Genomic DNA, 144,179 nt, shown 5'->3' on the forward strand with positions numbered 1-144,179 from the left:
GCCAACCTTTTCCTCTCACACGCTTCTTGACTGAGGAATAATGCTTCTGACCTCCAAAGATCAAGGCATGGGGCAGGACAGGATGGATGCAGACTCTGTATGCTGATTTCATTGGGGATGGGGGTGCACTTAAAACGTAGCTATTCCATCTCAAATATCCCTAATTCAAAACAAACTAGAAAACAAATCTGTATTGGGAAAGTTTGTATGGTGTTTTGCAAATCTTATCAGCCAGTGTAGAATACACTGATTCACATGGGCCACCACTGACCAACTGAAACAGCATAAGAGAGGACACAGAACTAGGTAACAAAAAATCCTCCACAAGAATGGAAGATGACTATGTGAAATTATATCGAAAAGAAAACTGAAGTCAGGAACAATTCCACAAATAGTTAATATGAGAAAATGCAAACTAAACAATTCCAAAAGTATACTAGATTACGCATATAAAACATTATTTAAACTGCTGTTAAAAAGGGACATCTTCAGTCCACATTGTGTAATACTTTTTAGTGTCTACACAAGACAGATTTCTTTAAAAAATTAAATAGTATTAATTTACTACTAAATATTTAGGAGATAACAGTGCATTAACAACTTTTCCCCCATAAAGCAATACACATCGTTCCGGTGTGGCAAAATGTTGAGAATACACATGGCCTTATTTACAATGCTTACTTTATCCTACTACAGTTACCTTTGCTTAATGTTGCTTAAGTACCATCATTGAAGATTATGAAGGGAAACTAAGCTTATTATGTTTATATAAAATATCATACACAGTCAAATACTTCAAGCTTCCACCTCCCCAGTCTCAGGCTGCCCTCCCACCCTTCCCCCCCAGTTCCCCCCCACCAAAGATACAGTGTCACGGATATAGTGCAGGACTTGCAGCTTTCACAAGATTCTTCCTTCATTATGCAGCCTGTGCTACAATAGATTTCATCTATGCTGTGCTAAGCCTATTTCTCCTGCTTCTTTTCTTTGAAACCTAGAAGAGAAACAGTGTCAAATGAGGGCCGACCAGCCACTGCCTCCCACAGTAGCAAGACTGACATCGGGGTTCACTTTGCGGAGCCAATGTGACAGAAACAAGCGACTGCAAACGCTATCAAGGCTGCCTATACAAGTAAGAATTAGTTAGCAGAGCTGCACGCTTATGAAAATCTGTGGGTCCTCCTGTGTTTCCATAACATACAACATATGATTAACTTTATATGAAACTTGATTCATGAAATTTCCCCTGAAACAAAGCTACCTCATCTTGGCTCACTTAGCCCCACAATACACAAGATGCTTATCTTATTATACACATATAGCTCATCATAAAAGGCCAATTATGCCCAAAAGCTAAGATACAAATAGGGAAAGAGTGCAGCAAACATTTAAAAAATGTAAACCTATACTTTCATCTAGTCCCCTGTCAATGCTTATTTGGAAGGCCATTTTGTGTGCACAGACACTGCAGGGAAATGGGGCATAGTGCGCAATTTATTTCCAGCAAATATGCAAATAACTTGTCACTACAGACAATAATCATGGCCATCATTCTAGGGGATTGGAAGCTCATGGAGATAAAGCACATTTAAACAAAGGTTTAAACATAGCATGCAGGGGAACTGACATTTGGACAGAGCTTACCAAAGCACAGGACAGCCCACCCAATAGAGGCTCAACTAAACACGCTTAAATCCCAGTGGCAATTTAACTGCTATCTGGTGTATTTAGCTGGATGATGGATTACAAGTAACAGTGAACTTGGGGACAGAGCAACCGAAGGAGAAGACAAAAACCGGTCAAAGTTTTAAAAAAATTAAGCTGCTGTCTTATATTTACCTCAGGTTCAGAAAGACCACAGATGATAAACTTGTAACATGGAGCTGCAGCAGTTCGACTGGAAGTTTGTACAAAACTAACTTGAGTTCCATTCAACAGAACTATTTCAGACATATAATCTATCACAAGGACTAAAATTGAACAAAACAAAAATCCAAGTGGTTATTTTTTATCTTAAATGGAATCCCTTTTATTTACTTCCCCTGTTCTGTCCATCCTCTGATGAATTACTTTTTGGCTCTCTCCAGGAATCCACCTAGTCCCAATGGCAAATTGAACAGTGCTTGTGACTAACATGGCCAATCTTACACTGGAGCTGCTCTTTGAAGTGAACTGGGAACATACACTAGACTATGATATCTTTACTACTCTAGGGATTAAAGAAAGTTTGCCCTCCAAGCAAACTGGCCTACCACTTTGCTAGTTACTACTGTAGTCTTAGTGCAAAACATTCAGTATTTTTGTCTATGGGCCTGTTGTCAATTCAGAAGTGAACACAGCGTGTGGCATAAACTCACTCTATACAGAGTAAATGCCCATAAATGTTTACATAAGTAACTAGCTCCTTCCTGTATCTTTTTTTTTAAAGTACTGGATGCTGCTTATATACCTTCTCATTTTAGTGCAATGAAGTCAAGGCTGTGCATACTCTGCACTGGGGAAAAACCCCTTGCAACAAACTAATCCAAATTCTGCATGGAAGAAAGCTACGGGTGGGGGGGGAGGATATCCTCCTCCTTTAACAGAGGCTTAGTGAGATAATATTTACTTTCATGCCATGAAAAACTTCAACTGCCCATGTCCACACATTAAACCTCTGTTAAAGTGGTAAGCCATTTTGTCTCCAAGTTGCTGGCAACTCTAAGGAAAGCTGATTTCTGAAACCTCTATCAATTCTGCAAATTAGCATAATTTGCATTCTACTTTTGCTAGTCACTGTGAGAAAAAGCAGCTGCTGGTCAGCGAAGCTCCAACAGCCTAGAAATGTTGTTGAGCTCTACCGTCTAACCTTCTGAAGTTCCCCCATGCACCACTTACAAACTTTCAAACCTATTGTCATCCCCTTAATGGTGAGCAGCTGCCTTTTAGGGAGGGAAATGTTCAGATTTCACATGTTGAATTCTGTGCTGAACTGCAGAATACCCAGAGCCCTGAATTAAGTTGTGTTTCTGAACCTGAGAAAAAGGGAACTGCCTCAAATCACACGTTTCCTCTGATCACAAAATGTAGACCGTGATCCTCCTGTTCAGAGGCTCATGAGCTCTGGCATTTCCTTTGCTAGGATTCTGTCCAGTACACCAACATTCCTTCAGTATCATCACAATGTTCATACCTTGGCGGGGGGGGGGGGAAGCAATTCAGTACAGCCAGGTTACTTGGAATAAACAATCTGGGTTAAATACAGAAGTGGCAAGACAATATAATATGCATTTTACACATGAGAAGCTTAAACAGCAAGACATTGTTCAACAAACTCTTTAAATCTTTGATCTGGTCAGGACAATGAATAGTCCCCCCCACCCCAACCCAAACTGTCAAGGTGCATGACTGCAAATTGTCTTGCAAGTAGGCTACTGCCTCCAAAGCTCATGCTACAACATAACTGTTCATCTTTTAAGGTGCCACAGCACTTTTTGACTTTTTTGCTGCAAGTTTTCAGGAACATCAAAACTCAAAAGGAAGGCTGCATCAAGAGAAGATGTAAAGAGTATACTAACCTGGGTTAAAAAAAACATACTTGATTCCCCCCCCCCCCACACACACACACAAAGTAGCAGCAGTTTCCTTGTTTGCCCTTTCTCCCGCTGATGCTGAAGTTCTAGGGTAGAGTTCCAAAATACAGGTAACTGCTAGAGAAGACAGCATAGTATACTCTTGTTCTATCGGAACCACAGCAATGTTTGCTTTCACTTAGCTGTCAGACCAGGTTAAAGTCAACCCACATGGAAGAAAATGGCCAATGATCTATGAGATTTCATCTGAAAGATAAAACGAACATTCATAACCTTCTGGTTTTAGTGTTCTGTCCAAACATAGAACATGCAATAATTGCTGCAGAGACTTGGGTTGTATATTTTTTCTTTTCTTCTTTTTTTTTAAAGACTTCATCTGAAAACTAGACTAATAAAAAAAGAGAATAATAAAATACTCTGGAACAGTAAAATCTGCTGTTCTTGACATCCATGATCAAAACAGTAATATCCTGTGAAAACAACATAGTGCTTTTAAAAGGTGCATTATACCTGTATAGCTAAAACGGGTTTGCCTAGTAAAAAACTAACTATATACAAGCTTGAAAAGCCTGGGAATTCAAGATCTCAAAAACTTTAAAACCCTGGTAAAGGGATTTGAAAAAAGAAAGATAGATTTATGACAATTACTAAAACACAAGAAAGGTGCAGGAATCCTTCAAAAATTCCATAGGATAAAGACGATTAAGTGCTGGGTTCAGATCAGACGGTTTCATTCGAGTAACCACAATGGAACGCATGCGAGAGCAAGCTCAGGGGAAAACTTCACAAGAATCTCCTTTATGGCAAAAAGGGGTAAGAATTGTCTCTTGTCTGAAAACACTTAGTAAATAAAAGTTTTCCTTTTACAACTGCAATTTTAAAATCTGTATCACAGTTTGCATTTTTGGTTCTTCTCTCGGTTTATGAACTTCATATTGCTGGAGTCCTTTGACTGTTAGTCCATCTCTTTCCAACGCTGACGATAAGGCCTCTTCAGTACCGGTGAGACTGGTGAGATTGATGGTACTGAGAGCTTTGCTGAGATGATGTAGAATAGCCCATTGTACTCTGGGACTGAGAAGATCCCTGAATGTTGCTTTGGTAATTCAGGCGTGAACTGGAGTGCTAAGAAAGAAGAAAAAAAGAAGTGAACATTTTGCTAGACTGGCACAAAACCCTCTAAAGAGGCTGACTGGCTGTCATTAAAGTTAACTATTATTGAATGTTGATCAAACAGCAAATTCTTTAGAGAGCTGAAGCCCAGTGATAAAGGCATCCCCACCCTCAAGAACCAACAGCTGCAAAATATTCCAGGCACAAACAGGTACTGTGTCCTACAGCTGCGAGCCTATTAAGAAATAGATATGAAAGGAGCCTAGTCATAACTTATCGGAATAGTCCCAATGATTCTGCATCTCATCTTGTTTATGTAGATAGGTCTGAAGCGGGTCAATGCTTTTTAGTGCCTATGCTCTTAGAATGGACCCCTTCCTGAGAAGATGTTATCTTATTCAGTTAGACATCTACTAAGCAGGACTCAATGCTTCTTACCGAAGTAAGTTTTCTCTTGAATTGCCCCAATAAATTATGAAAAGAATGTGAATGTATATACAGTTTTACACAGTATATATGCATGTAAATGGTTACAAAGTTCTAAAATATGTTATAAAGTTCAGACATTATGAATCTTAAACATGTTCATGTATTCAAGCAATCTTAAACAATCTCTATTCCTCTATTCCTGAGAGCTTTCAAACCTCTAACCAGTAATAATATTTCATTCAGGAAATAAAACAGTTACAGAAATCTTGTAAAAAATGGTTAGGGCAATGAATAAGGTCTGATTTAGTTAAAAGCATCTTAATTCCAAGTACCTAGAATATCATAAAATATAAGACATACTTCACCTAGTCATGTCATTTGCAAACCTCCCCAGCACAGCAGGGCCTAGAGAGATCTGAAAAGTTCCTAATTCATGTTAAGGATAATTAGACCTTTTTGGGTTCTTTGTGTGTTATTTTAGTGTTTAAATGTCTTTGGTGTATGCAATGGTTAGAGAAATCTCTGGTCTCATGAGTTCATGTAAGAGCTGAGGTTATGAGCCTTTGAAGCATATTTTCAGTCCATGCCAGGACTAAGTTCATGAAACCATAGAGAAATCTCTGAGTGTTTCTAGCCTATGAAAGGCCTCTGATCTATGCTAAGATCAGGGAGTTTCTATGTGTATGTGCATGCCATCTTTAGCTGTGTCAGAACTAGAAAGCAATGCAAAGCTTAAAGCTATGTCAAACTTAAAGCTATATGTATGTCAGAGTTCTGTGTAAGAACTGAGTTCTGAGTTCTCTCTGTTCATTAGAGAGATCTCTGACTCATGCTCAGAGAATGTTCAGAGGTCTCTCTGTTAGCTAGAGAAATCCCTGACGCATGCTCAGAGAATAAGACCTTGATAAGAAAACATTTAAGCTGAGTCATTTCCTTTGAGAGTCTTCTCAAACATGCTTCTGAAAAACCTGTTTCTCCTTACATAAGACGGTGTTTAGGAACTTAAAATAGAAATATTCTATAATCTTTCTTCATTTTTGAGCCTGCCCACGTCAGGTCTTTGGAGTTGAACCAGCTCATGCGTTCAAATATTAGATGATTTAAATCTTTCTACATCAGTTTATCTTACAGTGCTTCCAGATATCAAGGGACAGTATTTTTTCTGGTTAACACAACAATATCATCACCCTATTCTGTGGTACTTCTGCATTATCTAATCCCCATGCATTAGCTTTCAGGCCCACGCCATCTATTCACACACAGACAAAATGATTTTTTGTTACTGTTGGATGCACGTAGCCTTGAATATCAGACTGCCAGGGAAAGGAGTCCAGTCTGCTCTGGGTGAAGAGGGAGATTTCCAGGGAAACTGTAAACTGAATCCAAATGTGGTGTTCCACTGGCATAACAGTACTTGCTATTGGCACCTCTCAACGCAACGCACAATCCACTTTGGCCTCCATGCTGTTTGAGAGGGTCCCCTCATCCAGAGGAACAGAAGTTCAGGGGCTTGGTGGGCTGCGTTAAGAAGGCAGAAGCAAATCTCCCCTCCACTTGTAATTTGGTTCCAAACCACTATCTGGGAGCAGTGGTTTCATCACTGGTTTCATCAGACTGCCTGCCCCATTACCATTTCTGCAAAGTTGCAGCTTGAGCATCAGAGGGAGCTCCATGGTGGCAACAGCACAACAGATTACATGTGCTATAAAGAATGGGGTTCTCTGCTCTGAGCTTATGTCTGGGGAAGCTAACATACTTTGCTGCTTCAGGGCCTTATGGGATTGGTCTGCCACACAGACTCATGTTTCTGCCTCATAGTGTAAGGTTTTTTGGCTGCTGCTTTTCGTAAGAGGGATATTTTAAAAGTACATGTACCAGCACTGATGCACAATGTAATAGTTTAATTCTTTTTAAGCAGGAGATATGCCAAGGCTTTCCAGCATCATGTCATTTGCCTGAGAGAAGACTAGGATGGGGTGAATACTGAATATAATGGTGGGGATGAGAGTGTGTTGCAGCGGTCATAGTGTTGGACAGGGGGAGACCTTGATTCAAATCCCCACACAGCTATGAAGTTCAGTTTCCTGACCTTGTGCCAGTCATTCTTTTTCAGCTGGATATATTTTACAGAATTGCTGTGAGAATAAAAAGTAGGAAGGGAGAACCATGCATGTCAGCATGATTGAGAGAAGAGCAGAATAAAAATGGGATGGATGGAAGCTGGCAGGCAAGCAAGGTAAGATCCCCCCCCCCAGTGAAATGGAAATGTTGTGTGGGGGGAACATTTTAGTGCAAATTATTGCTTCAAATGTCACTGTTAAGATTTAAGGTTCAAGCTGTATTTTAATAAACATTAGCAGTGCATTCCTAAACCCACTGACTATAATGGACTTAGAAGGGTGTAATTCTACTTAGGGTTGTGCTGTAAGTGTTCAGGTTATTTTTGAGGACATCAATGTAATATATCTGAATGATTCTGAAGTTCTATGATATACAAGAATGTCCTTAAGCAAATCTTGATACTTGATTTGATTTATTGACCCGGTTTCTACACTGTCACCAGTGATATAAAAGACTATGCTGCAAAACCAGAAAAGACAGTAACACCATTCAGTGTACATCTGAAAAACTTCCATGTTGCATCTGTAATAGAACAAAAAGTTATGACAAACCCACATTTTTTAAAAAATGGGACAACAATAGGGAAAATATGGAATACAACACTTTATTGTCTGAATTTTAAATAATAAATGAATGAATGAATAGTGTCAGTACTGGAGGGAAAAGACTAGTATGGGAGGTTATGATTTCAGTGCTTCAGGTCAGTTAGTCTTACTGCTGTCAACAAAACCAGTATCTCACGTCAGATTACTTTTGAAAAGAAATAATGTACCATTTTATTCCTATGTATGTACTGTCACTGTACAGCAGTACAGCATAGTTTGGACAGTAAATATACAGCCCAGACCTTCCCAGCTTGTTACCCAAACAATATAATGCAGTCCACTAACCATGGCCAGTAGCTTTGGTTTGCAGTTTACCTGGAATAACAAAAATAGGAGATTTCCAAAGGGGGAAAAATCCTAGCAGCCAAAGTGACATGGCTTGTGAGTTGCATCTGGCTTACTCGATCTCAAGATCTCAAGTCGGCAAGCCTGACAGAGCAGTAGGTAGCAAAAGATGCTATCACAAAATTAAAGACACAAAGTCTCAGCTTTATTTCTTCTACCTCCAAGTTCCTATAGGTGAAATAACACTGATATATCATTCAGGTTTTGAACTGATTACTTTTTGAACATAAGGATCAGGACGCAAGAGCAGAACACTACTAAAAATATCAACTAAGACAGATCCATTGAAAAAAAAATCAGTCCTTACAGATTACTTAACCTGAAACTAGGAAGGGCCTCATGATAGTATCTTGCTATGCAATATGGAAAACAAAAACCCTACATAGCTTGTCACATTAATCTGGCCTTCAAACCAAACAAATGTTGCACGTCACCTATGTGCTTGAAACTGAACAGTGTTTACATTTTATACCATGGTGTGAGAGATGCTCTAAAATCAAATAACTTGACATCACCTGTGATGACTCTTAATCTAAAGGCTTCTAAAAAGAACCAGGAATTGGGTTGGAAGGGACAGGATATTAAAACAAAGATTCAAACTACCGAGGCATTGATAAATGGAGTTATCTTGCAGCCTGATGCCAAATGGATCTACTTACAATCCACCTTCAGTTTTTTGCAAGGATACCAACAGTTACTGTTTTTATGTAGAGAAAAGATTTATCTGTGATAGTTAAGATATGGTAGCAGTTTTACATAAGGAAACTTGCATGACTGTTTTTGAAATTATTATGGCCAAATTAAATTCCTATGGAATAGCTGCATGGTAGGGCCGATTCACACGGCCTTATCTGAACATGTATGAATTGGATCATATGAGTGCTGTAGTATGTATCAGAATTGCTGTTCACCATCAGCCTGTGATGGTCACTGAGTTTTTGAATTCACCTTAGTAATTTGTATGGAAGACTGCCATCTCTTATATATTTTGTACTGTACTTCAAACAAAAGCCTGTTGCACAAAAATGTGAGTGAAACTTTTCCTTGTGTTGAGATACACAAAAATTAAGAAGGCCAAGTTTTATCAGGCAGCTGTGTAGTATGGTGTAGTGGTTCAGAGCGTGGTGCAGTGGTTCAGAGTGGCGGACTCTAATCTGTTGGGTGACTTTGGACCAGTTGCAGTTCTCTCAGAACTCTCTCAGCCCCACTTACCTCATAAGGTGACTGATGTGGGGAGGGGAAGGCAAGGCAATTGTAAGCCACTTTGAGAATCCAAAAGTGGAGTATAAAAACTTCTTCTTCTTCTGTTGTTTGCAGAAAGGCAGGACTAGTTGAAAACGTAGCAACTTATTTTGATACGTTTTACGGTTACTTTGCTGTCCACTAAAAGTTCCTCTTGTGCTCAGAAATTAATGTTCATACTTTGCCCTTGAATGAAGTGCTGTAGGAAGTAAATATACATACTCCCCTCCCAATCTGGTTAAATTAGATCTTCTGAATAAATTGGGGGACCTGACTTTCTTTCCTCTGGACTTGCCGCTGACCACTGCGCCAATAACAATAATAAAAACAACAACTTTTATTACAGTCATTGACCAGTATTACAGAAAAAAAGGAAAACAGCAGTTCAATCCAATGACAACATAATTTGAGTCTTAAAACTTTAAAAAATGCGACCTTCAAACCTTTAAGACCGTTTAACCTACAATGGTTTTATTTTATTTTCCTCCGAATCCTGCTTATCAAAAAGCAGAATTTGGCTACTTGGCCGATAACAGAAAATCCAGTTTAATTTCATCGGTTTCATCAGAAGTTCTACCATAACAGAGGCTTTAAATTTTTTAATCTAACCTCCTTATAATAAGGACATCTTGAGAACATATGTTCTGTTGTTTCCCTCTCACCCAATGGACATAAACACAATCTTTCTGTGTGAGGAATCTGCTTAAATCTACCTTCAAGCACGGCAGAGGGATGAGCTGCGCACCTTGCAAGGGTGCAGGGGCAACCAGATATCTTGCACTCAATGAGCATTTAAAATCTGGTGCTCTGGAGATGTCAGATTGACGTTCAATATCATCGACCCTCTGTCGGATAAGGTTTTTCCCTTGATTATAACCACTTTTCAAAAGGACCTGGGGGGATAAACCTATGATATCGATACTTTTCCTGAATGCCCTCAACCAACTTGACTGATAACTACCCTGGAATATCAGAGGAAGGAGACTCTGAGTGTTCCAATTTCCTTTCAACCATAGCTGAATAGATGAAATACAGACTCTAGCCTGCACCTTCACCATTCCTGTTTCTAATCTAATCCAGGCATTAGAAACACAATTGGGAACCTGTAAAACCGCTCTTTAAAACTTGGATTGTACTCTCTCTAGCAGAGCAAAACTAGAAGGGGCGGGCCCAAAAAAGAGCTACCGTATATATTCGCGTATAAGCCGAGTTTTTCAGCCCCCAAAAAGGGCTGAAAAAGTCGGCCTCGGCTTATACGCGGGTCAATACGGTAGAGGAGGGAGGAGGAGGAGGAGGGAGGGGGGAACTTACCTCCGCCGCCATCGCCGCCAGGCCGGCGCGGCTTCTCCCGGCCAGGAGCGCCCTGGGAGGGCCTCCTGCGGCCGCTGCAGGGCCGGGCGCGATCGCTGCCGGGCGCGCCTCGCTCCTCCTGGCCGGCACTGGCCTGGGAGGGCCTCCTGCGGCCGCTGCAGGGCCACGCCGCCGCTCCTGCCAGGCGTGCGCGGCTCCCCCCGGCCGGGACCGGCCTGGGAAGGCCTCCTGGGCTGCGGGGGGGGGGGGGGGGAACACAGCCTTCGCCAGGCCTGGAGTGGCCTAGGAGCAGCCTGCAGGGCCTCCTGGGCCACGGGGTGGCCCCTGCCACCGCCTCCTGCCTCTGGATAAGATAAGCCTGCTGGGGGGGGGAGGGGTTATAAGCCGACCCTCGGCTTATACGCGGGTGCCTAATTTTTCCCCATTTTTGGGGAGAAATTAGGCACCTCGGCTTATATGCGGGTCGGCTTATACACGGGTATATACGGTATATTGGATTTGTGCTAAAGATTTAGCTTCAAACAGCATCAAGGCTGCAGGCACAAAATGACCACCTTGTGATTGCAGGAATCTAATTATACTTTTGTGGATCTTTCCCCTGATCAGCAGCATATTTACTATGACTGATCCTAAGGCCAGGTGCTTGAACCACCCCTCCTAGGTATTTAAAACTGTTAACCTGTTCTATCCAGTGGCCCTTGATCACCCAAGACTTTATTTTTTGATTTCTCCCAAATGCCATGATTTTAGTTTTCTGGTAATTGTGACATTCATCATCACAATACTTAGATAACCTCATACCTATGGGGGTCCTGGAGAAATCACTGCATCATTGGCATATAACAACACAAGTATATGCCTTTATGCAAGTTTGCGGGGGGTGGCAATCAAGGTTTTGGAGATGACTTACTATATCATTTATATACTAAGCGAATAGCATGTATGTAAGTAGGCAACCTTGTCTGATTCCTCTGTAAGTTCTAATAGGATTGGTCAAAATCCATTTTCTAAATCCATTTTTCGGGTATATCCACTACCCTAGCCAAGCTATTTACCAATACACTACTCAGTCTCAAATTTATAAAGATTATATTAACCATTTCTACCATTCCTATTTATTCTATGCTTTACTTATAATCTCCATTTACTATTCCCTACTACACTATTTCATTTATCCATTAAATGTATTGCCTTTATATTGCTATTCTATTGAGCCCTGGTACACCTCCACCCCTCTCTACTAAATTAGGGTTTCAATCTTGCATAGTCAAAATAAGGCACCCAGTTCTTCTGGAATTCTTCCATTGTTTTGCCTTTCACCAGGTTGGTTAATTTTGCCATCGCTGCATATTCTCTGTATAAAGTTTTAAATGTTATAATGAGTTATTTTTATTGAATTGTTTTCTTCTGTGGGTAGCCACCCTCAGCCTGACTGTAGTCAGGAAAGGGCGGCGTATAAATCTAATAAAAATAAATTAAATAAACCTGAGGCATTTCTCAGATTTGCAGAAAGATTTCTCTGGTTTGACAATGGCCCCAGATTCTGGATTTAAGTATCCACAGATGGAGCCATTTTGACAATTAGATCTATTAACGTGCTAGGAAATAACTCTTTAGAATAAGAACACCTTATTGTAGCAGTTTAAACTCATTTCTTCTTGACCCCCTCAAAACAAACAAAAAATGCAGGAGTGTAAAAAAAGACAAAATACCTGATAATCAGAAGGCATGACAGGCCCGCCTGAATTAGTGCCTGAAGGCCCTATACGTGGTTTCTTATTTGGAGGCACCTGGTTGAGGCTGGAGTCCTGGCTATGCTGGAGACCTGCCCCAGGGCCACCACCTCCTGCTCCACCTCCCCCTGCAGTTCCATTTGTCTGGGTACTGTTTTGTTGCTGTTGAGGTGCTGCTTGCTGTTGCTGAGGTGCTGTTTGCTGTTGATGTTGGTTCTGCTGCTGATTCTAGAAAAAATAACAGGACATAAGTGTTTCAACAGTCATAAGTGCAGAAGGATCTTTCAAGAGTAGTGAGAAAGGGCATCTTTATTCTTAACCTATAAAGTGAAGCAAGAGACTCTAGGGCAGGGGTCCTCAAACTTTTTAAACGGGGCCAGTTCACTGTCCCTCAAACACTGTTGGGGGCCGGACTATAGTTTGAAAAAAATATGAACAAATTCCCCGCGTGTGCGGAGGAGGAGGTGGCGGTGCGAGGGGGCTCTCCTGAAAAGCATCCTCCTCCCGAGCCCGGACCTTCCCCCTTCGCTCTGCGGCTGGGGCTCGGCCTTCCCTCGGCAGACACGGCCTCGCCCCTGCCCCGGCCTCTCTTGCCCTCTCCGCACGCATGTACAGAGGCAAGTTAATGGGGAATAATGAGGCTGGAGTCTGCGGCAAGTGCCTGCGCCTTACAAATGTAGTGGTTAAGAGTGGCGGTTTGGAGAGGGGACTCTGATCTAGAGAACCGTGTTTGATTCCCCACTCCTCCACGTGAGAAGCGGAGGCTAATCTGGTTGGTTTCCCCACCCCTACACATGAAGCCAGCTGGCTGACCTTGGGCAAGTTACAGCTCTGTTAGAGCTCTCTCAGCCCCACCTGCCTCACAGGGTGTCTGTTGTGGGAGGGTATGGGAAGGGGATTGTAAGGCAATTTGAGTCTCCCTTTGGTGGTAGAGAAAGTCAGCATGTAAAAACCAAGGCCATTTATGCACGGGAGGTTTTGCCTTGGATTTGCCATTCTCCAGATGCACATTTTCCCCATCCGAATTCTCCAAACTCTGCCCGGGGGTGGGGGGAGCTTACTTTTGAGTTCTGAGAATTCGGATGGGGAGAGCGGCAAATCCAAGGCAAAACTTCCCATGCATAAATGGCCACAAGTCTTTTTCTTCTTCTCCCTGGAGATATGCCCAGCCCCCCGCCAAGGGGCCCCTACAGGCCACAAGGATACCCCCGGGAAGAGAGAGAGCCCCGAGCCGTGAGAACGCTGCCCGACTGCGGCCAAAACAGGAATGCCAGGGCCATGTTGGGCTGCATCGTGGAGGGCCCAAAGGACCAGACGCAGCTGCATGGAGCTCGAGGAGGCCAGGCCCAGCTAGGCCACAAAGCTAGGCAATGGGAGAAGTCTCCCAGTGGGGTGTGCTGTGGAAGAGAAGGGGGCGACCGGGCCCAGGAAAGGGGGTTTGGGGCCTGGGAGGGAGAGGGCGAAGGGGGTGACTGGGCGGCGCATGAGGCGGCAAGACGCCTCGTGCGCCCAGGAAAGGAGTTTTGGGCCGGGGAGGGAGAGGGTGAAGGGGGTGACTGGGTGGTGCGCGAGGCGGCAAGATGCCTCGTGTGCCCAGGAAAGGGGTTTTGGGCTGGGGAGGGAGAGGGCGAAAGGGGCGACTGGGCGGCGCGCGAGGTGGCAAGATGCCTCGTGCACCCAGGAAAGAGGGTTTGGGGCTGGAGAGGGAGCAGGGAAGGGGGCGACTGGGGCGGGAGGGAGGCTTCCGGCTGGGCTCACACGGCCAGGAAACCCAGAAAAGCTCTGGGGAGGGGGCCAAGGGGGGACTGGCTTTCTCGGTCCCAGGGCTGGACAAAAGCCCTCCGGGGGCCGGATCCGGCCCGCGGGCCGTAGTCTGAGGACCCCTGCTCTAGGGTGTCTGGGATTAGTAGTTTTCCTGCCTCTTGTATTCAGTATGATGCCAAATATGAATACACTAAGTACACCATCTGGGTCTCTCAGACAAGGTTAATCTAATCTACCTGCAAGATAATGTAAAGTTTCTAAAAACTTGTATTCCAAGTGATGAAAATGATGATTTTTCAATCAGAGATGTCCGGCTTCTTCAAATCTTGACTTTCAGCTCCTCTGGGTGTGTGAATTTTAAGAAACATAAACTAACTCTACCTCATAGAAAGGTGCTGAAAACTCTTGACCATTTTAGTTTCAACTCTGTATCTTCTTCAGTACCATAAAATCTATATATGATTGCAACACAGATTTATATCAAATCACATTATGTTTTGTTTTTTGTTGCCAGGAGAAATTACCTAAAATGGTGTTGTCTTCAGTATGCTAGTCAATGAAGAAATACTTTTAGGATTGACATTCAGTGGTCAGGTATGACCAACAGTTCTGTGGGACTTGGTATTTGTTCATGCAAATAGCTTTTCCTCAGCTTAAGTATTTTATTTAAATTCATTTTCTTCCTAATACATTTTCATTCCCTCCTTCCTCCAAGGGGCTCAAAGTGATTTACAAGGTTCTTCTCTTTGTTTTATACTTGCAACAAACCCGTGAGGTAGATTAGAGTCAGAGAGAGTGACTGGCTCAAGGTCACTTAAGAAGCTTCATGGCAAAGTGGGAATTTGCAGCCAAGTCTACCCGGTATTAGTTGACACTCTAATCACAGCACTACACTGTCTCACTTATTGTGTAGATTGCTATTGTGTTTACAACATTAGTCTACATGAAATGTATCTGAATTAGTACAACACATTTCAACAATGGATCTTCATGGACAACCAAGACATTATTCTATTGCAACAAAGTATTCCATTTCCTTCTAAGTTCTAGTTCACTTTGGAGTCTCATTTCCAAACATTCTCCACTTGTTGGTAATCTGAGGCTCACATCTCTTCTTGCATTTCTACCATTCTTTCCTTTTGTTTGCTTTGTAGTCCCAAAAAGTGTATACACAGGGCACTGGGACAGGCATTCCAATGAACCTTTTTATAGATTTGAACCTTAGTGCATGCAATATAACAGAAGAATCTGTCTTGCTCGTGTGTTTTATATGCATAAATTAATGATAAATGCTGCTCCAGCAGAAAAATATAATGAACAAAATATAATGAAAGTTTTTTAAAAAACAGGGAACACTACAAACCATCAATTTCCAGTCTGCAATACTGTGTGCAGTATTTATCCTCTCCATGAGACAATATTTAAGAGGAATGATTCAAAAGAGCAAAGAGCATTAGAACACTGAGAAGGTAATGTCAAAAGAAACAAAAATAATGGGGTTATTTGTGCAAGAAAGTAGTTCATTCATTGCAGATACAAAAAAAAGAAAAAAATCATTGTTCTCCCAGTCTCTATACGCTATAGACCAGTTAGCTTAACATCTGTCCTGGATAAATTCGTAGGAAGTGTTATTAAATATGAAGTTGTTAAATACATAGAAGAATGAGTCTTGCTGAAGTAGAATCAGTATGGTTTCTACTGAATTCTTCGAGAATACAGGAGTATTCTTCGAGAATACAGGAGTAACCCAGAAGGCATATACCCAGGCTTTCAAAAAGTGTTTGACAAGATGCCTCACCAAAAGCTTCTGAGTAACCTTAGTTATGGGAAAGAGGATATGTCCTTTCATGAACGGGCAATGTGAACCAAGTCAGGCCATTGGTCTATCAAGGTCAGTGCTGCCAACTCTGATTAACAGCAGCTCTCCAGGGTATCAGGCAGAGGCTATCACATCACTTACAGTATTTACTCAAAAGGAAGACTAGTTTTTCCAGCTGTGTCATCAAGAAGAGGGGGTCATCTTACATTCACCTACGTTACAAGTATGCACAGTAATAAAATATGTTTTTGGTCTAACATATTGGGGGGGTCGTCTTACATAATGTGTCATCTTCCTTTCAGGTAAATACAGTAATATCTGATTTGTTTAACTGAAGATACCATGGATTGAACCTGAGATCTTTTACGTGCAAAGCAGATTGCTTATCACTGAGCCATAACCCTTCCCCATTAAAAAAGTTTTTAAAAAGGAAGCAAAGGGTGGGAATAAACAAGGGCCTTTTATGCAGTCTGTTTCCGCTGGATCCGCTGCTCTCTAACTGCACAGTATTTGCAGTCGAATTCTCAAAACACAATAGACAGGGGATTTTTGCCCCGAAGAAATTCCAGGAGTACCTTGTCATCAATTATGCACCCCCAGCAAAAATGCAGATTCTGAACCATGCGTGAGTCCCTCTCCCCAGAAAACACTAATTTGTAACTGGCTGTGATGTATTTTTTGGGAATATATCGCTGTGAAATGGACCAAATAAGTAGCCACACATGGCGTTTGTGATTATTTCAGCATTCTCTCAACTTTTCAATCTTTAATTGACCCACACTGGCTGTAAAACTGACCAAATAAGCAGCCTTGTGGTATTCCAGCATTATTCTCTCACTAGTGCACTCGATAATGGCTTCCAGGGGAGGGGTAGGATGAAGGGGACAGACACGTGTGAGGGAGAAGCAAGAATGGGCATGGGGAGAAAAACCTGAAGTGACAAGTATGCAAGGGACTGGCTTTCAATTTGGGATTGAGGCAGACTTTAAACTTGGGATAAAACAGCATCCTAAAAACATGGGGAAAATGCAAGTGAAGCGACTTCTGAAGGTTGGAAAAACACATGCATAATCAAAACAAAGCGCCAAAGTAGACGGGGGTGACCATGATGGGAACAATCTGTACATAAAAGGCCAAAGAGTTTTTGCAGTGAAGTCTAGGGGAGTCCCCTAGAGATGTGTGTTGGGCCCAGAGCTATTTAATTTACTCTAGAACAGGATGAACAATAAGGTTGCAAAGTCTATGGATGGCACAAAATTTATCAGGAAGGTAGGTAGGAATTCCAAATAAGGTAAATGGACAATGAAATGACAGATGAAATTCATTTTAAGTGCTAACTGATGAACAAAAAATGTAATTTCACATATATGCCAATCGGGCCTTAACTACCAGCGACACATCGAGAAAAAGACCTTGGGGCTAAAAACTTAGCGCACAGCAGTTTTTTTGTTTTTGTTTTTAAATAAAGGAAATTCCATGCAAGGGGCCATCTAGAAAGGAATTGAGATTTAAAAAGCTGGCATAATAATGGCATTACATTTGGAATAGTATGTTCCTTCTGATCCCATAAAACTAAAACTCAGGATTACCCTATGAAATTGGTTAGCAGTAGATTCAAGGCAGACAAAAGGAAGAACTACTTTATATGATGAGAAGCTGACTTGTGGAGCTCACTGCTATGAAATTTAGTGATTGTGCTGACTTACACAGATTTAAATAGAGGCTGCACAGGAATATGATGGATATGTCTATCAGCTGTAATACGAGACCCCTGGGTTCAGAGGCAGAATGCCTCCGATTGTCAGTTGCTGGGAGCAGTCAGCAGGTGAGGGTTCTTCCCTGTGGGCCAACCTTAATGTGCACTATATAGAAGGCTGTCTATGAATGACAGGAACTGAAATGATGGAATGGAAGAGAAGAGAACAAGAAGTGGAGGGCAGCATACACTGAGCATGGTGGCTACATGGTGAACATTTAATAGGGTATTTCAAGGCATACATATTTCAGCAGCAATGCCTTGACTTTTTGCCACAAACTGCTTTAACTCTGGATTTTAACTTTATGATGTGTAGATTCTCCTTTAAAACCTCTTTTTGCCTGTTGTCTACTTCTTTCAGATCCCGCTCTCTATTTCATACATAATCCATGCCTTAATATTCAATTTGTTTACGTGCTGCCTCTCATCATTCAGGCTCAATCCAGTCATCATATGAAAGCAGACTACTTGACTTGACTGAGCCCCTGGAATTTTGTCCCCCTACCTCCCACTTCTTGACTCACATCTTAATGACTCTCTTGGACTCACATCTTAATGTGGTAAAGGGGTTTGTGTGTGTCAGCAAAGCTGAGAGCAATACCATAAGCAGTTTAGTCTCTGTCAAGAGGCTAAACTCCTAGCAGAGTCACTCAAGGAGGAATAGACACAAGTGAAACATCAGACTAAGATGCATCCACACCCTTCAGGGATCAACAGCCACATCAGCAGAGGAGAACAGACAGTTCCAGTGCTGATAGGGGCAGAGGAATCCTTGAAGGGTAGATACTGAGCAACAGCTGTAGTGGAAGGTGACACTGGCACAGGATCTTTTGTAGACAATGGCAGTGCCACTTCAGCTAACACTAATTAGTACTGTGCAGAAGAAGGCAATGGTAAACCACTTCTGATCATCTCATACTTTGAAAACCTATGAGACAATCCAAAACAAACCAAAAATAGATAAGAGTGCTGGAAGACAGGGCCCCCAGGTCAGATGGCACTCAATCAGATACACATTTTGAAAACACTCTGGGTACCATGGAGAGGCCAAAGGGTAGCGCAATATATTAATAGTGCTTGCCATTACATGAAAAACACAAATATTTTCTGCAGTGTGGATGTATAGCTATAGGGAAGTATGCATCCTTTAGGTCAAGGACTGTGAACCAGGACCCAGATTGTAGGAGGGGAAGAATCTCAGGTACTGACAAAATACGAAAGGTGTGTGCTCTGATGTGTTTACTTAAAGTATGCAGGTCCAAGATTTCCCCCCATCTTTCTTGTCTACTGGGAAGTAGCATGAATAAAAACCATGGTGGATCTCAGACTGAGGCACCTGTACAATGGCACCCTTTGATAGGAGAGAGTCCACCTCTTTGCACAATTGAGGTGGATCAGGGCCTGCAGGGGGGAGAGGAGAACCACACAGGGGAACAGTGTAAAATTCCAAAATATAACCTTTTTAAATGATAGATAACACCCAAGCATCTTTAGAGATGAAACACCAATTAACAAAGAACAAGCTCAACCTCTCAAAAATGTAACAGCAGTATGATTTGTCAGATCGGCCACTCATGCAGAGACTTTCTTAGTGGAGGAATGGCCCTCCCTTCCTCCCCCTCTGCTTAGGCTGGTAGTGTTTCGCCTGCTGTTGAGGGGAAAAGGGTTTGTTTTGACCCTGTTGGGGGTAGTTTCAGAGTTCATACTGATACAGCTTACCTTGGTAGCCTTTCTTATAGGAGTACCTCTGTTTATAGGAAGGTGAGGGTCCCGACTGGGTAATCCCAATGGCCTTGGCTGTAATCCGGTCTTTACAAATATTATCCAGCCTCTCATCCATTTTTTCATGAAATAATGCCTTCCCATCAAAGGACATGTCCTCAACAGCTGTCTTAGCATCCCCTGAAAGGGAGAACAACCGCAGCCAAGAATGTCTGCGTAGAACTATGCTAGAGGCCACTGTTCTGCTGGCAGCATCTGCCATGTGGGGGGGGGGGCAGTAGAAATCTGGTATTTCCCCAGCTTGGATGCCTCAGTCATTAAGACCTTACCCACAGACCTCTTGTCATCTGGAAGGAAGTCTAACAGCTGGGAAACACGATCCCAGAGGAACATCTGGTAGCAACCCATGAGATCCACAAAATTGGCCACATGTAAACCCAGGGCACCAGCAGAATGAAATTTTCTGCCCATGACGTCCAACTTCCATTTCTCTTTGTCTAGAGGAGCCAAACAAGCCATCCCCTGGGCTTTAGATGGCAAGACCATGGTAACTATAGAATTCGGGGTGGGATGTTGATAGAGGAATTGGGCATCATCCTGCTTCATCTTGTATAGGTTCTCTATCTTTTTGACAGATGCCACATTGGAAGCAGGCTTGGACCATAAATTAGCGGCAATTTGCCGTATACCCTTGACCCAAGGGAATTGTATTGAGCCTGATTCAGTCGAGTAAAAGACGTCCATAATTCGGTCGTCCGGTATCGGATCCGAAACTGTAACCTCAAGACCAAGCACCTTAACTAAGCAGGTAAGCATTTCCAAATAGAGTTTAGTGTCCTCAGGGGGGGACATAGGAGAGGGATCCCCAACGATGTCGTCTGAAGAGGGGATCGAAGCCAGTCCAGATATGGAGTACCTCTCTTCCGACTCCGATTGAGATTCGATGCTCGGCTCTGGCAGATGCTTCAGCTTCAATGTCGCAGTTGAGGGCAAGTCCTTCTTCCTTTGTGTCAATGGGCGAATATGGGGATACGAGCAACAAGGGTCACCCTGACCCCATTGGTGGTGAGCATGCTGACAACAACCCTGGGGGGGGGGATGCGATCTCCACTGGGAATATCCCCCATCAACGTAACAATCATGATGGCAATGCAGTGAAGGTTCTGCTAGGAAAGCCTTGCGCTGACATCCGTAGAGATCCTCTACATCAGACTGACCCTGTGGGACTTGAATGACTTCATCAACTGAGGATGAAAACAGACAAACATCTCTTCTAGATGGAGAGGGAGTCTTGGGCTTCTTGAGAGCCCGTGCTTCTCGACTTCGATCCCAACGCTGAGAGGATGATGAAGAGCTCTTTCATTTCCGAGCTCCCAGTTGAGGTGATTGGTGCTGCGACCTGGACCTACGTCCCCCCTGAGGTGTTGAAGGGAGAAGATGTCGATTCGGAGACATGGTCGTCGACCTCGGTCGGTCCAACAACGAAGAAGGTCAGTTGATGAAGTTGGATGAAGCCAGGTAAGTAGGACTCAAACAAGGTCAGCCTCCTTCAGCGATGGTCTCCGAGTGTCAACTTGGCCCGTTGGAATCACCCTTCCAGAAGGGGAAGAGGATCGACCCCGAGGGGTCGAAGTCAAAGGAGCAGTAGCAGGCAAAGTTGCGTTTGAGGTTGGACCAACAACCCACTAACTGCAAGTTTACAGCCCGAACTCTTGGCGTGCTTCAAAGTCGAAGAGTGCTTATTTTTCTTTGAAAAAATGGTTGGAGGTTCTGATCCAGCTCTTTTCGCACCAGACCCAGAAGAATGGGATTTGTGCGATAGTGCAGCGGAACTGACACTGAAAAAGGAGATTTCATCTTTAGGGCCACCGATTCCATCTCCGACAGGAATTTCACCAACTGCTCCCATAATGCTGCCTTAAGCCAGAAAGCACATTCCTGGCTGGCTTTATGGGTGATCAGGTCACATGCCTGACAAGTGGATGGAATATGGCTCTCACCCAGACAGAGAAGACAGTCATCATGTTAATAGTTTTGGGCCATTTTGGTCCTGCAATGCTTACACTTTTTGAACATTAACTATTTGAGATATGCAGATGATGCCACATTGCTGGCAGAAAATAGTAAAAACTTGAAAATGGTTACTGATAAAGTTTAAAGTGGAAAGTGCCAAAGCAGGATTACAGATGAGCATCAGGAAGACAAAAGTAATGACTACTGAGGAACTACACAACTTTAAGGTTAATGATGGACAAACTTAAAATTGTTAAAGCTTTTCTATTCCTTGGCTCCATTATCAAGCAAAACAGAGACTGCAACCAAGAAACCAGAAGAACAGCAGCCGTGAAGGAGGTAGTAAAGATCCTTAAGGGTAAGGATGTGTTGCTGGTGACCAAGACTAAGATAATTTATATTATGGTATTCCCCATTACTATGTATGGGTATGAAAGTTGGAAAATGAAGAAGAGAGCTGTCACTTGAAATGTGGTGTTGGAGGAGTCTTACGGATACCAGGGACCACCAAAAAAAAGACAAACAAATGGGTTCTACATCAAATCAAGCCTGAACTCTCCTTTGAAGCTGAAGTTACCGAACTGAGGCTATTGTACTTTGATCACATTATGAGAAGACAAGAGTGACTGAAAAGAGCTTGCCAGACACGATCCTTTTTCGTGGGATCCCAACCGCTTCCTTGGAGACCCCCCCAGGCTTGGGGGGAGCCGGCCAAGAAGGAGAAATTCTCCATAAAGCCCCCCCCGTCTTTTTTCGGGGGTCCAACTGCCAGCAAAACGCCGATTACAGCGTCTGGTGATGAAGGAAGCAGCCGGGGGTGAGTCTACTGAGACATGGCGGCCCTCCGTCTAAACTTTTCCTTCCCCCCCCACTTCCATTTTTTTTAAGAATTCACTTCAACTCCTATAAAAACAAACTGCAGGCGATAACAACAAATTGTATGCTATAATTAATTAACTCAGAACTTACCATGCCAGCAAAATAAGCCTCATATATGTGCTGAGGGGCTGCGTGTGAGCGAAGACTTTAAAAGGAGCGGAGTGAAGAAGAGGGGGGGGGAACTGCTTTACTGCGGCTGAGCTTCTCGGGCTGGGTGCGGCGGAGTCCACTATACTGACTACCCGTGCGGCATGTAACATCGCTGGGCTCTGTGCAGCTGCTGCCCTGGGCTGCTGGTCCACCCGGGAGCGGGTGGGCTGACAGGCTCAGTACGGGCTGTAGGAGCCAGGACTGCGACAGCGGCGGCGCGGCGGCAAGAACGGGCACCAGACAGCCTTCAACAACCTAGACCTCAGCCGTATGTTTCCTTTTCCTTCATTCCCCCCTTGAAGTTCCTCGCCTTACATTCGGATTAGCTCCGCGCCCCTCTCTGCAACTTTTTTTTTATTTTTTACTCTTTATCATCACTCTGTTTTTTTTTTTTAAACAACATAAAATTTCAAGCGGAGCCTAACAAAATGGAGCCGACCTGCTAACAATTACTTTCGTTTTCACACTCTGAGAGACATACAAACGCTCTGCTGCCCCCCGGTGGCTTTTGGATTAATTACAGTTGTTTTTCCTTTTTTGTTTTGCTTCTTTCTCTTCAACCTTTGTTGCCTTCCCATTCTATATTAAAACTGAGGTTCCTGACTGCCAGCACACAATAAGAAATCAACTGGAAAAGTTTTTTTAATATAAACACCACTTTTAAAATAAGATATAACAGTGGTAATCAGTGAAACAAACTATTATCAGAACTTAATATATATTTTTATTTTACATTTTAAATCATTTTTTGAACTTTTTAATACCACTGATTCCAATATATAAGGCACATTAATTGATTGTGTAGACTGATTCACCAATTGATTTTAATTAGTAATTGTTTTGATTATTAGGAAATAATTGTTATAACTCAATATATCTTTTTCATTTATTTTTTCTAACTTTGTGCAGTTGGGCAGGTGAAGAAAGCAATAACTATAAATGTAATTGTAAATGTATGAGATTTGAATTTATATATTTTTAGGTTTTTAACTATTATGAGGAAAAGATTTACCAGTTTTGCGCATTGACAATCCCAAAAATTGAAAGGTAAACAACAAAAGAAGTTCTTAGAAGAATTTGAGGAGTCAGAAGAAGAACAAGAGGTTGACGTCGCGAAATTTAAATCCAAAGCAGAGAAGTCACAGACGAAAACCTCGGTGATGGCTACAGAAAATCAGGATTTTTTTCTACGCACTCAAGAAATGATATTGGATATGAAAACTTCCTTACAGAAGTCAATTCAAGATTCAGAACAGAAGGTGCTTCAAAGTATTGCTAAGGTTGAAGAAAAGCTCGAATCTAATTCTCAAGAAATTATCAAAATCAAACAGAAGCAAGAAGACATAGAGACTTCAGTAACGCAGCATACTACAGAGCTTCTGGAACAATCAAAAATAATTCAAGATCTCTCAACCAAAGCTGATGCACACGAAGTGAAGCTAAGGGACAAAAATATTAAATTTCGTGGGATTCCTGAACGTTTCGGGAAAGACAGCCTGGAGGCAGATGTAAGGGCACTACTTCATGACAATTATGATTTTGACGAGGATGACACCTTCCTGGAATTTTGTTACAGAATAAACTCATCTTATGCTACTAAATGTAACAAACCAAGAGATATATTGGTGAGGTTTGTTCATAAAAGAACTAGAGACCTGTTGCTGAAAACACAAAGAGACGACCCATTGATTTGGGAAGGAAGCACAATACAGATTTTGTCTGATCTTCCAGGAAGTGTTTTATCCAAAAGAAAAGAGTACAACGAGCTAAAGCAAGAATTGGCCAAGAGACAAATTAGGTTTCGTTGGCTCATTCCTTACTCTCTAGAGATTTCACTACCACAAGGGAAGAGAACAATTCACAATCTATCTCAAGCAAAAGACCTACTTGAAGAACTAAAATCATCAGAAGACTCTCCTCCAAAAGATTCCGAAGATACTCTGGAAGCAGGTCCCAGTACCTCAGAACTGACTCAAAAAGACAGAAAACAACCACTTGAAAAAAGAGAACTTAGAAAACACAAGAAGGCTCCTGAAGGTGACAAATTAGACCAAGCAGTAGCACTGTAGACTTGATTTTCAATTTTATCATGAATCACTTACAGATTGTATCACTGAATATTAACGGTCTTAATTCTCCAAACAAAAGAAAGAGAGTTTTCCATAGCTTAAAAAAACAAAAGAAAGACATTGTCTGTTTGCAAGAAACTCATATTAAACAAGGACATGAAAATTTTTTACAGACAAATTACCTCGGAACTCCTTATCTTGCATCGGCTCAAGAGAAGAAGAGGGGCTTAGCTATCTACATTAATGAAAATTTTTTGACAGTCAAGACCCATATAGCAGATCCAGACGGACGTTATCAAATTTTGATCCTTTATGGGCCAGACGGAATTTGCTTCACAATAGTACATATTTATGCCCCAAACGCTGCCAAAGAAGCCTTCTATGAAACACTGTTCAAGAATCTTGCAGAACATCATCAAGGGGAAATTATAATTCTAGGAGATTTCAATGCAGTTGTAAATCCAATGATGGACAAAACTCATAATAGCATATCAGGAAAATTGCCTAAGATTGTTTTTAAGTTAATGAAAGAATTCAATCTAATTGACATTTGGAGAATGAAGAACCCAAGAGTAAAAGATTATACATTTTATTCAAATCGTCACGGATCACATTCTAGAATTGACATGTGTTGGATCTCCAGATCAATGATAACAAATGTGGAAAAGACACAGATTGCACCTAGAATACTGTCAGATCACAATCCGATTGAATTGACTTTGCTAAAAGGCAGACCAGGGATTAGAAGATGGCTTTTGAATGACCAAATATTGCGGAGAAAACAAATACTTGAACAATGTAAACGTGACGTGGAGGAATTTTTTATATTAAACAAGACTCCAGGAATGTCGGATTTTGTTATATGGGATGCAAGCAAAGCTTTTATCAGAGGGAAAATGATTGCCTTGAACTCTAAAATTAAAAAAGACAAACAGAAGAAACTCAAAGATCTCCAAGATCAACTAAGAAAAATGGAAAAAAAAGTTCAATCTAAGCCAGATAAAAATACCCTACATGCTATCAAGATGATCAAACGTCAAATTGAGATGATAGAAACAGAAGAAATTCAAACAAAAATTAGATATGCCAAGCAAAGACTTTTTGAAAGAGCAAACAAGCCTGGTCGTTTTTTAGCTAATCAACTTCGACAACAAGAGAAGGCAAGAAAGATAATTGGCGCTAAAGTTAACGGGAAAATTTATAACAAACAAGAAGAAATTGAAAGAATATTTGTGGATTATTATAAGCAACTGTACGCGAAGGATGATCTGAAAGAAGATGAACTAGGAACCTATTTATCAGATGCACAATTACCCAAGTTACCAAAAGAAGACCAAGAGAGTCTTAACCAGAAGATAACAACACAAGAAATTGTGGATGCTATTCATAACTTAAAATCAGACAAGGCACCTGGTCCAGATGGTATAACACCACAATTTTACAAGCTGTTAGAACAACAATTGACTCCGGTCCTACTTTCCCTTTACAGTGAAGTACTTCAACACGGAAAGATTCCTTCGTCTTGGCAAGAGGCACATATTTCTTTGATTCCAAAAGAAGGTACAGATCAACATCTTCCACAAGCTTACAGACCAATTTCATTGTTAAATATTGATTACAAAATTTTTGTTTCTATAATTACCAAAAGATTTCAAAAATATATTGGTAAATTGATACACCCAGACCAAACTGGCTTTATCCCGAAGAGACTTATGAGAGATAATGTTCGATTGATCCTTAGTGCAATTAAATATACAAAGTCAAAATCATTGAAGACCGCAATGATTTTCTTAGATGCAGAAAAAGCCTTTGATAACGTTTCTTGGCACTTCATTTTTAAAACGTTACAACAAATGAACTGTGGAGACACTCTTTTAACGATTTTCAGAGCAATTTACTCTGCTCAGAAAGCACGCCTTTTGATTAATGGTCTACTGTCATCAGAATTCGCTATTATGAAAGGTACAAGGCAAGGTTGTCCACTTTCTCCACTCTTCTTTGATTTATCAATGGAAGTTCTTTCGAACTACATAAGAAATGATCCAAAGATTCAAGGTCTCATAATAGGAAACGAAGAACACAAAATTAAAAGCTACGCAGATGACGTTGTTTTAATCTGTCAGAACCCTAGACAAACAACACCGCAGGTTTATAATCATATAATGGAATATGCAAAATACTCTGGCTATAAACTAAACAAAAAGACGAAAATTATGACCTTTAACACCACAACAGACGAAGACAAGTATATTAAAGAAGTTATTGGATGTCAAATTGTCAAAGACTCTGTCAAATATTTGGGTGTACACATATCTTCCCAAAATAAGACTCTTCTAAGGTCAAACTATTTGAAAATCTGGGGAAAAATTGAAAGGGACTTGACTTTATGGTCTAAAATGAACATTTCATGGTTGGGAAGGATTTCGGCGATAAAGATGAACGTACTTCCAAGACTAAATTTTTTATTTCAATTTTTGCCGATTGAAATCCCAGATAGAACAATAGAAAGTTGGCAAAAACAAATTAACCGATTTGTTTGGAATGGGAAAAAACCGAGAATCAGATTCAAGGTGTTACAAGACGAAAAGAAAAGAGGAGGACTAGCCCTACCCAATCTTAAATTATATTATCACGCTGCTTGTCTAACTTGGATTACAGAATGGATAAAATATCCCGATGCCAGGTATGTTATTCTAGAACGAGCGGATTTCAGACAAGGTTTCCACAAAGTCTTGTGGGACTCCACAACAAAAATTCAAAAGGACAAAGCACCAGAAGATTGCGACGTTAAAATAGCGCTCATGAAAATATGGAAAAAATACAAAAAGAGAATAAGTCCTTCTCCACCATCTATAATGTCGCCAGTTGAGGCTTATCATGACAATGTCAAATTGAAACCGGGTGTTCATCTTACCTACAATCAAATGATAGAGCCTACAGGAAAAATCAAGACCTTGACTAAACTTCAAGAAAAATTCCAAAAACTGAATTGGCTGACCTACCTACAACTGAGGTCTAACTTACAAAAAGACTGTCTTTATCCCCAGCCATTTCGTGAACTAACAGAATTTGAGCAGATAATATCTAAAGATGATTCACATTTATTAGGTAAAATCTACAAGCTCCTTTGGAAATACGAAACAGAAGAAGAACAAGTGAAAACTAATATGATAAAATGGATGCAAAACTTTGGAGAAATGATTAATATGGATAAATGGGAAAAACTCTGTACTCATGAATTGAAATATACTGTGTCCCAAGAAGTGAAAGAAAACTGGTATAAAACATTCTACAGATGGTATTTGACTCCCAACATGCTCTCTCAGATGACCACTCCAGGTAAAAGGGGCGCCTGTTGGAAATGTCAAGACACGGACGGTTCCTATTTTCATGTTTGGTGGACATGTCCAAAGATACAAACATATTGGAAAAGAATTCATCAAGAACTGCAGTTGATGTTAAATATCAAGTTCACATTTGACCCAAAATTCTATTTACTCAGTATAACGCCACAAAACTTGCCTTTAAAATATCACGATGTTTTTAAGTATGCTACAACTGCAGCCAGAACGGTTTTGGCAAGAACTTGGAAACAAAATCATATCTCCGAAATAGAAAACTGGAAAGAAAAACTGTTGGAATATGCCAGCATGGCTAAGATGACTCACGAGATAAACCCAAAACCCAGCAAATTTAAAGAGCAATTTAACGACAAGTGGGCGTTATTTTATATTTATATGACTTGCAACTAACTAGTTGAAATATGCTGGCATTGTATTATATAATTCTGTTTTTAAATAATTGCTAAGTTAATAATAAATTCCTATATTATAGAATAGTAATATAAATAGAATAACACAATGACATATTGTATTAATTTCCTTTTTTTATTACTATTACTATTTTTTGGTATAGAAAACGTTTTACAATATACAATTTACAATATATCATTGAGCTTACTTTTTTATATCTATATAATATCTATATTTACTGTTTTTATATTTACAATGCTTACCCCTCTCCCTTTTTTCCCTGTACCCCTTCAATTATATATATATATAAAAAAAAAGAGTGACTGAAAAGACAATAATGCTAGGAAACATTGAAGATAGCAGGAAAAGAAGAAGAAACAACATGAGATGGATTGACCCAATAAAAGGAAGCCACAGTCCTCAGTTTGCAAAACCTAAGCAAGGCTGTTAACAATAGGTTTTGGAGGTCATTAATTCATAGTGTCACCTTAAGTTGGAAGCAGCTTGATGGCACTTAACACACACAAAAATATAATGTCCTTAAATCTGCCCACCTTCACTGAATTCACACTCTACCTTTTTAATTGTGACATTTCATTATAAAGATTCTTCTTCTTTTTTAGTCTAACAGTATTACCTATGCTGATCTTTATCACCGGGCAGGTGACATAAAAATAAATCTGATCCCTAGATGCCAGTGTGCAGCAATGCATCATGGGATTAAGGCTTCAAGGAGACTGCCACACCAAACAGATGGTTGGCACTATCAACGTGATTATAGGGACCCTGTGTTAAATAACTTCAGATCTGGTTCCACAGTCCTGACTATCAGACACTGAGTAAGCAACAATAGTGCCAGGCATCCACGGCTAGATGAAAACAAGAGGGAGCTGGGTGTTAACAGCTTACAGGTGTTGCTGAGTTCCAAACCTCTGTATCATCTTATCTGATACACACACTGGGAAGGTGTGTGTGTGGGGGGAATAAGCTAGAATACTGTGGACTCCACAGGGAAGGTTAGGGATAGCTGAACCATCATCCATCTCTACTCTTCATGAAGTTTCTAACCAAAAATAGAACCAATCCAGAGCACTATGCTTGGTACTACCCTCTAGATATAAAACCTCATTCTCAACTTTGACAGTTGAGAAAGGAAATGGAGTTCCACAGCTAAGGAGGTGAGTGTGCCAAGAATTCTGTACTGGCTAGGTCGGATATGGCTAGAAAAAAAATGCAATACTATGAATACATATATAGTTAACATGTAATAAAGAAGCCACAAGTATTTCAAAAACCAAGTCAAGCTCTGCCGCTTCAAAGAATATAGGGCATAAAGAGCTGGAGGGATATTTATCATCAACTGCAGAATCTTGAAAGACGTCACCAGGAGACAGATGATTGCAGCATGAGGCCTCTTATCTTCCTTTTTTCAGCCACATGTTACTAACAGTATCTAAATTTACTGAACATCTTTCTATGTAGGGCACTTGTAAACAGTGTCTCATGACATTATTCTGGGGTGGTCTGTGGAACATACATACATTCCTGGAACATCCCTGTGCTGCTAGCTTCCTCACTGAGGAAGCCTAATGCCTTTTTACTGATATAACGAAGTGGTCTATGAACTATACCTTATCCCCCTTTTCCTCGGGTTCATCCTCATTAAGAAATTCTCGTTTTGGGTAAGGTATCTGGCAGCCAGCAAACACACTGGAACACAAAAAGAATACAACTGATTTATAATACAGTGCCTTAGTTTGCAGCCTTCCATTTATTCAAAACTGTTAAAATGTTGATGTTATATTACTGATGCTGCAAATAATAAGAATAACTAGTAGCAAATAAATACCATGAAGTATATATTCAGACACAGAATATGAAGTTGTGGCAACTTCTCCTGGCCTTCAATAGAACTGCTGAAGGAGTTATGGGTTTCTAACAGTGTCCTATATCAATCCATTGTTTCTTGGGAGGAAGCTGAGACAGTTAATCTAGTTTCAAATCAGTTTAGATATGTAGTATTACTTCAGTGTAAAAGGATCTCTGCATCTAAAACCTGTACCTATTCCATAAATCCATTTCAAACTACACACATTTTCCATTATTATTCCTTAAACAGTACCTTTCAAATAATTTTTGTTCAAGTAGTCTGTCTGTCTGTCTGTCTGTCTGTCTGTCTGTCTGTCTGTCTATATATACATATCAGTGTGTGGGACACATCCAAATAAGGATATAAAATGAAGCTACGTCTAATTCAGCCTTTCACCCAAATCATTCCAGGGATACTGAACACATGGGGAAAGATGAGAGTTAGAAATGTGACAGCCATCTCACTATGTTCATTTGTTGTACTCGCATAAAGGGCTACATATGTAGGCACCTCTCCAGACAACAGGGGATGATGAAAAAACTGGCTTCCTGAATGTGAGAAGAGAATCCTAAGTTCCTACACTTGTACATGCACAGGAGCTATATGAACTTACAAAGAACACACTTAGGTTGGGGTGCATCTTGCTGCAATTTCACTCCCCCATGTCCCTGGAATGTCGTGTGAAAAGCCTTCAAATGTTTTTATCCTTCAGGGTAAGCATTCATCTTTGTTACATGAATTGTTGCATCCCAGCAGAGTCTATGCTCAAAGAAAAATCTGTGACTTCTGTGGATGCTTTTTGGACACCACAGATTTCCTTTCTTCGTTGAGAAGTCTAACTACTTGACAAGTTAACTGCCTCCAGGAAAAGGCAAGTAATTAAATACTTTTTACTTTTTTCTGGGCGTTCCCCTATTCTAGAACAAAAGCATATTTTTGCTTTCCAGTGAAGGTATCTCAGAGACATAATCAGGAAACTGTTCTGACTAGCAGTCTATTTTTATATATTTAAATGCTCACCATACATAGCAATTTTGCATTACACAGAGGAAAACAAAGAACAGAAGAGACACATACTCTGATGTAGGAAGTGGGTCTTCCTGGAAATAGGGATCCTGCAAAGCTTGCTCTGAGGTAATTCTTTTTGTAGGATCCATCGTGAGAAGTTTTTGAAGCTGTGCAATACAACATTAGAGAAGATTAGTTTACATTACTATCACTACAGAATTTACTGATATATATGCCACATGAGTCCCCATCAGTTATAATTAATTGAAAGAAACATTCTGACCATTTCCTATAGAACAAAGATGCTTCAATTTGTAAAGCTAACCTTTATATAAACCAGGGGCAGGGAACCTTTTTGGCCCAAGTGCCCCCCCCCCACTAAAAGTCTACCAGGGAAAGATGCTGTTGCCAAGCCTCAGTGGTGCCAGCATCTTAGAGATTCACTTTGGACTCAGCTGGTGGACACAAGCCATGCCTTTGGCCTTCTCCTGCACCACGGGCGTCATCAGTGCTGCCAGCGCCTTGTTTGCTTGGGTAGAGATCTGGCTCTGGGTGCCAAGCAAAATGATCCAGTTTGCCAGTGTTGACAAGTATACCAGGAATGGCTACCCCTGATGTAAACGTAGCAGTTAGTGCAGCATAACATATAACATTAATTCAATTACGCCTAGTTTGACTAAGTCAAAAAGAACGATCCAAAATAATTGGAAAACGGAGCATATGAGGAATGGATGTAACTCACAATTCTCCCTGATATTTTTCATGACTGTGAAACTACTACTTATATCAACTACAACAAGAATTACCAGACAACAGCAAATAAGTTCAGGCTTTGCAATACATTGTTTTTTTTAAAAAAAAAATTGGTGTATTTTCATCTTAATTTTCTGCCATAATCAGTCAGGTCAGTGTTACAAACAGAGCAATTGTCAACTGTACAATGGATACTGGAACCATAACTTACCAAAAGGAATACTTTGCTGTCAGGCTTCACTTTGTGTTTTTCCATATATTTTATGAGGCTACTATTGGCATACCTGAAAAATTAAATGAAAACACACATTTCAAAAGGATATTATACTTTCAGAAATAAAGACCATTTAATACTTAACGGTTGAAGTTAGATTATTCAAAGCACTTCATGTATCTTATCCTTTGAATAACCATGTAAGGTATGTCACCATTTTATACCCATATTACAGATGTAGAATTGAGGCTGAGAACAGATAGCCAAAGGCATGATTCAAATTGAGGTCATGCGGATTCATGGGTAAAATTATCCAGTGAGGCAAACAGCAGTTCCTCATGTCCAATTCAGGAAAATGGCCTGCGGAGGAGTTAACCTCCCATTCCCTGTGGTCCAAATTGGGTTCCCACATGCCTGAAAACTAAGTTTTAAAAAATCAATGGGAACTCTAGACATGGAAATCCTGGTGCACTTCTGGTTTGGCCTTGAGTCACTATACTAGCTCCAGAAGAAAGGGTATAACAATTCACATTAACATATTGTGTTGTCAGCTTTTATTGGTTGGTACATATGACAGACTGCAGGCATCTACAAGGTATGTTTCTTGTGATGTGTGAAAGTTAGTCATCTTTCTTAATGTTTTCACTTTATTTCATGAACGTATAACATTATTGTTAAAAGATATTCCTGTGTAGGGTACGTCTGCTCAAATGAAGATGTGCATTGATTAACATTTGTCTTAGATGTTACAAAGATGCTAACTTAACCTTTATTGTCTTGCTCTTACAGGTTTTAGTGTTTGATCCCAGTAAAAGATAAATTTTCCAAAACGAATACATAAATATGCATTAAATCCATAGCTACAATTAGTCTTACATGCAAAGAACTTACGTTGTTCTCCTAAAATCTTTTTGCAGTGTAGGATATTCTGGCATTTTCCTTATGTCTTCCCAGTCTTTATCTTTAAAGAGAAAGAGCAACTATTAAAATTATACAGTTACATAAAATATAATATTTGCTTAGTCTCCCATCGTATATAAACATAAGAAAATTATTTACTGAAAACCAAAATTCAGACCAAGAAATTTTGCATAAGAATTAATCTACCTGCAGGAAATCCCATTACACTGAATATGCGATCAAGCTGATCATGGTGAAATGGATTGCTTGTTTTGATGTCTTCCTGACGACAGTGAAAGATAGGTTCGGAAGTCAATAGCTCTGCAAATATGCAGCCAATAGCCCATATATCTAGAAAAGATCAAGTGAAACATCTAAATGTAATTTATTTTTTCATGGAAATAAGATAATTTAAAGTGATATATTAAAATGTGTGGCAACAGCATATAATCAACAATGGATTTGTGGCTTCTCTATTCATAGCCAGATTAAACAAACTGCCTTGTAAATTTTACACAGAGAATGCATTTAGGTGTCATAAAATGAACAGATTAGTTTATAATGAGAATGAGCAAAAAAGTCTGCAGAGTCACACATTCTCCACCCCACCCCACCTCCATGCACTGGGTAGAGCTGACGTTTTTTATGATACTCAGGTTGGATTAAATGACAAAGCATAGTTTATTCTTTTGCCTAAATATTAGCACTAAACTATGGCTTATGTCCTGGTTTGTAGACTAGGAAACAAACTACAGTTTGTTATTTTGTTGGATTCAGCTATTATAACAAAACTGCAGCTAGTACTAAACCAGGATGCCTTCAGCCTCCATGCAACACATGAGGAAAGAAGGTAAAATATGACCCTGAGAACATCCTAGCTTGTTCTCTTCATAAACAAACTGTTTTAACTTGTCACATCTGAATGCAGCCTAGCGCAATCATACATATAAGGGCAGAATTGAAGAAGAAAAAATCCCAGTCACCCATGAGAACAAAGTATTGCATTGATAACTTAATAAATTCAGAAAGGGGAAAAATCCTGTTTGTATTACTAGAAAGGATGGATTTTACTCTTCAGAACAGTCTTAGTTTAACAGAAGAAAACAATAAAATAATATTTACAGGATCAGGACCTATACAGGAAAACAGTTTCTTAGCAAGCACATTTTCATGTATATAGTGTCTTTTAAAGAACAATGTGTGGTAAATTTTTAAACTAAAATATTTTACCATTGATTTATCTAAGAGAAGTAAAAAGCTGAGAGTATAAGCATTTTTTAAGGAAAGAACACAAACTACCCTGCATATGAAGATATTTGTTTTCCTGATGAATAAAAAAGAGAAAAGAAAGATTTATAAACTATTTTTGGATAATCTAGATCCTGAGGCTCACATCCACACAGATCTTTTTTGCTCTTTGACATGCAAATTGGACCACTATTTTTCAGAGCCTCCACATGGTATCCTCTTTCCTCTTTTGAGGTTTACCCGTTCCTCAGTATGCTCTCTCAAACCTGCCTTACTATGATCTTTTCTGAAAGAATGCAGTCCAAGCAAGATAGCTCAGTGAATGAATGGGAAGATGTGCATTTTCAAAGGTCCAGTTGACACTGGTGCCATTTCTAGCTGTCAGCCCCTCAAGGACACCATTTTAACTGCTATGCTGCCACTGGAGGGCTTTTTGAGGATTTTTAAAAATCATTAATTGCTAAAGCAGTATAACTCTACAGCAATTGCTTTCAAAAACTTTTATTGTATTTGAACGGTGTATGCATATTAAGGTAAGTCATGCATCTTCAGATACAGTGGTAATTTCACTGTTTTTCAAGAAAAAAGTACAATTATTGTAAAATGATTTTTAATGTATAATTCTACAGCAATTGCTTTCAAAAAAAATTTATTGTCTTTGAACGGTGTATGCATATTAAGATAAGTCATGCATCTTCAGATACAGTGGTAATTTCATTTTTTTGAAAAAGAAAAGAGTACAATTATTGTATAATGATTTTAAATGTTGATGCTTTTTTATAACCTTTCTTTCGTATAATTATGACTGACACAAATAGAGCATCCCCCATGTCTTCTGAAGTAGACTGTTCTTGGTTGTGTGTGTGTAAATAATGATGAAAAATCAAAGGAAGTAGCTGGACCCAAAGGCACTTTCAGAGTCATGATAGAGTCACATGAATTTTTTAAATGAAATTAGCAGAATGCTTGTGGGTTTCAAATGGCCGTTTGAAGAGATTGGGTTGTGATGGAGAAGGTAGAAAAAGAAAAGCAGAACAACTATTCCCTCCCCTCACCCTGTAACTGAGCTTGGGCCACCTCTTGCAAAGGCAGCGTAAGTGGCATAGTGCAGGAAATGTCTAGGAACTGGAAGCAATTGCCACTCCCCCCACCCAAATGGGAAGAGGCACATGAAGAAAATAACTCCACTGCTGTTTGTTCTCTATAAAAGCAGCTATTCAGAGATGCCCTGAACACGGAGGTGTCATTTAGCAAGCAGAGATAAGAGCCAATGATAGACCTGACCTCCATGAACTTGCTCAGTCCCCTTTCAAGTCAGTTTAGGCAGCGGCCATCAGGGCATCCTCTGACAGTGAACTCCCGAAGCTAACCATGTGTTCTGTGAAAAGAGTATTTTCTTCTGTCTGACCTGAATTTATTGCCAATTTTATTGTGAGATCTAGAGCTCCAGTATTATTGGAGAGCTTTTCTCCTTCCCTTCTCTTATCATAAATCTTGATGTTGTCCCATTAGTCCTTTTGTTTCCAAAACTAATGAAACCACAAATGCTTTTTTTTTCTTAGGGAAGGCGCTCCAACTTCTTGATCACTTTAATTGCTTTGCTGCATCTTTTCCAGCTCTACATCCTTTTGTAAGATGGGGCTGCACTATTGATTTCTGTAAAGGCGTTATGCAACTAGCATTTTACTTTCCAACCTTTTCCTTCCTTAACATGGAATCTGCCTTTATTGCTGCTACATGCTGAATTTCATTGTATCCCTATTTTTGCTACCTACCTCTTTTTTAACCAATTATTGATCTGTGCCTGCCCTTCTTTATTCCACTAATGCTAAATTTACCCAGGAGCCTTTTGTAAGGAATTCTGTGAAAAGCATTTCAGAATTGTGGATATTCTCACAGCATTCTAAAAGCTAAGTGAGATAAGATTTCCCTTTACAGAAGTCACTCATTACATTTTCCCCTCAGCAGGGCTTGGTGTTCTGTGAACTCAATTTTAGCTTTAATAATTCTTCTACCATTTGGGACAGAAGTTTAGACTCCCTCCATATGAATTCATTCCTGAATTGTGCTCTTCTCAGCAGCTTCTGCCCCCTAGTAGAGTTTCATCCTTGTAGTCAAGTTCTGGCTTTTTTGGTTGTGTACTCAACTTGTGAAATGGCTCACCTATGGAGTTTAGAAGGGCACCACTTTTAGAAACAGGTCACTGATGGAAGCGTTGTTATAAACTATTGACAGCTGCCTAGGCCAATAAGATTTGAGCGCCATTGGGGAGTATGACTGTTGTAAAACAACAGTTGGGCTGGGACGTGAAAGAGAGAAGGTGGTAGTTAGCAGGCTTTAAGTTTTTCAAATTAGAGAAAATAGAAAAAGCAGACACTGTATGCTTAGCCAAGGACTAGATGGGGGCTTGGATGTATTGTTTCTGTTCAGTAACTACCAAGTCTGCCAACATTCAAACCATGGCAAGTGCTAAAACCATTTCCTTTTTCCTACACATGAACTTTTATCTGTTTGCCAAGGCTTAAACCTTTCTGGGTAGGCTACAGAGTAGATGAATATTCTAAGCGTGTAAGACTCATCATAAGAATGAATGCAACATGATTACATTTTTTAAAATTCCTTTTAACTCTTAAGTAATAGCAGAATTAAAAAACAAAATCAAGCTGCACCATTCTTAGCTAACTAACTAACCAGGGACAGCATCAGCCATAGCCAATACAAGAATATTTTAGATAATAAAAGGCTTATTCCTTTTAAGCAGAACAACATATTTAGAGTGGAAACTCAAATGAGATACATTACCTAGAAATAGTCACAACAAGCCTGCCAATTTGTGGAACACTTAACATAGCAAGAGGGATGATCGCTTTATATTCACAGTAACTCGTGCTCACATTCTCAGAGCAAATATTTTTGACATGACTTGCCTGAAGTACTGCCTCTCATATCCAACAAAGAATAATACACACAGATCTTAGAACATCATACATACATAAACATTTATTGGCATAATAACAGCATTTTAACATGTGATAATAAAAACACCAAAGGAAAATCATATTCTATCATGAGCTATCCATCTGCTTCAATAAAATTGCTAAATGTCTCCTTCTCATATAACAGGCAGATAATGCCATCCAAACCCTTTAATGTCAAATACACTGGTACATATCTATAGTCACAGTTCTTATCCTATAGTACCATTCTCTCTCTCTCTATCTTCATAACAATAGCAAGATACTCAGCAACATGCTCAGTAACTTCCGGGATTCTATCCATCAACAAAAACCAAGTACTCATGTCTGCTGAGTTTCTCTGGACCTGTAAATAAGGACCAATCAGTTGCACGTGCTGTTGGGCAAAGAGTGGGCAGCGCAAGAGGATATGATGGACTGAGTCCGGTTCTTTAACCATTGCTGATGGAAATATATTCAGCCTAGCCAACATAAAGGCTCTGCGATGCTGGGGGAGAACTAAATTTGAGAAATGGCCATCTGTGAATAGGCGAGGCTGAAGAAACATGGTGAGCAGAGCTCGTTCGCTCCAGCAATTATTATTTGTTGTAGAACATAACATAAGAATGGGTACTGAAATCAGACCTTAGGCTAACTCATCCTAAAATCTACTAAAGACAATACATGGACAATTAAGGGAAAGTTCAATAACACAAAAATAAAATTCAAGAAACTGTGCCACATTGTCCACAATAACCAGATACTATACTGAATTAATTCTGTACCCTTGCCAACATTGTAATATCTCATTTACATATTTCATAAAGAATAAGAGCACAATCCTGCCAAAGTTTGACACTTTGGCAGTTCCACAGCTTTTAATGGTAGAATTAATTCTCTACCACTGCAATCAATCTGACTTGAAACATTTAACTTTGGATGGATTGTACCCTAATTTATTAAAAGCATGTAATTTTGGTCTCAGGCTGTAATTCCCACAATTACAAAATCACTTTACTGACTGTATACAGCTATGAGTACTGATCTCTCTTCAGTACACATGTTATAATATTCTCCATAATTAATAATAGGAAAGGTGTTGCTTAGTTAAAGTAACAGTATTATCGTAGGGAAAAACTAATTATTTAAACATATGAACACAAGTGGGGACTCAGGTTCTTTGATAGAGCCATTGGTGGGACATGAGATACAAAAGGTTGAGGCTCAATTAAACACAACGTAGTAAGGGGCAATAGGATACTGTTTACTGAATTCAGCACACACCTTAGGACAAGCAGCAGCAATAACTTCATTTCTCAATTCCTGTATTACAGGCACATTTAGCCAAACATCAGACCACTCAGTTCAGAATGAATCCATTTTTTTTGCCTAATTTTTAGGCTTATTTGCCAATAAAAAAATGAATAGAAGAGTTTGTTGAAGATGAAAAAAGTGTACAGACAACTACAGTGACAAATTATAGCTTCCAAATATTTTCCCAGTTTTCAAAGTATATTTTTTTCCTGTTATAGTAAAAGATATTAACGTATAATAAATCTACAGCTTCTAGATGAAAGATACATAAAACGTTAATAAGCCCAAACCTGGCTGCAAGTTTAACTAAACAGGAGCCAGCTAAAATGTTTGTCTGATTCCCTTGCTGATCTGTTTCCTGTCGCAGTGGGAGGTAAATTCAAATATGGTGGCCACTATTCAGAAGGTACCAGAGGGACCAGGCCATGCATTTAACTCACTAGCTGGGGGGGGGGGGGATACCAGGAAACTACAATTCCAGCTTTATATACATTTATTCTAAATTTGACCACTGCTCAAGAATTTTCGTACTAAAAGACGGAGGGGGCAAATAAACACTGATCAAAATCAAACTAAAATCAATGGATTGGATTAATACAGAAATGGCAAAAGGGGGATAAAAATGAAATAAAAATGGTACTTTGTGTATTTAATCACTGAGAAATGCAACAGGCAAATCTTTCTCTGGGCCTGGCCTTTTGATTTGACTGCAGAGCTCAATATGGAAATGTAGGCCAGAAATTCTAACAGTGGTGTTCAGTGAATGGTTGTGACTGTTTTTGCTGCTCTGAAACTAATCTGAACCATTCAGTTTAATACATTGGCATCTTCACAGCCCACAATCTGAAAGCACTGTCTGACAGTAAGTAGCGTATCTGTTCTGATACTATTGCAGTCAGGTTGTGCTGTCTGGCTGCCAATTCCTGGGTGTCAGGTTACAGCGTCTCTGGAGCACCGAAGAGAGACCTTGTTGGGGCTTGGCGGTTGCAGAGGGAAGTCAGGAAATGCCAGCCCGTGGATCAGAATGACAGAAATCCGAGTCTGTTAACTTGCCAAATCAGAATCCACACATGTAGTCAACTTAAGCCGGTCCAAGGTCAGAGAGAGTAGTTCAGAGTGGGAGTCAACGAGCTGCAAGGTACATAACATGTTGCTTCCTCGTCGCTCTCCTGCCCAGCCATAACTTTTCTAGCGTGTCCGCCTGGGCTAGGATTCATCCTGCGAAGACTCCCCGTTCTGTTGCTCTAGCGAACACCGGTATGCTTCAAGCCTCGCACTGTGCCTTTTAGTTACTAGTGCCTTTCTCCATCGCTGCCTCCACCTGTCGGCCCTTGGCAATGCCTATGGTGAGTCAGCAGCTTGAGGGCTCACAGCTGGCTATTGGGTCCAGGCTCCCTGCAGGGCGGGAGTGGTCCTGACAAGACTTCCGGCTGCGAGTACTACAGAGGCTGGGGGGGGGGGGGCGGAAGCCTGAGAGCTGCCAGCTGGGCTACTACGCTCCTCACAAGGCTGGGATGGGTCTGATACCACTGGCTGCGAGGCCTGATGCAGGTCCAGCAGGGCTGGATCCTCCTGGTAGAGTTCTTCCCCTGAGCCTGACCCATGACACAGGTAGAGTAGGCAGAAGCATCACTGCTTCTCTGGTTTCCATTGGCTTTGTCAATGTCAAAGAGAGACAGGGAAGCCAGAGCGAGCAAATGCTAAGGCAGTGATGGCAAACCTTTTAGAGACCGAGTGCCCAAACTGCAACCCAAAACCCACTTATTTATCGCCAAGTGCCAATACGGCAATTTAATCTGAATACTGAGGTTTTAGTTTAGAAAAAACAACTCATACATTCACATATTTTGCGTTAAAAGAAAAACACAATAACAGAGCTTTCAATGATACAAACAACTTTTTATTGAAAGGTAAAAGTTTGCATTTGGCATGCATCTCTCCAGGACTCGTCCTCTGCTCAGCCACCGGATATTATTGTACATAAGTAAACAATTATACTGTGCCTGAACCTCCTCAAGAAGTGCTTGAAACTGTCGACAATTCAGAGCACGAGCCATGATGTACCGTATATACTCGAGTATAAGCCAAGTTTTTTAGCCATGATTTTTGGCTTAAAAAACTCACCTCGGCTTATACTCGGGTCAATATGGTAATTCGCCTGCTGGGCCCTCTCCCAGCGTGCTCTCGCCGGCCAGCTGATGGGCGGGCTGTCCCGCCTTCTCTCCCCCACCCCACCCGATCGCACCTTCTGCGCGGTGGCGTTTCTTGCCCCCCACCCGATCGCGCCTTTTGTGTGATCGCGCCAAACTGCGCCTTTTGCGCAATTGGGGTTTTGCGCAATTTGCGCGATCGCACCTTTTGTGCGGCGGCGGCGGTTTCTTCACCCCCATCCTACCCCACCCCGCCTTCTGCTGGGCGGCGGCGGTTTCTCTTTTCCCCCTCCAAAAAGAAGCCTGTCAGCTTTCCAGACTCCGCCCACTGCTTGCCGGCCTTGGCTGACAGTTACCAAGTCTCAGAGTTCAACCCTGTATCCGTCATAAACACAGGCATCATAAACACAGGCAACGAGACACAAGTGGCATTTGTGGCACATAAAATCCTCGATACATCTCTCCTTCCATGCTAAACTTCAAAAGAAAGGATTACTAATTCACTTGCTAAATAATCTTAGCCAAACTTAAAATTGTGTTTATCATAAGATTTCAAGTAGCTTGAAAAGTATATCATACCACAGAAAGACCATGGATATAATAAGCATTCTGTAGTTGCAGGTGAAATTCTCTGTTATATGACTAATTAACCATTTTGAAGTGTTCATAGTGCTAGAGGCAAGCCTGGATGCAGGAGGCACATGAACAATTATAAATACTATGGCTAAAAATGTGTTCCCTTAGACATGAAACTTCATATAAATACCATGGTATACATATTTGTGCATGGTCTGATCACAGCTCCTTCTAATTCTTCTCTGAATCAAGTTTTACTACATCTTGTTTGGTTTGTTTTTTCATATGCATGATGGAATACCCTCAATTATGATTCCTGTGTCTTTTCTACATTTTTGTGTGTGTATGGGGCTTGGATCGCGAATCCCCCTTCCATTGTTTGCCTCCTGGCCCCTCCACCTATCAGCCCTCCCGGTTATCACCTGGGCTGCCGCTAGCCAATGTACCCCTTGGTTTTTCTGTAGGGTCATTACTGATTTTAATCCAGGATGCTGATTTTAATGCTCCATCTTTTATGAGTCAGATGTAAGATACTTTTATCCACTGTGGTTTTAATAGTATTAATTATTGTTATTATATATTTTGTTGTAAGCCGCTCTGAGCCCTGCTAGACAGGGGGAGGGCAGGATATAAATATAAACAATAAACAAATAAATATTTATTTGGAACATTTCTATACCGCCTCTCCAGGGAACCCGCCTTAAGCAGCTTACAAAATACAATAAAAACATAAAAGTATGAAATTTACTAAAACCTACCATTCAAAACAGCAGAGCATAAAACAACATAAAACAGTTTTAAGAATTTGTCAGGCTAAAAACAGACTATAAAATGATATTTTAAAGATCAGCCCTTCAGTTACAAGGCTGGGTAAACAGAAACATTTTAGCCTGGTGCCTAAAAAGAAAATAGTGAAGGCGCCAGTTGGGCCTCAAGGGGATGGGCATTCCACAGGTGAGGAGCCACTACTGAAAAAGCCAGGTCTCTGGTCACCATCTGCCTCCTCTCCGAAGATGGGGGCACACAGAGCAGGAGTTCAGAGGGAGACCATAGCTGGCAGGCTGGACAATATGGGAGGATGTGGTGAGTGCTTTTTATTTTGATATTATGTTCTAATTGTTTTATGACTAATTGTAAACCACCATGAACATATTTATTTAATTAAATACATAAACAAGTCTGTGACTAAAACCATTTTTTTTTCTTGCTTAGCCGCTTTTCCATACTTGCGTAAATGATTCGTAGTACTTTGTGATTTTTTTAAGTACTCTGGAGAGTATTTAAAAAGTACGCTGGAGAGCCAGCGTGGTGTAGTGGTTAAGAGCAGTGGTTTGGATCAGTGGAGTCTGATCTGGAGAACCAGGTTTGATTCCCTACTCCTCCACATGAGCGGTGGAGGCTAATCTGGTGGATTCGTTTCCCCACTCCTACATGTGAAGCCAGCTGGGTGACCTTGGGCAAGTCATGCTCTCTCAGCCTCACCTACCTCACAGGGGTTGTGGGGAGGTGAAAGGGAGGTGATTGTAAGCCAGTTTGATTCTGCCTTAAGTGGTAGAGAAAGCCAGCATATAAAAACCAACTCTTCTTCTTCTATAAAGTAATGTGTCCAAGAAGTATCCTGATATTTTATATAAAGTTGTGAACTTCATCGACCAAGCACCCCATTGCTATAGTCATTGTACAGATAGAGCTGCTTCTATGATCTCATAGTTTAAGATTTCCTATGCACTTTAAAACACTGCTCCACCCAATTCTTTATGTCTTTCTAAAGACAAACAGTTGTACATGCTACCACTTGCACTAGGCAGAGCACTCATGGCACTTTCAACCAATTAATCAAAAAAAGGCGGGGGGGGGGGACATAGAAGGACTGGCTTGTCAAATCAGACTATCCCTTACCAAAAGGAACAACCCAGTTAATGTTACAATGGCACAGAAAAACAAGGTGTTAGTGTGTACAGAGTCACTTCTATGGAAGTGGAATGGACAAAATGTGTTGGTTATCTTAACTGATATATCAATGTAAAGACACTGCTGAATGATTGTGTACACCATATTGAACTAAAGCCCCTGAATTCCCACACAGGTAATACTAAACATTTGAGGAGTACGTTTTATGGACACTTATGAGATGATCCTCTTGATTTTGTAAGCTCTCCTCCTTACCCTGTATCTCTGACATTCAGTATTAAAAGAATCTCCATAATCAACACAGAGACTGCAGTGAGGGTAAGAAGACCCCAGGCTATGACTTTTCATACAGCATGCAAAAAGTCACTGTGCTTCACTTCAGAAATTGCATGAATGTTCCTGTACTTCCCCAGAAATGCCACAGCCAAGTCTGATCAGCTCAAAGGTACTACAGCAACTGCAGACTACCCAAGTCTACATTTTACTGCATATCTGAGAATCAGCACCAGAAAAACGTGGGAAGTTTGCCTGGAATAGTGAGTCTTTGTAGATTTTCAAGACTAAGACTAACCCTACTGATACTGGACTCTTGGAGGTGCGTTTGTGTGTGTGTGTGTTTAGTGGGGGGTTAGAGTCTACTATATATTAATTTTTTAATGTATTTTGAAACCATGGATGCCGAGCTTTTGTTCTGGAGGAAGAACAACACTGGAGGAAATATTCACTGACGGTTTTGTATATGGGCTAACTCTCAACTGTCCTTCATGAGCATAAACACAAGTGTCCAAAAAAGCAATCTGACTGAAGATTTAATGGTTAGATGTAAACCATTCAGAAGATAGGTGAAAAGGAGAAAAATTTGCTTCCATCCCAACTGCCACGCTCATCGCCTTTTTGATTGGCTGAATGGTTTACATCTAACCATTAAATCTTCCATCAGATTGCTTTTTTGGACACTTGTGTTTATGCTCATGAAGGACGGTTGAGAGTTAGCCCATATACAAAACCGTCAGATAAGAATTCGTTACATTATACCAACTGTCATCCACCATGGTTAATTAGGAATCTTCCTTACAGCTCCTTTTTATGTGTTGAACGGAACATCACATCCGGTTTGGAATATTACGCAGAAGCTGAGAACCTGGCTCAGAAATTTCAACAACGTGGATACCAGATATCAGAGTTGTTACATCAGCCAGAAATCGTGCCAATTATAAACTAAGGAAACATTTATTTACACAACATTCCACTTCTGACCATGATGATTCTATATTTTTTCATTACATTTCTCTCCACATCCTATACAGATTAAGAGTATTATCCTTCGGCATTGGCACTTGTTAAACTCCATTCTGTCTTGCGATACTAAGCCTATTATTGGATTCATGAGATCTCAGTCCATCAAAGATCTTTTGGTACGTGCTGACTTTAAAACTGTGCATATCACACCCATTTTGAAAGGTCATTACAAATGCCATGGATGCACCTGTTGCACACAGGTGATTCAAACCAAAGTTTTCATTCAGAAGGGCTTTTACTTTGAACCATTTTTCTAGTTGTTCATCTACTGCTGTTTACATTCTCATTTGCCCCTGTGATCTTCTATATGTGGGCGCTACCACACGTTCATTGAGACACAGACTCTCTGAACACCGCAGTAAAATCAGAAATTGCAACCTTCAAGCTCCTTTAGTAGCTCATTTTATGGAAAAACACCAACTACCAACTGATTTTAAGTTTTTTGGTTACTGACAGGATACTACCCAGACTTATCAATTTCACAACATAAATAAATAACTGCTACAGAGGGAGGAGGCTCACCAGATTTTTACTCTAAATTCATTATCTCCACATGGTCTCAATAACCGTTTGGATTAACGGCTCTGGGGGAAAGTCAGGAAACACTCTTAATGGAGATAAAATGTTTTCAAAATGCAAGATTAAATAATGATTAGAAGTTCGAAAAATTTTAGACCGTTAAAGCTATTGGAGGCAGTTCTCACATTTTAAATGACAACTACAGAGGATGACTGAGTGAGAACCAACTGCCTTGTTTTTTGACTGAAGGCACTGAGTTTTTGGCACTAGGTGCTTGGAGGGCAATACTGGAGAAAAGAATGACAGCTGGATATAACCAGAATGAAGAGGGGGTGGGCCAGTGCAACCACATGTACTGAAATGTCCTAATTCAGTTGTTTCTGCAACTTTAATTGGAATCAGACTTAAAGAAGCACCTCTTGCTTCTGAAGCATATAAATTTGCAGTCACCCTTTGAACTTGCCATCACCAGAATTGTCTTACAACTGACATTCTGAGGTACTAATAGAACAGCTATTCTTTTAGGAACTAAAAGCCATGTAACCTAACCAGTAAGCCATGTAACCTAACCAGTAACTTACCAATGGCCTTTGTATAGTGCCTTGCGCCAAGTAACAGTTCTGGGGCTCTATACCAAAATGTTACCACAACTGGATCCAGATCTGCCAGTGGCTTCAGAGGAGAATTGAATAACCTTGCAAAGCCCATGTCAGCTGAAAAAAAATTATAACAAATATATATGAATGCAAAGAAAACTGCCACCTCCCTTATCCCTGCTGACTCAGTTACCTCAGGCTAAGTAGACTCAGTGACTTTTTATGGGCTCCACACTTACCCTCTACCTCATCGGCTCCCATTCCAGAACTTCCACCCAAATTTTGCTTTGAACTTCTGTTTTCCCTACTTGGTCCATTCCTGTTTTGGGAGGAGTTTTTACAGCTAATTTCAAGAAGGTATTATTAGGTCTAGGCCCACAATTGGCTACTAGAATAGTTTGTGACATTTTATTATCACACAAGCTACACTGAGTTCCCTCCATGACAGCTCCTTCGTATTCAGGGACTTTAGTCTTGCTCAGTGCTAGTTTCCATTCCCTCTTAGCATCTTAAATTAGGCATGCTGACAGACAATTCTTTGGGATCTGCTACAATACTATAGGAGACTCGCACTTCGGCTGAAATTTGATGAGCTCCAGGTTAGCTTTAAAAAGGGAGGAGAGAGACTCTAACATGGATCAGATGTAACTACAAATCATAGTTTTTCATGACATAAATAAGCCTTGGTGAATCCTCCACACACATGCCTCCTCCACTTTTGCATGGAGCCAGTTAATGAAAAGCTGCTGCTTTGGTAACAAGCTGCAGTTTGTTGTTATTCTTAACCCTAAACTCTGGCTTGCATTTTTCTCTGCCTTCCAGGATTCCAATATCTGGCTTAATACTGGTTTTGACTTCTGGTTTGCAGGAAAGAACAACTATAATTTGTGGTTCAGACACAACAACAAAATATATTTCACCACAAAAATCGATGTCTTGAACTAGGTAGCCACATATAAAGAAAGGATAGGAGGGAGTGTACAACCCTTAGAATCTCCAAGGCTCTATCACAATGCAAAAAGTTATGGTTTGTCATTATGTCTGAATGATAGTGTAGCATCACATATTCGTTCTTCACAGGCTCCTGTGGTATTCTGATCTGAATTTAAATCAATTAAAGTTGTACTATCATCAGATATATATTTAAAAGATTCAAGTTGTACCAAATTGGCCTACCACTAGGTCACCAGAAATCATGGCTTCAAGAAATCTAATTGACATTATTGCCTGAATTCATACTTAATTTGGTCTGTGATATCAGTAAGTTCATATGTAGAATGAGCCTCGAGAGTAATTCTCTTGATACTGATAAGGAATTCTGTGACACCTTAAAGATTTATGGTAGCATGACAGATCATGCAACAAGTAGTGTGAAAAATGGCAAATTTGCCACCCTATGAAAAACGGTTTTATACAAGTAGGGCAAAGAAAACAAAAAAATAATGGTTTTAAACCAATCAATTCGTCAAAGTTAGGTGCGTCCTATTCTTATTGTTACCTGAGGGCTTTTAGTCATTTTTGCTGCAACGGGCTAACACAGCTAGCTATTCTTCTGAAATGAACATTAGTAATTACACTGCTCTTGCCAAGATAAACAGTTCCTTATATTTTTTTAAAGAGTGAGTTTTGCTGCTTGTGAGTTGAGCAAAATGAAAAAGGCTTTTTAAATTTATTACATTTGTATTCCACCCTACCTCTAAGGAGCTCTAAGGGTGTGGTGTATTTATTGTGTACCTTACAATGGAACACTGATATTTGTGTGTTGGTTTAGTCTCCCAGCGTGGAGTCCATGCTGGTTACTTTTGTTTGTTAGTTAAAATTTTAGACTGTATGAGCTCCCTCGTCCTGAAATCAGTTGCTCCCATCCCTGTATCGTCTTGCTAATAAATAGAACACACCAATCTCTGCTGGGTGAACCGAAGAGCAGGAGTCTATTCCTGACTTGCAAGCCAAAGGGGACTGCCTCACCTTTTCTGTTCTCACAACCAACCTTCAGGTAATAGAGTAGGACTTACTGAATTCTGATTGGTTTGTATTTGATTCCTAACTCCAGAAGACTCTTGTTTCCTTTGTGCAACCAAGTCTGTACTTTGTGCAGGGTAGGATTGGCCATTACAGCCACTGGGACTTGTCTTGGTAGGCTGATGGCCTGCCCTCCCCCACCAGGCCAGCCAAGTGGTTAGAAGTGCAGAGTCTGGCTCAGATGAGCACGCAGGCTGCCCTTTTCTTCCTCCTTCCTTTGGGGAGGGGGCTGGGCCCTTTTCTTCCTGGTGTTAAACCACAGTTTGCCTGACATACATTTGAAAGCCCTGCTACATCAAATGTACAGTGTGTAAGTAATGTTGTGGCAATGTAACATACACACACACACACACCAAGCTTCCCTGATTTTGAGGTTATTATCCAAATGGTTACGTTATGTAATTGGCACATTACAAATATATTACACATTAATATTACAAATACCCAAGGAGTTTAAATTAGCTTTGGCTATAATTTATACATTTCTCTAGGTGCTCTGAACTGATTTTTTTAAAGAACAGTAATTTTCACAAAAAAAATGCAGCTTAAAGCTGTGCAAAAACCAGCATTCCTAATAATCAAACCAACAAACAACTTTATTACGGCCTTGCCAGGAAAATACATATGGTTAGATCAACGGGCAGTTCCTAATAATCATAACATTTCTAATCTCTGAATACGCTTACCTATTTTGACTCTTCCTCTTTCAGGTCCTTCTCCCATTACCAGAATATTTGCTGGCTTCTGAAAAGCAAGAAATACAATTTTTAATTGATCAATTCTTGATGAGGTGTTAAGCTTAATTTCCCCAATGTGTCAAAAGTTTAATGTGTACAGAACACAGTATCACTATTGCTCTACGAAGCAGCAATTAAAATTGAACTGTAATCTGTGTATATTTCTTTCTTCAAAAAACTGTATTTCATCCAACCATATGTACAAAAACACTTTAAGATAACACTGAAGAATGATTAGGTTTTAGTTAACTGGCTTTAGATGCTTGCAATGCAAGTAAACATGTTTAAGATAGAAACCATGTTTTTGCAGTCATGCCATCTGCAATTGATCAACGTGAACAACATGAACTTGGGCCGAGAACTGGCCCAAGTCCCCTGCACTTATTTATTGGTACAGAGAAAGAAAATCTAGTTCAGTAAATAAGGCTTAAGGACTTCAGTAATGTATTATTTGTGGGAATTTTTTCTACAATACTAATAAATGGAGGGAAAAAGAAAATACAGCTGAAAACATATAGTGGTTTAAACAGAACATTATTTGAAATATTGTAGGTGTAATGACATATATATTTGCATAACATTTGTATATTTTATATGAAATATACGTTGATTCTCAGAGTGCATGTATATGATGAATCCCCCCCGTAAGACTCAAATCTTTTTACATTGCATATTTTGAGTCATGATCACACATTTAAATAATGTGTATATACACTGAAGGTAAGAACATGAGAACATAAGAAAAGCCATGCTGGATCAGACCAAGGCCCATCAAGTCCAGCAGTCTGTTCACACAGTGGCCAACCAAGTAGCTTCTTGATTCAATGTATGTCATTCAGACTCTTCCAGCTCAGCCAGGAAATTTCAGTCATGTATCATAAACCGCGTATTAGAAATTGTACAAGTGGGGGATCCACAAAACTCGTGTGTGTGTGTATGTGTGTCTGTGAATCCCATCTGTCCTGCCATCACTGAGTCTGGAATTACTCCAGGCCCCACCACACACCTTGCAGCCCTGTGGCATTGGCATCTGGGAGCCACTGCTGCAGCTGGGCCTGGAGCAACTCCTAGCACCGCCACCACCACAGCCAGGCCCAGAGCAGCTCCTGGGGCCTGCCACCGCTGGCCTCCACAGCTGTAACTCCACCACAGCTAGGCCTGCTACAGGTCCCGAGCTCTGCTGCTGCTCTCAGTAGCCGCCATAGAACAACACTTTTTTATACCGGGGGGAATTGAAACCCTCCAGTGTTTTGTTTTGTTTTAAGATTTCAGATTTTTCGGCAAACCTGGGTGCTCACCCAAATTTGCAGGAAAATCTGTTTAGCGTTCACGTGGCCCTGATCCGTGGATTTAGATATCCGCAGATGGGCGCCAGGCTTTATTATTAGATATATAGGAATGTTTCCGATTTACTTCATAATATATTAAGAAATAGAAAATGTTGTGCACCAATACATTTTGATGGTGATACTTCCTGCATAACACTGCCAATAGTTCAGTTACGTCAGTTCTGGATCCTGGTCTTCTATTGGAGAAACAGGTGTCCATAAGTGAAAAATGTTGTTATCAATGTACATCTAGTTAAGAAACTAGCTCATTGTTTGATGATGCCTGATGTGACCATTCTTAAGTAACTCTGAGGCTAGATTAATGTAACATGCTCTACACAGGGCTGCTGTTGAAGATGATCTGGAAATTGAAACTGCCACAAAATATAGCAGCTTATTTCTTATCTAGGACTAGCTAGTGGGACCATGTTACTCCAGCTTCCTTCATTTGCTACCAGTTACTTTCTGGACTCAATTCAAGAGGCTGACGCTCACCATTAAAACCCTTCATGGTCCACATAGTTAAAGGACCGCCTCTTTACCATGCGGCAGCTTCATTCTTTTCAGGAAGTTCTACTGCTAGTATCCTCCTTGTTCAAGGAATATTTGGCAACAATACAGGCTCAAGCCTTTTCAGTGGTTGCCCCGTGCCTCTGGTACAGCCTCCCCACAGGAGTCAGGCAGGTTCCTACTCTCCTGGCTTTCCAGCAAGGCTGTAAAACAGTTGCTCTTCTCCTGGGGCAGGATTAACCTTGGCAAACAGGGAAATAAGGTATTTTTAGACTGTTAGATTTAACATTTTGTATCTCCTGTTTTAATATGTGCTTTTATCAAATTGCTTCTATATTGTTATTTCCTGCCATGGGTCCTGAGGTGCTCATGAGAAAGACAGGTCATACTATATTGCAATTTTAAGTAATTAACATATTATGAACAAGCTGAAACTTAATTCAGACAAGACATAGGTGCTCAGGATTAGCAGAAAGGCAGAGCAGGGACTTGAGATCTCTCCTGTCTTGGATGGGGTTACAGTCTCCTTGAAAAGCCAGGTTCACTGCTTGGGAGTGCTGCTCGACACAGCGGTCACCTTGGAAAATCAGGCAGCTGCTATTGTTAGGAGTGTTTTCGCCCAGCTTCAGTTGGTGTGCTGGCTGTGTCCCTTCCTGGCTCAGTCTAATCTGGCCACAGCGACCCATGCCTTAGTTACAGCAGACTACTGCTATGCACTCTAATTGGGACTATCCTTGAAGAGTGTTCAGAGGCTGCAGCTAGAACAGAATGCTACGGCAAGACTGCCAGTCAGGGCCAATTACTGGAATCATGTGACCCACCCCCACCGCAATTACACTGGCTTCCGATCTGCTCCCAAGCCCAAGTCAGGGTGTAAGTTTTGACCTTTAAAGCCCCACAAAGCTTGGGACTGGGTATCTGAAGACTGATTTCACCTATATGTTCCTGCCTGGGAATTAAGATCACAGGGAAAGGCCCTCTTGACTGTCCCATCGACCAAATGAGCTCGTCTGGTGGTTCCACGAGAGATTTTTCAGTGGCAGCCCCGCGATTATGGAACAACATCCCCAGGAAGGTGCACCTGGCCCCCTCACTCTCAATCTTTAAGAGGCATTTGATTAGCTCTTCTGCCAACCAGGAGTTTAAAATTATTAATTTTAACAAATAGTTTTATGTGTTTTCTGTATTTTACTGTATGTTGTTATTATTTACATTGTAAACCGCCTTGTGTTCCTATAAAGTAGAAATCTGGCTAATAAATGCTTTAAATACATAAATAAAATAAAATACAGAGGGCATGTATGGATGGCAAAATCTATTGAGGTAATGAAAGGAAAGCCACGAAAGATAGCTAGAGTTTCAAGAGGAGCCGCTTGTAAAATAAGATGTGCAGACAGGTTCAAAATAGACAGTGCAAGTACTCAAATTCATCAATTGTATGGACAAACTGAACTGAGGATGCATGTTTTTAATTTAATGCTAGTAATTGTAGCTCTTGAAATGTTCATCTGGAAATGCCTTTAGTAACTTTCCATCACATAATAATATTCGAAAGGTAAGCAGCTGCATTTTACTTGTTTTTATTAGGCTATTATGATGATTTTGAAAATAGGCTTTTGTAGCTGGCATGAGTCCAAGGGTTGGAAGCAGATTAAATTTTCCATCAGTGGACCAGGATTTTCCTGCCTTCCCACCCCCCAGCACAATTGGTATAAATTGCCAGTGTAGTCTGGATCCAACCCCTTGTTTCCCAAATCTATGGTGATACCTTTTTCATTTTTACTTGAATCTCCTTAAGCCATGTGGAACAGCTACCCTCCCAATACTGATCCTTCCTGGGTGTGTGTAGGTTATTGAAAGTAAGCTCCTGGGTTCCAGCATTATATACATTGTGTTGTCATGTAAGTTATAAATATAACCAAGTACATTTGTTCTTTTAGAATACTGAATGAATGAATTTATTTTTTACGGTATTAGCCAGAACATACTTTTAGAATTCTGAGTACCTTCATCCAGCCCATTACTGACTCCAAGCACCAGTTTAAAATTAAACTGACATCAACAGCTTCTTCAGAATTAGGTAAGAAAGAAAGGTAGTGCTGGGTATCATCTGCATATTAATGACACCACAGCCCAAACCACCTGATGACCTCTCCCAGTGGTTTCAGGCAGATATTAAATAGCATGAGGGATAAGATCGAACCATGCAGAACCCTTCAAGCCAATGGCTATGAGGCACAAGCAAGAATCCCCAGGACCTCCTTCTGCGACTGTCCCCCCCAGAAAGGTTTTTATGGTTTTGTACATATTTTAGCTCTGGTTTTAATGATATATTTTTGTTGATTTTAATGGTTTTTAAGATGTGATTCTATTATGTAAGCTTTCATTTCTTAGTTGCCTTGGAGGGCAAAATGGTGGTGTACACATTTTGGAAAATAAAAATAAAATATGTAAAACTCCTCTTATTCCATTACTGCTAGGCTTACTCTAGAGGTCTTTGGTGAGGTACCCTGTCAAAGGTTAGTGGGTGGTCCAAGTAACACAGCTGGAGAATGCTTAACTAAGTTCAGTGGTTCTATGTCAGTAAGTCAGTTGACAAATCAAGGGAAGCAACCCTCCCCTTGTATGGACTGGCAACATCAAAAGATCCCAGATACCAAGTGGTGGGAAAGACCTTTTTCTGGTTGAGACCAGAAGAGGAGAATACTGAGCTGGATGGATCAGTATGTGTGTGTGTAAAGTGCCTTCAAGTCGCAGCCAACTTATAGCGACCCCTTTTGGGGGTTTTCATGGCAAGAGACTAACAGAGGTGGTTTGCCAGTGCCTTCCTCTGCACAGCAACCCTGGTATTCCTTGGTGGTCTCCCATCCAAATACTAACCAGGGCTGACCCTGCTTAGCTTCTGAGATCTGACGAGATCAGGCTAGCCTGGGCCATCCAGGTCAGGGCGGATGGATCAGTAGCCTGACTTAATATAACGTAGATTCAGCTTTATGGCTGAATAGGGATTTGAACCAGGATCTCAGAGTCCTAGTTCCAACATTCAAATTGCTACACCACACGGGCTCTCAATGACTTTATGCCTAACTCAAGAATTGTCCAGGGGGCATGATCTTCCAAGTTAGTTGACTACTTCGGCCTTAAAAGAGGAGTGAAGGCAAGAAAGCATATGCACCAGAAGACAGGTTTTAACTTTTGTACTACAGCTGTCAACCATGAAGCTCACTGGGTGACCACGGGGCAGTCACTCTCTTTCATTCTAACCTACCTCACAGGATTGTTGTGATCATTAAATTGAGGAAAGAACCATGTATGCTTCATTGCACTTTCTTGGAAGAAGAACTGAATAAAAATAAGAAAAAGATCTCGCCAAACCAAGTGAATCAGCACCAGGATAATCAAAGCCCTATTTGCTTCATGGAAGTTAGCCATACTGAATGAACATGGCCAAAAAAACATTGCTCTCTGAAAATCCCCTAACATTAATCTCTGCTGCAGAACCTGTAACCAGTACTGTCACCAGTCATGGTGTCCATATTTCCAAAGCAGAAAATTGTCAAATAGATTTCCACTCGTGCAGTTTACATTGCAACAAAATGCATGTGGTCAAACTTGCCAGTGTGCCTGTGCTTAACTCACTTTCCAGCTGCTTTTGCTCACATTATGACACCCCCTGTCCACTCAGATCTTTTCAGATTTTATTTTACAAGTGTGGTAAGGAAACAAAGTTCATTTCAAACCTCAGGTACCACACTGGTACATTATTTGCTCAGGTACAGTGGATAAAAATTACAATATAGGAACCAAGAAAGATAAATTGTGAGATAAAAACATACTCTGAACAGCATTAAAAAAAACCTGTACAAAATATAATTATGTACTCTAGCAGTGCAAACAGTGAGGCAGGTTTTGGACCTAAGAGAACATGAACAGAATGCAGAAACATGCAAACTAGCATATGAAGCCTACAGATCAGTTACAAAATCTGGTCCCTATCCTTCTGTATCCTTCATCTCTTTGCACCTCCTTTTATTGCCTAAAACAGAGACTAATTTCTTCTTTACTTTTCTTATTACTTCAGTATTATTGGGATATTTCTCATTATTTCATTCCCAGTCACTAGTCTGTGACAATTTACCTTATTGCCCTTCCACCGTTCCAGGTAACATAGTTATTTGCTATGCATGTACTAGAGAAGGCATTCTGAGGATAAGCACACTATCACTGTATATTAGCAAAGTCCGCTGGCTCTAGGTCCTGGCACCTAAGTCCTCTAGCACTATGACTCAGAGGACCTATGTTCTCAAAACTAGTTCATTGCCATGTCAAAGGTTAGTCAGTTCACAGAATCTTTCCGCTTTGTGAGAAACTCAGTAACACAATCTACATGTTTTCTTTGTTTCTTGCTAAACATAGTAGCCATTTCTTCTAGAAGAACTCAAGGAACCTTGCCCGCCTGTGAAATAAAACTAAATGGGTTGGATGTTTAGTTATTTTATGAAACCTATATGGAAGAAGTAATATGCTCTGGTAAGCAACAGGCAGCTAAAGGTATATATAGACAACATGGCCACAGCTGAAATTAGAAGTCATGTAGCTATTATTTCACACAAAAACACAACAATCATTGTAAATCAAAATCAACAGGCAAGTTTCCAACAAGGACTTCTGATCAGCTAAATTAAGGGGAAAACACAAATTTTAAAAATCCAAGGGCATCTCAAGATTTGCCTCCATTCATAGGAAAACGAAAGCATTCAGAAACTCTTCACAAGAAGCATCTATCAATGGCTTAAAAGGATTAGTAAGCGTAGAGGATACGCTTACATATTAAGCCAACACTTCTGGCCCAGTTAACACCTAGTTAAAACACTCCATACTCTTGAAACTCAGCTTAATATGAATACAAAATGCCAGTTGTGAAGAAAAAGGATGGTCCTAGAATAGCCTATGTTTGGTTGCTATGGAAACAAAAGGTTAGATTTTGAAGTCTCATGTTTAAATTATCAGCAATAAAAATTGAGCAAACACATCCCTGCTGAGCACTATGGGCCTGCCCGCACCCTAAAGACGTAAATGAAGAATGAATGAAGGTCAGCAACAATGAACTAGAACTATCTGTTGCAAAAATGTAAACATTATAATGTGAAATGAATATCTTAGAAGTAAACATATAAGCAATCGTGTTTTTTTCCCTTGAGCTAGTGGATGTAAGGCAATTAACATCTCACAGAGGGAAAGGAAGAGACAGAGCCAAAAGCACTGAGGCAACTGCATCATGCTATTGAAGAATAAAACCCATTAGACATCAAACAAAAATCAACCTAGAAGAACATTGTTATTGCATGCATTAATGTGGATCTAACCAATCGTTAAAATGGAGGTGGTCAGAAAGGAGCCAGCACAAAGCAAACACAAGTAAAACTGTCTGCAGTCTTGAATGAGAGGAACACACCCGATAAGGCGATAAGGGGAACAATGGACAAGAGAATGCTAGCATTTAGTAGCTCTCACTGTTCCCGAGCTTATCTAGGTTATAATTCTTCAGAGATATGACATTCCCATGAGAAAAAAAGCTTCTTGTTAGGGTAATGCTGCTTTCTATTCACTGTTCTTTGTCATTATATCTAAACAAAAGTAATTTAACTGCTGAAGCGAGCCACTAAATCAAAACAATCTGTCGTACAATCTCACGTTATCTTGAAGGGTTATGCACTGTCTCATTCACACACAGCTATTAAAATTGTTCAGGTACTCCCCCAACATAAAGCTACAGTTTGGATACACACGTTGTCGGAGACATCCTGATTAAAGAAAATCTAGACATGAGACATTTTACACATCTAAAGATCAAAACTAGTCTCCCGGGTCATCTGGAGATTTGGGCTGGGTTGTCACCAATACACAGACAACACTTAGCTTTACTTCACACTTCTGGTTTAATCCCAGAATGGCAACGAAACCCTGAACTGGTGCCTGGAGGCAGTTCTGGCGTGGATGCAGGCTAATATACTGAAGCTTAATCCTCACAATATGGAAGTGCTATTGGCAGATGGAAGGTTTGACCCACGATTTAAAGTGTCACCCATTCTGGATGGGGTTGCACTCCCTTTGAAGGAACAGGTCCATAGGCTGGGAATGCTCTAGGAACCAGACCTACTGCTGAATAAGCAGGTGACAGCTGTGGGCAGGAGTGCCTTTTACGAGCTTCAACTGGTTAGCCAGCTATAGCATTTCTTGGGCAGAAAAGATCTGGCCACTGTGGCATGTGCCCTAGCTACATCTAGGTTAGATGACTGCAAAGTGTTCTATGTGAGACTGCCCTTGAAAACTGTTTAGAAACTTCAACTGGTACAGATTGCTGCAGCCAGAATGTTGACTGGAGTGGGTTGTAGGGATCATATTGCTCTAGCCGTGGCCTGTCTACACTATTTCTGGGTATAATTCAAGATGCTGGTATTGACCTTTAAAGCCCTGCAAGGTTTGAGACCAACACACCTGAAGGACCACCTACTCCCTTATGAACCTACCCAGCAATTGCGGTCATCTTCCAAGGCTGTGCTTCGGATGCCCTTCTGAGATTAGGCAGGGGGCAACCTAGGAGAGGCGCCTTCTCAGTCATGGCACCAAAATTCTGGAACTCTTGCCCCAGGGAGACTCATCTGTCTCCTTCTGTTGCCATCTTCTGCCAGCACATGAAGACTTTTTTTGTTTGGTTTGGCATTCCCTCAGTGATTCCTCCTTCCTGCACAAAGTTTTAATTGTCATTTTTATGTTTTTGTATATTTTAGCTCTGGTTTTAACTATTTTAATAATGTGTTTTTGTTGGTTTTATTGGTGTTTCAGGTGTGATTTTATTATGCATGTTTTTAACTTGTCAGCTGCCTTGGTGGTCCTTATGAGTGCAGAAAGGTGGAGTGTAAACTTTGTAAAATAAATAAAATTTTTGCCATGGAATATGTACCTGCGGATGTGAAAAAGCCACAGAAATTGTCATCCTACCACAGAGGAGCATTATAATAATAAAACTCCACAAGGCAGCTTTTTAGTTATCACAAGGGATGAAATGAATCTTTGCAGGCATCATGTTTAATATTGTGATATTAGCACATCAGACCTTACTGCTCCTCCTTCCTATGTTTTATTCCAAGGCTTCCACATGTTCAGAAGATGGCATAACCACTTCTTTGGATGGATATCACTCAGGTGGATCCATCCATCCTCTAAGTAGACCAAGTAGACTTCCTCCAACTTAAGTTGCTTTTCTCCAACAGAAGATCCATTTAAGGTGGAAGAAGTCTCCTTAGACTAGAGGAAGAAGTCAAACTTGAGTCAAAAGGAAAGGTGGGGTATAAATATTTTAATAAATGAATGAATAAATGATTAAACTTTGCTCAGTGGACTAGTAGGAGAGGGATAGCATCCGCCCCCACTATCTTTAATATACTGCGGTATGTGTGAAGTCAATACATCAGATTTCAACAGATTAAGTCTTGTACTTTGGATTTATGGATTATTTAGCAATAAATTAACATAAGGTAACATAAAATAAACAGATTGTGTGTGTGTTCTGCTGGGACTTAAAATATTAGTGATATTCATTGGACAATGTCATAACATCCTAGTTGTTGTTTCAATAAAATTAAGCTATCTGAGCAAAATTGGAGATATGCTAAAACTAGATAGGATAACAGAATAAATGTTGCCCATGGAGGGAGGGGTATAGTATGATTGTACCTTCTTAACCAAGGTAACTTTAACCTTCTTAACCAAAATAACAATAGTGCCTTCAGGGAAGGGTTCTGGCATCTAACCATTAAACAGCCCCCTCCCAAATGTACAACCCAAGTTAATATTTTAGGATGAAGAAAGCACATTTTAGGACACCTCTTTCCTCAAGCATTCTCATACGTATATTCAGACACTTATTTTTATAAGCATAAACAAATACACTGATTAAAAAATGAGGAGCTACTAAGTTCATTTAAAAATTGTATCGCTTAAACTTACATAGTTTTGCAATACACTTTCCTATTGTCTGTCACCACTGCTCCTTATTAACTTTGAAAAACTGAAATTTCAATTGGGACTCCAAGTTTACCCCAGACCTTGAATAAATAATAGTCATTACATAATCATGATTGCAACTTACATGTGGGCAGCTTGGCAAGCACAGTATTTAGTGTTGAAATATTCTTCACTGTTTAGCATGCAGAAAGATCAACACAGAAATACATTAACTGAACAGGACAAAACAAAGAAAAGATGGGAACAATACACTGAAGAACTATACAGAAGAGGTGAAAGGGTGACAGATGCCTTCCTTCTTCTGAGGAAATAAATAATGACAACTTGAAATAACTACTGATGAAGGTCAAAGCAGAAAGTACCAAAGCAGGATTACTGCTGAACATCGAGAAGACAAACGTAATGATTAATGGGGAATTACACAACGGTAAGGTTGATGATGAACAAATTGAAATAGTTAGAGATTTTCTATTCCTTTGCGCCAAAACAGAGACTGCAGCATTGTGGGGGGGGGGGTTTGCAACAAGAAAAGGGAGTCAGTCAAAATCTCCCACACTCTTGTATGAGCTCCAGTGGCACAAGGGGGTGATTCCTGTCTAGTCACCCTGCTTGCTGCAACTTAATGCAACCTAGCATACTGTTCTGATGCTCAAGCAATGACTTTTCAGGGCTGCAGAGGGCTGGTGGAGGAAGAAGAAGCTGATAAATCCCTCTCCAAATGTTCTGTTTGTGGAAGTAATGTAGGGCCCCTGTCCTCTTCTCAGTTGAAACACCCCCAATTTTGATCCCAAATCTTGGTTGTTCCTAAGGACACCCCTTTTCCGGAGGACTTAAAGCAGGGGTGGGGAACCTCCGGCCCCTGGGCCGGATCCGGCCCGCGAGATCATTTTATCCGGCCCCTGTGCTGATTCCAGGAACTCCAGGGCCATGCCGCTCCAGCTCTCGCTAGCTAGGCTCGGCAGTTCGTGCTTTGAGTGACTGTGGGGCCCTTTCTCCCATCTCTCCTCTCTTCCTGGAGAGACTCACAACTTCTGCCCAAAAAGTGCGCTTGGCCGGAAGCCCCCCTCCCCTTTGTCTCACCGGCTGTTTCTAGGTGAGTGGGTGGTGTGCCCTGCTCCTCCAGCTCAGTGGGCCCCTACATGGCCCTCCCTTCGCTCTCCGACTTAAAGCTGCTTGGGCTCCCGGAGCTTATGCCACCATCTCCCCCCTCGCCTGCCTGCCACTGGCCGCTCCCTCCACCGGTTCAGTGGGACCCTACACGGCCCTCCCCTTTCTCTCCCCCGGGCCGAGGACAAAAGGTAAAGCTGGCTCTCCAGCCATGCCAGCCTCAAACTTTCCTCCCCACCCCCCTAGCTTGCCTCTGACCCGTGCAGCGGGGCGATCTGGTGAGTGTGTGTGCGCGTGCACAAGAGAGATCCCCGGGCCGTTGTGCAGCCGGGTGAGTGCGTGTGTGTACAGGAGAGATCCCCGGGCCGTTGTGCAGCCGGGTGAGTGCGTGTGTGTGTGCTTGTGCAGGAGAGATCCTCGAGCCGCTGTGCAGCTGGGTGACTGCGTGTGTGTGTGTTTGCGCGAGACAGAGATCCCCGGGCCGTTGTGCAGCCCAGTGAGTGTGTGTATGTGCGAGAGAGAGAGAGAGAGAGAGAGAGAGAGAGAGATATCCCCGGGCCATTGTGCAGCCCGGTGAGTGCACGTGTGTGTGTGTGTGTGTGTGTGTGTGTGTGTGTGTGTGAGTGAGTGAGTGAGTGAGAGAGAGAGAGAGAGAGAGAGAGAGAGAGAGAGAGAGAGAGAGAGAGAGAGAGAGAGAGAGAGAGAGAGAGATCCCAGTGCGGGGGTGTGGGAGTGTGTGGAGAAGCCTGCCTCCCTCCCTCTTTCCTTCCTTCCTTCCTTCCCTTCCCTCGCTATCCAACTGAATTGCAAGTTATCTCGGGATAAGCAGGTTTTTTTCCCTGCCTGTGAAGCCACATAAGCAGTTTGGCTTGGTCCACGTACTGCCGGTCCAGCAGGGACCGTCAGGTTTTCTAGGCTCCACTCGCCTGCAATTCTCCCGACTGCACTTCAGGCTCCGGAACCCTTTTTCCGGGTCTTTTGTATACCCGCTTCGTCAGTGCTGAGAGTGTGCGTTCTTCGGCAAGACGACTGCTCACCGGGATGATTCTTTTCCCGGCTTGGATTTCACTCACTGAAGCAAGTTCGCCCAGAGTTTATTTTGTTCAATTTAAACTTTTTATTTAGCTTAAGCATATTGTGTATATATTGTGTAACATTTGGCTTAGACCTATAGTGATTTGTTTCAATATGATCAGATTATGTGCCATCAGTGCTTACTTTGTTGCTTAATTCCAATTATTTAAGCACGAGGTTTTCTTTTGAATACTAAACCTCCCGGTGGTGGCTGGAGACCTGGCAACCCTAGCCTCCCCCCCCCACAAACGCGCCAGGAGATCTACACCTGATATGGCCCCCGAACGAAGTTATAAGTGTGCAAATGGCCCTTGGCAGGAAAAAGGTTCCCCACCCCTGTCCTAAAACATACAAATACCGACCATAAAATGATTACAAACTAAATCTCAACAATGTACCAAGGACAAAGCCAAGAGATTAACATATTGTTCTTTGTCCTGATGATGTCACAATCTTTTGCTACAGTATCTACTAGGATACAATGGCAGAAGAATCAGAAAGCTAAATGGAGTCCTGCAGATCTAAGTGCATATAATATTTAGTTTAAATGAAAATTTCTGTTAATACATGGCTATTGAGTGACTGACTTGGATAGCCCAGGCTAGCCCGATGTCGTCAGATCTCAGAAGCTAAGCAAAGTTGGCCCTCGTTAGTACGTGAATGGGAGACCACCAAGGAAGTCCAGGGTCGCAACGCAGAGGCAGGCAATGGCAAACCATCTCTGAATGTCTCTTGCCTTAAAAGCCCTACAGGGTTGCCATAAGTTGCTTGCAACTTGACAGCACTTTCCACCACCACCGAGTGTTCTCAAGAAGTTATCAGCAGCTATGCTTCAATTTAGGAACTACACTTTCCAAAGGAGAGCCGATTTGTAGTTCACATTTTCAAATGAACTAAGTATAAATAGTTCATTTGAAAACGTGAACTACAAATCGGCTCTCTTTTGGAAAGTGCAGTTCCTAAATTGAAGCATAGCTGCTGATGACTTCAAATGAACGAAGTATAAATAAAGAGCCCCGGGGTGCAGAGTGTTACGCTACAGTGCTGCAGTCCAATCTCTGCTCATGACTGAGTTCAATCCCAACAGAAGTTGGTTTCAGGTAGTCGGCTCAAGGTTGACTCAGCCTTCCATCCTTCCCTGGTCAGTAAAATGAGTACCCAGCTTGCTGTGGGTAAAGGGAAGATGACCGGGAAAGGCCCTGGCAAACCACCCCGCAAACAAAGTCTGCCTAGTAAATGTCGGGATGTGACGTCACCCCAGGAATGACCCTGTGCTTGCACAGTGGACCTTTACCTTTTTTAAAGTATAAATAACCTCAATCTTCTACAGTTTTAATGATTTCCATTGCAAACCTCCTCCCTGTACTATTATTAAAGGAATTTCTCATCAAACTCTGGGATCATCTGGGAAGGGGCTATGGCTCAGTGGTACAGCACCTGCTTGGCATGCAGAAGGTCCCAGGTTAAATCCCTGGCATCTCCAGTTAAAGGAACCAGGCAAGTAGGTGATGTGAAAGACCTCAGCCTGAGACCCTGGAGAGCTGCTGCTGGTTTGAGTAGACAATACTGACTTTGATGGACCAAGGGTCTGATTCAGTATAAGGCAGCTTCATGTGTTCATGTGTGTTCATAGGATTAACACCCTTTCCCTTAGTTTGTTCTATCGTCTTAATAGTTTGTGTACATATGTGCACATCGATGTTGCCACTTTCCCCTGCCACTCCTCCTCCTAGGAAAAACTAATAATGGCCAGATACAATGAATCCTACTCCAAGCCAACGCCATTTGACTTCTTTTCAAAGTAAACACTAAGCAGGAAAGATATCCAGAATACAAGACATGTTTTTTCTGGACCAAACCAAAATCAATTTAGTCTGGTTAGCTTTTTTCCCCTGATGTGATAGTTCTCTTTGTCTAGGAATTGTTTTTGTATTGCAGATAATTCAATGCTATGAGCCAACACATGAAATTTAAAGTGGTTCGGAGTCCAGAAAACAAGTTTACTGCCTTAATTGCTGTTTTTCATAATTAGGCCACAGTTCTACTGCTGAAGTTAAACAGTTCTGGTCTTAAAACATGCCCAGTTAAAGGGCCAGCAAAGAGCCAAAAGAACACCATTCTGAGCTCTTTAAAAGAAGGGTAGAATATTAATTAAAATATCCTTTACTGCCACAGCTAAAGCTTCCCGTGACTTTTTTCTTTCCCAACAAATCACTGCAAATGAAACCTCATCAATGTATATGTCTAGAGTTAATCTGCCTGCACACACCTGAGGTCTGTAAGGTCTTGTAGCCATCAAATCAAAACTGTTTTATTTACTCAAGTCCTTGGAGCATTTAACTTATGCTTGGTTTTGGTTTTCTCTGTGGTAATGCTGTCGGGTTTTTTTTTTTTTTTGATGGATTTGATCGTACCAAAACTGGTGTCTTCTACAGATTTGGCTACCTCACTATTCTACTCTGAATGCAGATCATTTATGACCAAGTTTAATAACAATGGCCTTGGATACCCTTAGGGACAAAGACCCCCCACCCCCACACAAGCCCTGTTCTCTGTGCTTCATCAAGTGATGATCAGAGTCCGGGCTTCTTCATCAGCCTCACCTCTCCTGTAGATGGTCCTTCATTTTGAGGCTCCCCTGACGCCTATCCTTCTTTTAGCTGCTAGGCCAAAATCTTTCTTACTTAGGCATCTAATTAAGGTGTTGCTCTTTTAAAATCGTTTTTATAGTCTGCTTCTTGCCTGAGAACTCTTTTATGAGAACCATTTCAGGATGCTGGATGTTTTATGTTGCCTTTATGCTCTGGCTGGGTTGTTGATAGAGTGTTAATTTTTAGAACGTTTTATTCTGTGTTATTATTTTTATCCTGTTTTATTTTATAAACTGCCTTGAGCAGGTTCTCTGGAGAGGAAGAACATGCATTTTCTAAGTAAATAAATAAATATGTTTAACTATTCTAAAATGCTGTTGGGTAGTGGATGGGTAGAAAAAGCAAACTCTCCACTTCCCCCTCATATGCCCAAAACAGCTGTCCTATGAGGGAAATGTTCCTTTAGGATGATTAAAATGAGGATCTGCAAAGGAAACTGCTGTCACAATCCTATGCATAATTAATAGGGAGTAAGCTCCGTCAAGTATAGCTTCAACATGAATGGAATTTCATAACATTCTGCAACATTTTGTTACAGGTGCCCACTTGTATAATGCTGATTTGGGAAGCAGGTAAAATCTGCAATTAGACAAGAATTTTAGGGAGCCACATTGCTCTATGGGGAAAGAAGTATTACATACTAGGACCAATCAAAATGTCACAAAATAGTGACCAATTGCTTTCATCAACGCCATTTATTGTGTCTAATACTTTTCTGTGTTGTTTCTAATGCTTGTCTCATGCTATTTGATTGTTTTACATTGTGTAATCTGCCTTGAGTCTCAGTAAAAAGAGGCACGCTATAAAAGAACTAAGTAAAATAACAATGAAGCCCAAGGTCTGCAATGATATATATATATATATTTAAAAAAACAAGGATAGAAGGATTAGTTTACATATAGTGTTGAACAAAACAGATTTTAATATGTTCCCGAGGCTCCTAGCTATAAAAATATAGAAGCCAATTGTTCATCAAAATCCTTCCCAACACTTTCTAGAATAGACAAATTCCTGCAAGTTTGAGAGAAACAGGAAACCACAGTCACAGAATAGAGCTAGAGAATAATTTTAGATTAAACACTAGAGAAGAGGAAGAAGAGTTGTTTTTTATATGCCATTTTTCTCTACCTTTTAAGGAGAATCAAACTGGCTTACAATCACCTTCCCTTCCCCTCCCCACAACAGACACCCTGTGAGATAGGTGGGGCTGAGAGAGTGTGACTAGCCTAAGGTCACCCAGCTGGCTTTATGTGGAGGAGTGGGGAAACAAATCCAGTTCACCAGATTAGCGTCTGCTGTTCATGTGGAGGAGTGAGGAATCAAACCCGGTTCTCCAGATCAGAGTCCCTGGCTCCAAACCACCTCTCTTAACCACTACACCTCGCTGACTCTCAAGTCAGTAGAAAACAAAGTGGGTAGTATATGTAGGGGATATAATGCCATAAACAAGTGGAACAGGGAGTTTCCGAGATTGATTTGTGGGCTCATTAGAAATGGGGCAACTGGAAACTAATATAGCTCCTCCTGCTCTGTAAAATTTATATTTTATTACCGTATATACTCGGGTATAAGCCGACCCGAGTATAAGCCGACCCCCCAAATTAGAGGCCAGAAAAGGGAATTTCTTATTGACCCGCGTATAAACCGAGGGGCAATAAGAAATTTCCTTTACCCGCAATGCTGCGCTCTAAAATGGCGGCCGCCATTTTAGAGCGCAGGGCCCCTGCCCCAGGTCGCCTTCCCGCCGCCTCCCAGGCCCTCCCGACCCACCCCGACCCCAGTCCCATCCAAGGGGGGAGGGGGAAAAGACCCTGAACCCACTCCTTACCTGGAGAGGCGGCGAAGCGGCGGCGGCGCGTCCTTCCTGGGCTGGCAGGAGGCCCCTCCAGGCCGCTGCCGGCCGGAGGAAGGCGCCCAGGCGCGTGGGCGGTAGCGGCGCGACGGTCAGGGGCCTCCCATGGCCCCTCCCGGCGGGGAAAATGCGGCGGGGGCCGGGAGGGCCGGGGAAGCCTCTCTGCGACTGCAGAGAGGCTGCCCAGGGCCCCTCCCGGCGGGAGAAAATGGCGGCGGGGGCCGGGGGGGCAGGGCAGCCTCTCTGCGGCTGCAGAGAGGCTGCCCAGGGCCCCTCCCGGCCGGGGAAAATGGCGGCGGGGGCCGGAGGGGGGGGCCAAGGAAGCTCTCTGCGGCTGCAGAGAGGCTGCCCAGGGCCCCTCCCGGCGGGAGAAAATGGCGGCGGGGGCCGGAGGGGGCCAGGGCAACTTCCCTGCGGCTGCAGAGAGGCTGCCCAGGGCCCCTCCCGGCGGGAGAAAATGGCGGTGGGGGCCGGGGGGGGCCAGGGCAGCTTCCCTGCGGCTGCAGAGAGGCTGCCCAGGGCCCCTCCCGGGGGGAGAAAATGGCGGTGGCTCGGCAGCAGAGGTAAGTTCCCCCCTCCCTCCTCCCTCCTTCCCCCTTCTACCGTATTGACTCGTGTATAAGCCGAGGCCGGCTTTTTCAGCCCTTTTTTTTGGGCTGAAAAACTCGGCTTATACACGAGTATATACGGTACGTCAGGGTCAGATGGTGCCTGGATGCTGCCTTGTCTAGTTGTTTGGGATACTTTTCTGTTTATGCAAACTGAGGATGTGTGGACAGGAACCTTGGATGTTTAAGGCCCACCACCTGCTCCTATGGCCCTTGCCCTTCATGGCTACATAAATCTGGGGGGGGGGGGGAGATGGCTGACTGGCTCTGAGAGATAATGAATATCTCCTTGAGAGAGGGGGTGGTTGCCTACCCCATGAAACAGGTGGTGGTATAGTCACTCCTAAAGAAACCTACTCTGTACCCAGGAAATTTGAATAATTATCAACCAGCCAGGAATGGACCACTCTTGAACGAAGTGATTGCAAGAGTAATGGCTGGACAATTCCAGGGTTTCCTGGATGAAGTGAATTATTTGGGTTTGTTTCAGTCTGGCTTCAGGCCTGGATATAAGACTGAAATAGCCTCAGTTGTCCTGGTGGATGAAGCGTGTGGGGAAATGGATGGGGGAGGGCAATTCACCTGGGCCTCTCAACAGCTTCTGATACCATCAATCAAGGTATCCTATTGGATTGCCTTTCAGAGTTGGGACTGGGAGGTACTATGATGTGGTGGTTTTTGTTCCATCTTAAAGGTATGTTTCAGATGGTAGTGCTGGGGGACTGCTGCTCAGCTCCTTGATTTTTTATTTTAATTTATTTATTTGTATCCTGTCTTTCTGATCAAAAAGAATACTCAAGGTGGCTGACAAATAAAAAACATCTGATATTCTAATAGTCAAGTGTGGGCCCATCTGTGGATACTTAAATGCATGGACTGGGGCCACACTGAGAGAAAATATAGTTTCCCATCACATTTACTGCAAGATTAAAGTCCCAAATGCTTCAGCATTTTGTACAGAAGATTATACTATTGAATGATCATTTTTGTTTCTTTTTCTATACTTGTTCCAGCACTACAATACATTTTGAGACAGAAAAGTCAGAGCTATATACAATATTTCAAATACAGCTGTGCCATCAATTTATAGAAAATGTTCATTTATTCCTGCTTCTTGTTCTTTAGGTACTTAGCTCTCCACAATAAGATTAACCCCTTTATTCCCTAATTGCTATTCGTTCTTTTTCTCACCTTTCTCATCATTGAAAGAACACTTCCAATGTAACATTAGGCACATAAACTTATAATTTTCTGTGGAAGTATACTGAAAGCTATTGATCTTATTATTTAGCTCTAAAGACTGCCACCAGGACTGTAACACCTGCTGTTTCGACCCACAGCAGTTTGGCGACAAAACATGTTTCTTATTTCATTCAGTGGTCTCGGACATATAGAGCAACACATTTGCCATTGCAACGATCTTTTAAAAAAAAATTGACAACAAGAAGTTTTGTTCACTTTTGTGTCAAATGCAGCTGAAGTCTTCCAAACAAACAGTCCCCCAGTGCTTCCACAATCACTTATTAGGAATATGCATTCTGCCTCTGTAGCTGCCCTTGCACCTGGTACTTATTTACGATAACGCAGCCCTTGAGGTTCTGGACTTCAACATCCTACCTCATTGCCTATATTTTGCTTCCAAGACATCACTATATTTTCAAAAAACCCAATACCAACATATATCACAACCATGAACTATAGTTTGCACTACCATCCTATCTAAATAGTATGTGATGGCCATTATCTTAATACCAGGCATGCATCCACATGCCTGTCACAAACCCATTTCTCTGCATTCCTGGTCACCATCACTCTTACTTCAGGAACTCATATTTTGGCTTTTGGGCTTTTTTTGAGAAATGATGGTGCAATTTTACTCTTGTTGATAGATATAAACATCTATCGTAATAGATATAAACATTATTGCAACTGGATGTCCACTGGACCACTGGTCTGATCCAATATAACTCATATGTTCTTATGAGAGCACAATCAAACACCATTTGGTCTAAGCTCTTAGGTTCTTTCCCAACCAGAATTGCTTTTAAATGGAAATGCTACATATTTAGTCTGGGAGCTAATGCACATAAAGCAAGTAGTAAACCAATTACATATATTTTATTCTCAAAACATAGCCAATCCCCTGAACAAAGTAAAAGCCATATATCCATATATAATCAAGTGCAGCTGTATTTGATAGTTTGATAAAATATTATTTTCAAGTTACCCTAAACTGTATTATTCCTGAAGTACCGTACTATCCTTGTATACCTTCTGACTCCAGCATGAGTACAGACGTTTTATGCTACAACAAGAGGCTCTTTTCAATTCTTATATTTCCCTACAATGAAAGTCCACATAATTCAGCAGAATCAGAGTTGTGAGAGGTGTTATAATACGCCATCTAGTCTAATCCCCTACTCAGAGCAGGAAATCATAACTAGCGCATTCTCAACAGATGACTGCATGGCCTTTACTTGAAAACCTCGAGCAAATGGGAGCCCCCCTCCCCCCGCGCGCGCACAGAAGAACGGTTTCAATTGGCAAATGGGTCTTACCATTAGGAAGTTTCTCTGAATGTTCAACTGAAATCTTAGATATAATCCCTCCCCCACACCCGCCTTGAAACAGCAGAGAACAAGTCTGTATGACAGACCTTCAGATATTTGAAGGTGTAATCATGTTCTGCAGTTGTCTCCCCTCTAAAATTAAGACTAAAAATACCCAGTTCGTTCAACCTCTCTTCATAAGATTCCCATCCGTGAGCTTGAGCATCTTCTGTATGTGGTTCATAGCTACCACTCTTAAAAGTTTTGCAGTCAAGCTATTGTCTTTCTGAGTCAAATAGTGGCATTGGTACTACTGTGTATAGTATGTACTATCTGTTGTTGTATTATCCTACTACGTCATTTCTGCATCATTTAACTTGACATGTTAATACTTATGCTTTGTTTCAGATTCCTGCAATCCTAATCCTATTGCATTGTTTATTGGATGTCCCACCCTGACTGTATTGATTTACACTGTGTAATCCATCTTGAGTCTCAGTGATAAAGGCAAACTGCAAATATCGCAAATTTTAAAATGTGATAAAAATTGCTCGTTGTGACTCAAAAGTTAAAACCACACATATTCCCTTGTTAGTATAATGAAAATTAAAAAACATTTTGCACTTAATTATGCTCCAAATTAGGAATTAACCCACAATACAAGAAAAATAGCATGTCTATCAGTAGCACAAACCTTAACAGCAAGCCATAGTTTAGCATCAAAGAAATAAGTTTTGGAAACCCTCAGATTTGTGCACCTGTTCCCCCCCCTTCCTTCAAGAAGAGCTCAGAAATTATTCATTTTTACTATCACAGTACCATAGGTTGTTATGTACAAACCACAAGGTAGGAATTGCTCTCTTGCCTCTACAAAAAGACTCCAAACCAGGATTAAACTGTGATTTGGAATCCTTGTTTGAAGGAAGAGAACAAACAATGTGTAGTTCGGACACAGACAGCCGATGTGGTGTAGTGGTCGGAGTATCGGACTAGGATCTGCAGACCCAGGTTCAAATCCCCACTCTGCCAAGGATGCTTGTTCAGTGACCTTGGGCCAGTCTCAGCCTACCCTAACACACAGGATGGATGTGAGGATAAAATGGAGAAGAGAATGATGTAAGCCTCTTTAGGTCCCCACTGGAAAGAAAGATGAGGTATCAATGAAGAAAATAATAACCAGAAACTATTGTTTCCTAGAAAAGTGGAAATGATTAAATTTCTGAGTTAATGCAAAAGTAAGTAGAAATGGGAAGGGAGCTAGTGCACAAGCCTGGACATTTCCAGGGTTACTTCTGTTATCTGCTTAAGAAACATCTCAATTCGTGAGAAAGTTGGGCAGAAAGACAATGTCTCCAAGAGGTACGCCCTACAAAATATCAGTGTATTAAATTTTACAATGGTAAACAATTGCTGTAAACCATGGCTACCTGCTATTTCAGAACAAATTGCTCAGAAAATACAAGCAGCTGACTGATGAACCTTTTGCTTGTAACTTTATCTGCATTATCCCTTGCACCAGACACAGTGTCATTGTCTTGTGACAGATGCTGCAGATAAGAACTAATTAGGACAGAAAGATTACCCCTAAGAGTATCCAGCAACAACAAGAAGAAATGCAATGATCAACAAGATTAATATTTAGGGTTTTATTCCAATACCCTGAAACACACACATAGTTCAAATATTCTTAATCAGTTAAAAGTCACAGCACTTACTAGGTCTCTATGAAGCACCCAGTTCGCATGGAGATAATGGATTCCATCAAGAATCTGATAAAGTAGTGATTTGACCATAGATCTTGGCAACTGCATGGGTTTTTTGTTTGCTTTTGAGGCCCGGTGGAACTTGATAATATGCTGGAAATAAAGAAGAGCATAAAAATGAAAGCATCTTGACATAACATTATTCTCCAATAACAGCACTGTTATACTTAAGAACCCCTTACTAAAATGGTAGATAAGACTTTAAGCGTACACACACACCCTTTTGATGAGGTTTCAGAAAATGAAAATGCAACATGGTGAGTCAAAAGCTACTTGGATTGAAATGGATTTTCCTTGCAAATTAGTGCCTTGCTGACATTTTTCGAGTTTCCATGCCATCAATGCATAGTTTTAAAGCAATTCTATGGTAACGTATACATTTAAGTTCTTAAAGAAACAGATTCTGGAGATCTATACTGACTTCCATATTCTGAACATATTATGGAAACCTGACAAGTTTGTATTTTTAAATTTTGCTTATACAAATGTTTAGACAATACAAATATAAGTGCAGATCTGCAAGAATCGCAGGGGGGGGAATGATTCCCTCCCAGCCCTCTCGACCCAGCTTTGCCACCGCGGCAGCTCCCCAGCCCCACCCCCGACCTCAGGTTTGCTACCTCAACATAGGTGGAAATGATAGTGGCAGCTCCCCACAGCTGGCCTGACCCCAGCTTTGCTGTGGCTCCCTAGCATTAATACTGCCAGCCTCGGCAAAAGCCCTGGAACATATGGAATAATAAGAGTATAGTATCTAATATAGTATCTACAGAGCCAGCGTGGTGTAGTGGTTAAGAACAGTGGTTTGGAGCGGTGGAGTCTGATCTGGAGAACCGGGTTTGATTCCCCACTCCTCCACATGAGCGGCGGAGGCTAATCTGGTGAACTGGATTTGTTTCCCCACTCCTACACACGAAGCCAGCTGGGTGACCTTGGGCAAGTCATTCTCTCTCAGCCTCACCTACCTCACAGGGTGTCTGTTGTGGGGAGGGGAAGGGAAGGTGATTGTAAGCCGGTTTGATTCTCCCTTAAGTGGCAGAGAAAGTCGGCATATAAAAACCAACTCTTCTTCTTCTAATCCTACATAAAGTGCACTTCTCTCATCACAGAGGTTTGGTGCAAATGCAACACTAGCTAGCTTCGAACTGAAGTTTATACATCATGAGTCAGCCTTAAGAATCTGCATTCAATCCCTGTCCCTCCTCCTCTGCTCTCTGGCACGAATAGTCATCCTTCAGCCACTGGTAGGATTATATCAGCAGTGATGTTAACCACATACCTTCACAATCCTAGTTTCAAATTCTAGTTAAGATAGGAAGCGTGGATAGCTTGTATCATGGTTAATAACTGTGCAAATGTAACATTAAGGCCAACAATGAAAGCAAGGGGGAGAAACTGTGCTGGAGAGGGGAGAAGGAAGCAAGAGGAGGTTCATGTCCTGCAGGCTGTTTCCTGATTTGTGATCTACAGTTAGCATCACTGGACCTGAGTAGCCAGAACCACACATTTAGGATTAGAAGAAAGCCTCCAGAACAGATGCTATGAGTTCCAAATATCCTTCATAAATAATTTAATGCATGGAGAAGAATCTATGGGACTGAAGCACAGAGAAGGAAGCTTTCCGTAGCAGAGAGGAAGGAATTCCTATACAGCACTATTATTCTTCAACGGGTTAAAGCAGCACAGTTGACTATAATCCCCATATAAACTATGTCTTTAAGCAGGAATATTCCTTGGTAAATTTCCAGCATGTTATACCAGAAACACTCACTCTAGCACCCACACCCTGCTTTAAAACTAAGGTTTTAAAATCTGAAAAGGCCTGAGGACTTAAGAGTAATCACACTACCTGTTCACTAGACCAAAAAACTTAAAGCACTGAGAGACTACAGGACTGCTAATTTAAAATATTTCTAATTAGGTTTTTCTCCATTTATTCTGGTACACTGAAAAACAGACAAGACATATACAGAAGTTCCAATGGTTGAAAATCACTTCAGTAAGTAAAAACCTGTCCTTATTACTCCCCAATTGAATGACTAGATAGGAAAATTCCAAATTCGGTTTTGTATGAGTAAATTGACAATTTTTTTTCTTTTCCATAAATCCTTCAAGTGTCACCTCTTAAATCCACCATTCCTACCAAAATTAAATTTACACATGCATAGCTAAATGAAATGCATCCTCTTCTTTGCCTAAGCTCACCTCCATCTTCTTCTCCTCAGCCTGTTGCCACCTCCCTTTTGCAAATTTTAGACTGTAAGCTGCTCAGGGCAAGGGACTGCCATTGTACATTCCTCTTGCTCATGTATATTATAGTGCTATGTAAATAATAACTGTAACAAAAAATGCTGTCAACACAATCTAAGTTTACTTATTCTGCTAATTAATGTTTTCATCATCACAAAGTACTCCTTCAGAGACTGGTATTTCAACATAAAAAGGTAAATATTTGGCTGTCACCTTAGTTTCCATAGTCTGAATGCAACATAAAAGACTGATGTGCCCATAATGAGGCAACACGATGACTTTTTTAAACATCTGAAAGCTCACACACCCTTTCCAAGATACCACCAAATGCAATTCAAGAGAATGATCTTACTATATGATTACTGAGGCTAGGAATTTATAATCTAACAAACCTTTAACATTTAGCAACTTGGGTTGAGCTGTAAGTTAACATTTCATCATTCTATCAATCATAGACAGAAAGCCTGCTATGTGATTTTATCATGCAGGACGAAGGAATTCCAGTATTCAAACTCCCTTCAGCTGTTACATTGTACTTGCAGTGAGAGGTAAAAAGGTAAAGGTCCCCTGTGCAAGCACTGGGTCATTCCTGACCCATGGGGTGACGTCACATTCCGACGTTTCCAAGGCAGACTTTGTTTGCGGGGTGGTTTGCCAGTGCCTTCCCCAGACATCTTCCCTTTACCCCCAGCAAGCTGGGTACTCATTTCACCGACCTTGGAAGGATGGAAGGCTGAGTCAACTTTGAGTCGGCTACCTGAAACCAACTTCCGTTGGGATCAAACTCAGGTTGTGAGCAGAGCTTTTGACTGCAGTACTACAGCTTAACACTCTGCGCCACGGGGCTCCTATACAATGGAAAAAAACAGAGAGGAGCAAAGCACCTGTGCATGAACCCATTCCTGAATGGGAAGAGGGAGGAAGGAAAGAGAATGACTTTCATCTGACTTGGACTTGTCAGCAATATCAGTATTTAGTATCTAAATGTACATGTTTATCTGTCAATATGTCCATTTCTTTTGCCCCTTAGAATGTTAGCATGCTTTCCAACCCTTACATTTCTTCTTCAATAAGACACCTGTTGACTCTCCGCTTCTACAATAATAATTCTGGTTCATGTTCTTCACATCTCACTCATTTATTACTGACCACACCTTGATCATGCCTTGGTTATCACCTGAATCTTGATCACTTTTAGATGAGCACAGTCTTAGAACCCAAATATTCTAGATTCTGCAATAATCCATTTTTTTCACTGAAGATTTACTCCAGGATATAAGAGCACCTAAGCCAAACACTTAATTACAAATGTATTAGAATTTGGAATTTTATTTACTTACACAAAAGATTTCCTGAGATTGATAAACACTAAAGGAAGGCAAACAGTATAGTATCTTTTGGACAATGGACTTGATCTTGTAAAAACCAACAGGAAGAACTGATATCCTCTTAACAATAACTCAGTTATGTTTTTTTACTGTGATGAAAAGAGAGTCGGCAAACTAAACCAGATATCCTACTTGATTATAAGTATATATATCAGCTTGAAATCCGATATTTTAAATTCATGTATAGCTTTAATCAAAATCCTTTGCACATAAAGCTATACAAAAGTTTGGGAGAGGTACAATACCTGGCTAGGGAGGAAGCAACTGACTGAGCTAAGACCAGAAAGAAACAGAGAGAGCATGGAGAATCAATCTAGGGAAGGAAGAGAACTCGAATGCCAGCACTCCCTCTCCTTCCTAATTCTGAGGCTGGTGGACCAGTTACCCTCTTTGCTGGTGGGACAGCAGAAGGCAGGGAGACCTTCTCAGGGGTGAGGGAGCTTCACACAGACAATGAAATGTATACAACTGGGATTATGCCTATGTAACCACCAAGAACTACACAGTGATGCTAGAAAGCTATTGATCATGGGGATGCCTTTCAGTGCAAGTAGCAGCCAAATGGGAAAGATCTCCAAACTGTCTTCTTAAACATGCTGCTCATGCAAGCAACAAAGCACTGTTTTCTGGCTGTTTTTAAAAGCAAATAAGTTCTGCTAATACATAGTTGAAGCTCTATACATATAAAATGAAGCTATTTATAACAAGGCTCTAACAAATTTGAGCTTTCATGTGTACACTCATTCTTCGTGTAATTAAACATGATAGGAAAAACTTCAAAAGTGTGTGGGAGCATGTTAGTAAATCTGTAAGAACACGTCTACCCAATTAAATTATACTGTGCATGCAGCAGCATGAAATGTCAAGATTTTATTTTTACTTTGAACACTGTACACATGTATTTTCCTTGTCTGTAAATTATTACTTAGGTCTTGCATAATCGGCTTTTATCATACAGGTCCATTACTAATACATTAGTCTGTCACATGCAAATGCAACTTCCATGTCAGCATAGCCCTAGAAAAGAGCAAGAGTCCAGTAGCACCTTAAAGACTAACAGTTAGTCTTTAAGGTGCTACTGGACTCTTGCTCTTTTCTACTGCTCGTGACACACTAACCCGGCTACCCATCATGATCTTTCAGCATAACCCTTATTCAGCATAACCTTCATCACAAAAGCACCAAAGTAACAACAACGTTTCCATCAGAAATCTAGGGCAAGTATTTAATTTTCAGATTACACATGAGGAATTAGAAGCATGAGTAATTGGCATATATAAAATCCCCACTTATAAGCAATATCTGAACAGCATCTTATTTGTACTGATTTCCAAGCATCTGTTTCATTCCCATCTGCCACATCGCACAACATATGGCTTTTAAAACTAAGAATTCTAAAGTTGTTTCTGAGAGACCACAGGACGTCTGTTCAAAGAAAAAGTCAGAATTTACACTAGATGTGCCTCAAGAACTCTGCGATGTGGCTCTGGTGACCCCTTCAAAAAGCAAGCAATCTTTCAGCAGCTATGCCTTTCCTGACACAGCTTTGCTGAAGCCTACCAACTCAACAATGAAGTGACAGTTTCAAAGATTATCACCTTTTAAAATTAAAAGCGTAGAAGGGCCCTAGAACTCAGTCATCTGATTTTTGCAAATGCAGCAGTAAAAACAGATTTGGGTAATTCAATAATTAAAAACACAATAACACTATTTTTGAAAAAGTTTCTCCAGGGTGCTGATATCCTTTTTCTGATTTAAGGAGGAAAATAAATATTTCTGCATTAAAAAGGAAAATAAATATTTCTGCATCCTCAAGAGGGTTTGTTTTTAAGACAACTTTGGATAGGGAGTAGATCAAAATAGCTATTTGATTTTTCTCTCTTAATTGTAGAAGAGCAAAAACTGGGATCTCCATTTGCAATATATACAAAAGTCTCAAAAACTGTATAGTCTTGAATGTACCACAGTGACATGGAATAGGCCAAAATCAATTCCAGGAGTCTGAACAGGCTCTCAGAAGTCTTAGCTTTGATTAGGGGCAAAAATGCTGGGGGTGGGGGCAGGGAAGAAGGGACAAAAGAAGAGGAAAGGCTTCTGGTCTTTACAGCTAAAAGTAAACCTAAAAACTCTGGGCAATCTAAATATGAGATTTCTTCATTTAGTAAAAGATTCCCTACGGTACCTGAGTCAGGTTTCCATGGGCCTTCTGTGTGATATACCAATTATGCCAACACATGAAAACTGGGCAATTTTGCATATTTAACTAGGAGTTTTAAGACCTTCTAGCTATAGACACACATGCAAAACAATCAAATCTCCAGGAAATTCTGAACTTACCCACAAATCATGTTCAGCATAATCAAACAGCAGCCACACCTTTCTATCACTGTGAGAAAGGAACACCTTCTGTAATGCAATCACATTAGGGTGCTTCAGTTCTCGCAAAAGCTGCATGTAGAGAGACAAAAAACATTTCTGCTATTACAAAATAGATCATTTACTTTTAATTTCCCACAGGGGCATGAGTTATTTTCTCTTCCTAAAGTGACTAGAATAAGCTAACCACAAAGAGTACCCCACAAAACAAAAAAAGAGGAAGCATATTTTTTCCTGGTAGTACAGTGAAGACTACTTTGCAGACAAGGATTCTCTGCAGTGGATCCCCAGCTCAGGAACAAAATAATTGAATAGATACCTTTTGTCCATTCCCCCCCCCCCGCTTCTCCCAGCTTTCTCTCCTTTAACTCCTATCTAGAGAGAAATGCTTTGGGAGGAGGACACAATGATCATTCTGAAATGCAGAAAATGCATAACCTACTTAATATAAGATACTAAATCATCCCCAAATGTAAGCACGCACCAAACTATCACTAAGAAAGATCATTTTGCAATGCTTCTATGATTGTCAATTACCCCAGAAAAGAAGGGAAAAAACACAACAGACTCTCATACAGGGAGAAAACTACACATAGATGTCAGTTTAATTGATAAACTGGTTAAAATTATTAAAATACTGCCTGAAATATATATTTTATTGGATTTTTATTCCACACTTCCTCCATGAAGCACAGGATGCTGTACATGGTTCCTCCTCCATATTATACTCTCAACAAGCCCTGAGAGGTAGGTTAGGCAGAGAGAGAGTGACGGGCCCAGGGTCATCTAGTGAGCTTCATGGGAGAATGGGGATTTGAAATCAGTACTCCCCTGATCCTAGTCTGCCACTCTACCCAGTATACCACCTGGTACTCAACATAGCAGTCGCAACTCACTTAATTGCTGTGGGGATCTATTTAGCATTATATTTACATCTTCCATTTTTTCTGTGATGAAACTCAAAGCATCAACAAACACAGGATTCTGAAGCACCACCCCACCAGACCCAAACCCACTTAACCTCAGCCAGGCTGCTATGTTGTTAGCTAGCTTTAGCAACACCATTCCAGGGGTATCAGTTCATTCAGATAGCTAATACATTTCAGTATGCTTTCCATCCATGGTCATGTTGGGCAGATATACCAGGATACCTTTTCCAGACCGTCTCTGCCCATGTAACACGGGCGAAATTGAAACGTTGGACCATCTGATGCTCCGCTGTCCTCGCTGGTCTCAAGATAGAGATGCTCTTATTGCTCCAATCCTCACCAGCTTGAACCTCCCTCTACATGCCTGGGCGTTGCCTTTTTTGCTTGGCGACTCAACTAATGGTGCAGCCACATTGAATGTTGCCCGCTTTTTGGCCAGACTGGCTGCTCTTAAGAAGAAAGAACTCTCAACGCCTACCTCTGGCAATTTTTAGTCAGTTCGCTCCGCCCCCAGTTTATTTTAGTTAGGATTATTACTTATTGGGCTGACGCCTAATTTTTAGCATTGTTAACTTAAGATTGTATTATCCTTATCATGTTTACTATGTATTATGCTTCCTATCCTCCCTCGTCTTCTCCTCCCTTTCCTCCTCCCTTGGTCAAAGGCTGCGGTCATAGACCTAATAATAAATTATTAAACATTTCAGTATGCACATAATTTCTGGCTATCTAAAAGAGGGAGCAAGCAATTGCTAAATGATGCTGCTAAAAGATGAGATTTTTAGAAACAAAAATGTTACTTGTCTCTTTAACACTTGAATGCTTAAACTAGTTGGCATGCCAGAGTCCCTTTCAATATCAGGATGAAAAAGAAATCTCTGCACCAAATGAACACAGCCTAGAACGGCTAACAGAGACATGGCTCTTAGATGACAGAGTGAGCAACAGGTCTGTGACACCTTTGTTCTTGTTTTGTTTTTAACAATGAATAATCAGTTTTGGCACTTGTGGATTTGAATCCTATTTTTCTATGCATTATTGCCAGGCGCTGCCTCTCTTTTTGCTAAGTTGCTAAAGTCATGTCACACCCTTGTTCTGTGACAAGCATTTTGAAAGGCAGTTCTATAAATAATTTCACTTCAGAATCTCAAAATCTTCTGGCATTACTGAACAGCATTATTCTTAAACAAAAGCATTTCAAACAACTCTAAAAAAATTGTGTTTTGATTCAAATAAAGGAAATGAGACAATTAGTATTGTGTTTTCAGTGGATGGAGTTCACAGAAACAGTACAAGTAAGTATCAGTATCAGTATAAATAAGCAGGACTTTGAAGCGACAGCATAAAAATAACTTAAACGAACAAGTTGAGCACTTTTATAGAGAGATGGATGGCACAGTTAAAATTTCATGCTACTTAACTTGCAATCACATGGTAAAACTGGCCAAAATCAAAACACACAACTGCGTCATCCAAGGTTGCAGCTGCTTATTCCTAATCAAAATATAAGTATGTCAGCACTCAAACTCACACAATTGGTTGGGTCCAAACCAGTGTGAGCATGGCTTCAATTGCACAATAAGGTTTTCCTACTTTTCTGGCGCAGCTGCTGAGCCTGACCCCACCCCAGATGCTCCTAGAGTTCACAAAACCACAGAACAGGGGTATGGTCCATTGGGCTGCCAGCTGTACAGGGAAAACCATGAAAATCAGGAACACACATGGTCTTTCAGGTCAAACAGGTTCTTTAGATGCAAACCAATATTTCCTAGTAGGGTATGAGCTTTCGTGAGCCACAGCTCACTTCTTCAGATACAGCTAGAATGTGAATCCATCGGTCTTTAAGTAGAGGAACAGTATGTAAATGTGAATAGCAGGCTTGATGGGATTAGGTGTGATATGCAGAAGAGTCTGTGATGTCCAGGGGAGAGATGGGTGTGGAGAAATCAGCATTGGTAATGGGCCATGAATGCAAGGTCTTTATTCAGCCCAGGTAAATGCATTGACTTTAGTTTGAATATCAACTGTAATTCAGCAGTTTCTCTTTCCAATCTCCCTTTAAAATTCCTTTGTAAGAGAACTGCTACTCTTAAATCTGCAACAGAATGTCCTGGAAGGTTGAAATGTTCACCCACTGGTTTGTGAATATTGTGGTTTCTGATGTCAGACTTATGTCCATTTAATCTTTGTCTAAGAGACTGACCTGTTTGTCCAATGTAGATTGTGGAAGGGCATTGCTGGCATGTGAGGGCATAAATCACATTAGAAGATGAGCAGGAATATGAACCTAAGATAGTATGGCTGACATTGGTGGGTCCAGAGATGGTGTTCCTAGAATCTATATGAGGGCAAAGTTGGCACCTTGGTTTGTTGAAGGCCTTGCTGCCAGAGTCCATGTTCTTGTTAAGTAGTTTATCATCATGGGTGAGAAGTTGTTTTAGGTTAGCCGGCTGTCTGTAAGCAAGAAAGGGACACCCCCCCAGTGCTTCAGCAAGGGAAGTGTCACAATCCAGCACTGGTTGTAGGTCCTTAATAATACGTTGGACTGGTTTTAGTTGGGAGCTATAAGTGACAACCAGAGGTGTTCTGTTGTCATTCTCTCTGGGCTTATCTTGTAGTAAGTTGTGCCTGGGTATCATTCTGGCCTTCTCAATCATCTTTCGCACCATATCTGCAGGATATTGTAGTTGCAAAAATGTTTGCTGTAGGTCTCTCAAGTGTGTATCTCTGTCTGAAGGATTAGAGCAGATGCGACTATAGCGTAGGGCTTGGCTATAGACAATGGATTGTCTGATATGGTTGGGGTGGTGGCTGGACGCATGTAGATACGTTTGCCGATCTGTCGGTTTCTGGTACAATGTGGTTCTTGTGTGTCCCCCATGGATCCGTACTGTGGTGTCTAGGAAGTTGATTTCTTGTTCGGAATAATTCATAGTTAGATTGATGGTGGGGTGGAAGTCGTTGAAAGCCTGGTGAAATCTTTCAAGGGCTTCTTTGCCATGAGTCCAGACAAAGAAAATGTCATCAATGAATCTCAAGTAAAGGAGAGGTGCCAGTGGGTATGAGTTCAGAAAACGTTGTTCTAGATCTGCCATGAAAATGTTGGCATATTGTGGAGCCATGCGAGAGCCCATGGCAGTGCCATTGATTTGAAGGTATAAGTCCTTACCAAACCAGAAGTAGTTGTGAGTGAGAACAAATCTGCAGAGTTGTGTAGCCAGATCTGCAGTGTTGTTGTCAGGGATGGTATTTCTAATGGCTTGTAGCCGTCGTCATGGGGGATGTTGGTGTATAGAGACTCCACATCCATGGTGACTAGAATGCTGTTTTCTGGGAGACAGTTGATGGACTGCAGTTTCCTTAGGAAGTCTGTGGTGTCTCGGACATAGCTGGGGGTATTAATGACATATGGTCTCAGAAGGGAGTCCATATATCCTGATATTCCTACGGTGATGGTTCCAATGCTCGAAACAATGGGGCGTCCAGGGTTGCCAGGTTTATGTATCTTAGGCAGGAGGTAGAAAGTGCCTGCTTGAGGTTCCTGAGGTGAATCCATATCAATTCGTTCCTCTATATGTTTTGGTAATTTCTTCATGATTTTGTTGAGTTCTCGCTGGTATTCCTGAGTGGGGTCTGTGGATAGCAGCCTGTAGAAACTGGTGTTTGAGAGCTGTCGTTCAGCTTCTTGTATATATTTAGTTTTGTCCATTATGACAATGGCTCCTCCCTTGTCAGCTTGTTTTATTATAATAGTTGGATTGTTTCTCAGGCTGCTTATGGCATTCTTCTCTGTACAGCTGAGATTGGATCTTGAGTGGTGTTTTCTGTTGATTATTTCAGTTTGGGCACGGCGGCGAAAACATTCAATATACATGCCCAGTGTAGTGTTGCGGCCTTCAGGTGGAGTCCACATGGAGAATTCTTCGGCCAGAATGCCGTTACCAGGATTACGTCTGCACTGTCAGTATTTTCTCAACCACTCTGGGGACGAGGGGAATGGGTAGAAAGGCATACATTAGGACATCTGGCCAGCGTCACTGGAAGGCGTCCCTAGAGACTCTGGGTCCTGTGCTGCCCTTGAGCAGAATTGAGGGTACCTCTGGTTTGTGGAAGTGGCAAACAAGTCAATGACCAGCCATCCCCATCTTTCGAATATGGGGTTTACCAATGTGTGATGAATGCACCATTTGTGTTCCAGGAAGCTGCCCCTCCTGAGGGTATCTGCTGTGACATTTGAGCAGCCCACAATGTGAATAGCAGTGATGGCCACTTGATGATCTATTGCCCAATTCCATGTCCTTGTTGCCTCCTGACAGAGCAAGGGAACCCATGCCGCCCTGTTGTTTAGAGGGAACTTTGCCGTCGTCTTGCCCGCGGCGGCAAGTATGGTGTTCCCGGTGAGGTTTTCTGAAAAAGAAGCAAAAGCATATCTAATCGCCTTCATTTCCAGAACGTTAATGTGCAGGGTAGTTTGTCTTGGTGACCACCTGCCCTTGGCAACCCAGCCCCCATTTGAGTCTGGATGGGATCCAGTGGTATTGTGCATCTCCTGAGCCTCTTGATCTTCCCCCAGACTGGTTCCTGGCTCATCCTGATCATCCTCAGATGACGAATCTGCTCCTGGCCTATAGGCTTTTGGCCTATGAGTGGTCCTGACAGGTGGGCACTGCTTGACTCATTTGGCTGCAAGCCTAGAACATTATCTCTCATTGAAAATCAACTCAAGAGATTGCCTAGATCTGGCCTATTTCCCACCATTGGGAATATTATCTTGGATGTCATGGAGAATTTCCACAGGCAGGAGTGGGAGGTGATTTTTGCGGAATCCTCCTATCTGCTGAAGATCACCAACTATCCCCAACACTGTTTTTGAGGGATCCCCTGACCTCTAGGAGGAGCATTTTGGGGAGGGGGGCATTATGGACTGCAGTAATAAAGGAAATCCCTTCCAAACCTGGATGTTCCCGCAGGATCCAAACCACTGTCACCATGAAACAGAAAGTTTTAAAATGTCTTTTGTAAGCTACTGGAAGATGTGGTGTGACAGAAACTCTAAAACCTTACTATGGCTCAAAAGTGTCTAGAGTATCTGGCATCTTGGACCCCTGATGTTTACATTAGAATAACTCATTCATTCCCATTCCACAATGGGCCACCTTGCCAAAGTTAATCCTTTTTTGACAAAAGATAAACTAGTTTGGATGGGGCTAACTGTTTGTCATGGTAGTACAGAATCATTAACAGTTTAGAGAGAGGGGCTATCTTTTGTTTTAATCTTTATTTCCTTCGAAAAACACAGAAAAAAAGAGAAACGCTTAAGAGAGAATATCTTTTTAGTAACTTTCTGAATGGTAAGGTTAGCCTCTGACATCAGAGGTAGGGTTTTGAATGGGATTGGCTAAGTCAGCTAGTCACTCTTAGAGAAGAGGCTGGCTTAGGTCATATTCCATTGACCATAAATATCTGGCCATTTGCAATTTTATTTCCTCTTCATTGGAATAACGTGAACCTGGAGTCCACAGGATGGCGGGTAGGGGTTAAATACTCCTCTGTCATCTTCTTACTGCAAGGAATTCTGCCCATGCTTTGAGGAATCTACCACAGTTCATGTAAAGTGTAACTAGCTAAGTTAGACTTTAAGGATTTTATTTGAAGATCTGTGTGCTGTGCTATTGTCTGTCCTACAATTTGCTTCGCTTTTTTTATTCTACCACCCTCCCCTTCCAGTATAATACGTTATTTTTAGAATAACATTTTTCGGCTTTGTTTAAGTACAGTATATTTCTCTGAGATATTTCTCTTGATTTCCCTAAATGCTAGACTGCATAGATGCTACATAATGAGATAAGATATTCCATAAGATGTTCTCCAGGGTTTACCACCCTGTTATTTCTTTATTGATCCAGTACTGCACTAGAAGGAACCCTTGTTAGTGGGTCAGTCCTGATGTTCTCAGGGGATCCACTGAGCAGTGGCAGCCACTACCAGGTTCTTTCCAGTGAACCCTTAATCAAAGGGAGTTTCCAAGCAAGGAAAGACACCTTTTCCCCCTTCCTTCCATCACAAGTGGGCTATACATTTTTAATAAATCAAAGTGTATATTCCAAATCTTATCTAGAAATATACATTCCTGATTTTATAAAATTAAAAAATTTAATGTTCAAGTATATGAACCTTAAGAGGTAAGTATGCATTCTCCATATTCAAGAAATAGAAGTCTTGCACATCAATTAGATTTTCAACTTTGTGAGCTTTATTGGCAGATACCTAACACTCCATTCAGTACAGTTTGAAGACTTCCTCCAGCCTAAGGAGACTTCCTCCAACTTAAGTTACTTCTTCCACTGGAAAAACTGTTACGTAAGTTGGAGAAAGGCTTCAAAATGTTCTGAACGAAGGGGTAGAATACATGTCCATACCTACTATTTCTTTTCCCTTCCAGAAAGAAGTTATTGTATGTTGATCAATGACGACAGATGTGAAAGAAAGTGGCACAGAAAAAAACAGGGGAGGGTCATCAAGGGTGGGCTGGAAGAGAGTGAAGGTAAAGAATTGCTGCTTCCACACTAGCCATTGTGTCTAGAATTGCCATCATTTATTCATGCAGTTATTATGGGAAATCTATGCAATTTTGTTGCCAGACTACTATGGTTCATTGTTTTCCATGTTGTCCTCTCTTTTCCCCCCAGACAATTTGAATGGAATTGCAGTCTATCCGGTTTGGACCGACAAGCCACTAAGAATGCACCTGGCAAGATGAATGGTTGGGGCAGTGACATGGTTGGCAATGCCCAGCCATCTCCTAGCTGCACCATTTGAAGATGTACTGCAACATGGTCCCTCCCAACTATTTTTTATCAGTCTGAGATTGTAGGCAGGAAATTAGACCAGGAAATAATTAAAGGGTTGATTATAATGAACAAGGCTGCTAACAATAGGACATTTTGGAGGACGTTGATTCATAGGGTTGCCATGAGTCAGAAGCGACTTGACGGCACTTAACACACACCTAATAACAATGAGAGGGAGCACAAGGTCTTCTGTGTTTGGAGGTGATCTGCAAAGTTTGAAGTTTAAAAAAAAAATTCCATTTCCACCAGTGCACAACAGTAAAAATACAAAGCCATTCCTTCATAATAAAAGCTTCTACAAAGCCTGAAATTAACCAGACTATCACAGAAGCATGCTGCATGAAGATACCTACCACTGCCTAAATGTTACATAGGAAAGCAGAGACTGAAGCTTCCTGAAATTAACTACAATGTTGTAGCTTTCACATTAGAAGGAAAAGACAAATATTTCAGCAGCTTTCCCCCAAATTTCATAAATTTGCAAAACTGTATAGAGAAATCCCTCCTGTCTGAGTCTATGGCTGAGAGTAAAGAACATTGCAAGGAAGGAAAAGCAAGTAGATTGGCTTCCTTATTGGCCTGTCTTGGATTTGTCATGGGCTACCCACTTTTGCCTTTGCAGTGGGAAAATGCATTACAGGATTAGATACACCACATTTTAATTCTATGTCTATCTGATAGCAGAAGAGCATGGGAACGGTGGTACTAAATATGCTAGCATTGAAAAAAAGGACTAACACCTCTTACTTAATGACACATTACACTACAGGATACTGCTTCTTATTTTACAACTAGCACACAGGTCAGAAATAGTCATTATTGCTGTTAGTGAATTACTTTCATTGACTGACTCCTTTGTTTATACTGAACATACATCCCATAGCTAAGCAACACACAACTTCTTTTTAAAAATACTTAAAATTTAAACAGTTACTTCCATACCTACAGGTAACAGAGCAGGGGGTGGCACTTGCTTATGCACTAAATGCACCATTGTATAATCTTTCCTAATTCACATCAAAACATTCCTGTAAGATTACTTTCAGACATGGTATATGCCAACTGAGCCTCCAGCTACAGACATTGTATTTAGACTGAAAATGGTGTGGTATGATGTGTTGTGGAACAATTCCCTCCCCCATCATTCTTTACTGAACTCTTTCAGGAAGTATGCTTACTCAGATCTAAACCAAAGAAGAAAAATTTGACACCCACAGAAGTGTATATAGGATTGCAGCCTTAGAAAGCACAATAATTTTCCACAGGATTCTGCAAGATGTTTGAAATCTGCCCAAAAGCCTTCGTATGAATAAAGGAATTCAGAACCATCTGCTATATTTTCAAACATGCCCATAAGCTATGAATGGTGAAGTAATACTTATGCACTTTTCAAGGTTAAAGAATGTTTAAGAAGACGACTATTAGTTGTTAAAATTTTATAAACCCATTTCTTGTGGGAGGCAGGGAACAAATGGTTTTAAATTGTGTAACAAAGTGAGGTAAAAAAAAACTCCAATAAATTGAAATCCTTTTTCTGCTAAATACCACTGATCAACTATCAGACCCCAGAGATCTTTCCTTAGTACACTACTCAATTTCAATCACTCCAAGTCTCCAAGAACACAGAATCCCAGAACTGTTGCAGATGCCACTAAGAATGGCTATATGCATTCCCTTGTTCTTGAAATTTTGTCCACAAATGTAAAGAAGGCTATTTGTTAATGGTCAGAGTAATAATCAGGTGTAAGGAAGCAAGCATACTGTTATACATGTTGGGTCCAAATTCTTCAGTGCTTCCCAAAGTTCATAACTAGTACTTTGAATTAGACTGCAAAGCTACATAAAACAAGTAATGCCTGTTCTCTGTAACAAAGAACTCCCGATGGCCATGTCAGGTCATGAGGCTAGTCACTACATTCAACATTGGCTGCAGCCTTTACAAGTAACTCACTACCAAGTGCATTAGCTATGATAACATAAAACTGAAAGGAGCTGAAAAATGTTGGCAAAGAAATGTAATTCAAATGGTTACAATAAACTACATGCAGGACTTTTGTCATACAGACCTCGTATGTCTTGTTTCACTTTACCCTGAAGTCTATTAGAGATTTAAGAAACTTCCATGTATCTGTAACTATTTTAATACTTTATGGCATGTTTAATAATAATTCCTTTCTAGAGGATTTAAAGAGTGATATTTAAATACCTATAGAATGGTCCTCAGCATGTTTACACAGAAGTAATTTCCATTCATTGTTCATTCCATAGTAAGTGTGTTTAAGATTGCAGCCCTAGCCTCTTGCTTTCAAGCTTTATACCTAGTATTACATTACAAGGGCCTTCAATTACCCGAAGTTCAGTTAAATCAAGGAGCTATATCCAATAATTGATTTGCGAAATGTTTATCTAGAAGGAACTCTGGTGACCAAGTATCTTTTAGAAGCTCTTAAACTACTGGCAGATTTTTAAGTGGAGGAATCTTTTGATATGGATTCTGCTTTCCAGGTGGATAAGCCTTAGCACTTCATGCCAACTTTATGCCGTTATAACTGGAACACAAGAAGTACAACTTTTACTTCAGGGACCAATGCCAACTGAATACCCCGGGAAAATGCATGAAGGTGAACACCGAATGCGACACCAAAGTTAATTACAGGTTTATTTGTTTCATTAAAAAAAAAAAAAACCTTGCCACTCCTCTGGATAACAATGCAGCCACATGTGAATGGGAGAAGTCTTACCTCCTCAAGTACAAAGAAGGAATCACGTGGCATCAAACAACTTATCCTGCCACTGAATGTGCAGAGCTGGCATCTCACACAATCAGTATAACCACACCCACAGTGGAAATAAAGGTGCAGTGTGGCTCACAGTATTGGTTCAGTGAAGAGTCTGTTGTTAAACAGTCACCCCCAATAGCAAAGCAGGGAAAGTCCTAGCTACACCTAGTAAGATAATCAATATTTAAATGTGTGCTCCTTGGAAAACCTCCTAGATGGGGAGGAGGAGAAGAAATTAGAAGAAAAAACAAAAGGCTTATTAATAAATCCATTTTAAATTAAAAATGAATGCTACATCAGCTTCTCTCTAATATTCTTCAAAGCAAAGATAATATGAAGAACATATCCTGAGCAACTGTACAAAATACTGCTTGCAGTAACACTATTTGCAAAGGGTATTCCTGGAGTTGTGAGTCTATATAAATTGCCTACATAAATTATAGGACTCTAATCTAATTGCATCTCTATCTCTGTAAACAGTAAGCATGTAAATTCTATAACTGAGACAGCTACAGTGATTCTTCCCTTGACAGCATGGGTAGCCATGCAAATACTCTTCCTGACCAAGCAGTTCTGAACATGTATATAACTGAACATGTATATATCACTGTGGAGGCTTTTTCAAGGATGCATATATACCATGAACTGCTAGAAGGAAGGTGACTGTATGCAGTGATTCATTTTTACAGGGCTCATTCATATCTGCATGTTCATCACATGATAACTGCACTGACTATTAGCATGTGTAAATGAGTCATCATAGATCTAACACCAGAGGTTTAAAATAAAATGCAGTATTTTCGGTACAATCAGTTCATTCATTGAGCTGCCAGTCAGACTGTTCCATAAACATCAAATGACATACATGGGGAAGGGCCATAGCTCAGTGGTAGAGCATCTGCTTGGCAAGCAGAAGGTCCCAGGTTCAACCCTCAGCATCTCCTGTTAAAGGGAATAGGCAAGTAAGTGATGTGAAAGACCCCTGCCTGAGACCCTGGAGAGCCGCTGCCGGTCTGAGTAGACAATACTGACTTTGATGGACCAAGGGTCTGATTCAGTATAAGGCAGCTTCATATGTTCATGAATTACGTAAATCAGATATATATAAGCAGGGACCCGCAAAAACTGCCTGCGGAGATCCCATCCACCCCTGTAGATCCCTGCTTCTTCGTCCTATTTAGTGTTGTTCCCCATACTGCCATTTTCTGTCCAACATACATCACCTCCTCATTCCTTCCTGCTGCCCTTTTCATGGCTGTTGCCTCTCTCACTCTAGCTTGCTTGCATCCTCATTCCTGTGCCGCCTCTCTCTCCCTTCCCCACTATTTCTGCCATAGCCTCTTTTCCTCACTTGCTCACCCACTGCCTGTCTTTCCTTTGTGGCCTGTCCTCTCCTCATGCTGCTTTTTGCCACTGCCTCTCTTTCCACTGCTGACTGGCCCAGTTGGCCTGACTTCTCGCCACAGCCATTACCTCTTACCATTACCATTTTTATCATTGCTGCTCCACCCCATCTTTTTCTTCTTGTCCCAGTGATGGTTGCCTGCAACAGTGTCTGTGGCAGCTGAGGTTATATTTTTCCTGGTGTGTTTCAGTTTGGGCTTTTTTGAAAAGACCCTTAACTTTGAGGCAAACAACACAATCTATTTCTTCACCAGTTTACACTAGTTTGCCTGTGATCCCTGCAGCCACACAGTGGCTGCAAGGAACTACTTTTTAAAAAATTTAAAAGGAGAGCTCAAATGGGCTTGGAATGGTGCCACGGGGCGAGGAAGAGCTCCTGCCCCACTCCCCAAGCAGCTTTCTTGTGAGAATAGTACGTGAGGGGAGTTATTTCACCAATTTTGCTTCTCCACATGGACTGTTGGGGGGAGGGGGAGGTTGTGCAAGAAAACTGTTTGAGGTGAAAAAGGAGCCCTTCCTCCCCCCTGTACCACTATTCCATGCCTTTTGGGGTTTTAAAAAAATAGAAGCAGTTCTCCACAGCTGCTTTGTGGATGCAGGAAACACAGGCAAACTAGTATAAATTAGTGAAAAAAGTATAGTTTGCCTCTATGTTTGCCTGTTGTGGGTTTTTTTGTGCAAACCTGAGAATTCCTCCTTTAGATAAAGCTCGCCAATCTGAAAAGCTCACCAATTAGATAAAGCTCGCCAATTATTTTGTGGATTTTTTTGATCTGCATTCTAAGGCCATGTTCAGAAGTATATATAAAGATTATTTGTCAGCCATGAACATCTTGGATTATAGGAAACTTTACTGCTACCCCTTTTGGATAGCTGAAAGAGAAACAGCCGAGAGACTTATGACCTGTCATGGTTGAGACCAGTGATATTCATTTAATTACTGGATGAGTAGAGAGGAGGTTAACTTTACTTGCAAGTACAGTAGGTAATGCTATATAAAACATACCAATACTATATATCTAGACAGTACATTTTCAATTTTATCATATAGCTCAATATTAAAACTTTATTCAAGCATAATGTTATAAGCAATATATGACATATAATTAAACCTGGACTCTGATAGGAGAGGAACAAATAACATGTTATTGATGACAAAAGTATTTAAACATTTTGTCCACTTACTGCTATCTCTCTGCACGCCGACATGGATATTCCTGTACCTTCAATCTGCTTCAGTGCATACTCCTTCTCATCTTTTCTGCAATAAGAAAAGAGTACATTTAACAGGCTTTAGTTACATCTGAAATCAATATACAAACACTGACAAATTCATCTCTCCTCTCACAGAATCTGAACTATTATTACAATGCAGCTATAGACAATATGTGAGAATCTAATGAGCCATCATGCTTTCATTTTCTGCAACAGACTCTCAGATTTGACATGTTTCTATTGCCCAGAAAATTTAAAACATCTGGCATTTTGCAAACACAGTAGGAAAATTTGATTTTTGAAATGACATGTTACCACTCAAGATTTTTGCTGCAATTTATACTCTTAAAAAGTACAATGAAGGAAAATCAGGGGGAGAATCAAAACGAGTAAATTCCAAGTTTGAAGCAGCCCAACTCTTAGTTTGTTGATTTTACGAGGTACTAGCATACCCCTTTTGCCAAAAGGTGATCAAATGGGGAGATGAAAGACTCCTTCAGTTACGGGGATGAAGGGGATTGGTATACTCAGCAACCAGTGCAGCTATGATCTATAAAATCTCTTCTACTGAGAGATTAGCTAGGGTTAATATAACATTGGGTCAATTCAATTGCTCACTATAAAAAACTTTTAAAATCACACCTGCCACATTGAGTAAGTAACAAAAAGAGAGAAATTTTCTGTTCCCACAGCTGGGATAGCAGACAGAAAAACTAGAGCTATTATCCAATAACTAGTTCAAAGGAGAAAATTATCAAATACTGTTAGAAAGGGGGCAGATAAACATACATGCTCCTGTCAAAGGAACTGATGCTTTCAGTAAGCATAGTGGAATTACACAGCAACGTTTCCCCAAAATGTTGCACACAGCCAGAGGAAGAACAGAAAGGCCTCTAGTTCCTCTACAGAGGAAATCTGATACCTTAGCCTGAGAAGATGAACTTCCACATGGAGAACTGTATGTACTGTCAAGTCACTTCTGACGTATGGTGGCCTTATGAATTAATGACCCCCAAAGCATCTGATCATTAACAGCTTTGCTCAGGTCTTGCAAACAGAAGGCCATGGCTTCCTTTATTGAGTCAATCCATTTCATTTGTCTTCCTCTCTTCTTACTACAGAGAGGCAAATAAGAATGTTAAGACTTCCTTTATGAACCGCTAATTATTGGGTTATTGGCAAAGTGGCTGTGATGGATTGAGAGACAGGGGGCAAGAGATGCTGTGACAATTATGGTGACGAAAAGGAACACTGGTGTCTCTGTGGCAGGGGTGAAGGTGCTCTTCCTGGATAGAAAGCATCCTTTCCCAACTGAGAGGGAAACACTCTAGCCCTTTGATGTGTAAAAACCTTTTGATTGGAAGGGCCATGTCTGGCGAGCTTGACTCCCAAGGCCTAGCACCCATTTTGGCTGAAGGCCCTGGAGCACATGTGAGGTGGGGTCTGAAAAAGGGAGTTTTGGGGAGTGCGCTGTGGTGAGTTAGTTGGAACTGGGTTTTGGTGTTCATCAGGAGAGCTGTCTCTCCTGTGTATTTTTGCCATGAAAGATGACAGAGGGGAATGATGCTAAAGAGGACTGCTTTTGCACCAAGAATGAGAGCATCCTGCAATGAACAAAGACCAGATATACCATGGATTGTAAGGACCTAGTTAGCAACTGTCCTTTTGTTTATTTTCATTAGTTCACCTAGCAGCATACAGAATTTGTACCTTATAGAAATAAAGTTGTTTAATTAGAGAGCGTCTGCACCTTCCCTGACTCCTTATAATGATATAGTGATGCACCCCTGTGGCGTTGGCCTCAGGCAACTCACGAGAGAAGGGGGTGAACTTTACCTGAGGTAGTGGTGACAATAGTGAGAAAGGAGGGCAAAACTGTAGCGAAGTCTTGCCACCCAACGTGACAGAGATTATGGTGGTGGTTTGTTTGTTTTTAAAATAGATTTGATTAAAGCAAGCCACTTTTAGGATCCATGACAATCAAAAACGGGGTACTGTTTTTCAAGATTAACCCCCCCCCAGCTGGTATTTGCCCCATGGGGGAAATCAGAGAAGTGGTTCAGGTATTGTATATTATAGGCACCTATATGATACTATACTAGAAAGGTACCTGTTTTCTCTATGGGGCAGCTTAGAAAATACCACAAGTTTAAACACACTCCCTAGAACTGCTTTCCAACCAGACTCAATATCTCCCTCAGCTGCTTAGATCTAACAAACGAAACAGAGATCCTGATCAGTTTGGCTTCCATTCTTAACTCTGCTGCTGTTTTTCTATTGCCTAGAGAACAAAAGAATCACTTTAGGCTGTACTCTTTGAACAAATGGAGCCCTCAATTTACTGTGTATTTTCTTATTATTTATCTCCCTGATGCCCTTCTCACATATTACTTTCAATATTACACACTTGACCCCCAGCATCTCCAGTTAAAAGGACCAAGCAGTAGGTGTTGTGAATGACTTCGACCTGAGACCCTGGGGAGTTGCTGCCAGTCTGTGTAGACAATAGTGACCTTGATGGACCAATGATCTGATTGAGTATAAGGCAGCTTCATGTGCGTGTTCGTATTTCTACAATAACTGTATTAAACGCAGAGATAAGTGAAAAAAAGATTGGCATGTTCTTCAGACTTCCAACATATCCAAAATTAGTCTCTGAATACATCTGAAAACATAAAACCAGTTTCTTGAACAAGGGAAAAACATCAGAATTATGCTGCCTAGATATTACTAAAGAATTTGATGTAATCCTACACAGAACGCAAGATTGATTTTTTTTAGAAAGTTTACTCTGTTAATCATGCAGACTCAATGGAGCTTACAATAAAAACTGTATTGTGATACAAATGAAATATTTTTGCTGTAAAGATTTAAATTCACATTTTTTTCATTCTTCATGTTATGCTTCCTGCATTTCTCTTGTTATATACTCTGTTGCCAGCTTCATTTACTGAAGTTCTAGTGCCTTCTCTTGCCGAAAAATACTCACTGGGCCCTCGAGTTCTGCTGGTTGCGATGTTGGGCACAGACAAGGTGCTGTAGATATGGCAGATGGCCAGAGCAAAGCTAGTCTTCTACTTTCTTCCAGCCATCAGTACAGGGACTGGCATTAGGAATGAAGTTAAAATCTGGCTAAAAAAACCTGACCCATTATTCCAAAAGTGTAAGCTTTCAAGTAAGTTTTCCCCAAATAGTACCTTTTTAGTTGTCATGTTTGGTAGCTATTTTTATTCCAGATCACATTAAAGAATGTTTGGAGAGAAGCTAGTTTGTTGATCAAATTTCTAGAGCGCCAAATTAACACAAACAAGGATCAGGAAGCTCCATAATATGAACTAGATGACCCTGTGAACCAGAGTAACAGAACACATGAAAAGAAAACTGCAAATTATATCATTGTTATGGTTTCTTGCAATGCATCCACAGGATATTATACAAGAATTGTTGAGAACTTATACAAAACAAATAGGAACTTAGTATTGATGACTGCACATTAAAGAAGTATCTTTATTCTGAGTAGTGAGAACTAGACTTGAAAAGATTTTTAAAAAAGAGAATTTTTTAGTCATGATCTTCATCCCTTTTGGCTGACAGTTGCAAGTCGGGTTGGGCTGGTTGAGTGGGCCCACAAATCCAACCCCGAGGGATGGAATGGCACTGGCCACCTTGACCTCAACAACCACCATCTGGTGGTTAACATTCCATTCTTGGACAAGGTAATTAAATGCATAGCGGCTATGCAATGTCAAGTGGGCTTGGAAGAAACAAATTATCTATACCCATTTCAATCCAGATTCAGGCATGGATTAGGGAGAGAAACAGCACTGGTAGCAGTGACTGACGATCTTCACTGGAGAGCGTGTCTAGTATTCTTCAGGAGTAGCTGGCTGACTTGGGATTGTTCTTTGGTGGTTCTGCTCCTACCTATCTGATCACTTTGAAAAAGTATCGCTGGGGGATTGCTACTCATCCCCACAGAATTTATGCCACAGGGTCCTGCATGGATCACTCTTTTGTCCCCATGCTGTTTCATATCTACATTAAACCACTGGGAGAAATCACCTGGGGGTTAGTGATAGGACTTCAAAGAAGTCTTGTCATGAATGTAGACTAAGAATTTTCCTCATCTTCAAATCAATTATAAGTCTACAACAGGGGTGGGGAACGTCAGGCCCGGGGGCTGTATGCGGCCCCCGAGGACATTTTTTGTGGCCCTTGGGAGCTCCGGGGCCCTGCTGCAGAGGTGGGGCGCAGGGCGGCCCTCCCAGAGGGTGTTCCTGGCGCCACGGTTTACAGTGGTGCTGCGGCCCTTTGGACCTCCTCTCGCCGACTGTCGGCTGTTGAGCAGCGAGAGGGGGGGGAAGAGGCTGGCGGTTCCCGGTGGCAGAGCATGCATGCAGGAGCCAATTGGGCTTCGGGGGGGCCCTTTTGTGGACTCTGGGGAGGAAAGGGCATGGAGACTGGGGCCCGGTCGCGTGGGGCTCTGTGCACCACCGGGTGTGTGTGTGGGCAGGGGAGGCTGGGGCCCGGTCGCGCGGGGCCAGCGGGTGTGTGTGTGGGGGGGGGAAGGCTTTTCTCTCTTTTCTTCCTCTTTTTCTGTCACTCTCCTTTCTCTCCCTCTTTTTCTGTCTCTTTCTTTGTCTCCCTCCGTCCTTTTCTTTGTCTCCCTTCATCCTTTTCTTTCTTTCTCCCTCTCTCTCCATTTCTTTCTCCCTTTCTCTCCCTTCCTCCCTTTTCCTCTTTCTCTGTTTTCCTTCCTCCCTTGCTGATCGACTGTGGGCTGCGCCCCCCTGGCACCTCATTTGCTCGGGCACACTGCTGGCTGCCCTTCCGCCTGGGAGGGGGGGCACCCTGCAGGCCTTCTCTGTGTGGCCTCCCCTGGGGTTGCCAACCTCCAGGTGGTGGCTGGACACCTGGCAACCCTAGCCTCTTCCCCCCCCACCGGGAGATCTACACCTGGTATGGCCCCCGAATGATGTCATAAATGTGCAAATGGCCCTTGGCAGGAAAAAGGTTCCCCACCCCTGGTCTACAATATGTACTAAACATTGAGATTTTCTGATATATGTGATATTTGGATAAATTTATACATGGTGATTACCTTGATATTAATCAGAAGTTGCTTTATTATACCACTGAGGAAGGCAGTTAGCCGAAAGGCGTTTGGTGTTTTTTGTTGTTATTATACCAACTGCATATGTACAGTATAGCAATTTTTATGAAGTTTTTAAATATATATATATATATATTAAGTTTGCTTTATTACCTTTTTTGGCCATTTGATTTGTTTTCAGGGTTGAGTCCCCCTCCCCCTTTTCTTTTTGACCTCATATATCTACATTAAACCATAAGGAGAAAACCACTGGGAGGAATCATCTAGGGGTTTGGTGTAAGGTGTTACTCTGCTAGAGGTCCTGTTTATTGTTGTTTAATAACTTGAAAGGCACACTTTAAATAAAATAAGTAACAATCACATACTTTGCTATATTGCTATATTTCTGGCCTATTTAAAAAAAATTGTAACAGGCTGACATTGTTGATCCAGAATAAAAGCCAAAGAAAAGTTTCAATTAATTCTTCACATTTGTAGAAATCTTATCTGTCACAGTTAAAAGTTAAGAATTCATTTTTGAAATTGTAATTTTAGAGTTTCACAGTAACAATTAAATTATGTTTTTGTATTCAGTATGTATCACATTGTTTGATGACAGGTTTTTTTAGCTATTCTAAATATTGTTAGTGCTTCAAAAATACTTGCCAATTATTTGATAGTCAATGTAGAACTTATTTTCTTTTAAACTTTGATAAACTTAAGGTTTGTTCAAGTGATGGTTTGCAAACAGTAAATGTCAAATTCTTTTGAGAATGAAAATCTTTTAAAACTTGAAACATAATATTTTAAAGGGGATGGTTTGAAAACAAAATATGCATATTATGAACTAAATGTAATGGTCCTATGGAATAGGTGGTAAAAATATGAGATCAGACATAATCAAAACATCAAACCTTTGTATTAAACATATAATCTCTGTAGTAACCAACCTGTTTTATAAAGTATTAGTTAATACAGATATAATGGTTTGGTATACATTGGGTATATTAGGCTATATTCTACGGAAATATGAAAGGAACAGCTTCACAGAAGACATTTTACCACGTTCTCGCATTAAGCAACTTTGATCCCCTTTTCTTGGATAAAGCAAATTATCAATATTTTAATTAATTAATAAATACTGACCCACTGACATCGTCTTGCTTTCCATACACTTCATTGTAAATTATCATGCTAATTCCTGCTCTGCATTTGTGGAATACTGTCATCTGAATTATGTATGTGAATTGTGGATGTCAAAAAGGGCATTTGTGTGTGCAAAAGATTTCAGCCACGGGGCAAAGAGCCTGCAACAGAAGATCTTCTGCTAATAGCCAGCCTAAAGACTCTATAAACTCTTGTCAGTCACATAATAAGACTGTACAACCACTTACACATTCCTAAAATAGTTTCCTAGTGGCAGAGTCACCTCTGAAGCCAGTTCTATTCTTGTTAGTTAAAGGAATGCCTAAAGCCAATGACATAACCTCTGTAGAGGCACTGCTTGGGTTGGAAATTATTCTAGCACTCATAAATACAGAACAAAATGTAAACCATGTAAACCATGTAATTATAACATCTAGGTTTGAGTCCAGTAGCCCCTTAAAGACCAACAAGATTTGTGGGGTATAAGCTTTCAGGAGTCAAAGCTCCCTTCAAAAGCTTATACCCCAAAATCCTGTTGGTCTCTAAGATGCTACTGGACTCAAATCAAGCTGTTCTACTGCAGACCAACATGGCTACCTTCTGAAACTATATGTAATTATGGAAGTACTATTGATATTTACTCTGTGATTCAACAGGTAATAAGCTACCTTTCACCACCTTTTCATATTTGTGCACAGAGCTAGATTGCAACAAGACACAGCATTAAGCAGCTACTACAGCCATAAGAAATGTTACAAGTAGCAGAGAAATAATGCTATTCATAGGCAATCATTTTATCTCAAGGTATATTAATAAAGGAGCACAAAAAACTAAGCATAAACCTATTTATTGAGGAGGCAGTAAAACCAAAAAGCAATTAGACATGTATTTTGTACCATGGATACTCAGTGAAATATATGTATGTGGCTACAGTCATATGCAATGAGCTAAGTACAGTCTGCAATGACACTGAAACAGTTATTAATAGAAGACATTAATCAAGTTGGAACCAACCCTAACATCGTGTTGGTTCAGGCCCTGTCATGCCTGGTAGCAGCAACTCTTTATTATTGTTCCAATATTTGTTTAGTCAACCTGAGCCACACCAGAATATCTTCAGATAATTAAATGTTCAGATGAGCATACTCTCACAGTTCAAGGTAGTATTTGTGACTAGTTTTATCCACATCAACTGTAATACATGGCAACAATCACATTAAACTCAGTTTTAAATGTGAGAGGATTTCTACCCACATTGCGCCAACCCTTAGAAGCCATAAGTATTGCACCAGAAGCAAAAACTTCCAGATACATAGACTAGGTACTATAATTAGATATAATATAAACTCCTGCACTTCTTTGATCTGAGGTTATAAAAAAATCTTAATTTATTTCCATGCAATTTAGTAGTGAATTCAAAAATGCTCTGTGATCTCACCTATTACTTTAATCTATGAAGAGAAAGTTCAGGTAATTCAACATATATCTGTTCAACATTAGTCCTCTCTTGGATACAGGGTTGGAATCTGACAAGGGTTTCGGGGGCCAGTGATTAATCAAATCATAGAACATACAGGCAGGAAACCCACAAGGACTTGTGGGGGGGTCACTTCATTATCCCCAGTATCCCCTTCCTCAAACTATTTCTTCCCTGGCAGTCCCAATATCCTCTTCCCTTTCTCCACTTCCTTCTCCCCTTCTCAATCACCAACCAACCTTTCTTTTATCTTCAGCTATATTATTTATTTACTTCATCTATACTGCACCTTTCTCCCCAAAGCAGATTACATCATTCTGCTCACCTCCATTTTACCCTCACAAGAACTCTGACTTGATTAGGCTGAGAGAGAGAGTAACTGGTCCAAGGTCACCCAGCAAGCTTCCATGGTAGAGTGAGGATTTAAGCCTGGGTCTCCCAGATCTTCGGTCTGACACTCTAACTGTACAACACAGTGTCTCAGTTTTCCCTTCTGCCCTCCCCCTGGCAGCCTCTCCCTGGGAAAAATCTGACAGTTGCAATATTTGTACAAGTTGTTTAGGTGAGTTGTGTGATGCTCACTGCCAAGCCCAGCCAACTCACACCAGTTGTGTGGAGGCTGCTGCTGGGCCCAGACAAGTTGCATGGCATCAAGTCTTAACCACGCCACACACGAGTGAATTGAGCAAATTGAAGAAGAGTTGGTTTTTATACCCTTCTTTTTCTCTACCATAAGGAGTTTTAAAGTGGCTTACAATCGCCCCCCCCCCCCGCCACAACAGGCACCTTGAGAGGTAGGTGGGGCTGAGAATTCTGAGAGAACTGTGGCTAGCCCAAGGTCACCCAGCAGGCTTCATGTGGAGGCGTGGGGAATCAACCTGGTTCTCCAGATTAGAGTTCACCACTCTTAACCACTACATCAAGCTGGCAAGTTGCCCAGTGGTTGCTGCTGGGCATAGCCCAGCAAATAGGGTCATGGTGAAAATTAGATATATTGATTCACAGCATTAAGTTATAAAAACAAGAACAAAACCCCACATTACAAAATCTACTAAATTACAAAACTTATAAAAACTAGATGGATTGCTCACTATTTTGGGATGTTTTAGTTGATCCTAATAAAGTTATTAGTCAGAAGCTTTATAACTGAGCATTACATTATACAGAAGCCCATCTTAACCCATAGTAAATGCAATGAACTTTGGAACAGCCTTGACTCCCAGGTATCTATGTAGCACTGCCAAATTTGTTAACAATATTTCTGGAATCAAGGGCTGACTGCTTCTGAGCATGTACAGATCTCCTTTCTAAAGGGAGGGAAATCTTTTGAGAAAGGGCCTACAAGAAACTGGTCTTTCAGCATGTGCAGACTGCAGTTCCTTTGTGAAAGCAATGCTTTCTTATTTGTCCAAAGACTGCAAAATCTAAGTGGTTTCCATCTCACAATCAGCCTCCTCACCTAAGCTACAATGCCACCCTGGCTGTTGCACAGCCTGAGAAGGAGCCTAGGGAAAGATGGCTGGCAGATGTTTCATTAGCGAAAAAACACTCAAGCTATGCTCAAGATTGACTGGCCGACATGCGTAGCAATGGGAAGATCAACACACCCAATCGCACTAAAATAAACCTGCAGAATGGCACCACCTAGTTCCACTGTGCTTGTATTAAATTGTTGATTAATTAGCATAATTTATGGAGCAGCATAGTGTGTATGCATTTGCAATCACAGCAAATTTAGCTACCACCTCCTTGTAAAATTCTGAGTGGCAACACCTAAGACTACCCATGCTGGATCAGAATAGTGACACATTTTATCCCGCATACAGTTTCACACGGTGGCTAACCAGTCGCCCTGGAGGCCTTCCCTTGATGTTGCCTCTCCCTCATCACACTGTCTAATCTTTTAAAGATATCTGCGCTCATGGCCATCACTATGCCCTCTGGTAGTATATTCCACAATTTTTTACTCACTAAGAAGTACTTCCTTATGTCTGTCCTGAATCTATCTGCCCATCTTGTGGAAGAAAAAGGGGAATAAAACCCAACCTAAAAACAGAAGCTGGGTACCCAAGGTTGGGTGAAAAGAAAATATATATAGGTTTATGTGTAAATATTGAAAGTATAATTTATTAGAAGCGCTATGTAAAATTTAAAATTCTTTAAAAGCATTAAAATAGCACAATGGCATATCCGGAGGTTGATGACTGTAACCACATACCAAACGCGTTTCGGCCTATGGGGCCTTCATCAGTGGTTAATTTACTAGGTTGTTACCTGCACACAGAATATATGAGAGACTTATACTAACCAGTATTACAACAAGAACCTATTATACCAGATGTTAGAGTAATTGGGAATAGAAATTACAACATATACACATGCCTGGTTGGGTTTGAACTGTTTTTATTTGTATTCATTATTGTATTTCTGTGTATGTGTGCAGGCTTAAGAAAGGGTTTTAATTAACCACTGATGAAGGCCCCATAGGCCAAAACGCGTTTGGTATGTGGTTACAGTCATCAACCTCAGGATATGCCATTGTGCTATTTTAATGCTTTTAAAGAATTTTAAATTTTACATAGCGCTGCTAATAAATTATACTTTCAATATTTACACATCGACCTATATATATATATTTTCTTTTCACCCAACCTTGGGTACCCAGCTTCTATCTGCCCATCAACATCACTAGGTTCCCCAAGTTCTAGTATTATGGGATACTATAATCTACTTTCTATACCCCTGCATACTCTTTTCCCCCATTAAACAGGCATCAATAAAAGGACTGCCAGCTACGGTGATGACTCTGTACGTGTGCCAACACACGTGTATATGTTTTATGCTTCTTTTTGTCCCCCTTACATGCTTCTGTTCTAAATGTCAACAGACCACCAATTGACTAATGCACCATTTAGAATAAATTGAGAAGGTATAGAATAGATGTCTTTTGTAGAGAGTTGAAATATTGGGGGTGCATGCACCTAAATGAGGGATAACAATATGGGTGAGTATGAGAGAAATCCTCATTTCTGGGAAACATAGGGGTCTTGTTCCCGGCATTGTTATAAGACTACCCAACAACACTTTAAAAGTTAGGCTGCCACACATGAGTACATACTTGATTTCATGGAACATTTGACAATATTTAACCACAGTCAAATATGTTGTCTATTGACAATACTTCTCTACATAACTGTCCAGGACCCAAATTCTACATAGGTATTTTTCTCTCTCCCTGAAGGATTAAACAATAACACTAACTACCCCAGTCCACACACACACACAGGCACATACTATGACACCAGAAGGCAGCACTCCTCTTTACCTTCTGCTGAATATTCTGCTACTTCCAAGGCTTGATGTCCATATACGAAGCCCGATGGAATCTATGAACACAGCAGAAGTAAAAAGCAGTGATTTATAGATGTATAGGCTTCACTTCTCAAAACTTAACAGTGCCCAATAACTAGAAACCCACAGAGTTGCTTTCCGCTAAACTGCCATACCATCTGGAAACAAGATGGTTACTAGTTTAATACTTTTCTAAATTCAGAAGTTGGCAATGAATGAGCAAAAGTGACCTTTTCCCCTGACATTATTGTTAACTTGGTCTGAAGTCTGACCTTACTTTCAAGAAGGGCTAGAAGTGGATTCATACCTCATGGTGAATGTATATACCACAAGAGTTGAATGTATATACCACAAGCAGAGATTCCTCTTTCAAACATCTTTCTATTCTGAAAAAGCTACCATCGATCTCCTATGTGACACTGCGGATTCACAAACTGCGCACAAAGCTAATTACAACAGATATGAAGATCTAACTAGTTAAAAGATTTTTTCAAAAGGAACATAGGTAAATTTTTCAATTTTTTCATTAAAAAGAAATAGCTTCACATAATTTGCCTATTACTTGGGTTAAAAATTCTTCATGTAAGAGAAAATACTTAATTTTGCTTATTTATAATAAACTAGCTCCCCCACCTCCATGTCGTACAGGATCATCAGTTTTTTCCATAGGAGAAACTGCTCTAATCTCAACAGGAGAGAAGGGATAGGAAATGATAAGAAGAATATACGTTCTGGACATACACAAGTTAAAGAACTAAAAAGTGGCAACAGTTCTATCAGGAATAGTAAACAATTACTCATATGTAACGGTAAAACTATTTTGGATCTAAGTTTTTCAGATGTTTCCCTGAAACATACATGTATGATTTAGTTTCTGAGAAAAAGGTCCTCTTATGCTGCTCAAACAATTTTCAAAATAATACCTTTTATACTATGTTCTGTAAGACAAGAAAAATCCCAAGTGCCTAGTTCTAAGGAAGGATGCCATTTTGGAATCAAAAATTGTTTTTAGTCCCTGGATAGAAAAGTGAAGGCCTGGGGTGGGGGGAGAGAATCAGGAAATTGAGGGGGAAATGATTTTGCCATTGAGGAAATGCAAATTTGACTAATCTGGGGAAACACCAAAAAATGTTATGAAATATTTTTCTTTTAAATTAGTGAAATGCTTTTTAAGCTTATGCTTCACTCAATCAAAATGTATCACATTTTTCTCCCCAGTTTTTCCAACAGAAAAAAAGGAGAAGTGGGGGGGAGGAGACAGAAAAAAACTCCTATGATTATGTTTTTCTTTTGGAATGAGTGAAACATGCTAAGATAGCATAGGGTACAGCAGTTGGCAGATCTCTCTCACTTTAATAGGTGAAAAGCAATCCTGAAGGTGGGGCCAAATGGGGTTTGGAGCCAACGTGACCCCTGCGCCAGCATTAATGCCCCTTGTGCTAGGGAGCCACACGGCAGTGCCACATATGGGTGTCAGCACAGCCACCACAGCAGCATTTTCCTAGTGTAAGGGCTGGCGCCAAAGGTGGCATTCCCGGGGGCAGGGCTGACTTTAGTCAGCTCCCTGAGCCCTTTCGTCCCAGGAATGTCCTCTTTTACCAGAGCAAACTTGCCCCTGCAAAAGGGGTGGCACAGCCCTGTGAAACTGTATAGAGCAGTTTCACTGGGTTTTCAGGGAAATAACATTTTTGGCTTGTCATTTTCTCTCTTTTTTTGCCTTTAGCATGCATGCTTTTGAGGCATGCATAGGGTTGTAACTAATGCACCCCAGCTTCCACTGATATTGACCAAAATTGGCTATGATCCTGGTACTGAAGGAAATGCTGTGGTGTCTCAGGTTGTATGGACAGAGGTAATCTGTACCATCTACTCCAGAAGGGAAGGGAAGCACACCATCTTCAAATTGCCATTCTTCCGCTAACTGTAACTCTTGGAATCATGTGATTATAAAAAATGTGGACTTTTTCTGCTGCTATGAATGCAAAACCATTAATCTTTGCAATATCACAGCAGGATTACTGTATTGTTTCAATTTCTCCCAGTTTTCTACTTCATTGCTAATTGTCACGCAGATCCCAAATCTGAAAGTATTAGAAAACATTTTGAACAGAAATTGGGTGCCAAAGCATTCTGAAACGCTCTGTCAGCACCCCACCTTGTTCAAAACGTATACAACTGTGGCTCTGGAAAAGGGACAAACGCAACACGGAGGTAAGAAACTGAGTAATTGCTGATCATCATATAATTAAGCCTATCACCTGAAAGAGCAGTAAGAAACATGCCTGTTAAATTGCCATGAAGTGTTTTTCCTTTAATCAACAATACTTGCCAGAGAAAAAGTGATAGCCCTAATAAACTATGATCTATACACACTAGTATCCTGAATTACACCTTGCGTTTCTTGCCAAAGCCATCCTACGCAAAAACATGACATAATACTACTTTAAAATAATTGTATAAAGGAAATAAGCCTCTCAGCACTAAATAAATAAATGTTATGAATACTTATACCCAAAGAAGTAGGTTTGTAGCTTTAGGGTTACAATGGGAACATGGCTTATGGTTGCAGTTTGTGTACTGTTTGTGAACCACCTTGAGAGGATCTCTGGATAGATGACTTATTTAGAAAATGTATAAATTACACTTCTTTCTGTGCATATCATTTAACTCAGAATGTTATTATAGGTTCTTTTGTCAAGGGTCTGCAGCTGTCAAGTTTTCATTTTTGACATAATTCACCCCCAAAAAACAAACAAATATTATTATCCAATTAGACTCTAGATGCTTTTACTTCACACTGACAGGTATAAAACGCAATTTCTACTTGTCTTCATAAAGGAATCCTTAAACTGTTCAACACTGAAGTAAATCTGCTTTCACTAGTGGTGTGCTTAGCAATAAGAGTACCTTTCTGTCTGGAGTAAATCTCTTGTGGATGTTGTTAATGTGGTACAGGAAGAGCCATTTCAGAAATTTGGTCTTATGCAGCATTTACATAACAAAACTGACAAGCTTTGATTGCAAGAAATAATACGAGACCAACAAGAGTTTTGGGGTATGAGATTTCAAGAGTCAAAGATCCCTTAGTATTTCATACCCTGAAAACCTTGGTCTCTAAGGTGCTACTGGACTCAAATCTTGTGTGAATAAGATATAACACTTTTTAAAAGGCTGCATCTCTGATTAGGATTTTCCATTTTGCATTTATTGCCACTTACACTGAGCTTCTACCACTTACTTTCTTCTATCAGTCACCATTTTTCCCTACTGTACCACCAGAGGGCTTTTAGAGGACTTTAAAAACATCTATAATTGTCATAGTTCTATAAAAATCACCATTGCAGAAAGAAAGAAAGAAAAGCACTCAAAAAGTCTACCAGATGTCTCACAGGGAAAATGGAGGCCTCAAGAGGGTGATGGAAGGAAAATGGTGCTGATGTGAGCGGACCATAAAAACATACAACTTCCCATCCAGATGGCATAACTTGGCTCTCCATAGAATAAGAGAAAGGCAGATCTGGGGAAGAGTGTACCATGGACAGGCAGAGAATGACTGGAGCACAATTAGACGCCAGTGTTGTGTGGATGTTTTTAAAAATCCAAATGCTCCAGTTTAGAAGCCAAAGTGGAGCAAAACCTCTGTGTGTAAGCAGTGGAAGCTGCCTAATGCTAACTCAGCTGCATGAAAAATTTACAGCAGTAGTATACCTAACAATGTGAGAAGACCATGTGTTTTATTTACAGCAGCGTCCCAAAACGTTTGAGCCTTTGATGGGAGAGGTGAGTGGCACCACAAAATGGCTACAACAGGAGGCACAGCCACACACAAAACCTCTCTCCTCCCTTTGCAAAAGAATCCCATGGCAACCATGCTGAACACATGAAGCTCCTTATTCAAACAATTGGTGTGTCAAGGTCCTATTATTAAAATTTCTCTGTAGCTTCCCTTGTTAATAACCTGTAATTATTATACTAGTGGGGTATACTGGTCAGAGAGTCAAAGTAGGGTCCGAGAGAACAAGTTCAAATCCTCATTCTGCCATATGGAAATTTGCTGTGTGACGCTAGTCACACACACTTAGCCTGACCAACCTCACAGGTTGCTGAGAGCATAAAATCGAGGAGAGGAAAACGATGTAACCTGCTTTGGGTCCCCATTGAAGTGAAAGGCAAGATATGAACAAAGTAAATAAATAGTTTTGGTTATTTTGGTGGTTCTTTGTAAAAAAAAATATATTTAAAAGTATATGAGTTTATTTCTCAAAGGAGAAAAGGGAAAGGAAGGAAAACCCAGAAGGGTGAAAGGAGGGAAATGGAAACACACAGCAAATGCCCAGGTTCCTACCAGTCTTCCTCCATTAGCCACAGCTACTATTGAACCTGTGGGAAACCCTTTCATTGGAATGAAGGCAGCCAGTCAGAACTGCAGCCTTACAATGGGTCCACCCACTTCCTGAAAAGCACAGCGAGTGTCAGGAGAAATGGCAGGTGCCAAGTTGTGGAACACTGGTTTAGACATATACAAACAAAATCTGCTATCAGGACTTCTAGAAAGGCAAAGCAGAAGTTGAATAAAACCCTGTTAATTCTCCTGGATCTCTCAATGGCTTTTGATACCATTGATCATGGTATCCGTAAGGACTGCCTTTTGAGGCACACACACATACACAGCCTGTTGTTTTGCAAAAAAAAAAAAAAAAAAAAAGTATCCTTGGAGAAAAAGCATGTCCATTACTGAAGATGCATCAACCAAACACACATTGCCACCACCCTATGATTATTCTAGTCATCAATATAACTTCTCCATCCATCCTATGCACACTTACTTGGGAATCTCCTGAACTCACTGGGATTGATTAAACACATGTAGATGCATAATGCAAATAACAATACTTAGCGATTAACAAGATTTTTGGCAAGCAGGTTATAAGACACCAATGTGCCAGCTGCAGTCCCTACTCTACAGCCTTTACTACATCAGATTAGAAAAGGGGCATCCTTTGCCACTGCAATGCTCTGGCTCAAGGAATTAGAACTGTACTAGAATTGTCCATTCACAGTCTTATGGCAACTGAATGCATCATGTTATATTTTATAATCTGTTTTGTCTCAGCAAGAAGACAGGGAACAAAGAAAATAAATGCTTTCACAGATGTAAACTAGAAAGATAGTCTACAACAAAGGTCACACTCTCCAATCTGAAAGTATTTAAAAGGGAAGAAAATATTTTGAAGCAGGCAAGGCAAGAAGGTCTTCTGACTATAGATAACAGTCAGAAGCAACCTGGGTGAAAATGTAAGCAAGGGGGGTGGGGAACAGTTCACAAATGGAAATCCAGTCAAATTTCTCTCTCTCCAGTCCAGTCTTTCCACACAAACAGAATTACTTGAAACCTCAGCAGAGCAGGACTTTACATAGGGACAGCCTGCATCTATTCCTGCAGCTGCAACAGAATTTTCTGAAACCACTGCATTAATGGGAAAAGCTGTGAAGTTTCCATGTACACTCAAGTTCACAATGGCATTTCTCTAAACGATCCTACACACGACAGAGATGAAGTGGAGAAAAAGAAGCAGTTAGTTGGCATATAGGAACCATCATAAAGTCACATCCTCATGACTGGCAAAATAAGAGTCTGCCAGTGATACCTATACTTCTAAGATCCAAACAGTCCAAAAAACAATAGCTTTAGGAATTACTAGATTCCTCCTGGAGGAAAAGTAATCTCAACAGCAGGAAGCAGATCGCGTGAAAGAGGCTGCAGTAACTGGTGTAGGCTCTGGGTCTGAGGCAATTTGGCTGCTGATAGACAACAGCATTATAAGCAGGCATTGATCAACACATTTCTAGCATGTGATAGTATCTCAAGCTTACCAGTTGCTATGTTTTTAAGTTGCATAACTGACCATCTTTCCTTCCTGAGACATTTGTACCAGCATGATCATCAGTTTTTGAGATTCATGTTTAATTACCTTACAGATGTTATTCATCTCTAAGCCTCTATTAGTTCACTCTGACTGCAGACTTAGGAAGTCTAAACTAGGAAGCATTTGCAAATCACAAACACTACACATAGCCTGAGGCTCAGGTTTCTCACCTTCAGTAACAGATTTATTTAGAGTTTGAAATAAATAATGCTGGACTTATGTGTTTGCCTCGTTCTTTTCCCCTCTAAGACTAGCTACTATAATACTACCATTGTTATTTGTGCTTTGGTAATATTAAGGCTTGACTAACTGAATGTATTGTACATGGGGCTGCTTTGGCTCAAAAACTCAGCTGGTCAGATTGACTGGCAACGGACATAGGGACTAATTTTTCCCACATTGAAAGAGCTTTGTTTGCTTCTAGTTTATTATCAGGCACAATTCAAGGTGTTAGATTTGACCTGGGAACCAAGAAAAGGGTAATTTGCTCTTTTATAAAACCACCTATCAATTTGGATAAAATTTGAAGCTCTTTTCTGAATAGCACCAGAGGATAGGTATTTTCTATGTTGGCACCCCAGTCAAATTCACCTGGCATTCACTTTAACACTTTTTTCTAGGTGAATTCCATATACTATTTACCTGTGCTTTCAGTTATGTTTAGGTTACTGTTAATTTCTTAACTTTTATGGGTTTAGTGCTGCATCAGTTTCATTATTATATTATTGGGCTGGTTTCTTGCTTGGACTATTTTAGGTAATTAGCTACCTTGTGTACATCTTATGATACAGAAATGAGGTAAAATATTTCAATAAAGTGTTACAGAAACTAAGGGTCAAGTTTTGTTACATCATCTGTGTTTTTTTAGAAAAAGACTTTTAAAATAAAAAAACCACATACAGCTTATTGTCGAAGGCTTTCACGGTCAGAGTTCATTGGTTCTTGTAATATTCCTCTGAAGATACCTGCCACAGCTGCTGGTGAAACATCAGGAAAGAAAATACCAAGACCACGGTCACACAGCCCGGATAACCTACAAGAACCACATACAGCTTGCTTGGGCTGTATTTGCAATAACAACATGGGGACAGATAGGGGAGGAAAAGTTAAATAGCCCCTATTTCCCCAGTGAAAAACATTACTCTGAGCTGCTTTTACCTGCTGAGGAAACTTAGGGGGTTACTGCATTATGTATTCCCAGCGATGTATTAAGAGTTTGAAAATGTTTTTAAAAATACTGTTCGCACTTTCTATGTATTCCCAACGATGTATTAAGAGTTTGAAACTTTTATAAAAAATACTGTTTGCACTTTGTTTGGCCCCTTTAACTGTGAGGACGTCTTCCAACCATTTTTTAGCCCTAGCATCCAAAAACCATTTTAAAGGGATGTTTTTTATAACATTTTCAAACTCTTAATACATCGCTGGGAATACATAACGTGGTAACCCCCTTACTGGTACCCATCTTTCACCTGAGTGACATTTTTTCAGGGAGGAAAAGGTAGCAGATGAAAGGGTTAAAGCAAATATAGTGTGTAATAGGACATGGACCCTAAACTGATCCAAAAGATATGCCACTGGCGATGCCACCATTCATTAGGATGGAGAAAGTTACCATGTCTAGAATTTGGTTTTCTAACTATTCAAGAATAGTTGTTTTATAAGCACTCTCATAACAATAAATTATGATTCAATATGATTTATTTTTTCATAATAGAAAAATATAAAGGGGCACGTCACAGGAGCAAAATTCCAAAAATACTAAGTACTAAATGCCTTCACTCTTCTGAGCAGCAGGCAAACAGAATCTCTTCTCTCAGTCTGTTAGTCTGCAGGAAGATTAAGAAGGATGTTGAAACAATCTATAGGAACCTTTAGCATGAATTTTAGCTACAGCAGTGCTTTGGTACCATGGTGACTGGTGAACTATAAATATGCATCACTGCTGGGTTTCTATGGAGTTTCAGATTGTAACACTGCTCAAGGCCTCCTTTCACCAACAACATTCTCACACTAAAAACTTTACCACTGATTTTTCTATTCTGAAACTAGTCCAATCTCTTCAGCAGAATGCTTAATGCAGCTTTAGCATTTTTTGGCAGTTCTTTTCTAAAATTACTTAACGGGTCACCTCAAAACTGCATACAGCAGCTCAGATGAGATTCGCTGGCAAACAGTGAAATACTCCTAGAACTTCAAGGTTAAGTGAGCAGCAGTGTCATTAAACCTATTGTGATTTTTTAAAGGCATGCTTTAAACTAATACTAAGATTTCCAGATTTGATGCAACTGTGCAGATGTAAGGTTTACTATTTTTCTTAACTATTTTCTTGGAAGAACACAATTAAAAAACTTCATTTTAACAATTTATCTAATGCCTTTTAAACCATCTGAGTCCATTAAAATCCATGGATTTAGGATAGCATTAAGTTAAACTTCCTGAAGTGATAACTTTAACAATAAGGCTCAAAATTAAACTAGGTTTTCACCACCTTTATTCCTTTCTCTAATTCATCCCTGAAATGTTCTGCTTAATATGTGCACAAATTGTCAGTATACTACAGTTTTCATAAATATGGTTTTAACATTACATCATTTTACCATAAAATAAACTGAAAGATCTGGCAAACGTTTACAGAACTACTCTCAAACTGCTGTACTAATTCCACCCCAGAATGTTTAGCATTCTTTTAATCATTAGCACTTTCCCTGTGATATTAAACATTGAGATTTTACTCCTGCTCACACTACTGTGTTAAGCATACTACATGAAAGTCAAGGTGCTGCTAGTGTATAAAACCCTTCATAAAGGAAGAAGCAGTTCCCAAGGTATTTCACAATACAATCTCTTCAGAAAAAAATTAGAAGCAAGCTAAGTAAAATAGCTACTATGTTAGCTAGACTTGTGGTCAGCATTCTACGAAAACTGCATCAAAGAAAATACAGCAATTAATCTCTCACCAGAGAAAGTCACGAGCTTATTCTTGCATATGTATCATAAATTTAACTAACAAGCGATACAGGCAATGTAACTGTTACACAGTAAAAATCATACTGAAAGATATTTTATATAAGAAAAGTTCTGAAATAAAAACAAACCTGGATTTGAAATCAAAAACACCAGAAATGGTATACAGGTACACTTTTAAAAGCTCTATAAACAAACCCTCCAAATTTCACAAAATCACAGGTCAGGGGACCCTAACTAGCCTTGTTGATGAAAGCCTCCGCATCATACACTATCTTGCCCCTCGCACTCTGCCTCGCTCCCCCCTGCTTCCCTCTCCTCCCCTCCCACTCTTGGTCCATTCACGCCCCCTTCCACATCATTACAGTGCTTTTTTCTTAGCCAGGAAAATCACTTAATGATTACTAGACTTTAAGAACTAGTACAGACAGAGAGGACAGTTGTAAACTCTGTAGCAATTCTTTGCAGGATTGCAAGTCTAAGCTTTGAAGATGTGAGAAATGCAGCTGCATTAGTAAGAGAAGTGAATATTTTAGAATTTTGCCCCCCCCAGCTAAATTCTGCAATCAGCATATATTACACAAATTAAACAAATTTGCACAATTCTCTTAGTAAGAATAGTTTATTCTGGGTTTGTCAGTCATAGGAAGCAACAAGGAGCTATACCGCGCTAAAAAAAACAACCTCCAGCCACTGGAAAATCTTAACTCCTACCACATCTTTGGCTTCTTGGATATTAACAGGCATCGCATAACCATTTTCAAGAATATTTTTGCAGCCATAAGGACTAGAGATTTGCTCTTTACAATAAAAGCAAAGAGTTTTGAGATGCATACAGATTTTATTGTAATCTAACAACACTCTTCTTTCCAGCGTGGGAAAATGGCATTGCAGCAGTCACGACAAAAGGACATGGGATGGATACTGCTATTCATATGAATACCAAAACTACTGAAAACCACTAGTTTAAATGAGACAAACAAGGGCGGATTTTAACAGGAATCAGACTGTACATTTTTATTGTTCATGTTTAGATTGCTTTAGTGACTTCAAAGTTGGCATTATTTGTGAAGGAAGAAGGCACAATCCACAATTTATGACAACACCTATTCTGTTGTTAAAGAAGATGGTATAAGTTTGTCTAATCATATATTTGCCTAACTAAAGTGAGGCTTTTTGCTATTTTAGACAAAAGCACTAGATCATGATTGACTGAATGACACCTCACCGATCTTTGCCAAATGTCATTTCCTCAGTGACTCTGGTGATATACCACTGCATTGCAGATGTTAAGTAGATATGGGCCTGATCAGCACCTAAGCAAGGGACCACTAGGATCCCCTGCAAGCTGTCTGTATTTTTAAGGAATCAACAACACTAAGATACAGCCATAAATACACAGAAACAAACAGAACAGACAAATGTGCTGAAAAGGAATACAAATATTGTCTGGGGGCAATGTCTCTCAAAGTCCATATTACGGATGAACTCATTAAAGCTGCACACAAATGTCTATGACATGTTGTTTCTTCCTCTCTGTTTGGGAAGCTGACTGTGAATCCTGATCTTTTACAACCTTTTATTTTTACCCTCTGCATGAAACTTGTACAGCAGGTACTCATATAAATAACTTTGTAAAGTGCTCAACTGAGAAGAAGTACATGAGAAGTGCAGTTCCCTACAAGATGACATTTATTTACGTGCCTGACATTCTAAAATAAATTTATTGACCGGGGAAGACATTATTTCCTCATACAATAGCTGTGCTTATCCCCCACCCCCCAGTATGTTATAATGATCCACCTCTAGCAACCATGATTTCTGCTACAGTCGCCGTCACAGCCGGGACATTATGTTGAATGTCTGTACAGGAGAGCTACAAACTGCAATAATTTAAAATCTATTCCTAAAATCAATGACATGCTGCTCAATCCTATGCATATTTATTCAAACAAATCCCACTGTGTTCAATAGGGTGTATCCCAAGTTTATCCACAGTATTGTAGCCTTACTCACAAGCTGTTTAGATTTGGTGCTAGTCTTGTCAGACTTTCAGGCACATCTATAGCCTCAAAATTGCTGGATTTGTCAAAAGGGTGCAGTCCTAAAAGGTCTAGATTTGTTTTTCAGAGTAGCAAACATAAAACCGTTGAATGCTTATGGTCACAAGGGATTCCAAAATATCAGCCTGTGTATCTGGCAGGGGAGGAACAGGGGAAGATCCTGCCAGTTAGCAGCAGTTGAGGAACATCTCCCTGAGTTTGATGTCTTCTCTGCACACAGAGAATGCCCAGAGATGCCAGTCCTTGTGCAAAGGCCAAAGAGGGCTTAGCAATGGGAAGCCTCTTCCTTATCTTTTCCTGGTACCTTCTCCGTGTGTGTGTGTATTAAGCCTCTTTGGGTCCCCGTTGGGGAGAAAAAGCAGAATATAAATAAGTAAAAAACTTCTATTCCGGATCACAAAAAATAGATTAAAATTACTTTAAAGGGGGGAAAAGCACACATACAATACAAACAAGAGTGTATCCCAAGATACACACATGTATTACTTTAAAGGGGGGGGGAAAGCACACACACAATACAAACAAGAGTGTATCCCAAGATACACACATGTATTACTATAAACTTACAGATCCAGAACAGTCCTGGAGACTAGCTAGTAAAGCCATCTTGCACTGAATGAGGCTACTCTCCTCTACATTGGCCTACTGTTCTCCAAACTGATAGTATCTTTATAGCTCCAGAAGTACTTGTGGAACGAGTAGTACAACTGGTTATCTTAAGCATGCATCTTGTGTGCTGCCTCGAAGACAACCGTACCCAGCCTTACAGACGCCGAACAGTTGAAAACGAAGCGTGGGCTCAAGACCTATCTACCCAATTACACAATAAGGAAACTTTGTTTCGCTTAATTTTCATCCTGGTCAAGACCGCACCGCACACGTTAACACTTCCTCCAGTGATGATAATTCACAGTGGGTAACTGTGTTAGTCTGTCTGCAGTAGTAGAAAAGGGCAAGAGTCCAGTAGCACCTTAAAGACTAACAAAAAAATTTTCTGGCAGGGTATGAGCTTTCGTGAGACACAGCTCACTTCTTCAGATACAGCTAGAATGTGAATCCATCTGTCTTTAAGTAGAGGAGAGTGAATTCAGACCAGCATTAGTATGTAAATGCTAACAGTATGTACATGTGAATAGCAGGCGTGATGGGATTAGGTGTGGTATGCAGAAGAGTCTGTGATGTCCAGGGGAGAGATGGGTGTGGAGAAATCAGCATTGGTCATGAGCCATGAATGCAAGGTCTTTATTCAGCCCAGGTAAATGCATTGTCTTTAGTTTGAACATCAACTGTAATTCAGCAGTTTCTAACAAAAATATTTTTGTTAGTCTTTAAGGTGCTACTGGACTCTTGCCCTTTTCTACTACTTCCTCCAGGATCTTCGAAGGAGGAAAGGGCCCACTCTGGACAGGCAGAAAGAACCCCCTTCGCTGCCGACTCAGACGCCCCCTTTTTTGGAGATGAATTTCTACAGTTGGAGCTGGGAAGGATGGTCTTGTGTGTACCTGTCAGAGGAAGAGTCCGCGGCTTGACTCCTCGCCAGGAGTGGGGAAGAAACCACACCTAATCCCATCACGCCTGCTATTCGCATTTACATACTGTTAACATTTACCTACCAATGCTTGTCTGAATTCACTCTCCTCTACTTAAAGACAGATGGATTCACATTCTAGCTGGATCTGAAGAAGTGAGCTGTGGCTCACGAAAGCTCATACCCTGCCAGAAAATATTTCTGTTAGTCTTTTGTTAGCTGTGTCTCACGAAAGCTCATACCCTGGCAGAAAATATTTTTGTTAGTTTTTAAGGTGCTACTGGACTCTTGCCCTTTTCTGCTACTAGAGAAAGAGACCCTGGCCCAATCCCCTGCCGGCCCGTCCAAAATACGCACACCTACGCTCAGCCCTGACCCGCCTTCACGCCCTCACAGCACGTGACCGGGCGGGCGTTGGTTAGCGCGAGGCGAAGTTTGTTCCCGCCCTCAACCGCCTCTAGCGGGGGGGGGAGGGGAGGTGGGGCGCGGGAAATAAGATAGTGGCCGACCCGTCGCAACAGCCGCCGCTTGAGGCAGCGAAGCGGAGAAGTTCGATCGACGTCGCCTTGTCCTCGCAATCTCCCCTGCCGGCCGATTTCCCCCGCCCGCTCCCCTCTTACCCGTCCTTGCGCCGCGCTTTGTAGACGTGCCCGTAGGTGCCTCTCCCGACTTTGCAACCCTCGTACTCGAACAGATCCTCCACCCGCTCGCGCTCGGCCGCCAGCTTGGATTTGAACTCGTAGTCCATGTCTCTCACCCATGGAAGGGGCGGAGGGGAGGGAGAAGGGGAGATGCGGCGGTGGGACCAGCGGTCACAGAAGCGTTAGACGCAGAAACACCGAGCCACCGCGCCGGGCACCATTTCCTTGTTTTGGATGACGGGGGGGGGGGGTTGAAGAGTTCGCTCCGCCGCCACCCGCTTCGACTAGGGCTTCCAATAGCTAGGGTCGCGAGGGATCCTGGGTCGGGTAGTATTGGACGGAGGACGGCTTCGAAGACGTCTGGAGAGAGCTGGGAGGCAAAAAAATACAACTCCCAGAGACGCTTGCAACGACATAGCCTGAAAGCGCATGCGTACTTGCTCCGCGCTCCCCGGTAATTGCTGAGCGAGTGCTGGGAAGTTGCTGACTCTTCACGTTGCTGGGCAGTGGCAGAAGAGTCACACGTTGTACAGAAGCGTAGTCTGAAGTGGAATCAGGCTAGTTTGTGCTTTATTTATTTGAATTGCAGCGGCCTGCCTGCACGCTGAAGAAAAATGGTCTAAAGTCGGGCTGGATTGATAGAGAGTCTCGCACTGGGGCTTGTTTATCTCCTGAGCTGTCATTCAGAGAGAAACCCCGCCTCCCAGTCATTTGTTCGTTACTATTAGCCAGAGCTAATCCCACCCCTTCGGGTCCCTACGACTGAGGGGGCCCAAACGGTGAAACTAAAACGTTCGCCTCCTTGTCAATCAAATCAAAGGGCGGAGTCTGGGGCTGAGAGTTCGGGGACGGACTGCTATTCTGCAGCGGGAAGTGCTTCTGCTCTACCTCCCCCCCGCCCATGCTACTGGCTTCGTGTTTCCCGCCCTTCCCCCTCCCCTGCAAATTGACAATGGCTCTGGTCACGTGCCTGCCATTAAGTCATACTCCCGCCTCCTCAGGCTGGCCGGCTTGACATTGTATAGCGCTGTTTCAGGCCAGCTTCAAGGTAGCCTCGAAGTGCGCTCAACAGTACTGCAGAACACGGGCAAAGATCAGCTGTCCCCACCCCACCCCCAGGCAGCAGGTGCACCCTGAACAACACCGTTTCTGCAGCCAACACTACAGCATGCCTTTCTTGACCTGTAGCCGGGAATGGTGAGGAAGCATCATGTTACTGGGATTCAACTTGAAACAACAAAAACCTAAATATAAATCCACCATGTTTATGTGATTAACTTAAAATTGATTGGATTTTAAACATTCAGGTGTATTCTGAATGACATTTACCTCTGCCTTCTGTATGATTAACTAACCCAAAAAAGGTATAATCAGTGGCTGGCAATACTAATGTTTCATCCAGGAATGTATTAGGTAACTTACAATGCAATCCTAAACAGAATGTCGCCATTCTAAAGCCATTGAGGTCAAAGGCTTTTACAAGGGTGTAACTGTTTAGGACTGTATTTAGGATGGTACAGTGTGAAACCTCAAAATAGTTCAAGAAATTAAATACTATAAAAGCAGCAATGTGTGGTGCCAAATTCTTTTGTAAATGGAGCATATAATAAGAGCTCAGGTTTTCATATAATAAAGGATGGAAAATAGTAATGCCAGAAGTCAAAGTAGTGCTAAAGAATATCATCCAGCTATATGTTATGAAGTCTGTAAAATGTTGTTCCAGATCAGATCAACAAATCGGATCAGACAACATCAAGAAATAACACAAAGTAATGATCATAAACTTTTGAAGAAGTAAAAGGAAATTATGCAGAGTTATTGACAATTCCTGGAGCCTCATGGCAGCTTGAAGATACCTAGCTACATGGTTAGTGATATGAGGGTTCCTGTCAGATAGAAGATATAAAACTAGCTGCTTATCAGAATAACCTTTACACTTGCATAAAAGAGGGCTAATTAAAGAGTACCTCAACTCAGTATAAAATTATAATAAAGCAAAACATGAGATAAAAATTCAGGAGCTCTAACTCTACATGGGTACAGTCTTTCCTGATGAGGCATTCTCAAGAATCTGTCATACAGGACTGCTAAAGGCAGAACATTGAACCTTGCAAGCACAAAAACTCTGTGGATTTGCAAGGATTTGATGTACAAGAAATAATCAGCTGGAACCCCATAATCAGGCACTATACCATACACAAGTGGGGAACATGCCGTATTTGCTAATGAGTACAGAGTTAGTCTCTCTATATCTAACAATCTATGGCGCAACAGTCTAAAAGTTTGTTGTTTCTCCAACATGAAAAATGAGTCAAGTAAAATGCCAATTGACTTGATTTTCCGCAAAATTAAACGCAACCAATTGCTTGAAAAAGAGTCAGACAATATGCACAAAATGAGGGTATTCAGATATCAAAACGAGGCGCAGCCAAAATGTCAAGGTCTGAAGCCAAACTCTTGTTTCTGAGAGACTCAACCTAGTCTCAACACATGGCTGCATATCCTACACAATTTGGAACACCCAAATTGTGAGGCAAGAAAGAACAAGCTAATTAAATGAGCTAACCCAAATGGGGATCCCCTATAATAGCTGAGCTATGGGTTTAGCATTAAATACACAAATGGCTGCAGGGACATATTGGCTACCCTGAACATAAAAGAAGCATCACTGCAGACATGCTGCAAATTGGCCAAATTATGTGCATGTTTCCACTGTCCATCTGTTATTATATTGTACATTTAAATCAAAATATTTAAACTGTTGAACTTGTTCAATAACATTACTCTTGACTGTGCAGCAGAAATATCTCCAGGTCTTTAAAAAGACCATGATTTTGGATTTTTCATAATTAACAGACAATTTATTTATAAGGAAGATAATTTGTGAATAAGCAAAAATATTTTTGTCCATCATAATTCTGTTTATTCAGTTTATTTCACAGAAAGTTCCTAGGGATAGAATCAAAGGCCACCTTTAAATTAAGAAAAGCAGATAATAGTTTCTTCTCATCCACACCACATGGTCAATTGCAGATCTATCCCACACACACCATGTGGTCAGTTGACCACACAAAGTGGTCAATTGTAGATCTATCAGGACAAAAACCTAATCTGGACCCAAATCTTTTTATCATTCAGCCAGGAAGAAATTTTATTCAGTAGTTGTTACACATAAAATTTACCTGCAATAGACAGATTTACTTTGCAATCCTGAAGGGGGGGCAGAGCTGCTTAGGATGCTCAGATAAAATATGAACCATAGATTAGGAAAAGTATTGTCTCTTGGCTACAATTCCAGTGTTGAATTTAACTACTATTGTACTTCTAAACAATATTTACCAAGGGTGAAGTTACAGTTTTTTAAACTTGAGAAAAGCATTTAACATTTCAAACTTTACTCCTCTGGAAATTACTTGCAATAGCTTCTTTTCAGTTGTAGGTATGCTTTTAGGATTATCACATTGTGGCTTCCTCGTGGAAACTGCTAGAATCACTTCCACAGGGTAGAAGTACATCATGGCAGAACTATTTATTTATTTAGAAAACGTCTATGCTGCCTCTCCGGAGAACCTCTGCTCTCGATACTGCTTTCAAAGTAAAATAGTCGAAAACCATACAACATCATACAAATCAATGAAAATTAACAGCATGTGAGAACAGCACATCACATATGTGGAGAGTTTCCACATGGTGGCAACTGGCACTGATTTGGCTGTTCTATGCAAACTGAAGAACGGCTAGAAAAAAAGATAACTTTTAGTAGAAATGAATCACATCAACAATTTGAAAAAAGATACTTATTTTAATCAATTTAGAAAAATTATTTATGCAAAAAATAGACAAAGTGAAATTAACACAACAAACAGGAACAAGCATATAAAATATTTTCAGTTATACCTTCTAAACCTCTGATCAGCCCTAAATCTGTCAGATTCAGTACAGATAATTGCCTGAGCACAATACTGATTTTTTAAACAAAGGTCAGAAGGATAATTACATGCTAACGAACTTAGCTATACCATTATTATATTGGGTGCTGATACAGACTTAAATCAAATTTCTATAAGACTATTCACCAAATGGCAGAAAATAAAGTCAACATGCCTTTCAAATGAACAAACACTAGCCTCAAAATCTCTTCCCTATTTCCAGCTGATTTTGCCACACTTCCTTTCTAGGCTTCCTGCTTTATCCTTCCCTTACCTCTGTCTACTGCACCACTTAGCGCCTTCCCTTGCATTCTGTGGAGTCCACCGCTCTCTTTCCTCCTTCCTTTGTCCACAACATCCTTCTTTTCTAGATACTCCTGCCTCAGTTTTCTTTCTCTTGGTTTCTGCTTCCTCCACATGAACTTTTGTGCTGTTTTCTTGGGAACCGCAAACTATCATGCCATATAGGTAACAAATTAATTGCCACAATTATCCATTGATTCATAACTCTGTCCTTTTTCATTCTTCCCTGAAAACTGTTTAAAACTGTTTTCCCTTAAAACTGTTTAATATTTGTATATTGGCAACAGTGTGCTGTGTGTTGTATAGAGAGTAGGTTAATGGTTCCAGCCCAGTGAACTGAAAGATTACCAAACCTAAACATAATATAAAAGTAATTCCCATAGATTGCTGGAACTACATCATAGGCATGATCCAGTGAAATCTAAGCACTTTCAGTTCCATTGGTTTTAATGGGGGACAGAGGTAAGCAGTTTTTTAACTCTCCCATTAAGATATGTAAAAGCAACCAAGAATCTTGTGGCACCTTAAGGACTCACACATTTATAATGAAATAGAATTTCTTGATCCAGATTCCAGTTGATATATAAGATCAGTTACATGCAGGGAAGGGGGCATGGCTCAGCTCAGTCACAGAGCATGTACTTTACAAACAGAAGTTCCCAGATTAAATCCCTGCCATCTCCAGTCAAAGAGAAACAGGTGATATGAAAGACTTCTATTTGAGACCCTGAGAGGCCACTAGCAGTCAGATTTTGATGGTCTGACTCAATATAATGCAGTTTCACATGTCTAAGTAGACAGGTATATCTATTTGTCTTGGTGCAATACCTCCACACTTACTCCAGGAGACTGCAAGTCCCACAGCTAGGGAAGGTGCCTGTCAGGTTGCAGCAGGGCCTGGCCTTGACAGAGTCTACGCATGAGCTGGCCAGTTTGAAGGATCCCTGCCCGCTCACAGCAGCAGGCTCTACGGCACTGACCTTCTTACAGAAGGGCAGGTGGGGCAGCCAGCTATTTAAAGAAATCCAGGGGGAAGGGCCAGAGCTCGCCACTCCAAGGCAAGTATCCATTGGCCTAGGGGCTTGTCACTCCCCAGAGCTGGATTGGGGAGGGAGGATTGGCTGAGCCCAGGGTTGGCCCTCCCTTGGGGAAGAAGGGCGTGGCCAGGATTAGTCAGGGAGGAGGAGATATGCTCATTTCCGGGCAGCAGGGAATAGGTAAATGGATGAGCAGAGTGGGAAAATTGGGTGAAGAGGAATCCCCTCATCTTGCTTTATTCTGAGGCTCTATCCTGAGGTACTTGCCCAACTAAAAGCAGCCCTTGAGTTGGAGAGCGAGGCAGCCCTGGACTCAGACCAGACAGCAGCAGAACCTGACAATATTTCCTAAATATAGGGAGAAGGAAGGAACTTTTTTTAAAACTGAGGCAAGAAGGTTATACATTACCAGATATAGCAGCAGATGTCAGAGTACTATACAAAAAATGCAGAATTTAATCCAGTAAATTAAATTAGTATAAATGTGACCTATTGCTGACCTGTAACTGGTGGCAATAAATATGTATAGCAAGATCAATTGTGTAAACAAACACCTAAAGAGACAGAAAAGCTTTCTGTTGTGAGTTTGCCATTCCCAGGATTTGCTGAGACTAATTCTTACTATATCAAATTTGCAAGTTAACTCCAACTCAGTCGCTTTACAATGGAGACTCCTTTTAAAACATTATTGGAGTGTGCTGACTCTATAAAGTCTCTGCAAACTGCATGCTCCCCAGCTGGTATCCACCATTTATAATATCTGTTTTATATTATTTGGTCTTTTGCAAAATGACCAGTTTGACCAAGAATGAGACCAGCAAAACAACATGACTTTTAAGTATCCTTGGCCTGGACCATTTATAGCTTTGTAGGTAACCACCATCTTGAATTATACAAGGCAGCAAAGAGCCAGTACAGATAACTAAAGCAATGAGGTAACTTACTTCTTAGCACACATTCCTGTCAGAAAGCAAGGTACAGCCTTTTCTAGTAGCTGATCTTGCTTCTACAGTTTCCTTCTAATGACAACCATGTAATATTCTCCCTACATATGATAGGAAGGGGGGTCCTAGTCCTGCTGTGTAAAATCAGCAAGTGTTCCAATAAATTTCTTCTGCATGTTACTTTTTATTACAGTTGCTACATTTTTGTCACTAATCTCCCCATGCATTTAAGACATCCTTCACATATTTTTGTTCTTCCCTCTCTCGCAGTAACAGTGCAATCCTTAGAACACTTTCCTGGGAGTAAGCCCCATTGAATAGACATGAGACGAGGGACTGCTCCTTAAGCATGCTAACAGAAACATTATACTGGGATATTTTATCTTCCTCATCCTAGACATTAGAAAAATAAACATCGCATTACCATTTTTTGCCCCCAAAGAGTAGACTAACACAAATCTGAAATAAAATGGCAATATTCAGAAACCAGTAGGATAATATTTCAGACTCCCACTCTATTACGTACCTAAAAGACACCGTTCTTTAACAAATTAACACCAAGGCCACATTCCAACATGAAATTGCTGGATCACAGTTTATGAAGAAATCTGATTACTTCCCAAGGTCTGAATAAAGACCAGCCATTTCTTACCCACCACAAAGGCAAATCAGCATAGCAATACTCTCTCTGTGTGTACGTGTGCCATCAAGTCACAGCTGACTTATGGCGAACCCCATAGGGTTTTTAAGGCGTTTACAGAGGTGGTTTGCCATTATCTGCCTCTACGTGGGCTGAGAGTTCTGAGAGAACTGTGACTGGCCCAAGGTCACCCAGCAGGCATCATGTGGAGGAGTGGGGAACTGAAATGGTTCTCCAGATTAGAGTCTGCGACTTAAACACTACACCATGCAGGCTCACTAGCAATACTAGGGAGACTGAATTATCAGCAAAAATAGTAAGCAAGCTTTTTTATTTGTTCAGGCTTAATGTTTAGTACAAAAAACAAAGGGTGGGGTAGAAAAATATGTTTCCGGAAATGGTGGAGAAATTGTGAATATATAGTCACTATGCTTACCTTGAACGTATAAATTTTACATCACAATATCAACCTATATACCATTCAAATTTCATGGCCTTCCTACCCTGATACTTACAATTTTGTTGTCTGTACTGGGAAGAGTGGGTGTGATAGTTTTATGCATCTATCAAAGTGGGTTCTTGTTCTCAAAAGCTTGACACAATGCCACTTGCTTGTCTTTAGGGTGTCACAAGGTTCCTTTTGTTATCTTCACTTGGGAAGTTATCCCAAATCCAACATTTATACAGGGAAATTATTCTCATATTTTCCCCTCAAATAAAAAGCTCTTTTCTCCTGGTGAAAAAATCACATTGGTTTTTTGTCAGACTGCGTCTTTCCTCCCCGCAGCTATCTCATGAATTGGTAGTGGAAAGTGCCATCAGGTTGCAGCCAACTTATGGTGACCCCATAGGGTTTTCAAGGAAAGAGACAAACAGAGGAGGCTTGCCATTGCCTGCCTCTGTGTAGGAACCCTGGACTTGCTTGGTGGTCACCCATCCAAATCCTAACCAAGCCCAACCCTTCATAACTTCTAAGATCCAGTGAGCTAGCCTGGGCCATCCAGGTCAGGGCATCTAATTAATTACTTGACTTGAAATTAAAATAATTCTTACTGTTGTCTGAGCCAGTTCCATCTCCTTACTTTACTTACCGTGAAGACACATTTTTATTTTTGTATAATAAATGCAGCTTCCTTAGTGTTGTGCTTGTGGTGGTTAGAGTGCTGGACTAGGAGGTGGGAGACCCGGGTTCAAATCATTCTGCTATGAATGATGTTGGGCCAGTCAACCTCACTGGCTTACTTTGAGAATTAAATGAGGGATAATCATATATGCTGAGCTGAGCTCCTGGGGGGAAGGGTAGGATAACAAGGTACTAGAAGGCTAAATACTGCGTGTTCCCAGCACTCTGCTGCAATATTTTATATTTGAGGAAATGATACCCTCAGGTTGTGAGTTAACTGCTTTTATTATTGCTGTGTTGACTGTGGTTGCATGTTTATTGTGACATAATTAGGAACAGGTAATTCAATTCCTCCTTCCTCCAGTATTGCACCATTTTGTGTGTTTATTTTTTTTTATCAATTTTACTATATTTTAAGCCCTAATGGTCACAAATAGTTCTCCCGCCATTGTCACTTGAAGCTACTCTATTTTGTAAACATTTTGTTTTAGTTTATTTTGTAAGGCCTTGAGGGCTTTATGCTGTGGTGGAGTGGTTAGAGTATTGAGCTAGGATTTGAGCCATGTTTGAATTCCCCCTCTGCCATGGAAGCATGTTGGGTGACCCTGGGCCAGTCGCACACCCTCAGCCTCTCCTACCCCAATGGGTTGTGGTGAGGATAAAATGGAGGACAGAAGATGATGTAAGCTGGTTTGGGTCCTCATTGAAGAAAAGCAGAACACGAGTGAAGTAAACAAATAAATAAAGTGTGCTCTCTTTTCTCATATACTGCATACACATCCAGACAGGTTAATAAGTGCGCTTGCCTGTTCACAAAAATTACATGTATAGGGCATGTTGTCCTGTTGTCACTGAAAAGAAACCCGGAGTATTACATGTGCCCAATATTGGGAGGGGGTACTTGTCCTGTGGCCATGGACAGTGCAGCAACAGTGCATCTGCGCCACCTCCTAAAAGGTTTGCAGTGTTGCTGCCAGCTCCACAAAATCAGCATTTTAAACAAAATAACAGTGAGGCGGACGCTGGCATGGGCACACTGGAGCAGAGCGGGCAGAGCCGGGGACTGGGTTGCTGTGGAGGCATGCAGCCACCAGGGGGCCACAGGAGGCTGAAGCAGGGATGGGTGGGGTGGGAGCGGGACTAGGCAAAGCATCTTGCAGGGTGGGCACGCCACCACACCCACCTGGGCTAGAAGGAGGGCACTGGCAGCTGAGGGAAGGGCAGGAGAGGGGCAAGACTAGGCACAGGGGGACAGAGGATGGTTCTGCCCCCACCGGCCCTGAAGGAGTGCAGCAGAGGCCGGGGTGTGAGAGAGCTGAGGCAGATGGGTTGCCTTGGCCATGCACCAGGGGACCGTAGCAGACCAACACCAGTAGCCCTGCACACAGAAGCAGCTCTGGGGGGGGGGATGGTCCTGTGACTGCACACCACTTGCTAGTCCCGATCCCCCATCCCACACTGCGGGCACGACCCCCCAAATTTTAGTCACCCCTGAAATGTCTGTTGGCAAAGTGGGCTAGGTGGAGGCCAGGGGGAGAAGAGGGATGGCCGGAGCCACAGGGTATGGGGGGAACAGTGGGGTGTCAATGGCGACTTTGGCTTCACCATCCTGGTGAGGGCAACCCCTCTGAACAGATAGAGGTGTGGCTGTGGTGGGGAGGCTGCCACCACCAGTGCAAGGGTTGTAGAGTGCGGGACAGGTCACCCAAGACACCCCCCTGCACTGTTGTCTGCCCCTTGGTGACACCTTGTGGCATTCCGAGCAAAGTCCCAAGGTGCTCAGAGGCTGGTGCCACGGTGGCCAGGAAAGAGACCAACCTGCACTCATCTGCGAGGTGGACCTGAGCCACTCACAGCATCTCTTCAGGCCCCAGCGATGGGTAGGTGGGTCCCCCTAGCTCAGAATGCTCCAAGCCCCAGAGAAAAAGGCAGGTGGCTGGGAATGGGCAGCCCACGGGAATGGGCAGCCATTCCCCCAGGGTGATACTTGGTGCCCCCCTTCCGTTCTAGGTGGCCACCCCCCTTGATTGGTGGATGCCTCTCTTTCTGCGCTGCAGCTCCTCCCTGTTGTTGAATGCTTGGGCTTCCCAAATATGAGACCCCACCCTCTTGAGGCTTTGGGCACCTCAAGGCCTTTTGGGAGGTGTCCCGCAGTGCTGAAGATGAGGTCTAGTAGCCAATCTCCAGGCGGTTACTGGAGATATCCTGGGATTACAACTGATCTATAGGAGACAGGGATCAGTTCCCCTAGAGACACTGGCCACCTCAGAAAGTCTATTCAATGCCCCATGCCCCATTGAAGCCCTTCCCCTCCCCAAATCTTCCCCTCCTCAGGCTCTACCCCCACGATCTCCAGGTATTCCTCAGCCCAGAGCTGGCCATGGTCAGTGAGGGCCGGGAAGCCAAGGGAATGGCCATACTGCCTCAGAAACTTCAATGGTGTGGGAGACCCTCACAGCTAGCCCACAGCACCTCATGTTGGCGGTGGCCTTTGAGAATCCCATCCCCTACCACCACACCCACCTGCAAATTCATCCTGACAGAGATGCACACACATGGTTGTCAAAGCTGATAAACCTTTATGAGGGGGATGGACATGGGGAGTCCAGACCCGACAGCCATCTCTGGGTCTGCTGGAAGCTCACATTCTACCCACACCTGCTCCAGCTTTCCATGTAGGCTGATCTCCATCAGGAGAAGCCATCTGACAGGGCCATATCCATTGTGAAAGGAGGCTGATTCACTGGGTAAGCCTGTGGGTGGAGCAAAAGGTTGCCCCCTGCATGCAGGGCTTCACCTGTTGGGTGGCTTCCCGCAGCAGTCTGTTGGGAAAAAAACAAGATGCATGCCCTCAGAAGGATGCCGAAGGCTTCCTGGTGGGCACATGGGGGATCCCCCAGGGTGTTCGGCCGGTCCGGTCAGGGGGCTTTTATGTACTCTTAAAAAGGGGGGAAATTCAGTAACCACTGGTGCAGATCCAGTGAGTTTGCTTCGATTACATCAGCGTGAATGAATCTGGATGTATGAGGCAAAATTCTAAACAGACATTTCAGCTAAACATGAGAGTTTCCTTTTTCTCTCTCCAAGTTTTTCCTTCCTGACGTGCATCTACTGTTCAATCCTACTCCTGTTTACTCAGGTGCAAATATCATTGACAATTCTGTCCAAAGCACAGTTGCATCCTACTAATCCCACTGATAGGGGTTGAAACCTGAAGAACAGTTCCTGAGAGTAAACCCCATGCAATAAAATGGGACTTCTGAGTAAGTAAAATATAAATATATATATATATACACACACACACACATATATATATATACACATATACATAACTTACTTATCATATTAAAATCTTAACAGTCTTAGTTATGTCCAAGGTCCTTTTATTGATGTATAATATTTGGCAATTGCTAAAATTCAATCCAAAAGGATGCTGACAACAAGCCCGAGTTTCAAGTCTCGGCAGAGCTCCCCATATGATAACATTCCCCTCTTATATCATCAGAATCATATTTTCTGGTGTGATTATGCAATGGTGTGTGGGGGGGAGTTTGTGTGTGTGTGTGTGTGTGTGTGGCATTCCCTCCGCGTCTCAATCACGCTGCAGCTCTTCTCGCCCACTTCCACATGCATTCGTTTGTTTCACGTCCTCACATGTCCCAGCCGGCAACCCTGCCTCGGCCCGCCGGCCCCCTCGCCTAAGGGCACGCAAGCTCGCAACGGGGCAGGAGCTTCAGGGCGAGCCCGCGGTGTGTGACAGACAGCACGGATGCCCTGTAGACGAGGGAGGTGGGCGGACCTAAGAGGGCAGCGTCCAATCAGGGGGCCGGACAGGGTGGGTCGCGGGTACCTGTGCTGGAATAAAAGCTGCTGCGTGCGCGGCTTGCCTTTGCTTACACAGTATGGCCGGCGACATTAGCTAGCGCTCGCTCTATGCTTTTCTCTGTAACAGGGGAACACACGGAATACAAGGAACCGAACCGCATCGCCTGCACGCCCCGCGTCCACCTTCCTTCCCCCCCCCCCGCGAAAGGACTCTGTAACAATCCGTTGCCTTTCCCGCAACCGCTCGCTGGTGTTTTTTTTTTGTTTTTTTTTAAAAGCTTAATATAAGATTGCTACCCCGTCAAAGGTGAAGCCTTGCCCGGACGGGCTGCGAGGCGGCCCCGGAAAACAGCGGCCGGGAGCGGACCAGCCGTAGCCGGTGCGTCGGTGAGGAGAAGGAAGGCGGCGGCGGCGGCGGCGGCAGTTCGGCCGGGGGGGGGGGGTGCCCGCCGTTAATTTCTGTGGTTGTTGGTTTTGCGGAGTTTTGTCTCACCATGATGGAGGAGAACGGTGCACACTTCTTCGAAGGGACCGAGAAGCTCCTGGAGGTGTGGTTCGCCCGGCAGCAGCCCTCGCAGCAGGAGCCGCACCCGAGCAAGGGGTCCGGCGACCTCCGCACCATCCCCAGGTTGGTCGGGAGGCAGAGGCCGGGCGGGCGAGGGGGTGGGGAGGGGAGGGCGGGGAGAGGGGAGGGGGGACGGCCGAGGGAAGCGGGGGGCCTAACGTGCGCGGCGGTGGGTCAGCGCGGCGCCGGCACCGCGAGGCGGGAAGCGAGCAGGCCAATGGCCGGTAGAGAAGAAGGGCGCGTGCATGGCGGCGGCTCCATTCAGAGCGGCGTAATGGGGCCGGGCTGTCCTCCGGCCAGGTGTGGAGGGAGGATTCCTGCCGCTCCGCGTGGTGGGGGGGGGGGCGCGCGCGGCTCCCTCGGCCGTTGCTGGGGGGAGAGGAGGAACCGTCCGCCAACGGTCGCCAACGGTCGCCGGCGTCCCTGCGTGGCTGGGCGCGGGCCTGGCCGCGAGGCGGCAGGCCTCGGGTTCGCGTCCCGGGCAGGCCCGAGCCCTTGGCGGGGAAGGGGTTAAGGGGCGAGGGCGGTTTTCGGGCTTGCCGAGGCGGGCCCGCTCCCCCGCTCCCTCCCCGTGACAAAAAAAACACGAGGAGGCCTCGGCCGCGTCGCGCTCTTTGGGGCCCGCGCCGGGTTGCCTCGGCGCGGAGGGTGGTGGCAGACAACGGGGGGCTTTCGCCGGCCGGTCTCTGCCTCCTCCTTCCTCGGGGCTCCTCTTGCCTCCCCTCGGCCGGGGCGCGGGTAGGCGGCAGGCCGTTGCCGCCCGCCTGGAGTCGCCGCGGCCCTTGGCTGGCGACACGTGGGAGAGGCCTCTGGGAGGGGGGGGGGGCTCGGAGGCCCGGAGCTGCGATCTCGGGCCAGCAGGGCCTCGCTGGAGAGGTGACGCTCCTGCCCAGGTGAGCCGGCCCCGTCGCGCGTTAACGCGCGACGGGGCCGGCTCACCTCTCCAGCGAGGCCCTGCTGGCCCGAGATCTCAGCGTGGGAACGCGCGGGTGGTTTGGGCCTGCGGCTGGTTTCCCCGTGGTCGACCGCGGAATCGTCGGGTCGAGTTCTGCGGGAGAGCAGGAGGAGAGTTGGCTTTTCCAGGCCGACTTTCTCTACCACTTAAGGCAGAATCAAACCGGCTTACAGTTCCCTTCCCCTCCCCACAACAGACACCCAGTGAGGTAGGTGGGGCTGAGAGAGCTCCAAGGGAGCTGTGACTAGCCCAAGGTCACCCAGCTGGCTTCCTGTGGAGGAGTGGGGAATCAAACCTGGTTCTCCAGATCCGAGTCCGCCGCTGTTAACCACCACACCACGCTGGCCACTGTAAAATTTGGCTTTGCGGAGAACCGAATCGGGTTGATTTAGGATGAAAACGCATGGTCACTTTATCCTCCTTTAATCCCTGTTTTAGCCAGGATCGAACGCACATTAGGTGAAACGCATGCGTTCGATCCTGGCTGAAACAGGGATTAAAGGAGGATGAAGCGACCATGCGTTTTTGCCCTTAGTTACCTGCAGAAGGGAGCTTTAATGGGGCTTACTTCATTCAGCAAGTGCCCAGAGGTGTTCAAGGGGTTATGTTTAGCTTCTAAGGCTGGAGCGCCGTTCTGGGCCTCATAGGGTAGTTTCGGTGAGGAGAACATGTGCAGAGACCACGGTTCGAGTCCCCTATTTGAGCCATTGGCTCCTGTCGTTCTTGGCACGGATGCCGCGTGAAAGAAGTCCCTTCTATGTTTAAAAAAAAATGTGGCTGCCACAGGGATCACATGTGACGCTTCTGCCTCACCCCCCAGATAGGGTGGCCTCTCCTTCCCCATTGACAAGTTCAAGCCAATGAAATTGCTGTGCTGTGGAAGGGCCGAGCCTGGGGCTGTCATCCAGTGGGCATTTCAGGAATGTGGAGAAAGCGCCAGCTCAGCCAACGGAGTGGTGGGGGGAAGGGCTGAACCTTATACAGACTCAGATGTAGGCATGCTTGCATCTCCCTTGCTCTGTGTACTAGAAGGGCAATCTGGCTTGAGTGATTCTTTGGAGAAGCGGACATTACTAAGCTTAAGGGCCAGAATAGAAAAGTGAGTTCAGTCTGAACCTCTGGAATTGAAAGGAGGGGACAGTAGTGAGTGAGGGCTGTTGCAAGAAGCACTCTGAATAGTTCACATAACTGAATTGTTTGTTCCCATTTCTGGTTTTTGAGTTCCTCTTGGTGTAGGAATGAACATTTTAGGTGTGTTGAGAGGAAATGAGCTTATTGAAGTAATACTTAAGGAAAGGGCATCAATACACTATGAACATTGCTTCTAAAAATACAACAGTTGTGATCACATGTGTTATATTGTGGATTTCAGTCCGTCCCCCCAGTTACGATCAAATGGGTTTTACCATATAAGTGCATTATCTTGTGTCTGGAAGATACCTCGTGTCTGGAAGATACCTCTTGCCTGCCCCCACAACTGCAGTGACAAGTTACTGGTACTATTGGCTATTTAGGTGGAAGAAATGAACTGAAGTAAAATGAAGACCTTGCATCTGACCAATGTGTAGTTGGAAGCCTGAAGCACAGATTGGGCAATACAGAGCTGGAGTTAACTGCTTTAAGGCGCCTTTTTTTGTCTGTTTAACATAAATGAATTGGAATGTCCAAAGAGTTTAGTTTGCAGATCTCTACAGCAAACCTTTCTGCCTTTTTTCTTAACAATATCACCAGTGGTGTGGATTTGCCAGGAAAATTTGAATTTGAGTAAATTCTGATTCCCTAAAGAGTATGGTTTAATTTAGTATTTTTGTTTTTATGTTTAGTTAAAAAATGTTTTTAAGTGCTCATGTTGTTACCTATAATTAGTTGAAGAAATCCTTGTTTTGAAGAATAAGCATAATCATGTGTTCTTTAAATGTGTCCGTTATTTTTTTTTCTTGGATTGAAAGATGTTATAGTATGAACTTCCTTTCTACTTTTTAAAAGAAAAGAAAACAAAGACACTGAAAACTCAGAAATTTTATTGCAGTCAAGAATGACATCATGTTCTCTAGACATAGTTGTCCATTCATCTATTTATAAAGAATTTACCTTTTCCACAGAGGGGACACTGGCTGCTTTGTTTCATTATTACATTTCATAGCATCCATTGCATTGGTTATAAACTCTACATCAGATTAGTGATTCCAATATGTCTTCTAACACATGAAGAAACATAAGCCAGTCAGGTAAACTACTTGATCTCCTAAAATATAGATGTGGCTTTAGTGCCTCCTTTACATATAAATAAACCACATATTCTCTGATGCAATTTCTAGCGACGATCACTTGAAAAATTAGTGTTGAAAATGCTGCCAGATTTGCCTAACTTTGACAATGATAGTAGTTCATTGGACAGAAAAAATACAGTAGAAACCACCCCACATCTCAGTGTTGCTGCTGTGGTGGCAAAATGGGAAGGCTTTAAGCTAACGGATTGTCTCTTATACTGCTGCTTTCATGTGATAGCTCCATTTTAAGTAAGGGTTTAAGCTTATACAAGTGGGAGCCCGTGAAACTCGCAGGGGGGAATCCCATTTTTCCACCCCCATCGCAGCTCCAGGTCTGCTCCGCTCTGCTGCCAGCTTGCCTGGTGCTGCTCCAGGCTGGCAGTGGCTGAAGAGCGTTGCCTGCACATGTGCATACAACCCTTTTTTAAAAATTGGGATTACACCCCCATGTTTCTTTTTCCCCCTGCAGACCCAGGAGGCCCCCCAAGTCTGCAGAAAAACCTGTTGGGGGGTGTATTTAAAACTATTTAGTTTTAAATGTCCGCACATGTGAGACTTGGCTATATAGAAACAGTGCTGCCCATGCAGGAAACCCATGGGCTTCTACTTTTAAAAGAGGAAGAATATTTCTGTTCTCACTTTGGGCTGACTCAGATGTATGAATAGAATTCCATCCTTACAACTTGAACCTATGGATGTTTGTTTAAAACACAAGGTTGTAAGGTACCTTGTGACTCATATAGATTAGACAAGTTACTGTTATGGAAGCAAACTAGCAACAGCAAGTTGTTCCCTTTGTCTGCCAAAATGGTCAGGAGGAATGTCAGTGTTTGACCTTGTTTGTGTGGATTTGCATTACTGAATTTATCAGCTGTCAACACCTAGCTGAAAGGGTTATGCAGTTTCTCTTCCTCCACCTCACTGAGCTTCATGGATTGAACAGACTTGCCTAGTTCTCTTCTCATTTCACGCTAAGGGATGAGAGACTTGCTCTTTTACTAATACTGAAATTCTGTTGTATTGTGGCTTAGTATCTTGATGTATTGAGATATCTGTAATACAGGATGAGAGCTTCACTAATGAAGGGATACCTCAAGTATTTCAGCTTCCTTGTTCTCAATGCAAGCTATGAGAACTGGGCATTCATGGAAAACTACATGCATTATGCAGACCCCAGTGATACAGCTAACATCTTGTTTTGAAGCCAGCCTCCAGACCTTTTGTGTATATGCACCCACAATATCATCAGCATTGACAATGACAGACCAATAGGCAGTAATACATTTAAGGTGTTTCCTGTGGTGGTGGACCATTGAACAATGTGAAGTCACGTAGTTGCATCAAGCTAGAGATCCCAAGAGGTGGCAGAGGATTTTAAACCACAGGACTCCTTTCTTCTTAAGACAGACCTTAACTTAGAAACATGAGTATATGCTACTCTCAGATGAAATTTACATAGTAAATAGAACATGCAGGACTAATATGTAAAGAGTATCCCTGATAGTATGCAGAGTTCTTCATGAACAACTATGTGGTATCTTGATCATGTCTGACAAATACCCTTGTATGCCCAACATGCACCAGCTATCCTTCCCAACACACATCTTCATTATTTTCTGTTGGTTTGAGTTGATTTGGTTGAGTTGGTTTCTCAAACATGGAATCTATCTAATATTAGAAAAAAATCCTGGATGACATGTTGAAGGGGATTCTTAAACTGCATAAAATGCATTGTTACTAATAAATACCTAAGACTTTGGATTGCTGCTTAAACTTTAAGGTCTGTTTTTTTGCCCTTGAGAGAAAGGAACTCTAAATATGTTAGAGGTTCAAAGAACTCTTAAATATAATCTGACATCTTAGTCTGCCAATACTAATAAAAAACTCACATAATGCACTGTTCTCAGCTTTATTTTTAATACCTGCTCTGATAATTTTGAAAATAATGGCTATAAGAGGTTGACGAGGCATACTGTAGCAACCATTAACAAGTTGATTCCTTTGCTTTCATAATGGCATTAGCTTCCTTGCCCAAAAATTAATTATGCTTGGCATATTGCCTGTGTTCATGTCACAATTGGAGCACCATAGAAAGGCAAGTACATAAGGAGCTCTAATGACTGAATACCCCATGTTTAAACATTGTTCCTCTGGAGTTCTGTTCACTTGGCAAGACATTACAGAGGACTGGAGTATTAAATGGTCAGACCCAATAAGGTGTGTTATAAAGGTAAAGGTCCCCTGTGCAAGCACCAGGTCATTCCTGACCCATGGGGTGACGTCACATCTCGACATTTACTAGGCAGACTTTATTTATGGGGTGGTTTGCCAGTGCCTTCCCCAGTCATCTTCCCTTTACCCCCAGCAAACTGGGTAATCATTTTACCGACCTCGGAAGGATGGAAGGCTGAGTCAATCTTGAGCCGGCTACCAGAAACCAGCTTCTGTTGGGATCGAACTCAGGTCGTGGGCAGAGCTTGGACTGCAGAACTGCAGCTTACCATACTGCACCACAGGGCTCCTTGGTAAATAGTCGACTGTATTCATCCTAGATTACATAAATGAAACTGGAATGTTGGTATGTAGGTAGTCTTGCTGTACAATGAATATGGTGATTGGACAATAATAGCTTATTAGCCATAGTATGTCTCCAGCCTTGCCTGAATATGAACATGTGCAGATAGAATATTGGCATGGTAAAAAGTAGAAGAGCAGAACTTGGTCAGTGGTTCTGTGGTTACTGCTAACTGCTGTTACCTTGTGATGCTTCCATTAGCTCACTGTTGCTACAGATAATATGGTAGACCTAAATTGAATTTTTTTAAAAAAACCCTCTACATTTGTCAAGAAAGGGGTCAGGAGCTAGGTCAAGGCTCCATAAATTAGTGAGAACATCCACCTTTCTGTCGAACATGGGATCCTGTAGCTTCTCCCTTGTAACATTCTGAGCTTTGACAAAGTTTTGAAGCAGTGAGTTTTCTTGCTGCTTTCTGAGTGTATTTGAGGCTTGGCTTGATGGGGAGAAGTGCCCGCCCCCAAGCTAGAAAATCATCTCCATAGCTGGAGATTCTTAGCTGGAATTTAGAGGGCCTCTGAAGCTCAGGGTGGTATCACAAGGAAGGTCCTTCTCTCTCAAGATATGTGCAGAATTATTAGTGAGCAAAAATGTTGGCTGCTGATGCTAACCAAAAGTTGAAGGTCCCTGAGAATGGCAATTTTACTTAATCAACAAATGCCACTTTGGCTCCACTTCCTGGGATCTGTGTGGGTTGGCCATTGGGCATTATATAGCAGGAAGAGATCACAAGGAACTCAGGATGTGAATAGACTTTTATACAATATACCCTTGTGGTCTCTGGTAGAGTGGAGCTGTCCATCCTTAGTTGGTGGTAAATATAGATATGTTCTTTTTTCCTTTCTGCAGTAATAGGATGTGTAGATGGAAGAATGCTTTCTTCCAACACAGCCTATCCTCCTTTTAGAGTCATTGATGAGACAGGGGGTCAATCTGTCATAAGTGATAAGATAGGTGATTTCCATACAGATCTACCACGTGGAATCATGGGAGAGTGGGTTAAATGGTATTTAACAGTGTAACATCTTTTCCATTAAACTCCTGGGCAATCAACACTTCACCTTGCTATCTTCACAGCACAGACCTGAAGCTAGTTTGTCAGTTAAATTGAATCTGATCTGAATTGGGATATTGCACATCTCTCCTTGTCTGGACGATAATTTTGTGCCTTACAGAGAACCCTAAATTAGCTTAGTTTCTAACATGAATGTTAGGAATCTCTCTCTAGTCTGGATCACATTTTCTGTTTTGCTGGAAACCTAGTTCGTAGAGAAGCAGTTGTGGCAGTAGCTTGGGGAAAGAGAAAATCTCTTTACAACTCTGTTCTAAAACACAAGGTGGATCCAGTGAACTCTGAATCGAATTCTCACAGTGACTTCTTCCACCTTCCCTTGCAGCCTCCTGTTTCCCCCTGAAAAACTTCCTGATGGTTGTGGGGCTCAGGAATAGAGTGGGATGCAGCACAGGGAGCGGCCACAAGAAGGGAAATTACAAAAATCACACATTCGTAAATGCCTCATTGCTGCATTTAAAATACATGTCAGGAATAAAAAATATATTTGTCTGACTGTGTTCTGGTAATTAGATAAGAGTAGATAACAGAGCATTGGGAATACAATTCAAATATGTAAACTGCTTGTAAATACAAGGTCTGAAGGTCTGTTTTGTTTTTTTCACTACCGTATAGGTTGTCTATAATACAGTGAAGCTCACTTTGGCTCATAATAAAAATGTTGATATCATATGATTTAATTGCCTGTCTAAATAATAATGCTCAGCACAGTATCCTAATTGCTGCTGCATCACAATTCCAAATCTTTCTACCTCTCGGTTCATACAGCTAGTAAGATGCCATTTGCCTGCATGATGTCTGTATTTGCTTAAGCATTGTTTTCATTTTTAAAATACCAATGGACTAACTGACAAATCATGAGACAACAAGAGTCACTGGAAAAGACAGTCATGCTAGGAAAAGTTGAGGGCAGCAGGAAAAGAGGAAGACCCAACAAGATATGGATTGACTCCATAAAGGAAGCCACAGCCTTCAATTTGCAAGATCTGAGCAAGGCTGTCAAAGATAGGACATTTTGGAGGACTTTCATTCATAGGGTCGCCATGAGTCAGAAGTGACTTGACTGCACTTAACACACACACACAACTGACAAATCAGAATTTCAGTTAATCTCCGATATAAGGAGTGGGTGGTACGGGCTTAGGGTTAGATCCAGTGCAACATTCCTGGTTGCGCTAGAGCTCTTGCACAAGTGGAAATGCAAGAAAAGTCCATTTATGTTTCTGCCTTTGCATTGCTGGATCCAAGCCTAAGTCTATTACTGAAGTGTTCTTGTCTATGGTATTGTGGGGAGGTATCTTGAAAAGTGACTAGGTCTATAAAGCTTTGAAAGCTCCCCCTGTGTTATATAGTGTCACAGGGCAGGGTGGTAGGAAATGTGTTGCCATGCTACAAATCTTTCAACCTTTCCTCTTCCCTCAGTAACAGATAATATTAACTCCAGAAGCATTAGATGACTTCTATACATAGTGTTAATGTTGGCTGTTCAGTAGTTTGGGTGCCCAAGACAGTTCGCAAAAACATACAACTAATTGTCTTGCTTAGCAACATGCAAGACCTGAAATTGTTCACTGAAGAGAGAATTTGAAAAATCATAACTAAATTTATAAGTAAGCCATGATGAAGCCAGTAATTGCATTGCTTTTAAATGGGTTAGAGTCAGATAATGAGTAAAGGATCTTTGCTGTTGCAGCTCCTTGTATTCCCTTAAAGCTATTTAATTGTGCAGAATATATTTGAAGGGTTTGCAGTGGGATGGTGGAATTGGAACAATTCACCTTTTGCCCTCCTTGGGAGTGCAGACAGGAGAGCTTTGCTCAAGCCTTGAGCAGGTAAGCCAGTTCTATTAAATAGGAAGGGAAACGTATATCTGGATATTGCAACTTTAGATTTGGCTGTTCACTTTTATGATTTTATTTCAGAAATAATAGTGACTTGCTTACTGTTGGATATACTGTGCTTGATCGGAAAAGAGCTAATGCTAGACTTTTTTTTTAACAGGTTTGAATGGGACAAACTTTTGGAGAATGTGCATTGTTTGATCATTAGTGTGACAAAAACTGACAAGCAGGAAGCTTATGTACTCAGGTAAAAACACTTTAAAGGTTTAAATAAAGTTTTATGTAATGTATTCTGTGCAAGCACAAAGTAATGTACAGAGGGACAAAATCTCGCCTTTGCATCTAAATTGGCTGTAACTAGCTAGTAAAGTAGCTGTAACTAAACTGGCTGTAACTAGCTAGTAAAGATCATAGAACTCAGTAAGCTATTGCAATAAAAGAAAAGTTGTTGAAATGGCAAGTATAATAAGGCTGTTGTTATGGATGACTCTGCTCAGGCCTGATAGAGGTATAGGTGTTCACTTAAGAAACCCTAGGCATCTAGTTAGCTTTCCTATACCAGTTTATTTAACTCCTAGCCAGAGGCACACTTCAATAATTCCTTAGGCTTGTTCTAGGTATAGTATATAGTAAATACTATTCGAGAGTATGCTTCCATTCTAAGCTTGTTTATTAAACCATATTTATGATTGCATTCTTAACATAGACTAAAACCACAAAACATAACATTCATCCATCATGGTTACATAGATAATTAAAGAAGAGCAATTACATGAATCCATAAGAGTTTAACTTCAAACCCCATACAAGGTTATCTTTACTAACTTATTAGAATATATACAGAATGTTAGTTCATTCTTGCTACTTTTTATCTTAACAAAGTCTATCTAAAAATAATTATAATTTTCTTGTACATACAAATATCTTTTGGCCCTCCACCCATACTCCCATCCTTGAATCATATCTTCACTTCTGTGAAGTTGGACATTCTTGCACTTCTCAGACACTTCTACACCTGGGCCTCAACAAATTGTATCTATTGATAATGGGTTCGATGGTTTTGTAATCTACACAAGGCCATATAGTCGTTACCACTTTGTGTTCTTTTTACTACTCTTCAAGGCTATTCTATTCTGAGTCTGTAGACTCTTCTTGGCATGCTTCCTGGAGAGGCCAGGTTTATTCAATTTATGTGTGCCACAACATCCTCTGTGATCTTTTTGATGTCCAGCAACTGTTCCCCTATGTTTACTGGTCATTTATCAGTTTTGCCAACTCGAGGAGCTCAGAAGAGACCAAAACAGATGATGAGCAGCTTTATGCTGTCTCTCTGCTGTGACGATGTCCTGTCTGCAAAACCCTCAGCCCATGTCTCCTCCTTGGTGAAAGGATAAGTTCCCTCCACAGAGCTTTGTTATTATAGAGCAGAATATAGTCCCTGTTGAAGGGAGAGAACATTTTTCTCAGGCAATCCAAATCCGTTCGCACAAGCAAAGTGTTGCATAATTTGGGAGTACATATTTAGATCTCAATAACTGGATGGTTATTAAAGATGCTTTAGGTAAAATGCAAAAAAAGAAAAGAAAGACTAGACTACTGTAATGTGCTGCACATTGGTCTCCCCTCAACATCAACTTGGACTCTAGTTGGTGGAGAATGCCACAGCCCAGTTATTGTCTGGAGCTAGATGGAGCATGCAAATTACTCCCTTTCTGCAGTCACTCCACTGGCTGCCCATCAGTTATCAGGCTCAATTTAAGGTATTGGCTATCACATACAAAGCAGTTCATGGATCCTCATATCTGTAATGCCACCTCTGTTTTGCCACATCAGCAGGGCCTTCTGCAGGAGTCAACCTGCAAATGGGCAAAATCAACGACTGCCTGTACACATGCCTTCTCCATTGTGGCCCCTACCTTATGGAATGGCTTTGCCTCAGGTCAGGAAAGCTCCCACTCTCCTGGCAAGGGGGAGAGTGTGAGCACAGAAATGAGCTGTGTTTGTGCCAAAGCTGCAATTAAGCTGAGATTGGTCAGATTTCTGAGTACAGTCTCAAGACATCATCTGCAAAGTTAGTTGCTACTGAGATGATCTAGATGTTATTTCAAGGCCTTGTCAGTTCCCTTTGCTTGGGAGCACATTTGATTCCTTCACTCTCAGTAACAAGAGAGAAGTGAGGGTTTCTCTTGCTGTGCTGCTGAGCTTTGAAGAAGACAGAATTAGCATGAGACCAAATGGCTTCTTTGCCCCCCCTGCCCCCACAACCAAATATGACTTCATTTTCTATTTTATTTGTGAGCCCCTGTGTTTTCCTCTCATTTTAATGTAGTAACATTTGGCATAAAATAAAATTGACTCTCCTAAAGCCACCTAGGTAATCAGTGTTAACAATGTACTTGCATAATTTGTTTTTCAGTGAGAGTAGCATGTTTGTCTCCAAGAGACGTTTCATTTTGAAGACATGTGGTACCACCCTCTTACTGCAGGCACTGGTTCCCCTGTTAGAGCTTGCTAGAGAATACTGTGGGTTTGACTCTATTCAGGTAAGATACCAAAATGTCATGTGCTGTTGTGATACGTATGCATTTTTGCAACTTTGGCTGTTATATGTTGGTTGTAAGTATAGTGGTCTGCTTATTTGAGGAATAGCTGCCTAGAGTATTAAAATTGAATTGGCTTTATCTTCTCATGACTTTCCAGATTATCCCATTATTTATTTAATTCATTTGTGTGCCATCTTTCTCCCCAATGGGGACCCAAAGTGGCTTACATTGTTTTTCTCTCCTCCATTAGAAATTAAGTTTTCTAATGTAGTTATTGTGTAAGATCCTGGCAGACACTAAATGATGGTTCTCCATATTAACATATTGATTGAAAAATTCAGGAGTACAAACTATCTTTTTCCAAGATAGTTAATGCTTCAGCTGCTGTCTGAAAGCTAAGAAGATTCTTGCAAGTGGTTATAATTTACTTTTTTCTCCCACCTCCCTCCCAATGGCTAACGAATGTATGGATTGAGATTGTCTAAGTGTCATTGACACTTGTGGTTACTTGTGGTTATCTTGTAACCAGTGACACTCCTCCCCATCTTGCCTGTGCCACCTTAAAGAGCCTCTTGTGTCAAAGAAGACTGCTTGTGCCAGAGCAAAGCACCACTGTGGATACAATTAATCAGTAGAATCCAAGCTACGATCCCTCTGTCTTGTGAGGAGAGAACAGAAGGATTCAGTTTTTGCAGCTACTGCAACTTCAGAGTACTTGGGGGGTGTAGGGGAAGAGTCTCACCAGCTGTTGCCACATCACAAGCCATTACTACTACTACAGCCCCTAAGGAATGGTAGGATGCCAGCTACTTACAGAGAGCAGCAAAAACTGGCCATATTAGCAGATAGATGTGAAGGCAGCTTGATAACTACTAGACTAAATAATTGAGTTACAGGAGTGGAGACAGATATGAACTGAAAGTGTCCAAAGTTGCCCTTTAAAAGAAAAAATATAGATGCCTGCCTTATGGAGAACATGACCATTTTAATGCATCATTATAGTGGTGATGAGGATAATAGGATGGAGACAAGGGAAGAGAACCATCTCTATAATGACAATATCAGGTTCTTAGATAGCTGTTGTAACAGATATGATGTCATCCCCTATCTATGCCTGGCATCACACTTTGCACTAAAGAACGTGCACTAGATGGAGTGGGAGTCTGGGGGCACGTCCCTTGGGCTACTTCCCTCTAGAAATACAGTGATTCCAGTTTACTGTTGATAAATAAAACACTCATGACTTCATTGTCATGATGGCAGGCTATTTGTGTGCACCTAAATCCATGTTCAGAAGAAACAAGTGCATGTACGTATCCTTGGATATAAATCACATTTTGTACAAATATCAGTCCTGAATAAACTTAGTATTTCAAAGCTGCATAGTGGTTAAGTAGTTAATCCAGTATCATCAAATCAGGGAAACCAGGATGTCTCCAGATTGTACTTAGTACTGATGATAGTAGTGTGCAGGAGAATAATTCTGTAAACTATATGAATAGGTAAACAGGATCACTCTTCTTTCTCCTCAGTGCCCTCCCCCCCAAAACTGTTACATTATGTGGAACCATTTAGAAAAGCTGCATATTTCATTTGAATTTTCTCATTCTTCAGAGCTTCTTCTATTCACGTAAGAATTTTATGAAGCCTTCCCACCAAGAGTACCCACACAGGAATTTCCAGGAAGAAGTAGAGTTCCTTAATGAAATATTTCCAAGTAAGTTAGTATCTCTTATCGATTTTTGATTATTAAGAGAGCCTGTAAATTAAGACTTCAAACAATTCAAGAAGTTTATGCAAGCCATAGTATAGAAGAGCTAGCATGTAGGCTATTGTTGCAGTGTTACCATGGTACCAGAATACAAGAGCAGCTCTGCTGGTTCACACTGAAGATTCTCTAGCCCATAATCCTTTTTCCCCATAGCAGCGAGCCAGATATCCTAGAAAACCAACAAGCAGAGGCCAAAGCCTCCCCTTCTTACCCTTAGCAACTGTTATTAAGAGATATTGCCTCTAAACTTGAGATTCCATTTGGTTAGCATGATTAATAGCAATTATGGACGTAACTTCCATGAATTTCACTAATCTCTTTTTAAAGCCACTGACATTAGTTGCCTTTAGTAGACCATAGTTTGACTATAGGGGTTCTGTAATCATTGGAATTAGCTAAAATTGCCTGTTCACTTGGAGATGACACTGCAACAAAGACAGTGGCAGAGTAAAGATGTGATTCCATTCCAAGGTTCTCCACAGAAATTGAGGTTCCACTTATGTTTTTATAATGAAATTGAGGTACCACTAATGTAAAATTTTAGTCAAAGAAAAAAATGTGGTGTTTATGTATACACACGCAGAACTATATTTTGCTAGTGGTTTTGAGCTGGTTTTATGTTTATCCCTATTGGATGTTTTGAGGGTGGGGGTTGCGGGGATGTAAATGTAGTGGAGGCAAGAAATGTGCAATACGTAGCATGATTTGCCTACAGTAAATGGTGTGTGGATTATTTTTCTGTAAAAAAATCCTGTTACTGCTATTGTGAATAGCCAGAGCTGTTTACTGTTCACTATGGTGAATACCTCAAGCCATAGTGGCTCTTATTGCTACAGGAAGCCTTGTTTCACTATAGTTATTACAGGCTGAGATGTGAATTGTATAATAGGTTATGTAATAAATTTCATAAGCAGTACTAAATTTCTTTCAGATAGAAAGATGGTAGTTCAGTGATTTACCACTAGTCTTTTGTCTTTCACAGATGGAGCAGCTTATTGCATGGGCCGTATGAATTCTGACTGCTGGTAAATTCGCCTCTACTTCTCTTTCTAAAATCTTTAGAATAAATTTCTACCTTGTAAGCATATCATGAAAGTCATTATAAAATGGTAAGTTGTTAACTTCAAGTACTTCTGAATAATTATAGTATTTATTTAAAACAGGTACTTGTACACTCTGGATTTTCCAGAGAGTCGAGTAATCAGTCAGCCAGATCAAACACTGGAAATTCTGATGAGCGAGCTTGACCCAGTAGTTATGGACCAGTTCTACATGAAAGATGGTGTTACTGCAAATGATGTCACTCGTGTAAGTTTGTAATTTCAGCTGTTAAAGGAGCAGAATTGACCCAGGCTATTGCAATGCTTATAGTGTACAATCATAAATCTGTAGAGGCTATTGACAAGCCATTGGATTGAGTGTAGCCTACGGCAAGTAGAGCTCTGATCGGAAAGGGTGAAGATACCCACACTGTGCCCAGGGCTCCACCAGGCTGCAGGAGCAGTTTTTTGGGGGGAGTGCAGAAAGAAGTGGAAACCAGCAAAGCTTCTTTTACTTACAATATTCTGGCTATAACTAACTGGTTCTAAATGGTTATTTGTGAAATCAGAATAACCAGAATTCCAAGTGCAAGAATCCAAAAAGTAATCAAATCCTTTGAAAAGCTGGGCCATCTACTCATTGGCTCCATACTGATAGACCTGCACAATCCATAATTTAGTGTGCTTCAGAGAGCAAATGAATTTATTCAATACTGTTCCTACCACAATAATATTAACCTGTTCAGGTTAGATTGATGAGAAGTGGCGCCTTAGATGAAGAAAATAGCTTGCATTTATGCCTTCCCTTTTGAATTTATTAAAAAATATTATTAAACATTTATTATTTTACCCTATGATAATAACTGTTGGTTTCTTTCTTCCCCCCTCCCCGTCTCTCTAAGAAAAGTGGGGGATAGTAACATTTTCTGTAAGAGCTGAGATGTTTAAGGATTTCAATCAAATTACATGAATTATGATCATTGCTGTAGATGAGCCTTGGTATGCTTTAGGATTGCCTTGTGTTCTATTCATGTAAATATGGTGGTCAGAAGAAAATACCATTAGTGTAAGAAATAGTGTTTTGAGGCATGTAGTTTTAGCTGGAGGAAGCTACTAACAATGTAAAAAAAACCTGACCTCTAATCTTAATCCATTTCAGAAGGGATGTGAATAATTCAGGTAGAATACGTGAGTCAGCAAACTAGTAGTTGTCAGCAGTGTATAATAAATAAAGCTACTTATTGCCGCTTTTAGAGTAGCTGTGTCATGTCTGACCTCACTTGTTGATGTGTGGGAGAAATTAAGGAGATATGCTTACTACGCTAGACAAGTTAATGGGGACATTTAGTTGGTAATTGGGTATGCAAACACATGAAACTGCCTTAATATTTAAAGATAGGCACTACTAGAAAAATGTGTGTGCATATAGACTATTAGACTGGATGCTAAGAATTAATCCTGTGTATTAGTTTACAGCTTTTCTTTTCCATTAACTAGACAAGAATTTTATTTATTAAGAGCTACATTGTTCTTTTAGGTGAGTGGAATTCGTGACCTGATAACAGGTTCTGTCATTGATGCTACAATGTTCAATCCTTGTGGGTATTCAATGAATGGGATGAAATCAGATGTGAGTAGCATGTTTTTTGCTGTTCCTCATTTGTCACATCTTAAACTAATACTGTATTCAGATGTCTAACAGAGTTCCTTTATTTTTTCCAGGGAACTTATTGGACTATTCACATCACTCCAGAACCAGAGTTTTCATATGTTAGTTTTGAAACAAACATAAGTCAGACATCCTATGATGACCTAATTAGAAAGGTCATAGATATTTTTAAACCAGGAAAATTTGTGACAACCCTCTTTGTTAATCAGGTAAATAATCTGTATTACTTTGGGAGGTTTGGGGGAGATTGTTAATGGAGACTTGTTTTCTTATCTGTTTAAAAGAATAATCTTCTTTTATTACCATACTCAAAACCGTAAAATCTAGCAGTGGAATCCAAATACTACTAAATGATGAAGTTCTGCACAAATGCTACTATTGTGCGTCTTCTCTAGAGCAGTAGATGTTGGTCTGTTGGAACAAAAAAACAAAGTCCCATTGTCACCACAGATCTCTTGCTGGATCTTATTCAGACCACTGATTAAAGTAAGAATTTGTATTTTCTCCCCCCCCCCCAGTCTTTTGGTATACTCATGATAATCCTTTGGAATGGTGTACCAAAGTGGGTGTGGAGAGGGCCTTCACTTGAAGGGTGATAAAACCATTTTACATTTCATAGTGTGTTTGATGGAAAGTAAAATGTTTTGGGAGATCAGGCAGTGGTGTTTTCATCCTATTGATGAGGTTTGTCTGTCATATTGAGCTTTGTTTGCAACATGTTGTCACAGTGTTAGTCTAAGGAGATGAGGTGGGATATGAAAACTTTTGAATACATATGCATCTGACAAGCTGGGCTGTGGCCTGCAAAAGTCCCAGTAAACATTCAAAAGGTGCTATGAGATTCCTCGCTGCAACAGATTAATACTTGGAAATATTGGAACAAATGCTTCAGTTGTAACGCCAGTTTTAATTTGTTTCAGACTTTAAGAATGCCTCATTTCTTTTCCCTCTAGAGTTCAAAATGTCGCACAGTATTTTCTTCAGCCCAGAAGATTGAAGGTTTTAAGCGTCTAGATCGTCAGATTGCTCAGTTCAATGACTACAACTTCGTTTTTACCAGTTTTGCCAAGAACAAACAGCAGAGTTGATTAATAGAAATGAAGAAAAAACGCAAAAAGATACCCCATAGAGGAGGTGGTGATTGCTTTCTAGTTAATGATTCAAGGGGCCATATTTTTCATTTCCACCTCGTAGTCGCAGAAAGCCCTAGATGTAATCATAGTATAATTTTCAATTGTATGCATTATTATATCAAAATTTTAGATATATTGCATGAATGCTATCTTCTGTGTTTAGGTATTCTATTTCACTCTTGCTGTGAAATTGAAATTCATGCAGAAAAATTTTGCTGTATGAAACTTTACCACACTTGTAAAAACAATTCAAGTAGGATTACATGCTGTATAGTTTTTCTCCAAGTATCACCAAAAATTCCCCACAGACAAGGATTTCGTCCTCATTAGAAGTACCCCTAAACCTGCTTATCTGAAACATTTAGTTGTTGCTTATTTTAAAAATATATATACTGTAACTTAAAACTTTAAAAGAAATCTCTTGAAGTTACAGTATACTACACGAATAGCTCAAAAATCGTTTGAGTTAATAACTCAATGGCAGGCTCAAATTTTTTTGTGGTTAGAAGTGTTGAAACTGTTAGAACAAGACTACTTACACATAGACTACTTCAGTATTTTTGTTTTATAAAAATTTGTTACTGCTTTAGACCTGTAAGACCTTTCCAGAACCACCTAAGAGAAAAATATACTTGAGTTAATGCACTAACTGTTCACCTCTGGAAACTTACTAATTGGTCACAAGTTATTTTGATTGTCTTTAAATTTAGGCCAAAACCATCACAGTTCTGTTCAGTGTTAATCTTTTGCTGAAAAGCGATCCCCAGCAACTGATGGAAGTTTGTTGAACAGCTGTTTAAGTGTACTGACAATATGGATTTGGCTGGCACATCAGAGTTTGCACCAGGCACTTCACAACAAACTTCAAATACAGTTGCAGCCTTTCGGAACCTAACTTGCTAGAAGATGGTGCTGCTTAGTGTAACTTGGCTATATTGATTGGGTAAACTCTGAACTACTGCACAAAACGGTTAGTGGCCACTTCTTATTGTAATTGTATATGCTGGCTCAAATGTTACTTCATAGTAATCCAACACCATATGTCCTTCCACACTGTGATTTCATGTGACATCATTGTGCATGTGATAGTTAAGCTGAATATTAACAATATTGTGGCTTCATCTGTGTTTCTTCCTAATTAATGTGTGGTTCCTTTTACATGACACGGAAGGAATTGAGTGATTTTTGCTACAGCAAGCAAAATCTGGGGAAGGTAGACACAGTGAAGTACAATGCTAGGTAAAACAATATAATGGTATAGGCATTAAATACTCACTTCATGGGTATGGAGTTAATATATGCAAGCTTCTGGGAGTGAGTGTATTCGAGTATGCTTGCAAATATTTGGGATTTCAGCTGTTGTGAGACCAAGCAAGTCTGTTACAAATTTTACTCTTGTCCTTGCTATGTTTTTGATTCTCTGAATACAACAATATTTTGTTCTATATTCATAAATGATGCACTTTTTTAGTGTTTCTAAACTACTAAATCTGCTTGGTTGGAAATCGAGCAGTTGGAACACCTTGACTTTTTATTTTAAACATATTTTTTCTATCAAAATTACTAATTTGCTTCTAAGTAGCACCTGAAAGTTCAGGGTGTTCTAGATTTTGAGGACCAATG

General features: G+C 41.3%; 2 protein-coding genes across 3 annotated transcripts; one reads left to right on the top strand and one right to left on the bottom strand.

The window, feature by feature from the left end:
• Nucleotides 1-3,734: 3,734 nt before the first annotated feature.
• Nucleotides 3,735-113,547, bottom strand: CDK19 (cyclin dependent kinase 19). Of its 2 annotated transcripts, XM_056856932.1 has the most exons (14): nucleotides 113,301-113,441; nucleotides 100,170-100,230; nucleotides 89,100-89,175; nucleotides 75,912-76,022; nucleotides 69,889-70,029; nucleotides 48,416-48,473; nucleotides 45,693-45,824; nucleotides 33,348-33,491; nucleotides 33,132-33,201; nucleotides 32,238-32,310; nucleotides 31,343-31,440; nucleotides 30,027-30,105; nucleotides 12,451-12,699; nucleotides 3,735-4,697 (listed from the first exon to the last, which is right to left on the bottom strand). In XM_056856932.1, exons 3-14 carry the CDS (start codon nucleotides 89,121-89,123, stop codon nucleotides 4,566-4,568), a joined length of 1,311 nt encoding a protein of 436 aa, XP_056712910.1. In that variant the 5' UTR covers nucleotides 89,124-89,175; nucleotides 100,170-100,230; nucleotides 113,301-113,441; the 3' UTR covers nucleotides 3,735-4,565. The 2 variants fall into 2 exon arrangements, with proteins under 2 accessions (XP_056712910.1, XP_056712908.1); XM_056856930.1 differs by lacking the exon at nucleotides 100,170-100,230 and having other exon boundaries at nucleotides 113,301-113,547.
• Nucleotides 113,548-125,561: 12,014 nt separating this feature from the next.
• On the top strand, nucleotides 125,562-142,889 carry AMD1 (adenosylmethionine decarboxylase 1). The gene is made up of 9 exons (XM_056856933.1): nucleotides 125,562-125,750; nucleotides 134,561-134,647; nucleotides 136,817-136,943; nucleotides 138,558-138,660; nucleotides 139,697-139,739; nucleotides 139,878-140,022; nucleotides 141,292-141,384; nucleotides 141,477-141,632; nucleotides 142,377-142,889. Exons 1-9 carry the CDS (start codon nucleotides 125,617-125,619, stop codon nucleotides 142,509-142,511), a joined length of 1,023 nt encoding a protein of 340 aa, XP_056712911.1. The 5' UTR covers nucleotides 125,562-125,616; the 3' UTR covers nucleotides 142,512-142,889.
• The last annotated feature ends 1,290 nt before the right edge of the window (nucleotides 142,890-144,179 follow it).

The sequence above is a fragment of the Euleptes europaea genome, chromosome 10, assembly GCF_029931775.1.
Source record: "Euleptes europaea isolate rEulEur1 chromosome 10, rEulEur1.hap1, whole genome shotgun sequence".
Classification (NCBI taxonomy): Eukaryota; Metazoa; Chordata; class Lepidosauria; order Squamata; family Sphaerodactylidae; genus Euleptes; species Euleptes europaea.

Bases quoted from the DNA above. Each gene is read 5' to 3' on its own strand.
- CDK19 (XM_056856930.1), bottom strand. From the start codon at position 113,428: ATGGACTACGAGTTCAAATCCAAGCTGGCGGCCGAGCGCGAGCGGGTG. The intron at 33,492-45,692 runs GTAAGTTACTGG...GATCTTTTCTAG, and splicing joins GCACTATACAAAGGCCATTG to ATATATGGGCTATTGGCTGC. The intron at 31,441-32,237 runs GTAAGTTATGGT...TGTATTGCACAG, and splicing joins ACAGCAAAGTATTCCTTTTG to CTTCAAAAACTTCTCACGAT.
- AMD1 (XM_056856933.1), top strand. From the start codon at position 125,617: ATGATGGAGGAGAACGGTGCACACTTCTTCGAAGGGACCGAGAAGCTC. The intron at 139,740-139,877 runs GTAAATTCGCCT...TATTTAAAACAG, and splicing joins CGTATGAATTCTGACTGCTG to GTACTTGTACACTCTGGATT. The intron at 141,385-141,476 runs GTGAGTAGCATG...TATTTTTTCCAG, and splicing joins TGAATGGGATGAAATCAGAT to GGAACTTATTGGACTATTCA.